Source organism: Malaclemys terrapin, chromosome 20 (assembly GCF_027887155.1).
Source record: "Malaclemys terrapin pileata isolate rMalTer1 chromosome 20, rMalTer1.hap1, whole genome shotgun sequence".
Taxonomy (NCBI): Eukaryota; Metazoa; Chordata; order Testudines; family Emydidae; genus Malaclemys; species Malaclemys terrapin.
In genome coordinates this window covers 18,779,545-18,923,723 of record NC_071524.1, presented here as the reverse complement: position 1 = coordinate 18,923,723, position 144,179 = coordinate 18,779,545, and the positions used below count along the sequence as shown (strand labels likewise).

The window sequence follows — 144,179 nt, the reverse complement described above, 5'->3', positions numbered from 1 at the left end:
TGTAGCTCTGCATTTCAGGAGGCTTAGAAAGGTTCCGACACAGAGGACCATATTCTCCATTGTGCTGCATCTCATGCAGTGTTACGCTGATGCCAAATGTGCTTGGAACGCTACCAGATCTCAAAGTGCTTTACAAAGAAGGGGCTGCATCATTGCCCCCAATTTAGAGCTGGAGAAACTGAGGCACGGGGCGGTGAAGTAACCTGACCAAAGCCACCCAGCAAGCCAGCAGCAGAGCTGGGAATAGAGCCTAGGTTTCTGAGTCCCAGTCAGCTGATATATCCATGGTGTGAATGGACGATAACGTAGCTGAGAATTGGGCTCTGATTCTCCACTGCCCTACGCCATACGCAGTCACTCACACCAGTGCAAATTGTGTGTGGAAGCTGGTGTTCTTGTTTAGCAGCTCTGCTGGCAACCCTTAGTGTTCAAAAACGGAGTGCCAGCCCTAGCCCAAAAATTGTAAGTTTGGCTTGAAAAATCAAGAGATTCAAAACAAATATTAGGTCTCTGCTTGCTACCTTGTGTTTTGAGCCATTAGGGGACACATTTTCAAGCATCTCCTCTGCAAACCATTTGAGAAACTTACTTTTCTTTTTTGAATGAAAGCTGAGAATAACATGACTCCAGGAGCTGGAGCTTTCTGAAAAACCCACCAAATATCACAAGTCTCAATAAAACCTGTGTCAAGTGGCAATGCTGCCTTTCCATTAGTGTAAATGAGAGGGTGATGGAGAATCGAGCCTTTAGTCTCTCTGGAGATGCTTTTTTTTTTTTTTTTCTTCTACCCTTTGCCTACTGAGACTGAAAGCTCTTTGGGGGCAGGACCTGTCTCTAGCTATGTGTTCGTGCAGTCCATAACGTAAGAACGACCGTTCTCAGTCAAAACATCTAGCCCAGTATCTAGTCTTCTGACGGTCCGGTGCCAGATGCTCGAGGGAATGAACAGAGCAGGGCAATTGAGTGATGCATTCTAGCAGTCAGATGTTTGGGACCATCCAGAGCATTGGGTTGTGTCCCTGACCATGTTGGTTAATAGCCATTGATGGATCTGTCCTCCATGAACTTATCTAATTCTGTTCTGAACCCAGTTATACTTGTGGCCTTCACGACATCCCCATGGTGATGAGTTCCACAAATTGATGGTGCGCTCTCCTTTCTCTCCCCCCCCCCCTTGCTTGTTAAACTTGCTGCCTATTAATTTCACAGCTGAGTCCTGATCTGGGTTGGAGCCTGTAGATGTTACTGTAATACACATTATTATGAAATGATTTTCATTGTTCTGATTTCCAAAAGCAAAGTTTTCCCCATGCGGGGAGGGGAGGGGATGCTCTGTCAGAAGTTGCTTCACAGCAAAGCTGCGTGCAAGCTAAGCAAGCACAGGGAAAGCCAGGGCTGCCTGCTGTGATGTGTGTGGATCTGAACTAGGGTTACCATACGTCCGGATTTTCCCGGACATGTCCGGCTTTTGGGGGCTCAAATCCCCGTCCGGGGGGAAATCCCCAAAAGCCGGGCATGTCCGGGAAAATCGGGAGGGAGGGCTCGGCCGGGGCCTCTTTGGCCGGGACCGGTGCGGGGCCCGGGTCGCGGGGCCGGGGGCATGGTGCCGGGCCGGGAGCCGGCCGGGCGCGCGGTGCCGGGCCGGGGTCGCAGTGCCGGGCCGGGCTGGGCGCGGGGCCGGGCGGGGAGCAGGGGGCGCGGTGCTGGGAGCCGGGCCGGGGTCGCGGGGGTGCGCCGGGCCGGGAGCTGGTCCGGGGTCGCGGGGGTGCGCCCGTCCGGGAGCCGCGGGGCCGGTCCGGGAGCCGGTCCGGGGTCGCGGGGCCTGGGGGTGCGCCGAGCCGGGGGGCCGGTCCGGGAGCCGGGGGGGTGCGCCTGGCCGCGGGGGTGCGCCGGGCCGCGGAGCCGCGGGGTGCGCTGAGCCGGGGGGCCGGTCCGGGAGCCAGTCTGGGGTCGCGGGGCCGGGGGTGCGCCGGGCCGCCGGGGACTGGCCGGCAGTGGTCGGCCGGGGCCGGCACCCCAGGGCCCGAGCCGACCCAGCCTGGGCCGCACCTCTTTCCCCCCCCCTTTACCTGCTTCAGGCTTCCCGCACCGGAAGCAGGGGAGGGGGCGGAGACTTTGGGGAGGGGGCGGAGTTGGGGCGGGGGTGTGGGCGGGGCTGGGGGCGGGGCCGGGGTCCCATGGAGTGTCCTCCATTTGGAGGCACAAAATATGGTAACCCTATCTGAACAGCTTCATTGCCTGACCAGTTAGCCAGCGCGGACGTTGGAAAGCACGAGCTGCAGAGCACCCAGATCAGTCCTTCTCTAACAGAACATCTCCAAGCTGCTCTTGGTAACAAGAACGATCTCCACTTTCACAGTCGCCACGTGTGTGGGACAGGAGTTCCATGCTGATGTCTAGTTACCCTCCATTGCTGCTGCCTTACGTGTCCCCTGTGTGTGGCACTCCGTCCTACCTACCTGTGTTTGGGCCACAGACAGCAGAGGAGGGAGCTGCTCTGGCCGTGGCTAACGGAGCTGGGGACACTAGCCCAGGCTTCAAATCCAGAATGCCCACATTCGGTCCTTGTGGCTGCTGCTGACCTACCCAGGAGTGTGGTGTCACAAGAGGTAATCAGGCCCTGGGAACACAACCTTGTTTTAAAAAGGGTGGGTTTTCAGCAGACAGCTCAGAAAAGGAACCACAGGTTTTTGCATGGGCCGCTTTCCTAAGCCCGCCCGTGTTTCATTACCACCGTCGCTCATGTCAGCCGACCTTGTTGACTTTCTGGTTGGAGTCGGGGAGGAAAAACCCCACGCAGAATTTAGCTGTGGATGGAGATCGTTCCATTAAGTCTATTGGTTACCAGTGTTGTTCTCTGGGGTTCACCTCACAGATGGAGACTGCACAGTTTCCAGCCAGCAGAAGAGTGTCTCAGATCGCACAGGGCAGCAAAACCTTCTCTGGCTCATGTAGTCGGTTTCTGCCTGCTGGAAGGATGAATTGTGAAAGGTTGCTTTAAAATCTGAACAAAAGCACAAAACAGTTTTCCTGGCTAATGTACCCGTTTAGGGCCCTTATTGCTCCATGATAAATGGTTGCAGACTGGCCATCTGGCGGGATCAATGAGGCATTGTTATTGATTTCTTTTTTTGGCATCCAGACTGCTGGGGGAGGGGGCAGATGCCAGTCTGCCAGAAGGATCTGTCCATTTGGTTTTCACCTGGTAATACGGAATCTGATGGGGTGTCACATTTGTTTTAATAGCAGTGCAGTGGGTGATCTATGGACTGTAGATACAATGGTCCCCTTTTGGGGTTATTGTTGGAATTTGAACCCAGGACCTGCAATGCTAAAAAACCAAGCCTCTAGCATTTGACCTAAGGAAGTACTGCTCTGAACCTTTCCAGACTACTGTACCCCTTTCAGGAGTCTGATTTGCCTTGCGTACCCCAAATTTCACCTCACTTAAAAACTACCTGCTTACAAAATCAGACCTAAAAATACAAATACTTTCTCCTTTTTACCACATTATGATGGTCTAAATTGATGAGGACCAGAGTGGGGGAAACAGAGGCAGCAGCAGGGTCCTGTAGCATTGTGGACTGTGCCTTTAAATATTGAGGTTCCCAGACAGAGTCTGGGCGAGGTGTTGTGGAACTCTGATTGTTCACAGCCAGCTGGAGCCAGACACGAAAGAAAGCCGAGCTCTTGGAAGGACCTTCGGTGCTGCTGCTTAAGCTATCACTGAACAGCACAGGTCCAATGGTGGATGAGGCAAGGCCCTGTTCCTGGGCCCTATTAAGGTGTTTCAGTTTGGACACCCAAACATCCCTATTTTGTCCAGGGAGAGCCGGGGATACCAAGGGCCCTGTGACTACGCTGCCCCAGGCCACGTGCCAGTGCAAGGTGGCTGTGAAATGCTTCCGTTCCGATGGGACAGTGTTTGCACTCTGCACTGCTGTCACTGAGAGCACCAGGAGCAGGCCAATGGGGAACCTGGCTCAGTCTATAATGGCCATGCCTCCCTTCCCACAAGCCAGAGCCGCTCCTCCTCCTCCATAGGCATTTTCCCAGGCGTGTTTCCAGGCTCATGGCAGGTGGTGATCCCTGGCAGCATGAAGTCAGCCAGCTGGTCCCCGTTGCCTGATACGGTGCCAGGCGATGACGTCCCAGAAAACTGGTTCCTCCCCAGTGAGCAGCCAACAGATGCTGGAGGAAGGAGAGGTGGTTCTCGGGTCTGTCTGCCTTCCTGCATGTAGGTGCCAAGGTAGTGATAGCAGGGCCTCCTGGGAACGAGGGAGTCTGTGGGAGCCAGAGAGCTGCACTTTTCATGTGTCCTGCAGTTGTCTCAGGCCCAGCCAGCTGATGAGCAGTGTCCCCCGGGCAGCGAGAGCCTGTCTGTGTTTGTTTCCATTTCCCTGGGCGATGGTTAAGACAATCAATGTCTATTTTAGCCAATACCTTTTCTGGCTACTGGCTTGTTACCTCTTTGTCCCGCTCTCTGATACCAGACGCAGTAAGATACTCGCGCCAGTGCTGACTTGGCCGAGGCAGTGACCCCAGTACAAGTTTCACCGCCTCCTGCAGCCACCAGAGCTCAATCTCTGGGCCTCATTGGCACTGGCAATGAGGCCTCTACAGGCCACATTGACAGCAGCGGGTGAGAATGGCCCCTTGTGCCAGCATGGAGCTGACACTGGTAAGAGTGTCTGGATCGTTTGAGTGAGAGATCCTCATTCAGCTCAGAGATACTGCGAAGGAGTCTTGCTTGCACGCTTTCTAACTCCCCCACTGCCTCTGCATTTCACGAATGTTCCAGGGAAAGCTTCTCACACGGCTCGTGCAGAAGGTCAGGCACCGTGCTCCAAGGTGACTCCTCACTGGCTCTTCCTAGCATAGCTGCTCCCTCCGTCCTGTTAACAACTACTACTTAGTCTATCCTGGAAATGCGGAGAGAACCCCATCTTGGATCTCTGTCAGTTGGCTGTAAAACCTCGCTGCAGGCTAAAACCTAAAAATATTTGCTTTGGCTGGCCTGGCTGTCTATTGGCTAGAATGTTTCACGTGCTGCTCTTCCCCCCCCCCCCCCCCCCGACCCCTCCTAGTTGTTTGGAACTGGCTTTGTTTTTATCACCCTGAGAATTTGCAGGCTGTCAGTCCAGCGCCTGGGTTAATGGCCAGGGAATAGTTCTGAAGAGAGAATTTTGTCAATGGCGTTTTGCATAGTAACTTATTTAACAGCAAACATTTCTCGAGGGGTTGGTTTGTTTGTTTACTATGTGTCGCAGTCGATGCATCAACCACTGGAACAACTTACCCAGGGTCGGGGTGGATTTTCCATCAGTGACCATTTTTAAATCCAGATGGGATGTTTTTCTGAGACCTGCTCTAGAAATTGTTTGGGGCAGCTCTCTGGCCTGTGATGTTAAGCAGGTCAGACTAGGCGATGACCACAACGATCCTTTAAGGCCTCAGAATCTATAAATCTCTGGATTTGTTTTCATCAGCAACCCAGGTGTCAGACATTTTAATTCTTCCTGAATGCAGTAGGCCATAATGAGCCAGAGAGCAAGTTCCCTTTATTGCTAGAGGCCCCAGTGTGCTAGGCGCTGTGCGTATCGGGAAGTTTTTAAGAGCAGGTTAGGAAAATGCCAGTTGGGCATGGTACTTGGTCTTGCCTCAGTGCGGAGGGGAGGGGCCTAGGTGACCTCCTGAGTGCAGGAATGGAGTCCACCGTTCCTTTCAGTTCCTAAAGTTATCTGAGGAGACTGCGTAGAGCATCATCCTTAACTTTCCCTGGGAACTTCCAAATCTGTTTTTGTTGTTGTGCTGGCGGGTTTGGAGGATTTTTAATTTTATTTTTTTAATATCATGATTATTCTCAGAGAGAGAGAGTATGCCTGCAATTACAGGCGTCTCCCAGAATCCACAGATTATCCGGCATCCCTTCTGCTCCACAGACAGCGCTTTGTCCGTTGCTCAGTGGACTAGAGAGAGGAATCTCTACCATTCTGTGCTAATGAAATACCCATGTTTATTAACTACTTTTGAGGCAGAATAATTTGAAGATTTTATCTTGCTTCCTTGCAACAAAGGTGGGGAAAAAAACTGGAGTTGGTCAAGTCCCTACCAGGCGATTGTTGAAGTGTTTGTGTTGTTTACAGGCAAGCTGCAGATATTTTTCAAAGTTAGAACTAATTAATTCCAGCCCTTGAATGTAAAAGTAAACACAAAGGGAGTACATCTTTAATGCATTATTCTGCAGCTGTAATTAAATTAGATGAAAGCAATTTTCCATTGACTCAGGTTACCCAAAAAAAAATCTTGGCTGATTTGGTGTAGCAATTATTATAAGAAATTAAAACCCCTTTAGTAAAATAATGAAATGTTACTCTGTATCAAAAAAGATTCCAGGATTTCATTTTGAAAGCTGGCAGGTTATTACAGATTCAAAGGCCAGTTTGAAAGAGAAGCGTGAATCATAATTGCAGTTTCATCTACATTTAAAGTGGCATCTGAACACCAAATTACATTTCCCCCTCCCCTTGTCCGTATTCCTAAGGAGCGGGCATCAACAGCCAATGCTCAGAGTGGTTTCCAGGATTGGCGAAGAATCTGGGGCTCGGAGGGATGAATCTGAGCAAAAGCTTTCTCGGAGTCAAGAAAAATATTATTTGTGTTCCCTTGAATTCCCAAGAGCGCTGACACCAGCGTGGGGAGTTTTCGGAGACCACCTCCTGCTGCCCATGGAGGTGACGGGGATCCAACGGCACAAACTTTTGTTACCATTTTAAAATAGCTGAGCCTGTGAAGAGGTTTCGTCTCTTCTTGAGCTCTTGAAAGGCCAGGACAGCATGGTCTAGTGGGTAGGGGCTCAGGGGACCTGAGGGTCTGTTCCTGGCTCTGCTGTGACCTTGTGCAGGTCCCTTCCCCTCTCTGTGCCTCGGTTCCCACTCTGTCTGCTTAGATTGTCAGCTCTTTGGGGCAGGCGGTGTGCATGTGCTGTGCCCTGCGTAATGGGGCTTGCATTAGGGAGACGGGGCCTTAACAATCCTGAAAGCTGCTGAGAACTACTTGTATCTCTGCATTGCTTTTATCGCATAGTCCCTGGAGTGAGCATTCTCAGCTCTGCTCCTCAGCTAGGGATCCCGTCAGGTCTCCTAAGTTAAGCAGGCTCAGCATTCAGAAGTCAGGAACTGAGAGCTTGTACCAAGTGTGATTAGTGATTCAGAAGGTGGCACTCTTCCAGGGCTTGTATCATTACTGCCCTGCCACGGGACTGTCTGTCCATCTCAGGAGCTTCTCTGGCCCCTGTCATGGTAGCATCGGAGCACCTCGCAGTTTTGAAGGTATTTATTCTCGCAACCCCCCTCGGAGCCAGAGCAGGGCTGTTATTCCCCATTGTACGTACACAACACTGAGGCTGAATGACTTGTCTAAGATGACAGAGGAAATCTATGGCAGAGCAGGCAATTAAACTTGGGTTTTCCAAGGCGCAGGCAGGCACCCCAGTCACTGGACCATCCTTTCGCCTGCTGGAGACGCCCTCCGTCGGATGAAATGTAAAACCAAGGTCCTGAAAACTTGTGGATTCTAAATATCCCCCTGCAGGTTTTTCTTGGGAACCAGACTTAGTCCTGGCCCCCTGGCCAGATTTGAACTCTACTCATTGCATTCTCCCTCTCTGCATTATCATTCCACTGGAGAGGTGGCTGCTGCAGTCTAGCCAGAGATGCGCAGACTGAAAAATAGGGTTATCGGTTGTAATGTAGGTGTAATACTGTGCCCTAGAGCAGGGCTGCAATGTAGTCTCCTGCATAGCTGTGTGTGTGTGTGTGTGTGTGTGTATGTGTACGTGTACACACACACACACACACACACACACACACACACACGCTTCAGTACAGCTGGCAGAACTGTGTGTGTGTGTATGTATATATACCCATACATTCTTTAAGTTATGCACAGCATAGCTCAAATATGGACCCTATGTTTATAATGACATGTCTGTCTGTTTGGCCAAGAACTGTGATGTCCCTGAAGGGTGATGAAAGGGGACTGGGATAAATGTCAGCTAAATAAATAAATAGTAGTAATATTGAGGAGGCTCCAGAGACAGATCTGCCGTTAGAAGCTGGTAAATCGGAAGGAACTCATAGAGGGCAGGGAAATGCATAGGTTATAATTACACTGCGAGAAGTGTTTAGGAATACAGCAGTCTGAGGTACTCCTGTCCTAATGGAGCTGGCAGCTGAGAAATCACCAGTCCTGGCTGCTTCTGAAGATGAAGAGAAGGAATGGTGGGGGGGGGGGGCGGGGAACTTTACTTTAAATTAGACGTAGCCAGCGGGCTTTTAGCCAGCAAAACCCAATGGAAGCCTCAGCTGCAAGGTAGAAGCTCCAGCCAGTAGCTCGCAGGATTTCACAGTGACGTACCTATGCAGTTGGCATGGGTTGGGAATGACGGCTAGGGGGTAGCAGGAGAGCAGAGAAAGGGAGGCTATTTAGAAGGGTTCCTATGACATCTAATGGAAATAAAAAAACCCAACAACCCAGCATGGCCTTTGTGGTGAATTCACCCCTATTCAGAGGCTGAGCACAAGGCCTGGGCATGTGCTTCAGCTTAAGTGATGCCTTTGGGGACTTCTGTAAGGCAGCTCTCTGCACTGGGGTTCTTCCTGGAGCACGCAATCTTGTACGACACCATTCAGCTGTAGCCCTGACAGATGCAATTCAGTACAGCTGGCAAAACTGGGCTGTAGCTCCTCATTGAGGCAGTGGAGTGACATGATGACCGGCAGGTGTGTGTGTGTGTGTGTGTGCGCGTGCACACGTGTGGACTCACTTCTTTGGGCAGAAGGGCAAACTGGCTTGTCTTGGCTCCTAGCTGGAGCAGTGATGTTGGCCTCTGTCTGTGAGCATCACTGAAATAGCTCCCTACGGGGTCTTTCCCTTTTTCTTGGGGACTGTAACCATTTCATGGGTCAGAGGCTCAATGCTGGGCCAGAAAAATCTAGAGAGCACAAAGGTCTGTGATCTTATCCGGGAGTTGGTAGAGGGTAGTTACTTGGTTTCAACGAATCTCCTTTTGCAACTGAAGAGCCTGATTCGGCACTGACAGCACCCACGGAAGAGAATCCACCTTTGGCCACGAGGGGACACAACTGCTGGCTACTCATTTAGCACCGCACAGCATTTGGCAGAAGTTTCCAGTGCGGGAGCTGGGGCTTCCACACATTCTCTCCTGGGCTGTGTTTGGGTGGGTGTAGCTCCATCCGGAAAGGGTCCGTCTATCCATGTTCTTTAGTGAACGTGAGCACGGTTAGGCTGCTGGTGGGCTGAGCCCACGGCCTGTCAACGGAGCAGCGTGGTCTCCTTGTTCCCTTTTATAGTCTCCCGTCTGTCTCCATCTGGGGTCTCCTGTTCTGTACGTAGAATGCGAACTCCATCTTTGTGCTCTGTGCAGAACATCCAGCGCTGTATTCCTGCACTTGTGGTGGTGGTGGGGTAGTATTATTATTTATTAATATATGTTTGTCAGGACTTTCAAAGGCAACAAGTGATTTGGGGGTGAATCAGTTCTTGAAGGCCCAAGTTGAGACACCTTGAAAAGAGCCTGGTTTGCCGGCAAGGCTGAGCACTACTCTTCTGAAAATCAGCCCCCCCTTCCGCCGAGGGGGCTGAAGTTGAGCACTCAAGATCACTAATCATTTCTGAAAATCTCAGCCAAATTGGGTGAGGTCTCTTGGCAGCCTCCCAAAGCCAAGACACTCTGCCTGCAGGCTGACAGCCCAGCTGGCACTCCTGGTAGTGCAAGTGATTTTTAAAAGGGCTGGGGAGCTGGGTGTGTCACACCTGAGGGGAGCAGAGCAGTAACCAGGGCAGGTCTTCCTGACTGTCGCCTGTGTGTGAGGAGCCAATTAAAGAGATCTTCATGGGAATCTTTGGCAGGCAGGGAAAAAAATCAGGTGGCAAAAAAGTTTGTTCCACTCCCTGCGGCATTCACTTGGCATCTGTATTGAGTTCCCTTCTCAGCCCTTGAGCTGCTTATCATGCTGGACAGCTCCCTCAGCCCAGTGCCGAGTGAGAAACATGCGGAGTTTGCTTTCCTGCATGCAGGGTGCTTACTGCTAGCAAATGTAGGCGCTACTGTGATAAATGTTTCTCTGCCTCTCCTCGCTCGGAATGGAGGGATGAGGCAGCAGCCTGCAGCATTCTGTGCAGTGCTCCTCCTTTGCTGCTTGGACAGTACAAGGTGCTGCCTGGTGCCTGCTATAGCTGTGAATCGGCCTGAACTCCTCCTGCCGTAGGCTGATTGCAAGGGTCAGCACCACTGGTTATCAAAATGGAAGTTTTAAACAGACAGATTCAGAATAAACCAGATTATTTTTAAACCGAACAATCCGGAGATCTTGCATAGGGGTCTGCATATAGGACTGGGAGTCAGGAGTTCCTGAGTTCTGACCCAGTTTCTCTCTGGCATTAGGAAAATCCACCGAGGGGTCTTGATGCATCCGAACTACTGAGATCTGCGGATCCCATTGGCTTCAGCTGAGGTTGTGGGTCCTCAGCATCTCTGGAAAGCAAAGCTTCAGCCCCTCTGCCTCATGGTCCCCAATTGTTAAAGGGATTGTTAATTATTTTATAGTAGCTGCTCCAGGCCCCAGCTGAGATCAGGGCTCCATTGTGCCAAGCGCTGGACAGGCACAGAGACACGTTCCCTGCCCCAAAGGGCTTGCAGTCTAAATAGACAAGATTATTATGCTGGTCTACAGATGGGTGCAAGGATCCGCAGGCCTAGAACACAACATTGCTGGACCCAGAGTGACCGACACTCCACTTTGCCACTGGCGGGCCAAGTAGCACCTGACAACTACTGGAGGGTCAGGCAACGCAGGAAGTACCCAGCGGGGCCACAGTAACAGAGTCCTGTGGCCTCGGGATTGGTCCACACCTACAGGAAATGGGTCCAGGGAGCCAGTGAACAACAGCACAGACTCCTGTTTGTTGTTGCTACAGACCTGCTCTTCTCCCGCCTCTTCCCATCTTTCTCCTGACTCTGTCCCTGGCTCTGCCTTTACCATGGTAATGCGTTCGATTCCCGCCATCAGCCTGCGCCCGGCAGATGCTCCTGGCCAGGCCACCTACGCCCAGGCCATTCTACTGGGGAACTGAGGCTCAGAAATCTAGACTGGAAATTTGTGTTCCTGTCCTGGGACTCAGCCCACGGCCCAGCCTCCCTACCTCAGGAAGGGTGAAGTATTGGAAGAGGCGTAGCAGTGTGATCCATCAGGATAGTGTGTCAGGACACCTGGGTTCTGGGCTTGGCTCTATCCCTGACCTGCTTGGGTGACTTCCCCTCCCAGTGCGCCTCTTTCTTTCTGTCTTGTCTATTTAGACTGTAAGCACATTGTGGCAGGGACTGTCTGTTACTGGGTTTTATGTCTCCATGCAGCACCCCAGTCAAGGGGGCCTGGAACGTGATTGGGGCCACTTACGGCTATTGTCCTACAGATAACCAGAGATGAGATGGCTTCCCCTGGCTGCAGGCAGGAGTGTATAAGGAAAAGGCCATTAACATGGAAGAATCTCTGGCAGGCAGGAACTGGGAAGACAAGCAAGGATAAACAAGCCAGCACGGAACAGGCAGCCGCATGGAGCTGGCTCTGACTTGACAGCAGAAGGCCTTCCGCTGGCTGCCAGAAATGAGGGAGGCGCAAGGCTTTAACTCCGAGAGTATCTGGGACATGGTGGGTGGGGGAAGCACCAGAAGGAAACATGAGGCATGAAGAGCCCTGGGAATTGGGTTTTGCATATTTCCACCAGCCCCTAGTTCTAGCTCCGCCTGTGCTGTGACAAGCCCCAAATGAGCGCAGTGTAGGCTCGCTGCGGGAATGGCCTACTGTTCCAGGACCTGTCGTGTAGCCACGTGTCGTGGGGAGTTCAGAAGCAGACAGTATTTGTTTAAGCAGCCTCTGCTTTCACGTGATAGTGACAGGCCCTCTGCAAATCAATGAAACCATTCAGTCAGTCAATAATGCCATTCAGTTATGGACCGTTTCTTAATGGACTGATAATTTTCAAGGAGCATGAGAGGCCCAGATACGGGAGATTAAGATAGACACAGAAAGCAAACAAGTTTGTGGGCGATCCCTCCACCAGTCAGGTGAGTTGTTTCTGATCCTTGAGTGAGTTTAAAAAAAAAAGTTACAAACTGGGATGTTCACCATCTGACTGAGCTGTTAACCAGAAACTATTCCTTTGAAGGAACTCACAAGTCATTACCGCTAATTATGGATAAATCTAAGAGTTCCGCAGTCTGCTCACAAAATTAAACTTATCAGAGAGAATTCTCAATAATACATTTCTGCCTCTTCTCCTGGAGCGAGACGCTCACTCTGCATTTGGAGCAGACAGCCGTGGCTGCTGTGAGATGATTCCTAGGGGACGTCTGCACTGCCGTTGGAGGTGTCATTGCAGCTCAGGTAGGCATACCTGCCCTAATTTCAATCTAGCTAGTGCATTAAAAACAACAGTGAAAACACGGCAGCACAGACCACAGTGCAGGTTAGCCTCATGAGTAGGTATTCATGATCCTCACTGGGATTGTACTAGGGTTACCATTCATCCGGATTTACCCGGATATGTCCTCCTTTTTGTGCTAAAAATAGCGTCCGGGGGGAATTTGTAAAGCACTCACAATGTCCGGGATTTCCCCCCCGCAGAGCAGAGCGAGCGGCTGGGAGGGCTGCAGGGAAGTCCCGGGCTGGACTCAGGAGCAGCTGTAGAGGAGCCGGATCCGCCCTGCATTCTGAGCCGGCAGCTCCCTTGCAGCCCAGTCCGGCAGCACTGTGCAGGGCCAGACTGGGTTTTGTTGTGCAGGGCCAGGGACCGGGTTTTGTTGTGCTGGGGAGCTCAGCCATGTGTCCGGCTCGGCTGCACAGAGCCCAACACTCTGTTCTGAGCAGCAGGGTAAGGGGGGCAGGAGAAGGGGCAGGAAGGTTCTGGAGGTGGCAGTCAAGAAACGGGGGGGGCTTTTTGGGGGGAGTGGAGAAAGTTTTGGGCAGTCAGGGTACAGGTAGGGGGTAGGGTCCTGGGGGGCAGTTGGGGGGGGGTCTTAGGAGGGGGCAGTTAGGGGACAAGGAACAGGGAGTCTTAGGTAGGGGGTGGGGTTCTGGAGGGCAGTTAGGAGCAGGGGTCCCAGGAGGGGGCAGTCAGGGGACAAGGAGCGGGGCTGGGAGTTCTGGGGGGGAGCTGTCAGGGGGCAGGAGTGGGGAGAGGGATCGGAGCAGTCAGGGGACAGGGAGCAGAGGGGTTTAGATGGGTTGGGAGTTCTGGGGGGGCTGTCAGGGGGCAGGAGTGGGGAGAGGGATCGGAGCAGTCAGGGGACAGGGAGCAGAGGGGTTTAGATGGGTTGGGAGTTCTGGGGGGGGCTGTCAGGGGGTGGGGAGTGGTTGGATGGGGCGTGGGAGTCCCAGGGGTCTGTCTGGGGGTGGGGGTGTGGATAAGGGTTGGGGCAGTCAGGGGACAAGAGGCAGGGAGGCTTAGATAGGGAGTGGAGTCCTGGGGGGCAGTTAGGGGCAGGGGTCCCAGGAGGGGGCAGTCAGGGGACAAGGAACGGGGGGAGGGTTGGGGGTTCTGGGGGGGCGGGAAGTGGGAGGGGCAGGGGCGGGGCTAGGGCGGGGCTCCTCCCGTCCTCTTTTTTTCTTGCTGAAATATGGTAACCCTAATTGTACAGGCCAACGCACTGTCTGTGCTGCTATTTTTAGCCATGCCAGCTAGATTAAAGCCTACGTGAGCTGCACTCCTCCAATTGCAGCGTAGACACCCTTAGTGGTAGTAATAAAGCCAAAACCTCTGAAGAGAGGCGTTTTTGAGCCAAATTATTGCATAGACCTAATTCTGCATTGCTCTGCTCCTTGCATCATCACATACATCTCTGCAAAGAGGCAGTAAATGCTACCAAATCATAACTGGTAGCATTGACACTCATTTTGCACTATGTCAAGTATCAGGGGGTAGCCGTGTTAGTCTGTATCTACAAAATCAACAAGGAGTCTGGTGGCACCTTAAAGACTAACAGATTTATTTGGGCATAAGCTTACCAGACTCTTTGTTGATTTTGCACTAGTGTAAAACGATGAGTCATGTGGAGAATCGAGCCGTGTGTGTAAGTAATCTAACTGCAGGAGCAAAGAATTACCCACTTTCTCACAGAACTTCATTCCCCACTGAATATGTGAAAGGGGCCAAGTGCAGGCAGGCTTGAGATTGACTCAGACGCTTTTTCTATCATCCCTTTTAATAAGATATTTAAAGGAAAATCACACTGCAGTTTGTTGCTGTAAGCAAATTCCCCACTGCTGCCAATTATTTGCTGCTCCTGTATGTGTGGAGGGAATTAAACTCTAAATTGAAAACTTAAATGAAGCCTTGCCCTGTGAATTCTCCATTCCCTGAGTGAGCTGTTGCTTCGGCTCTATTTGTGTTCCTTTCACAAGGGTGCATGCAAGTAATAACTTTATCATTCTTTGTTAGCCGCAGCTCCATCCGCCACTCTTTGTTAACCTACAGGATGCTTTGCCACAGACTAACAAACAGGGCTTGTATGGCATTGGCAGACATGTTTCATTTGAACGACTCAGGGGATTAGCAGTGGGCTATGGAGCCTTTTGATGCTGGAGTGGCTTCACACAGGGCAAGTCCGTGATGGCCAGAAGTCACTGCTCTGTGAGAGCTCTTCAGTGACCTGTGAGAAATGAATTGTTCAATCTCGCTTTTGGGACGGCAAGTGTGTTTAATGTTTCTGAGGCAGCCACCTTCCCCTGCCATAGAGACTGAAGACCCCTTTTCTCCCTGATAGATGACCACCCAAGCCAGGTTTAAATCACTGTGTTGGGGGCAGGGCTCCAGATCTTTCCCTGTTGGCAATGGCCTTGCTGCTGCTGGCTGGCATTGAGGGCTTGTCTACATGGGGAGCTATCCTGGAATAGCTACTCCTGAGTAACTCCATGTGTGGGTGCTCTTATTCCAGAATCAGAATGCCTTCGTCCAAATTTATCTTAATCCTCTTCGGAAGTGGATTAAGCTAATTCAGAGTAAGGCACTTTTATTTTGGAATAAGAGTATCCTCGTGAATAGCTAATTCACTTTAAATTCACACATCCTACCTTTATTCCAGAGTAATTTCATGTGTAGACAAACCCTTAGTCTGTAAACTTTTGAGGGCATGTGGGTATCCAGCACCTAGTGCCGTGATGCCCTGGTCTGTGAGTGGGGGCTCCCATCTGGTCCTGCAATTACCATAATAATTGCGGTAGCACCTGGCTCAAGAATAAGGCTCCATTGTTCTAGGCATTGTTACCCTTGCCCTAGAGAACTGTCTGTAATTCTGACAATACCCCATGGGGGACTAAGCAGACAGATGGGGTGGGGGGCAGGCCAAGGTTACGGTCAGAGACGTGTTTGCAGAAGTTCAGCGTGGTCTCAGGATTACTCACAGATGGTCATCGTAACCATTTCTTTGCACTTGGTGAATTGCCACGTCCAATGCGAAGGCAGTGAGTGAGACATGCTGGTAGCGTGGTCATTGCAAAGGATGGGAGCTGTACTTTACAGGCAGAACCAGCGGGAGTTGCAAAGCAACAGGGGCGGGGATGTTCTTGGGGGAGGAACCAAAACCACAGTAAAAGCCAGAGTGAATCTTTCCACCCAGGCAGGTTTTTTATCCCTTTATAATATTGTCTGACCTTTTACGTCCCATCCCAGCATCTGATTCCTATCGGTTTTGCGAGTGATTTTCTGGGAAGGAATAAACATTCGTTGCTGTTAAAGGGACAGAGAGAAATGCCTGTATCGGCTGCACCCAGCGGTGCAGGAAGAGCTGGCAGCCAGATTCAAGGCCTCCTGGCTCTGCTGGCCAGAGAGGGATTGTGTGTGTTTTTGCATTCAGGCCCAGGCTAGGGCAAGAGTCTGGCATAAGTATGGGTGAGACCATTTAATAAGACCCCCTCCCCGCCGCCACACGCACACAAACACACGCACAGATCCGCACAGGGTCCATCTCTTGGCAAGAGGCAGGGATTGGCCTGGTCTCTGCTCGGTCACTGATTGCTGTGTGCAACTGAATTCACGCCTGGGCTAACGGAGTACAGCTGCGCTCTTAGGAATGCAGTCACACCGTATTACATCACACGTGAGCTCGCCTTGCTTTCTATTTCGTTTATATTTGCCATTTGCAAACCTCTCGCCCAGCTGGGAAGGGGCTCCAGAATGCGGCAGGCCCAAGGTGCTGCCTTGGGACCTTGTGCAATGAGCTAGATCCTCAGCTGCTGTAAATCAGCATCCCGCCCGACACATGTAACAGCAACGTTCAGCGTTATGCTGCCCACGGGGGACTGGGACCAGTTCCTCGGGTTATTTTTTCCTTCCCATTGTCTGGAGTTGCATTCCCTTCATCTTCCGCTTCCCCCTCTGCACCGCACTATGCTGCTCTGATCTGTCTGCAAAATAATGTTTTTGTGTGGAAGTGTGGTTTGTATGGGGGGGGGAGGATGCTGAGAGCTGGGTCCTGAGAGCTCGAGTTGCCTTTGAGGAGCAGCTGAGCCCCATCAGTAAAGCTTATCCCTGCACCAGGCACTGTCCCTGCACTGCTCCCACAAGGGCTGCTATGAGCACTGCAGCAGGGCCTCGGCCTCATGCTGGCCCCTGTGCACGGGGATGAATGCCACTCTGGTTTGGTAGCACTGAAATGCACATGCTCCCCAAGGCTGGCTCTCCAGTTGCCCTGCTGGCTGCAGAAACGGAGCAGCCCCAGATGTGCCCTTGATTTGTTCTGGTGCATCTCTCTCTAGCACTAATGCAGGAGGGACTGTCTGCTGCTTGCTAATGTGGATTCCCTGCTCCTGGGATTGGACATAGGGCTGGAGGCACGCAGGTCCCTTTGGAATGGATCTCCCCTCTCGCTCTGTGGTGTGCTTGGAGGCACTTCACGCTCCGCGTCGGGGGGACTGATAGATGCTGTGTGTCGTTAAAATAAAAAACTGCCAGGAATGACTGAGCCCCGACAGCCTGTGGCTTGGGCTGTTGCATTGACTCCGACTGCACAGCGCTGCCATCAGCTGGATTTTTTTAACAACGCTGCTGTGTTGGGGTTGAGTGGGGAGGGTGATTTAAATGGGATTCTGCTGGCTCCACAAAAACGTGTATTGGAAATACCCAGTGAAGCCATCGCGAGTGTCGTCTGTGTGTATTCTGAGGTCCATGGAAGGGGTTTGCTCCTCTACCATCACCTGGGAGGGTCACATTTCCTGTTCTCCTGGCCCAGGAAGGTCTGGACTTCCCGTCCTACAAATCCTTCTGTTAGCTTCACCTGCCCCTTCCGTTCTCGCATGCAGTGACCTGAGCACAAGTCCCTGCTCGGCCACAGACTTCCTGCGTGATTTGAGCAAGGCACATGGGTCCAGATCCCTAAGATTTGGGCCCAGATTTAAGAAGTCCATGGGAGTTAAGTGCTTAAATACATGTAAGGCTTTGGGCCTTTCCCTATCTGCAAAGTATGGATAACCTCCCAGGGGTGTTGTGAGGATACGTGCGGTCCTTAGATGGAGTGACAAATACCTACCCCGGGTCCGCTCAGACCAGACATAATCTCTGCTCTGGTGAGTTGTTGCTGGTCCCATTTCACCATTGCGCTGGCCCGTGTGCAGGGGGGCCGAGGCCTGGCACTGGCTGCTGCGTGTGGAATCCCATCCTTGCAATCCGATGGCAGAATGCCCTGAGGTGATGCTGGGTCTGGATCTGTGCTGCCGCCCATGGCCTCGGTGTCTCGCTAGCGCGGGAAGTACCAGGTGCCATTTGCTGACGTAGATTTAAGGGTCCCCAAGTGGGCATTAAGCTCCATCTACATCTGCCAACAAGAGACGTGGAACTATTAGAACCATTCGCTCTGCCCGTGTACTCGACATTGCAAGCCATATTTCGCTGGCAGAAGAGAGGCAGGTATGTTCTGCTGCATGGTTCCCCCCAGTACCATTTGCTCCCCCTCCTGCTCTGTTGCTATTTACCCAGTGAATTGTATTTTTAATTAAATATGAAATGCTCTCGCTTTCTGTTTGGCCCTGGTTCGCTTGTTGGGCTTATTCATAATGGAGAGGAATTGAAGGTAGCTCCTGCTGACCCACACTGATAAATTTATCTGCCTGCGCTCTGGCACCGCATCGTTACCAGAAGCCGTTAAGACCCCGACTCTGGTGTTTCATCTTTTCTTGTCTGAATGGGGCGTGCTGAGCCTGGGAGCCTCTTGGGGCGGGGGGGGGGGAGGGAGGTAGAGAACGCTGACCAAGCAGAAAATGCCAAAGGTCAGCAGTGCTCCAGGTGCTTTTGAGTCATCCTTGATTCCTTGCAACCTTTTGGAAACAAATACATCAGCACTTCCAAAGAGCTTGCCTGTGCGCTGAGAGAACGCAGGGCTGCCTGTCTGTAAAGAGTGCCTTGCCTCTCCCCCAAGAGATGGGTGTGCTGATGTGCGCTGGGTAGGAGAGGCTGTGCAAGATGCTAAGAGTGTGTGTGGAAAATCTCGCCACTTCAACGGCTTATGTTGTGTGTGCTTTCTCAGCAAGTGTTGAACATTGAAGGGGGAACGCAGCTGTTTATCTGGCATTAAACAACACCTACAAATCACTCCCAAGTGACCCCAGAAACTTTGGGGTGTTGCATCAAATGATTATTTTGTATTTGTACTACAGCAGCCTCTTGCCCCACAAAAGCTTGCAGTCTGAATCGACAAGGCAGACAAAGGAAGTGTAGCTAACCCCATTGTACAGACTGGGAACAGAGGCTCAGAGGCTAAGGACAGGATCATCCAGCAACATGGTTTCGGGAACCCAGCGTGAAGCATCTTCTAGGACTCTGCACCTGCTCTCTGAAAATCAGACCCCCTGTACGGTGTCTCATGTTGGGCACCCAAAACCATTTAGTCCAGTGGTTCTCAAACTTTTGTCCTGGTGACCCCTTTCACATAGCAAGCCTCTGAGTGCGACCCCACCTTATAATTAAAAACACTTTTTAATGTATCTAACACCATTATAAATGCTGGAGTGAAGCAGGGTTTGGGGTGGAGGCTGACAGCTCTCGACCCCCCCCATGTAATAACCTCACGACCCCCTGAGGGGTCCTGACCCCCAATTTGAGAACCCCTGCATTAGTCACTTTGGACAATCGTGGCCTATGTCAGGGGTTCTCAACCTTCTTTTTTTTCTCTGAGCGTCTCCCTCTCCCCCTCCCCCCCCAACATGCTATAAAAATTCCACGGCCCATCTGTGCCACAACAACTGTGTTTCTGCATATCAAAGCCAGGGCCAAAGTTAAGGGGTAGCAAGCAGTGCAATTGCCCAGGGCCCCACGCTACAGGCGACCCTGTGAAGCTAAGTTGCTCAGGCTTCGGCTTCAGGCCCAGGCAGTGGGGCTTCGGCTTTCTGCCCTGGGCCCCAGCAAGTCTAATGCCCCCCGAAACTGCTTGTGGCCCCCAGACCCCTGGTTGAGAACCACTGGCCTATGTCACTTGCCCTTTCATGCCATGTATCTGTGGCAGGGCAGGGAGTGGAGCTAAGCATCTCTGAGTCCCAAGCCCAGGTCTTTAACCACATGCCCATGCTTCCTTCTTGTATCCCCCTACCGGAAAGCTCCCAGTGCAATGGCAGGTGAGAGGATGTGCTCGCGATCCATTCTCTCAGGACATGGAGTGGGAAATGTCATGCCCCCAGTAAAGAACCAAATCTCTTGGCCTCTCCATTAGTGTCATGTGTCCTCCCCTCTGTGCTACAGGGCATCCCTTCTTTATAGGCCACTCGTTCCCTGGTTCCGCCTGCCTGCCTGCCTACATCATCTCACCCACCCATGCAGGCACCGCGGGTCTGCTTCACCATTGCTTCGTGCTTGTCACTTGCCTCAGGAGAAGGGCACCGGTGCAGCGTGCTCCTGGGTCCGAAGAGCAGCATTTTGCACTGGGGCAGATGACTATAGAAGGTGCAGGCCAGTGGGAGAACCCGGCCATCGGACTTTTTTCATAAACCAGGAGGCCAGTTTGTGGCTTGTGGCTGTGCGATGTCTGGAGGGTTTGAGTGGAGTTTTGCTTTGAAAATTTGCATAGAAAGCTCCCGTGGGTGTCTTGTAAGGCCTAGACTCGGCACCTCCCCGTGACACGGAATCTCAGCAAGCAGCCGGCACTGTACTTTGGAAACTGACGCTATTCGGGGAACATGCCCTCGAAGCGCAGCCCAGGTCCTGCATTAAACAAGCTGCCAGCCCCTTGATTTATGGTAGCGGTAGCTGTTGCTTAATGAGCGGAGCTGGGCAGAGGCCAGTTTACAGCATACGTGGAAGCAGCTCGTCGGTGGGGGGTGGTTGGAAACTTCTAAGAGACGTTTCACTCATACCTGTGTTCCCAGCCCCTTCCCAGCAGAAACTGCTTCACCTGCAGCATGGAGCGCCGCAATTCTCGCCCTTCCCTGGGGCGCGATTGCCAGGCGCTGACCAGAACGCTGTGGCGGCACTGGTAGGAATAGACCCTTCTTTTAGCACCTCCAGGTGCAGAGGAGAGGCTGGACTCCAAGGCCGTGTCTACACATGTACACTGTCACAGTTAAGCTAGTGCAGATATTCATCTGGACACGTCTACGTAAGTTTCCATTAATTTTCAGGCCTGAAGGAAGCAATCTGACCTTCTGTGTAACACCAGCCGGAGACCCTCCCCTAGGAAGGCTGGGGGTATGAGTTAAGGATGACTTATTTTGGTTTAGCTTCAACCTGTTCCTAATTAACTTGGGAGGTACTGTTCAATGGATATAGAGCACTGGGTTGGGATTCAGGAGACCAGACTTCTATTCCCTGCTCACCCATTAGCCTGCTGGGTGTCCTTGAGGAAGTCACTTCCCCACTCAGGGAAACTGAGGCACAAACTGTAAAATGGGGATAATCATTCTTACCACCTTTGTAAAATGCTTCAATATCTACTGGTGAAAAGTGCTGTATAAAAGCTAGATGCTGTTTTGTTTTGTTTATTATTAAACTAAACCAGAACCGAAATCAGTGTCCACGTGGAGATTTGCACCAGATGAACTCATTTGGTTTAAATTCTCCCCTTTAGTTAAACCAGTGCAGGTCTCCATGTAGACAAGCCCTGAGGGAGTTTAAGAATTTTGCATAGGTCACTGCCAAAGGAGATGGGTCCAGGTGGCAGGTACCACAGAGGAAGACAAGGATGATGGTGCGTTTAAAGAATTGCATGGAACTCAGGAGATCTGGGTTAAATCCAGCCCACATCTTGAATACTGTGTGCAGATGTGATCACCCCATCTCAAAAAAGATATATTGGAATTGGAAAAGGTTCAGAAAAGGGCAACAAAAATTAAGGACATAGAATGGCTTCCATATGAGGAAAGATTAATAAGACTGGGACTCTTCAGCTTAGAAAAGAGATGGCTAAGGGGAGATATGATTGAGGTCTATATGGTGTAGAGAAAGTAGATCAAGAAGTGTTGTTTACTACTTCTCATAACACAAGAACTAGGGGTCACCAAATGAAATTAATAGGCAGCAAGTTTAAAAGAAATAAAAGGAAGTATTTCTTCACACAATCCAGAGTCAACCTGTGGAACTCCTTGCCAGAGGATGTTGTGAAGGCCAAGACCATAACAGAGTTAAAAAAAGAATTAGATAAATTCATGGAGGATAGGTCCATCAATGGCTATTAGCCAGGTTGGGCAGGGATGGTGTCCCTAGCCTCTGTTTGCCAGAAGCTGGGAATGAGCGACAGGGGATGGATCACTTTTCATAGATTCATAGATTCATAGATTCTAGGACTGGAAGGGACCTCGAGAGGTCATCGAGTCCAGTCCCCTGCCCGCATGGCAGGACCAAATACTGCCTAGACCATCCCTAGTAGACATTTATCTAACCTACCCTTAAATATCTCCAGAGACGGAGATTCCACAACCTCCCTAGGCAATTTGTTCCAGTGTTTAACCACCCTGACAGTTAGGAACTTTTTCCTAATGTCCAATCTAGACCTCCCTTGCTGCAGTTTAAACCCATTGTTTCTGGTTCTATCCTTAGAGGCTAAGGTGAACAAGTTCTCTCCCTCCTCCTTATGACACCCTTTTATATACCTGAAAACTGCTATCATGTCCCCTCTCAGTCTTCTCTTTTCCAAACTAAACAAACCCAATTCTTTCAGCCTTCCTTCATAGGTCATGTTCTCAAGACCTTTAATCATTCTTGTTGCTCTTCTTTGGACCCTTTCCAGTTTCTCCACATCTTTTTTAAAATGCGGCGCCCAGAACTGGACACAATACTCCAGCTGAGGCCTAACCAGAGCAGAGTAGAGCGGAAGAATGACTTCTCGTGTCTTGCTCACAACACACCTGTTAATGCATCCCAGAATCATGTTTGCTTTGTTTGCAACAGCATCACACTGTTGACTCATATTTAGCTTGTGGTCCACTATAACCCCTAGATCCCTTTCTGCCGTACTCCTTCCTAGACAGTCTTTTCCCATTCTGTATGTGTGAAATTGATTTTTCCTTCCTAAGTGGAGCACTTTGCATTTGTCTTTGTTAAACTTCATCCTGTTTAACTCAGACCATTTCTCCAATTTGTCCAGATCATTTTGAATTATGACCCTGTCCTCCAAAGTAGTTGCAATCCCTCCCAGTTTGGTATCATCCGCAAACTTAATAAGCGTACTTTCTATGCCAATATCTAAGTCGTTGATGAAGATATTGAACAGAGCCGGTCCCAAAACAGACCCCTGCGGTACTCCACTCGTTACGCCTTTCCAGCAGGATTGGGAACCATTAATAACAACTCTCTGAGTACGATTATCCAGCCAGTTATGCACCCACCTTATAGTAGCCCCATCTAATTTGTATTTGCCTAGTTTATCGATAAGAATATCATGCGAGACCGTATCAAATGCCTTACTAAAGTCTAGGTATACCACATCCACCGCTTCACCCTTATCCACAAGGCTCGTTATCCTATCAAAGAAAGCTATCAGATTGGTTTGACATGATTTGTTCTTCACAAATCCATGCTGGCTATTCCCTATCACCTTACCACCTTCCAAGTGTTGGCAGATGATTTCCTTAATTACTTGCTCCATTATCTTCCCTGGCACAGAAGTTAAACTAACTGGTCTGTAGTTACCTGGGTTGTTTTTAGTTCCCTTTTTATAGATGGGCACTATATTTGCCCTTTTCCAGTCTTCTGGAATCTCTCCCGTCTCCCATGACTTTCCAAAGATAATAGCTAGAGGCTCAGATACCTCCTCTATTAGCTCCTTGAGTATTCTAGGATGCATTTCATCAGGCCCGGGTGACTTGCAGGCATCTAACTTTTCTAAGTGATTTTTAACTTGTTCTTTTTTTATTTTATCCGCTAAACCTACCCCCTTCCCATTAGCATTCACTATGTTAGGCATTCCTTCAGACTTCTCGGTGAAGACCGAAACAAAGAAGTCATTAAGCATCTCTGCCATTTCCAAGTTTCCTGTTACTGTTTCTCCCTCTTCACTAAGCAGTGGGCCTACCCTGTCTTTGGTCTTCCTCTTGCTTCTAATGTATTGATAAAAAGTCTTCTTGTTTCCTTTTATTCCCGTAGCTAGTTTGATGATTCCCTGTTCTGTTCATTCTCTCTGGCGCACCTGGCACTGGCCACTGTTGGAAGACCGGATACTGAGCTAGATGGACCTTTGGTCTGACCCAGTAGGGCCATTCTTATGTAAATCCCCGGCTCCTCAGTGTGCGACCTTAGGCAAGTCATGTGATCTACCTGTGCTTCAGTTTCCCATCGGTAACATGGAGCGGAGATGTAATGATGTGTCCTTTGTCAGTATGGTCCGAGGGGCAAGAACTAACTCTGGCTACAGGTAGGAGCAGGGCCTAGCACGGTCTCAGCCAACCTCTTGGCGCTATACTGAATAAAGGAGAGATGGAGATTTTTTTTTTTTTTTTTTTTTTTTTGCTACACCTGGCAACCACTCGCTAATGGGAACTGGGTAAAAGCTTTATCCTATGGCTTCCCCATGTAAGGGTTCTTCCACTGGCTGTGAGCCCTGCTGGAGAAAGGAGTGTGGGCTAGATGAGTTGATCCCGTTTGGCGATTCCTGTGTACTCTCTCCATGCACAGTTTAATTCCGGTTTCCAGACCTGTCACATTTCAATTATTCCAATATCCCTGGAGCAAACCGCGCATTCTCCCCCTGTAAAAGATTTGGATGTTTTTTAAGCAATGATCCTCATTGTCATTTTGCCTCTTCTGTAAATACCGGAACTAATGATGCATAATGAAAAATAATCTGCTGGATGCAGATGGCTCTTACAAATCTGGGAATTAAAGGAAAATGAGTTAGATGCTTAGGATCTCAGATGATGGGTAATGAGATCCAAACACTGCAGACAATGGTCAGACAAAGCTTTGTCTTCTGTAGATTTTACCGAGGGGCATATTTACTCGGCCTGGGCTCAGGGTAACTAGCTGCTGCTGATGGAGGGGGAGAGAGAAAAGGGGACAGGCTCATTTCTTTGACGTGTCCATTTCTGGTTTGACTAGACTCCGTTGTTTGCATCACCCCAGCCTAGCAGGGGCTCTGACCACTTGTGGATACTGTGCCCAGTGCGTTCCCAGTATTGGTGGGGCCAGAGCCTCAAGCGGGTATAATCTGGCACAGATCCCTACACCAGCTGGGGATCTAGCCACCGGCATTTTGCTGAATTCAGGACCAGTTCCCCACAGCAGAGGTTCACATCTTCCATAGCGGGGGTCCCTTTGCCCAGGATCAGCCCCCCGTTTACCAATGTGGTTTGTGAACTTGCTGACTGGGATGGTTAACCGTGGGTTAACAGGTTAGGCCATTGGGTGATGCATGGAGGGGCACTAGGCATAACTGGGGATCCAACCCAGCCGGGCAGGTGCTGGGCCTTCAGAAAGGCAGGAGTACAGAGCTGTTGGGGGGGAAAGCCAGGGAGTAGGAGACCCATGTGAGAGGTAGCTGGGCGTTTTCTCTCTGGGGGTAAAGACAGGGTGCAGCCTGGGAGGTCTTGCGCCAGAGCCAGGGGTGGTGAAGCCTGGGGATGGAGGCTGGTTGTCCTGAGCCTGGAGGAAGCCCATGAGGAAGTGATGGTAAAGCCTGAGCGGGTTTCAGACTGAAGTTTAAGGGGCTGCAGGAAGAGAGAGAACAACTCCTGGTAGTAGGTAACCTGTGGGGAACAGGAAGGTTCCTGCAGGGAGAGGAGAAAGTCCGGGTTGGGAGGAAGATACTTGGAAGACACAGGATTGAAGCAAGCTCCTGTGACAGACCCAGACACAAGGGGAGGGACTGGACCTCTAGGTAGAAGCCCTGGGAGGTGCTGCTCATTACAAGAATCATGGGGCCAAGAGCTAGGGCCGCTGACCAGATGTACGGACACTGGACTTTGTTACACCAGGGAAAGGTCCCTGCAGCACAAGTATTTGAACAAAGACCTCAGGAGATGTGGGTTCATTACCCAGCTCTTCCCCAGAGTCCCTGTGTGACCTTGGACAAGTCACTTCAGCTCTCTGGGTCATTTATTGTGACCTGTGTGGATTATACGGGAGGCCAGGCTCGGTGAGCTAATGTCCCCGAAACGGGGATGGTAACACTTCCTTTGTCTGTCCTGACTAGTTAGACTGGGAGCTCTTTGCGGCAGGGACTGTCTCATTCTGGGTCCATGCAGCGTCTGGCATAAGAGGGCCCCAATCTACACTGGTGCTGCCCTAATTCAAATGACAATAAATCGCTTGTTTCTATGTTCTCCTGACTGTTGTTTGTGTAACTCTGTACTTGTACGTAGGCTGGTTCTTGCTAGAAAAATTAACAGCCTCGTGTCCTAGAGGCACAAGAGGGAAATGAATACAGCATGATGCAAATCAGGACACACGCAGTTACTCTTGGCAGAGGAAATGGCTATGGTAGCTGGAACGCTTCACCCAGTGAGTGGCTGAGACAACGAATGATTCTGGATGGGAACTGTATATAAGGATGGGGACTAGCAATGAATTTCCCAACAGGTGAGACTCAATGCGGTGATTAATTACAGGTTGATCGGGGTGGGGGAGGGGGAATTGCCTCTTGTGTGCAGAGCTGTTGCAGCTGTTTAAGTGGCCACACTGTGTTGTGCTACAGACCTTGTGACTTTCCCCTACAATGTTTGCAATGCACAATTTTCTCCCCTTGCCCAAACAATATCTGCCTTTCCTTAAAAATCTGGTTTTCAGGGTTCTTTTTAAAGGGAATTTGCACATGCTTAATGTGCATATACAGTAGGACTGTCCGGTGCAAGTTCAGGTAGACGCTGCCCTCTACTGGTTAGTCTGTGGGTGTCAGCTGGAAGCATATGCCAGAGATAAAAGGGGTCTTGGAGTCAGCGGGCCAGTACCTTCCTTGCCCTGTACCTTGTAATTTGCAGTCATTTTCACCTGTGCAAAGCAGGCATGCAAACTAAGAGTAGCAGCCTGCTTTTCACAGGTGCAGAGAGCTGCACTGGGGGCAGGGCAATGGAGACCCAGCCAGGCCCAAGTTTCTGATGGTTTTTTGACTTGAAACTAGGGCTGTCAAGCGATTTTAAATAAATTAATCGCATTCAATCGCACGATTAAAAAAAAGAATACTATTTATTTAAATATTTTGGATGTTTTCTACATTTTCAATATATATATTTCAATTACAACACAATACAAAGTGTACAGTGCTCACTTTGTATTTATTTTTATTACAAATATTTGTGCTGAAAAAAACAAAATAAATTGTATTTTTCAATTCACCTAATACAAGTAGTGTAGTGCAGTCTTTGTCATGAAGGTCGAACTTACAAATGTAGAATTATGTACAAAAATAACTGCATTCCAAAACAAAACAATGTAAAACTCCAGAGCCTACAAGTCCACTAAGTCCTCCTTCTTGTTCAGCCAATTGCTCAGACAAACGAGTTTGTTTATATTTACACAGGATAATGCTACCCACTTCTTGCTTACATTGTCACCTGAAAGTGAGAATAGGCGTTCACATGGCATTGTTGCAGCTGGTGTCGCAAAATATTTACATGCCAGATGCGCTAAATATTCATGTGTCCCTTCATGCTTCAACCACCATTCCAGAGGACATGCGTCCATGCTGATGCTTGGTTCTGCTCAACAACGATCCAAAGCAGTGCAGACCAGTGCTTGTTCATTTTTGTCATCTGAGTCGGATGCCACCAGCAGAAGGTTGACTTTTCCTTTGTGGTTTGGATTCGTAGTTTCCACATTGGAGTGTTGCACTTTTAAGACTTCTGAAAGCATGCTCCACACCTCGTCCCTCTCAGATTTTGGAAGGCACTTCAGATTCTTAAGCCTTGGGTTGAGTGCTGTAGCTGTCTTTAGAAATCTCACACTGGTACCTTCTTTGCATGTTGTCAAATCTGCAGTGAAAGTGTTCTTGATACGAACATGCGCTGCGTCGTCATCTGAGACTGCTATAACATGAAATATATGGCTGAATGTGGGTAACACAGAGCAGAAGACATACAACTCTCTCCCAGGGAGTTCATTCAGAGATTTAATTAATGCATTATTTTTTTAATGAGCGTCACCAGTGTGGAAGCATGTCCTCTGGAATGGTAGTTGAAGCATGAAGGGGCACTACAGTACTTATATGAGGTGAATTGAAAAACACTTTTTATTTTATCACTTTTACAGTGCAAATATTTGTAATAACAATATAAAGTGAGCACTGTACACTTTGTATCCTGTGTTGTAATTGAAATCATTATATTTGAAAATATAGAAAAACATCAAAAGTATTTAATAAATTTCAACTGGTATTCTATTGTTTAGCACTACGATTAAAAAAATTAAGTGTGATTTATTGCAGTTTTAATCACTATTAATTTTTTGAGTTAATCGTATGAATTAACTGTGATTAATCGACAGCCCTACTTGAAACTGACCTGCCATGTTTGTCAGTATGAAAGAGGAATCGTATCCGTCCCACAGCTGAAAAGACACTCTGGCCTGCTTTTGAATATGCCAGAGCCTCCTATGAGGAGGTGATGCAGTTTGGATGGGTCATGTTGGGGGCCTAAAGACTCAGGGTATGTCTACACTACGAAATTAGTTCGAATTTATAGAAGCAGGTTTTATTGAAATCGGTTGTATACAGCCGATTGTGTGTGTCCACACAATAAAATGCTCTAGGTGCTCTAGTCGGCAGACCGCGTCCACAGTACGAGGCTAGCGTCGACTTCCGGAGCATTGCACTATGGGTAGCTATCCCACAGCTATCCCACAGTTCCCGCAGTCTCCGCCGCCCCTTGGAATTCTGGGTTGAGATCCCAATGCCCGGATGATGCAAAACAGTGTCGCGGGCGGTTCTGGGTACATGTCGTCAGGCCCCTCCCTCCCCCGTCACAGCAACGGCAGACAATAGATTCGCGCCTTTTTATCTGGGTTACCTGGGTTACCTGTGCAGACAACATGGAGCCCGCTCAGCACAGCTGAGCTCACCGTCACCATATGTCCTCTGGGTGCCGGCAGACGTGGGACTGCATTGCTACACAGCAGCAGCTGCTAACTGCCTTTTGGCAGTAGACGGTGTAGCATGAGTGATAGCCGTGGGGCTGGCAGCCGTAGGGCTGCATTGCACCAGCCCCTTCCAGGCGATGGTATATTATGACTGGTACCCGTCGTCGTCGTACTGGAGTGGCTGTCAATCATGGCCACCTGGGCAGACATGCTACTGTCTCGATGATGACGGTTACCAGTCATAATGTACTATTTTCTGCCAATTGCCCAATATTGTCTGCTAAGCACCCAGAAGAGGCCGAGGGCGATGCTGGGTGCTGGCGGACGTGGGGCTGGCAGACGTGGGGCTGCATTGCTACACAGCAGCAGCCCCTTGCCTTTTGGCAGATGATGGTATATTATGATTGGTACCCATCATCATCATACTGGTATGGCTGTCACTCATGCTGCAGCGTCGGCTGCCACCTTAAGATGTAAAAAATAGATTTGTTCTGTGTTCATTTGCTTCCCCTTCCTCCGTGAAATCAACGGCCTGCTAAGCCCAGGGTTTCCAGTTTAATCTTTGGGGGGGCCATTCTGTGTGACAGTTGTTTGTGTTTCTCCCTGTTCCTGTACCTGTACGCCATGTCGTCACTCGGCCCTCCCTCCCTCCCTCCCGCCCTCCTTCTCCTGGTCCATCAGATACTACTTTCGCGCCTTTTTTCTGACCAGGCGCCATAGCTAGCACTGGGATCATGGAGCCCGCTCAGATCACCGCGGCAATTATGAGCACTATGAACACCACGCGCATTGTCCTGGAGTATATGCAGAGCCAGAACATGCCAAGGCGAAACCCGGACCAGGCGAGGAGGCGATTGCAGCACGGCGACGAGAGTGATGAGGAAATTGACATGGCCATAGACCTCTCACAAGGCACAGGCCCCAGCAATGTGGAAATCATGGTGTCACTGGGGCAGGTTGATACCGTGGAACGCCGATTCTGGGCCCGGGAAACAAGCACAGACTGGTGGGACCGCATCGTGCTGCAGGTATGGGACGATTCCCAGTGGCTGCGAAACTTTCGCATGCGTAAGGGCACTTTCATGGAACTTTGTGACTTGCTTTCCCCTGCCCTGAAACGCCAGGATACCAAGATGAGAGCAGCCCTCACAGTTGAGAAGCGAGTGGCGATAGCCCTGTGGAAGCTTGCAACGCCAGACAGCTACCGGTCAGTCGGGAATCAATTTGGAGTGGGCAAATCTACTGTGGGGGCTGCTGTGATCCAATTTGCCAGGGCAATGAAAGACCTGGTGATAGCAAGGGTAGTGACTCTGGGCAACGTGCAGTCAATAGTGGATGGTTTTGCTGAAATGGGATTCCCAAACTGTGGCGGGGCGATAGACGGAACCCATATCCCTATCTTGTCACCAGAGCACCAAGCCACCGACTACGTAAACCGCAAGGGGTACTTTTCAATGCTGCTGCAAGCCCTGGTGGATCACAAGGGACGTTTCACCAACATCAACGTGGGATGGCCGGGAAAGGTACATGATGCTCGCGTCTTCAGGAACTCTGCTCTGTTTCAAAAGCTGGAGGAAGGGACTTTCTTCCCGGACCAGAAAGTGACCATTGGGGATGTTGAAATGCCTATCGTGATCCTTGGGGACCCAGCCTACCCCTTAATGCCATGGCTCATGAAGCCGTACACAGGCAGCCTGGACAGGAGTCAGGACCTGTTCAACTACAGGCTGAGCAAGTGCCGAATGGTGGTGGAATGTGCATTTGGACGTTTAAAAGCGCGCTGGCGCAGCTTACTGACTCGCTCAGACCTCAGCGAAAAGAATATCCCCATTGTTATTGCTGCTTGCTGTGCGCTCCACAATATCTGTGAGAGTAAGGGGGAGACCTTTATGGCGGGGTGGGAGGTTGAGGCAACTCGCCTGGCCGCTGATTACGCGCAGCCAGACACCAGGGCGGTTAGAGGAGCACAGCAGGGCGCGGTGCGCATCAGAGAAGCTTTGAAAACGAGTTTTGTGACTGGCCAGGCTACTGTGTGAAACTTCTGTTTGTTTCTCCTTGATGAACCCTCCAACCCCCCCCCCCGACCCGGTTCACTCTACTTCCCTGTAAACCAACCAACCACCCCACCCTCCCCTCCCCCTTGCAGAGGCAATAAAGTCATTGTTTTTTCACATTCATGCATTCTTTATTAGTTCCTTACAGAGGTAGGGGGATAATTGCCAAGGTAGCTGGGATGGGTGGGGGAGGAGGGATGGAAAAGGACACACTGCATTTTAAAACTTTAACTCTTATTGAAGCCCAGCCTTCTGATGCTTGGGCGATCATCTGGGGTGGAGTGACTGGGTGGACGGAGGCCCCCCCACCGTGTTCTTGGGCGTCTGGGTGAGGAGGCTATGGAACTTGGGGAGGAGGGCTGTTGGTTACACAGGGGCTGTAGCGGCGGTCTCTGCTCCTGCTGCCTTTCCTGCAACTCAACCATACGCTCGAGCATATCAGTTTGATGCTCCAGCAGACGGAGCATTGCCTCTTGCCGTCTGTCTGCAAGCTGACGCCACCTATCGTCTTCAGCCCGCCACCTCTCCTCTCGTTCATGTTGGGCTTTTCTCATCTCCGACATTGACTGCCTCCACGCATTCTGCTGTGCTCTATCAGCCTGGGCGGACATCTGCAGCTCCGTGAACATCTCGTCCCTCGTCTTACGTTTTCTCTTTCTAATGTTCACAAGCCTCTGCGAAGGAGAAACATTTGCAGCTGGTGGAGGAGAAGGGAGAGGTGGTTAAAAAAGACACATTTTAGGGAACAATGGGTACAGTCTTTCATTACAAGGTCGCATATTTCGGCTTGCAGGCAGCCATCGTAGGCCACAGTGTTTTGGCTTTTTTAACCTTCTTAACATGCGGGAAAGATTGCAAACAGCAGCGCATTTCCCATATCAAGGATGAATTGGGTTGTCCATTTAAAATGGGGTTTCAATGTAAAAGGAGGGGGCTGCGGTTTCCCGGTTAACATGCGGCACAAACACAAGTAAACCACCCCCCCACACACGATTCTCTGGGATGATCACTTCACCCCTCCCCCCCACCGCGTGGTTAACAGCGGGGAACATTTCTGGTCAGAATAGCAGGAACGGGCGCCTCTGAATGTCCCCCTTAATAAAATCACCCCATTTCAACCAGGAGAGCTTTCTGGAGATGTCCCTGGAGGATTTCCGCTCCATCCCCATACACGTTAACAGACTTGCTTGCTTTTTTTTTTGTAATGTTTACAAATAGTTACAAAGTTACACTCACCAGAGGTCTCCTGTGTGCCCTGAGGGTCTTGGGTGAGTTCGGGGGTTACTGGTTCCAGGTCCAGGGTCACAAACATATCCTGGCTGTTGGGGAAACCGGTTTCTCCGCTTCCTTGCTGCTGTGAGCTACCTACAGTACCTCCATCGTCATCTTCCTCGTTCCCCGAACCGTCTTCCCTGTGTGTTTCTCCAGTGAGAGAGTCATAGCACACGGTTGGGGTAGTGGTGGCTGCACCCCCTAGGATCGCATGCAGCTCCGCGTAGTAGCGGCAAGTTTGCGGCTCTGCCCCGGACCTTCCGTTTGCTTCTCTGGCTTTGTGGTAGGCTTGCCGTAGCTCCTTAATTTTCACGCGGCACTGCTGTGTGTCCCTGTTATGGCCTCGGTCCTTCATGGCCTTGGAGATCTTTTCTAATACTTTTCCATTTCTTTTACTGCTACGGAGTTCAGCTATCACTGCTTCATCTCCCCATATGGCGAGCAGATCTCGTACCTCCCGTTCGGTCCATGCTGGAGCTCTTTTGCGATCCTGGGAGGACTCCATGACGGTTACCTGTGCTGATGAGCTCTGCGTGGTCACCTGTGCTCTCCACGCTGGGCAAACAGGAAATGAAATTCAAACCTTCGCGGGTCTTTTCCTGTCTACCTGGTCAGTGCATCTGAGTTGAGAGCGCTGTCCAGAGCGGTCACAATGAAGCACTGTGGGATAGCTCCCGGAGGCCAATAACATCGAATTCCGTCCACACTACCCCAATTCCGACCCGCAAAGGCCGGTTTTATCGCTAATCCCCTCGTCGGAGGTGGTGTAAAGAAACCGGTTTAAAGGGCCCTTTAAGTCGAAAGAAAGGGCCTCGTTGTGTGGACGTGTCCAGGCTTAATTCGGTTTAACGCTGCTAAAGTCGACCTAAACCCGTAGTGTAGACCAGGCCTCAGACTTTCCCCAGGGAGCTAGCAGCAGGCAGAAGAGTGTGGTCTGGCCTTTAGGAGCTGGGAGCTGGCCAGCCTGGATTCTATTCTAACTATGTGATCTTGGGCTGTGGTCCAGGGGGGAGATTGGTGTAGTGAGTCAGGACACCTGGGTTCTGTTCCCTGCTGCATGACTTTTGGCAGTCATTTCCCTTCTCTGTGCCTCTGTCTTCCCTATCCACCCCTTGTCTGTTTAGACTGCCAGCTCTCAGGGGCAGCGACTGGGTCCCTATATTTGCCCACGGCCTAGCGCAATAGGGCCCTGTTTTCGGATGCAGCTTCAGGCAGTGATGTTATTACTACTGTTGGTGGTGGTGGTTGTTAGGCGTATTTGAGTAAATGGGGTGGGGAGATCTATTCCCAGGGGGCAAAGAGAGAGGTCAAAAATCCCAGAAGCTCGGAGTATGGGTCCCATAATGAAAAGGAGTAAAATGAGGAGAGTTGCACAGAGGCTCTGTGCAAATGTTAAGGCAGTGGTTCTCAACCTTTCCAGACTATTGTGCCCCTTTCAGGAGTCTGATTTGTCTTGCACATCCCCAAGTTTCACCTCACTTAAACTACTTGCTTACAAAATCAGACCTAAAAATACAAGTGTCACTGCACACTTACTGAAAAATTGCTGACTTTCTCATTGTTACCACATGATTATAAAATAAATGAATTGGAATATAAATATTACAGTTACATTTCAGTGGATAGTATATAGAGCAGTATAAACAGGTCATTGTTTGTATGAAATTTTAGTTTGTACTGACTTTGCTAGGGTTTTTTATGTAGCCTGTTGTAAAACTAGGCAAATATGTAGATGAGTTTATGTACCCCCGGAAGACCTCTGTGTACCCCCCCTCCCCGGGGTACGCATATCCCTGGTTGAGAACCACTGTGTTAAGGGAGATGCATTTGTCCTCAGGATCTGCTGTAACCCTATGGAACCATATGGGGCTACACAGCCAATCCATACAGAACTCTCTTGTACTGTCACAACCTTTACAAAATAATCCTACAGTCACCGCATTTCATAGTTTTCTTTGCAAAAATGACTAAGAATGGTCAATAAATACCAGGTACATTTTGTTGGCGGCAGAAGCCTGGATTAATTGAGTGACCTCTGCTCTTCCCAGGTGGTATAAAAAGGGGTGATGAGGGAGCTGAAGACAGCTTAAGAGAAAGGGAACCGAGGGAGAAAAATATATTTTTCCTCCTAGCCATTGTTTGAAAGCAATCGAAGACCATGCAGCCTTCAGCCCAAGACAGCACAATGGGGACTCTTCATTGTGCGGAGAGAGCTCAGGAAGCACAAAAGAATCATTTTATCTTAAATCTCTCTCTCTTTTAACTAAAGAAATCTAAAATCCAGAGACCTGGGAGGCTGCAGGACAGATGGGACCAGCTTGGCTTTCATGTAATTACAGGGCTCTGGACTCTGAACCTTCCTTCTAGTCAGCCAGCAAAATGGGCTCATTAAAGACATTGCGGGAGCCCCTGGAGTCCCTTCAAAGACACAGGAGTCGTGGGAAGCAATCGTAGATCAAGGCTAATGCTCCTAACATGTAAAATCCTACCGGGCTTGTACAAGTATAAATGGGTGAGATGCTAATACCTGGCTGTCTCTAATTCACTTGAGGTAGGTCCCTGGGTGGGGAAATTGGACACAGCCCTTTCTACTTGGTGCCCTGTTCCAGCAGTAGGAGGGAAATAAGGCCATAGGGTCATTTTCCTGCTCCAGTTACAGGAGCTAAATATTTCACATGGCGCCTCAGCTCCTCCTAAACAGTCATTTAGGAGCGATAGGCCTTATTCTTCAGTGCCCTGCACCTCGTGCAGTCATCGTCACCAGTGCACAATGCTGCCCTTCGGATTCGGCACCGGTGTAAAGAACCATCCGAGGGGCAGGGCAAGTTGAGCGCAGAGTGAACCTGGCCATTGTAAGAGAGGCTTTTGAGCTGTCTCTGGATATTAATGCCTTCAGCTGAATGTGAGCTGTGTCAGCCTGGGTGCTTGGGTGGCCGGTTCTGGCGCTCTCTTCTCCCTGCCTCTGAAGCTCCCAGGTCTTCAGTGGGAATTTGGCATTTTAAATGGCCCCATTTGGAAGCAGTGCAAAATGCAGCCAGGTGCCACAGCGTCAAATTCCTCCCCGGGCAGGGGGCCGGCAAAAGACCTAGGAACCGCTCCAGCACCAAGTCCTGAATTCCCTCCAATGTCTCTCTTGGATCACTTTGACTCCCTTTTCCCTTTCCCGCCTGCCATTTAGAACAATCCTGTGTCTGCTGCTTCCTGGTAGCTCTTGTGCTCTGTCTGCCTGTCCCCCACTGGAGGAGTTTATCCAATTACCTCTCCTGACTGCCTCTTAAATGATCTTTGTCCCTCCCTATTATACATACAAATGGGCAGCATTTGTGGTGAGGGAACCCCATTCTCTCTCCAGGGTAGTGACAGCCTGACAGCCCTCCTGGAGGTGAAATTGAAACCTCAGTCTTTGCTATTCGTTTCCTTCCCGGGTGAATTGGTCAAATCATTCAAACTGTGGAATAACAAAGAACAGAAAGAGTGATAATAAGTCTGGTGATGGCGATTCCGCTGAAGTGGGCAGATCCATCATGGGAGTGCCGCCTGTCAGCCCCCTCTCTGGGGAAAATCAATGAGGATATTGCTATAAACATACACCACCTTCCACCCTGCAAAGATGCATTAGTACGTTATTCTAGAAAAGCCATCCGTAAAGAAACGGTGCTTAGCGTCTGTGTCCAGTGGGTGAGAGCCCCCAGAGTCCACGGCTCTGAATCTTGATGATTCAGGGCTTGAGCTGGTCTCTAATTGATGGAGGAGAAGGAAGAAACTAATTATTCTAATTATGCATCCGAAGAAGTGGGCTGTAGTCCACGAAAGCTTATGCTCTAATAAATTTGTTAGTCTCTAAGGTGCCACAAGTACTCCTGTTCTTCTTTTTGCGGATACAGACTAACACGGCTGCTACTCTGAAACCTAATTATTCTTGTGTGTGTTGCAGTAACACATAGAGGCCCTGACTGAGATGCGGGGGGGAATTGGGCCGAGCGCTGCACAGGCCCTGATTGGGGGAGGGAGAGGACCTAATTGTGCAGGGTGCTGCAGAGACCGAGTGACCCACAGAGCTTCCAGTTTTATTGAGTCGAACGGGGTGGAAGGGGACATGGGCACAGGCAGGGGAAGGGACTTGCCCAAGGGCACTGGCAGAACTAAGCGTTGAACCCCCATTTCCCTCGTCCCGGTTCAGTGCCCTACCCACTGGACCATTCTTCCTTTCTATGTTTCCCATAGGCGTGCGATTTTTCCGTGATCGGCCTCTTTTTTTGGGTTTCTTGCACGGCACTGAGGATTCGCTCTTTCTTAGCAGAGTTTTCTGTCTTAAAGGGTTTTCTCAGAGCATAGACTGGATTCCCAGCAGCAAAATTTCCATTGGCTCCAGTGGTGGCAGGGCTAGGTCTGGGCCCCAGTGGACTAATGCACTATACAAACACAGCACAAGAGCCAGCCTCTCACCACTGCAAAGAGCTTACAGTTGAAACAGACACAAGATAAATGGTGGGAGGGGAAATACATCCAGAGAGGGGAAGTGACTCTGTAATGGCACGCAGATGTTTAACCACCGCGGCTTCTCCCGCTGGTTGCTCGGGGCATTAGCTCAGTCCAGGTCTGGAGCGCCCTCTGCGGGTGGTGTCTTGCCTGTTGTCTGCCCTACTCCGCTGTTTCGGACCCGTATTGCTCCCCCGCTCGGCAGTGTCCTCCAGCAGTGCCCACCGAGGGTGGGGGGAAGCTGGCAGCGCCCCTTATACCGTGCCATGTGGGTGCCACTCTAGGGGCTGCCAGAGCCGGACCCCTACGGATACTGCTGAGGGACAAACTTCCAGCACTGGTGCACATGGTGAGTGCACGCACCTAATATGGAATGGACATGAGCAACACATCTCGAAGAACACCAGTTAGGGAAAAGGTAACTGTCTTTTCCTGCATCAAGCCCATATCTTGGTATTGAGCTAGAACATATTTTTTTAGAAGCTGATATCCAGTCTTGATTTTCACTCTCCACATGATGGAGAAACTATCACATCCTAGGTAATCTGTTCCAAGGGTTAGTCACCTCACTGTCAAAATCTTGCTCCTGACTTCTAGCTTAAGGAGAGTTATTCTGGAATAGCTATTCCTGATTGGCTCCCTATGTGGACACTCATTCCAGAATAAAAGTGCCTTAGCACTTGTCCACACTCGAAAAGTTTCAGTGGCACAGCTGCAGCTACAGCACTGTAGATGCTACCTACACCAATGGGAGGGCTTCTCCCATCAGCGTACGTAATCCTCCTCCCGGAGAGGCAGTAGCTAGGTCGATGGAAAAGTTCTTTTGTTAACCTAGTGATGTCTACACTGGGGCTTAGGCTGTCTTAACTACGTTGCTCAGGGGTGTGGATTTTTCACACCCCTTGGTCGACCCAGCTACGTCGCTTAACTTTTTTTTTAGTGTAGATTAGGCCTTAAACTAATTCAGAATAAAACACTCTTATTCCGGAATAAGAGCATCCCTCCACATGGTGTTAACCAGGAATCGCTATTCTACTTGAAATTCATAGCATACCGTAATCTGTATTAACTTCCCTATGTACACAAACACTAAATTTATCTAGCTTCAGTTTCCAGCCATTGGACTTCATTCTGCCTTTGTCTACTAGATTTAAAGAGCCATTTGCTATCAGAAATTTCCCGTGTGTGTGTGTGTGTGTGTGTGTGTGTGTGTATATATATTCCAAAGCACTTGCCTCCCCTGAAATGCAGTAGAAACTCTATAGAACCTTTGTCCCTTTCTTCTCTGTTACCAGCATTAATAAGTGGAGCCGCACAGTGAGTGTCTGATTCTGCACAGGTTTAAAATCCTAATTAAGTCATTCTTCAAGCTGCCCATCAAGCCCTGTCTGGATATGAGAGGGACAATTTTAACAGAATTATCTGTGTAATCTTATTTCAGAGTCTTCTCTTCTCACCTTCCCATACTCTGGGTTTAATTTTATTGCATCTGCTACAGACTTGAACGTCATGCATCCCCCCTCCTCCTAAAGTAGATTCTGGGGGGAGCAGGAAAATGCCCATTAATAATGGCCAAGATAACAGTAGCAATTATATCGTACTATGGCTGAGTTACTGCATGGGATTTTATTTTATTATTTTTTTAAATTAAAGTTGTTTTAATTTAAAAATTAAGTCTCCTCTAAGGTTGAAACTTGGTAGAATGAGTTTCTTCCCCCAGGGGATTCTGGCAGCTAAGTGTGCAGAAAAACTAAAGGCAGCATAATGGAGTGGTTGAGGCACTGAGCTGGGAGACCTGAATCCTTTCTGGCTGTGACCTGCTGTATGAGCTTGGGCATGTCCCGTCCCTTCTCCATGCCTCAGTTTCCCTTCAAACTTGGTTTATGCAGATTGTGAGCTCTTTGGAGCACAGATTCTCTCACTATTTGTATGTGCAATACACAGCACAAGGGAGGCTTCACCATGCTCCTATAATAAACACCTCTGGCCTTAGCTCATTCCTTGCACACACCTCCTTGCCAGGCGCTAGTGTGAAAATGCCTCTGGTCCCACTCTCAAACACCACGCCAAATCTCTCGTGCGGCAGAGACTCGGCCATGATACCCACATGAGAGTTTAAATGCACGGCCCCACTTTGATGCAACTGAGCAATGCTGTCATCCAAGATACAGCAGACGTTGCTCTGCTGACATGAAAGCAAGTCTGTGTTGCGGGCACCAGCTGGCTAGGGCTGGGAGGATGTTGCACTGACCCCTTTTGCTTCTAGGGGAGCTGGAGGGGCAATGTGACAGGTGTGATTCAGCCTGTCATTCTTTCCAAGAAGTGGAGGAGAGTCCTGCTTAATGTGGTCTAGGATCAGGACTGGGGGGAGCTGCCCCTTGATACAGCTCACCGGTTGGGCCAAGATTGGGAGAGTGAATTATTACAGAGCCAGTTATTTGAATCAAGCTGGATTCTTGCCCTCCAAGGGCCTGATTCTCTGTGGCTCCAAACCTGGCTGGGAAGAGGCGGTGCTCAGGCCCCCTTGGAAACAAGCCTGATTCTGGGCCCCGTGTGGCCCCCAGTGTCTGTCAGAGCTCCCTGTGGCTCATGGAACAGTGAGTAGTCACAGTGCAGAGCTCTCCAGCCATGCCCCTGATCTGCCCCCTGCACTGGGAGCAGGGCAGGTGCAGAGCCCTTTAAAATCTCCCCAAGAACTTGCTTTCAGCCCACCTCACAGCACGTGCTGAGAGCCTGGATCGCTCAGCTGGGATGGCAGAAGAGTTTTACCTCTGGAAGCCAACTCCTCTCCACCCCCTCCCCCGCTTTGCTCCACCGGGGTGGCCTCCTCTCCAAAGCACAGCTTAGGGTACATCTACACTACAGGGGGGAGTCGATTTAAGATACGCAAATTCAGCTACGTGAATAGCGTAGCTGAATTCGACGTATCACAGCCGACTTACCCCGTTGTGAGGACGGCGGCAAAATCGACTTCTGCGGCTTTTTGTCGGCGGCGCTTACTACCACCTCCGCTGGTGGAGTTAGAGCGCCGATTCGGGGATCGATTGTCGCGTCCCGATGGGACGCGATAAATCGATCCCCGAGAGGTCGATTTCTACCCGCCGATTCAGGCGGGTAGTATAGACCAGACCTTAGAGTCCATCTTTCCTCCACTGAAAGCCAAATGGATTCTCACCTTCAACTTACCCTCTTTGGGGCTGTGTTAGTCTGTCCCCAGAAGCTCTCGGGATGCAGTTTCTGTGAATAAACGTGTAGTACAGAACAAAATAGTTAATGGGGTACCTTGGAGCAGGGGAGTTTTCTCTGTTGTTTATTAGATTCCACTAATAGGAGAGTGTATCTTTGCTTGCTCAGCTGATCAAATCAGAAGTTGCCAGCCTCTACAGTAATTTGTGGTCAAGGCTAGGGACTGGGTAACATGGTTCTTGTTCTTATCTGTGTTGTTTACATGGCATTAATCCTCAGCCTCAGCAGTTTGTCACTGGTGGCCTCCCTGTTTGTTCCTGGAAATTAGCTCGATGTCTGAGTTTCTCTGTTGTGAAGGCAAGAACCACCTGCGCTGCTAATATTAAAGCTGAGGATTTGTCAAAGTGAAATGAAATCCATCCTTAGAGGTTTTTAGGGCCCGGCTCGACAAAGCCCTGGCTGGGATGATTTAGTTGGTGTTGGTCCTGCTTTGAGCAGGGGGTTGGACTAGATGACCTCCTGAGGGCTCTTCCAACCCTGATATTCTATGAATGGCTAGAGAGACACAACTCCCACTGATCTACATCTATTTCAGGTACTCAGACAGCCCCCAGTTATCACAGTACTTCAGTCTTTAATGTATTTCCTCACAACACCCTTATGAGGTAGGGATGTATCACCTCTGTCACAGCTCGGGGCAACTGCACCTGTATTTCCCTTCTGTGATCCAGCAACGGCACCCACCGTAGGTTCCTGGTTCCTCAGCATCATCTCTCTGGGGTGGAGACCCACGTGACTCTCTCTCGTGGCTAGAGTTTTTCCAGTCTGCACAGTATCCTGTCTAAAATGCGAGTTTCCCAGCAGGCCTGCTTGGGTCGTCTGACTTGCATCTGCTCTTGGCTTTCTCTTTGGAGTGCTGACTCTCAGCCAGCTTGCTCCAATCGCTGGGGACAGAAACCAGGAATCCTGGCTCCCAGTCTCTGCTCTAACCACTAAAACACACTCGCCTCTTAGAACTGGGAATATAATCTGAGTTCTCATGGTACATCTGTGTCTAATCACTAGACCATGCCCCTGTCATGGATTTATTAAACATTAGAGAGAGGCAAGCTCCGTCTTTGCTTGACTGATCCAGGGTCTCCACATCTCAAATTTGGGACCAGCAGGGCTCTCAGAGATACATGGCTTAAAAAACACAGGTTGACACCAGGTTTTGTACCTTCAGTGAGACTCCGCTCACAGCCCAGGCTGCAGAGAGAGAATTTTCGTATTTTCACATTTACATTGCCCCACATAGGGGTGGGGAGGGGAATTGGAATTATGAATTGTACAGAATCAGAATACAATGTGCTGGCTCCTTCATCCTGCTCTTGTAGCAGTTTTGTTAAATCCTGCGTATATGGGTGTTTTGTAGAGATGACAAGGCTGGGATTGTGGGACTTTAATAATTGGGTAGTTCAGAACCCTGTCGTTATAACTAAAATATGGTGTGTCTCATTGGGGGAACGAGGGAGATTAACATGCAGTTTAATGAACTGGATCCACCTCATCTAGGAGAGGCCAATTTATTAGCATAACCTTAGCAAAGGCAAAGATTAAGACAAAGTTTGAAGTCAACCACTGGGGAAAGTAGCAGAGTGAGGAAGGCAGCCAAGAATTAATGGCAGCACAGGTGGATTTCAAATAGTGCTATAACTTATTACTCAGAGGGGTAGCCGTGTTAGTCTGAATCTGTAAAAAGCAACAGAGGGTCCTGTGGCACCTTTGAGACTAACAGAAGTATTGGGAGCATAAGCTTTCGTGGGTAAGAACCTCACTTCTTCAGATGCAAGTGAAGAAGTGAGGTTCTTACCCACGAAAGCTTATGCTCCCAATACTTCTGTTAGTCTCAAAGGTGCCACAGGACCCTCTGTTGCTTTTAACTTATTACTGCAAACCTTGGTCTATGCACAGGTTTTGCTTCAATGCAACTATGTCAATTAGGGGTGTGATTTCTTGCAGATACAGCTAGACCAGTACAGCTCCTAGTGGGGAACACAGTAATATTGGTATATAGGTGCCACATTTCTCTTCCTGTATAGAAACAGCTGTACTGCTAAAAACCAGTGTAAATGCATCCTCACTTCAAGGGGTGTACAGCTCTAATGAGATGGGTAGAGGTAAGTGGCATAACTTTTCTCTTTGGGCAATGTCTATTTAAACTCACCTGTAGGACCTGGGAGAGTTTCTTAGAATGAGGTTTTCAGAAGCACTCAGCATTATTCTAGCTCTGCTACTGGTCGAGACATTGGGAATTTAAGTTAGACCAATGCTGAGTGCTTTAGAAGAGCCCACCTCAGTTCCTGATCTGTGCCACAGAGAGAACACCATTCCCTGTGTCTGCTTGGACTGTGTCTTCTCTTTGCACCCAGGTCTCAGCTGAGCCCTCTATCTACGACTGTAATGACGATAAGCATTAGGCCAGTACCTTGGCCTTCTAAGTGTGAAGGAAGAGAAGCTAGGCGAACGCTCATTAGTCTTTATGTCCATATGGGTTGATTTATAAATAGATTCCCCAATGAGAAAAGCAGAGAGGCATCTGCTAGGATGTGCACCAGTAAAACAAAGGTCAAAACTATCCCAAGGGGAAACTGGGACTGGACTATAAGGGCATTTTGAAGGAATTTGCTTTCCTGGGGCCATGTCTGGAGATGAAAATCCCCAGTGACAGCAGAGGACGTGGGCTAGGGGACAACTGCAATATCCTTTGATTCCAGACGATTTGAAAATCTTCCCAGCATGTTGTCCTGGGCATTGGTAGTCTGCTTCTTATTAAACAGAGGGGCCCCAGCCTGGCCCACTCCACACCCTGCATTGCAGGTTGGGGGCATGGGAGGGATGCATCAGCAGCATAAAACCACCCTGAGGGCTTGTCTGCACATAACTCCATGTGTGGACACACTGATTCTGGAGTAAATTGTGCTGGGTTCCAAACTGGAATAAAAGTAACCACATATGGAGTTATTCAGGAATAGTGATTGCACTTTAAATTCACATCCTAACTTAATCAGAATTCACTTTCAAGTGTAGATAAGCCCTTTATGGAGATTTGAGTTATGCTAATTTAAGGCCTTCTCTACAAGCAAATTTGCACCAGTTTAATTGCACCAAACCAATGTAATTAAACAGGTGCAAACCCCTTGTGTGGACACTCCTTATTTCAGTTTAGCTTAAATCAGTTCCAAGGCCTGGGCCACACACAGAGTCACACTGATATAACTAGTTGTGTTGCATTAAATCAGTGCAGCTTTGTATGTGGACACTCTTAGATCATTTTACGCCTGTGCTTATTGTAAATTTAGGCCTTGTTGAGGCACAGAATTTGCAGTGCTTAGCAAACGCCCTAGTGTGGACACAGTTCTATCAGTGTAAAGGTGCTGTATACCTGCTCTACACAAAGTTTCTATAACAATATAACTATTTTCATTATATTGGGCTGTGGGTTTATTTTATTTTTGCTGAAATAGTTCTACTGATACAACTATTAGTGTGGATGCAGTTATCCCAGTATGAAGCTTTACACTAATATAACTTATTCCCCATCCTGTATAGGAATAGCTATACTGATAGAACTACACTGGTGTAGTTTAAAGTGGAACAGCTTTGGTGTGTAGACAAGGCCATATATCCTGTAGGGAGGGGAATAAGGCCATGTCTACACTACCACGTATGTCGGCAAAACGTGTCGCTCAGGGATGTGAATATTCCGCCCCCCGGGGTGACAAGTCTCTCCCGTCGGCATAGAGCAGCTACACAAGAGATCGTGCATTGGTACAGCTGTGCCGCTGTAAGCTCGCTCGTGCAGACATAGCCTAAGGTCTAAGGCACCTTTATACCGATATAACTACATCTACACTAGGGGTTTTACTGGTTTTTACTACTTTCATAGAAAAATCTCACCACTATATAATCAAAATAATTAAACCAGTATAAAAACCAGGTGTGTGCAAACTAAACCTATATAACCAGTTTTAAACTGATATAAGAGCATGCGCACACACACGTTTCAGTTAAACTAAATGGATTTAAGCTGCACTGGTTTAAATCAGCCTTGAGGCCAGGTCTACACTACACACTTACTTCGGTATAACTGCATCGCTCGGGGGTGTGAAAAATATACACACCTGCGTGATGCAGTTATACCAACCTTAGCGCTGTCTACACTGGGAGTTATGTCAGCTGAGAGCTTCTTCCACCGACACAGCTACCGCCTCCTTGTGACGATGGAGTTAAGCCAACGGGAGAGCTCTCTCTGGTCAGCTTAGACTAGCATCTTTGCCAGAAGCGCTACAGCGGCACAGCTGCACCGATGCAGGTTTGTAGTGTAGACCTGCCCTGAGTCAGGAGCGACGCCACTCCAGTCAATGCAGTTGCATGGGCTTAAAAGCAATGAAAGTAAGACAGCACCAGGCCTTCAATCTTTCCTGGGCACACATGATACTTTCTAGCTATAGCTCGGGGCAGGCTCCTCAAAGTTTATCTTCTGCCACCTGATTTTCCTTAATAGTGGGAGCTCTCTATCTTCCTGAGCTGTCCATTGCTGGGATGACAGCTAAGCTCTTGCTGATGGGAAAAACTCAAGGATTTGGCCAGCTCATGCTAAGATGTCTCTTTACTATCTGAACTTTCTGACTAGAGCTGTGTGCTCAGAAGGTGCTTTCAGTAATAAACGTGATGCAGCAGCCGATAGCAGAATTGCTTTCCTGTCGGGAAATGGAGTCGTATTTATCAAAATACATCAGTGGAGATAACCTGGAAATCGTGCAACTTGTATTTCTCAGGGTGAAAAAAGTGAAACAAGCGCATTGCATGCTGTGGGGAGGGCACGGCTCGGTGATTGTATATCTTGAGTCCCTTGTTTAGATTAGTTCAGTATCTCTTATATTGAAAGGAGAAATTCCACAGCAGAGCAACAGGCTCCATGTTCAAGAATAGAAACACATTTGCTGTTTCTTGTGAGAACAAGGAGAACTCCTTTTCCCTCTTGCTTTCTTTGTGCACTTTTATTCCTTCAGCAAATGAGTCTTATTGTTTATTGACCAATACATACAGCTTTATCAGGCTGGAGAGGAAGGATGGCCCAGGGTTAAGCCATCAGCCTAGGCATTGGAAGACTTGGGTTCAAGTCCTGATTCTGCCACAGACTTCCTGCATGACCTTGCGCAAGTCGCTTCCCTTCTCCATGCCTCAGTTCCCCGTGGTAATAGCACCTCCCTACTTCACTGGGGTCTTGCGAGGACAAATGCCTCAAAAAGTGTGAAGTGCTCAGATAGGACAAGAAGGGCCCCTGTAGAAATACAAAGGTAGAACAATGAGTTTTAACCTAAGAGAATGCTAAGTGGTGACTGGATCATGGTCTATGAGAACGTGCATGGTGAAGAGATTTCTCATCTCAGCGAGCTCTTTAAACAAGCAGAAAAGGCGTAACAGGTTCTCCCGTGCACATAGCGTAGGTAACGTGTTCTCTAAGCGTTGCGGCGGCACAGCCGCAGCGTTGGAACTGTGGACCAGCCCAATGCACAGCTTTGTAACCGTGACGGTAAGTAAGCACTGGAGCAGCTTATCTAGGGATGCAGAGGAGTGTCCTTCGCCGAAGACTTTCAGCCACGATGGGACGTCTCTTTCCAGAAGAGCTGCCCTAACTCGAACAGAAGTTATGGGCTTGTTGCAGGAATTACTGGGTTAAATTCTCTCACCCGTGTGATTCGGGAGGTCAGACTAGGTGATTGTAATGGTCCCTTCTGACCTTAACACTTGTTAATCTATTACTGTGTATGTTTCGTTATTACAATGTACTGTTTAGTTTTATGTAGTGTTGTTTTATTTATCAGTAATGGCGATCATGCCTACCTTGTGGTGGGCACGGTACACGCACATATAACAGATCGTTCCTGCCTTGAATGGCTGAGTCCAAGCATAAGCCAGGAGACAGCAGGTGAATACAGAAACAGACTAGAGACTCAGGTTATGGGCATCTCCACACTGTGGTCAGAGGTGTGATTACTGGCAGGCAGACCTATGCTAGCTTTAATCTAGCTAGCACAACTAAAGTAGCAGTGACGGCCCACAGTCTGCGCTGTACAAGCCCACCTGAAACCCTGGGTACCTCCTTGTGTCCCTAGGCTGCGTTGGGGTCTGTATCACTGCTAGATTAAAGGTAGTTGGACGTGCCTGCCCAAGCTGCAATCACACTTCCAATTGCAGTGTAGACATACGCGTAGAGTCCACTTAATAATTGGCATCTGGAGCCCCTTACTGAGAGGGATTTGTGATTTCCTTTGGGATGTTTTCCTCTATTTTCAGAGCCTGGTGCTATGGCTCCAGGTCAGCCTTGCTCATGGATTGTTGTTTCCATTTGGTTTGACTACCTGTTCCCTGTTCTTGTCGGCTATAGGTCGTTCAGGCGCTTTGGCTTGACCATGCAAAGCTTTGACCTGTCTGTAACAAGCTAGGGACTTGGCAGGGTCACATGACTTGGAACATTTTGCAGTTTGAAACTGACACCAGTAAAAAAAAGTTCAGGGCTTTTGAAGCAAAAAGCAAAGTGGTATAAATTGCCCTGGGTGCTTCAGACAGAAGGGAAGGTGAAAACTATCAGTGTCGGGAAATTCTTAGCACACAAAAGCCAAATAACCTCTCCGACCCCAGAGGATGCAATCAGTAAAAGGTAGAGAATTGCAGCCAGGCACTGGTGCAACAAAAATATTTAAAGGGAAAGTCAGCATCTCCGTGTAACATCTAAGTCTGTGTTCCTGATGTGGCCATAAAAAGTCAGAGGCTGTTTTCTACAGCTGCTGCACTCCTTGCCATTGGAATGGGAAATATGCCTGTGCAAATGGAAACCCTATCGCTACGAGAGGACTAGAAAATGCATTGCAGGTGACCCTTGCCCTGGCCTCCTTCCCCTGGGGAATGGAGTGCATGGCGACCAATAGGACTCCGACAACACGGATTACTATGATGCTTGAATTCAATTATCTTTCAGGGTAGAGAGCTGAATCTTAAAGGGCCAGCACTCATATAATGCAGGGATGAGCTTGTAATAGATACCCGGTGGATGGTGCATCTAGAAGATAAGCGCTTACTTCTGCTGCCAGCTAATAGAGTTTCTCGTTACTCAAGTAGTAGAAGACTCTTACTTTGGTGCATAAAGGTTCTGGTTCATTCCGTGCTGCAGATTGCTAGACTGTCTGTCAAATCCCTACTGCAAAAACCCACCTGTCCTGCAAAGCCACGACCATGCTCAGCTATATGCCTCTCACTCTTCTGTGCTTTTAGATACTAAGGTGCTTAGGGCAGGGCAGTTGCTGGGTGTCTATATTCTATAACCCCATGAGCAATGTGTATGCTCCATTTCATAGATTTATTGATTTCCAAGGCCAGAAGGTGACCATTATGATCATCAAATCTGACCTGGGTAACCCAGGCCAGAGAACTTTGCTCAGTAATTCCTGCATCCAGCCCATAGCTTGTGGTTGAGCTAGCGTGTATCATTTAGACATACCCAATCTTGATTTAAAGACTCCAAGTGACAGAAAATCTACCATGTCCCTAGGTAAGATGTTCCAGTGCTTCATTACCCTTCATGTTAAAAACTTGCCTCTTATTTCTAGTCTGAATTTGTGTGGCTTTAGCTTCTGGTGAACTGCACCAGGCCAATAATTACAATAAATAGCGTGGCTGTGCAGGCAAGAAGAGGAGTGTTTGAAGAGAAGAGAGAACTTTTCCCACTGCCATTAAAACTGTTGTGTGAAGCAGCCATGAGAGGAGGCCAAGGCAAGAAGAAGGGAATGGTACAAACTGAAAATTCAAGGACAAGGAGCATGATAAAAAGGGGATTATGTAATTAAAATAAAGTGTGTGAGAGAGAGGTGAGATTCATAGCTTCCGAAGCCAGACGGGACCATTGTGATCATCTAGTCTGACCTCCTGGATAATTCAGGCCATAGAAATGTCCCAAAATAATTCCTAGAGCAGATCTTTTAGGAAAACATCCAGTCTTGATTTAAAAAATGGTCAGCAATGGAGAATCCATCACAAATCTTGGTAACTTGTTCTAATGGTTAATTACCCTCACCATTAAAAATTTACAGGCTGAATTTATCCAGCTTCAACTTCCAGCCATTGGATCGCGTTAGACCTCTCTCTGAGACGGCTGAGCCCATGGATTCTGATAGATTATAATCAACTCCTCCCTTAACCTTCTCTTTGTTATGCTAAATAGATTGAGCTACTTAAGTCTATCACTATACAGATGTTTTCTAATCATTCTTGGGCTCTTCTCTGAACTCTCTCCAATTTATCAACATCCTTCCTGAACTGTGGGCACTGGAACTGGACATAGTATTCCAGCACCGGTCGCACCAGTGCCAAACATAGAGGTAATATAACTTTTCTACACCTGCTCAAGATCCCCCTGTTTATGTATCCCAGGACTGCATTAGCTCTTTTAGCCACAGCACCGCACTGGGGGCTCATGTTCAGCTGGTTATCCACCATGACCGTTCTAGAACAGTATCTCCTAACAGGCCTGACAAAGCACCCTCTATAATATAATTTCTTAAATGAAAGCGAGGTTTGCAGTGATCGTTAATATAGGTGTGAAAGGTACGTACAGATAATATGTAAAATGTTTGTTTATATAGAATATATTCCTAAAATCTGAATCACGCCAGGGTTGGCAAACAAGTTTCTGCCAGACACAGGATGTATATTCACCTGTCTGACTCAGGTCACATGTAAAATAAGTATTGTAAGCCAACACAATGGAAGCCGTATTTGCATACAAAATCAGCAAGAGGCTGTGACTTCAACATGAAGTCCGCACATCAGGGAATAAACACTGGGGGGAAGGGGGCATCCTGACTCTGGGGATCATGAGTTTTGGGAGTAATAAGAAGAAAGCAAAAGGACATATCTTTATCCTGCACCTGAGGAAGTAATCCAGCAGTGCGATTACAGTCATGAAAATGGGATTCTAACCAGCCTGGATTGGACACATTGCAAGAAGTCTTTGGGTGAGATGAGACTGCTTTAGACAGGACTTTAGCCTTTAAAATTAAATGTAATCTCTAGACAGCATGTTTATGATTTTGTTTTATATTTAACCTTTCTGTTTTCATTATTATCCTTCCTTACTATCTCTGAAATTTTAGCCTTTGATAATAAACATTATTGTATTAGCTACAAATATAACTCAGTGCTGTGATATTCGCTAGGAACTGATCTTAAGGGTATGTCTACACAGCAAAAAACAAACTTCGTGGCAGTGTGTTTGATGTGGGGCTCCTGCTGGAGGGCTAAAAATAGCAGTGTTGATGTTTGGGCCCAGGCTGGAGCCTGGGTTCCGAGCCGCTGCCTCCCACACCCCGGGTTTCAGAGCCTTGGCTCTAGCCCGAACCCAAACATCTACATCCTGCCAGCCCAAGTCCAGGTGATGAGGGCTCTGATTTGCTGTCACGGGTTTCTTTTTGCTGTGTGGACATACCCCGTATTGCCAACCCCAGGTGCTCAAAAATCACGAGTTAGGCTCACCAAAAATCATGAGATTACGTACAAATAATAGATTTTATTTGCCTTCTGCTTTTTGAGCCTTTAGGATGGACTAAGGTCACATTTTGAAGCTTTCTCCACAGCCACGAGGGCTGGAAACTTACTTTTTCTTTAAGAATGAAGGTTGAAATCATCACATCTCCGCTTGACTCCAGGAGCTGGGGCTTTAAGGAAAACAATAATGATCACAAGACTCATGACAAAATCATGAGAGTTGGCAACGCTGCGATACCCTCCATTGAATCAAACACGCTAGTGTGTACCCTCCCCTGAGAGAGCGCAAGTGAGGTGTGGCTGAGAGCAGGCAGTACCAGGGCTCCATGTCACAAAGGTTCGGGGACTGGGCTGCCCTACTGTTAACCTGCAAAGCATACTGAGGGCTGGCATTGACTGGGGGGGGAGCTAACAGACTGGGAGTGTCGGGAACTGGGCCCAGGTAAGCACCAGCAAATCTTCCTCTGGCAGGAGGGGAGCAAGGAGGGGAGCAAGGTGGCTCACAGGCCTGGACAGCCAGAGAGAGTGTCACAGGTACCTCGCATTGTAGTTGCTCAGCATTGACACATTTGGATCTGATTTTTCCAGAGGTGCTGAAGTTGGAGGTGCTCAGCACCTCAGAAACATCAGGGCAGCCTAGCAAAGTGTGGGAAGCCAGGTGAATGTGCCAGTGAGTAAAGGATGCACGTCATGAGCCTGGCAGATGAAAGGCCCTGTAAGATTGACTCCCTCCTCCTATTAATGTCTCCAGCATTTTCTCTGTCGCTATTGAACACTGCACTGCACTTGTAGATTAATTTTGTGGCTGGTTCACGTTGTCTCTTTCCTGACTTTCTGGGCGCTCTTCCCAGCCTGCTATCAGATTACTCATCCCTTCTGTCTCTTCAGACTGTGCCTCTGCAGTGAGGCTATGAAAATATATTGCATTTATTGGGCGTGTGCATTGTTCTTGAGAGAGTCTCCTGTCCGGAAGGAGCAGGCCCTTGTCTGCAAGTGCAGTATCTGGATGGAGCATTGAGTGCTTCAGAGCGGGAGGCGAATAACATTCCAGGATGCATTTCCCCCCACTTCCCCCTTGTCTTGCCAAGAATTTGCAGACGTTCTACAGGCACATTTTCAGGGCCCAATTCTCCTCTCTGCTATGCTAATTTGTCAGTAGAGATACAGCCGCATCAAATGGGTGTGACTTAGTGCAGAACTGGGTCCAATATTTCCAACTAGTGAATCCACCTCCTATTCCTCCTGTCTCTAAAACAGTCCTTTTGACAAGCCCCTCCAGAACTGCTAGCAACCATGTCCCCTGCTCCATAGGGTTGATCTCCTCTGTCTATAGTAGATGAGCGCTGTGGGTCAGGGAACTTGGGAAAGATTTCAGAAGGCACTAATGATTTTTGGTGCCTAAATGTTTAGGCCCCCACAACTTCAGCCTCCTCGGGTGATTTTCAGAAAGGGATGAAACTTGGGTCTCCTTCAGTTATCACAGGCTGGGCACCCGAAATCTCGAGTCAGTGTGGAAAAGTCTGGGCCCTTTTGTCTTCAATACAATTTCCAAGCACCATGTATCCTTCTGCTTTCAAATAATAATCGGCTTGCTCTAAGCCACTGGCCTCACACACTAGCCAGTGCAGTGAGTAACACTGCCAGCAGCACAGGATTTCTGTCCCTTCTCTTCAGGGGTGAGTTTTATTTCTCCAGTTAAAAACCACACAGCATAAATCAAACCTATCACCCCTATCCCTTTGGTTCTCTTCCCCCAGTGCACTTAGACTCCCAGTGGGCCTGGTTTTGAATCGCATGCGCCCATCACATGGCCCCTGCATGCTTTCTGTTCAGCTGGGGAGGCGGGCTGCACCTGGAACAGGTGAGGCTGAGATCCCGCCGCCTTAAAGGGCCAGCTCACCCTGACACCTGGTCTGGGATAGGCCGATCTCCTGGTGGGAAAGGCACTTGCAGACCATGTTATGGGGGACTGCATAGAAAGCTATCTGTCGGGGGGGGCGGGGTGTGTATGTATGAGAAGGCGATTACACAGTGTAAAGAGGGTTTAGCGAGAAGCTTTAAAATTGCTAAATGAATTAACCTCAATCCAAAATTTTGCTGCCCTGTAGGTGTGTAGGAATTTTGGTCTGATCTCTGTTATAAATGTGCTTGCAATACAAAAGTGAAGAAGGCCAGGTGGCTCCATGAAACCAGGCGAAGGTGCATCCTATTAATTTAGCAAAGGGAAACCTGGGGAAGGTACGGCCCAGCCAGGTTGAAGTCAGTAGATTTAGTCAGGGGATATGTCTGCATCACCGAGAGTCTATTATGCAGTGTTTGCTTTTTGTTGTTGAATATTTCATGCGCTCGTGCTCCCTGTTGGGAAAAGCACTCAGTCAGTCATTTTCATTAAACTTTATATTTTTATTGTGACATCAGGTTGCCTTTAAACATGATTCTCTGTTGCCCCACACCTCATGCAGTCATGTACGCCATCATAAAGTGGGTGTGAAAACACTGCCAGATCTAGGGTGACCAGATAGCAACTGTGAAAAACGGGACAAGGGGTGAGGGATAATAGGCGCCTATATAAGAAAGTCCCCCCAAAATCGCACTGTCCCTTTAAAAACAGGACATCTGGTCACCCTAGCCGGATCAGAATGGATATAAACCTTGGTGTCAATGACAGTGCCCTGCAAGTTGCTCAGAGACGCTATCCAGAGGGCGTTGTCCAGCTCCCAATGGAAGGACACATCAGATACCTTGTGAGCACCTCAGAAATCAGGCGAGCAGGGGCCAGCACAAGCCGTAAGCATCGCTTGTGTCCCCTGTAGGTCTTCAGTGGAGCTTAAGTAGTGTCTAGTCCTTGTGCGGACAGAGTGGTGAGTTTCAGTCATGGCGAGCTTGGCCAGTTTGCAATTGGCACAACGTGAGAAGCCGTGCTACCCAGACAAAAGCAACCTTCCTCCTGGCTTAAACAGTAGATCTTTCTAAGACACATGCCCTGCATCGGTCAGATACTTAGGGGTCAATTTTTCTAAAGAGCCTCCTGGTTTTCAGGAGACCAGCGCACTCTTGAAAATCTGTCCCTCAGGGTGAAGTTTTCAAAAGTGCTGACATGGTGTAAGAACCCAAGTCCTAGTGACGTCCAATGAAACTCTAGTTCTTAAGGGCCTAGAGTCACTCTTGAAAATGATATTTAGGCTCTTAAATGCCTAGCTCACTCATGAGTCATAGACTTGAAGGCCAGAAATGACCATTATGATCATCTGCTCTGACCTCCTGCATAACCCAGGACAGAGAATTGCACCTAGTGATTTCTATATCAAACCCACAACTTCCATTGGAGCCAACACATATCCTTTAAACAGATTACTGGCTTATAGGATTCTCTTTCCTGGTAGTGATCTGTGGGCCAGATTCTCATCAGAGCTCAGCACTATGGGTGCATGTTAGGAGCTGAGCTCTTCTGAAAAATCTGATCCCCAGCTGTCTAGCCTGGGGAGAAATCCTGTCCAGAAAGGGGGGTTTGCCAATGGCATCCACGCAGCCAGGAGGTCATGCCAGGGGTTTATATACAGCAATCTCTTAGCTTGGCACTATGTGTAGTAACCACAGCGGGTAAAGTGTTACAATAAACAAAAGCCCATTGTCTTTGTGCGCATTGGTGCATCTCTGGAGTTGTATGTAAACCTGATGTGGTGTTGCAACCTGATTTTGAACTCCTCGGATGAGTGAGTGCAAAGTGTTCTGACAAATTCTCAGCCATCTGTGCAGCTGGTACTGTAACCGTCTTACACTGCACGGGGAAGGTAAAATTGCAGCACTTGTGGCTGGTGATGAATAACGGAAACCCCGTATCTACGCGGCGGTGACCTGCCGTTTTATGACTAGCAAACACCGCAGTCAGTCAGGCCTCATGGTATGAATAGATCTGATATTAAAGCCGAATATAATGAGTTTTCCACCTGACAACTGAGCTATGCATATATATTACATTGTGTGTGTGTGTGTGTGTGTGTGTGTGTGTGTGTGTGTCTGTGAGAGAGAGAGAGAGAGAGAGAGAATCTTCTTTACCTTCTCCTGGGCTTCTGAAATTTTGGAGAGTGCTGAACACCTCAATGGTATTTTCAGGCCTGATTCTGAGGTACCCCAAGGATCCTGTGTAGCCCGCTGACAGTGTACAGGGTCTGTCAAGGAGGTACAAATGTAGGTCTTCCTCAAGCTCCCTTTATACTGCCAGAGCCGTTTACAAGGGCCTTCTAGTTTAACCTCTTGTGAATAATAGGCCAGAGAATTTCACCTATTCCCAGTGCATGTGTGTGGCTAAAGCATGACCTCCCCAAAGGCATTCAGTCTTGACCTGAAGATTTCGGAGGTGGTGAACACATCCCTTCCCATAGTAGTTTTTGTTCCAGTGGTTAATCACCCTTGCTGTTTAAAAGAACCACCACCGTGCCTTATTTCTAATTGGAATTTGTCTGCCTTTAACTTCCAGCCACTAGTTCTTGTTCTGCCTTTCGCCACTAGATTACAGACCCCTTTCGTGCCTGGGGTTTTTCTCCCCGGTGGGAATTTATGCACCATAATCAAGTCAGTTCCCGCTCTTCTTTCTGATCAGCTAAACAGCCTCCTTCTGAGTCCCCTTTGGGCTAGCAACGCAGCATAGCCCAGGAAGAGCTGGAGTAAAGGTGCTTGGAGGATGTGCCCTCAAAGCTGGCCGTTTGTGGTACTCAGGGCTAGTCTACACTACAGCGCTACATCGGTGCAGTTGTACCACTGTGGGGCATCTGGTGAAGATGCTCTAAGCCCAGGAGTTAAAAGGTGAACAAGGTTCTCTCTCTCCCACACAATATATGTGCATAGCCAAACTTACTGACCTGCCGAGCCACATGGGATAATCTTCAGAAGTTCAAGAGCCAGGCATGCCTGCTGGGGCTCAGGGCTTGTGCCCTATGGGGTGGGGGGGCTCAGGGCTTCAGCCCCATGGGAGGTACCTGCCAGGGCTCGGGGCTTCAGCCCCACCCCTGCTAAAGCCTTGAGATTCCCCTCCCCCTGGGCAGAAGTCCCTTCCCCCACGACCACACCTCAGGGCAGAACCCCCAAGCTTCCCCCCGCCCCAGTTTGGTAGCCAGAGAATGGAGGGGGGGCATGGGAGGGTCCATGAGCCGCAGTTAAACTGCAAAAGAGCCGCATGCAGCTCGCGAGCCGTGGTTCAGCCACCCCTGCTCTGTGCCAATGGGAGAGCACTTTCCCCTCTGCATACTTACTCCACCACAGCGAGAGACGGAAGCCGGCGGGAGAGCGTCTCCCATGGACTTAGCGCTGGTGAGGACAGTGCTTAGGTCAATGTACTTGCGTGGCTTTTTTACACCCTTGAGCAACATAAGTTATGTCGACTTAAGCAGTCGTGTAGACAAGCCCTTTACTATCCCCTGTGCAAGTTTCTTGGCGTTAACTTGGAATCCAGGCCCTGTTTGTAGCTGTGCGAAATCCCGGCACTGTGGTTGCTAAAACCATTCCAGAATAACGAGCAATAACTCGTTACTTGTCACAGAAGCATTGGAGCAGTGTCCATGGGCCCCTGGATACCATGTCAGAGCAACAGACCTTTTGCTGTGTGCGTGACTCTGTTCTTGCAGCTGCCTTTCATGCGTGGAAGTGGAGAGGCGCTTTATTATTGCCATCGTACCAGAAAATAACTCTGTGAGGGGTCTGGGAGATGTTCCCCTCCCACCCCCCCCCGAAGCCCGCCTTGTCACTGCAGCTAAACATAGTTCTGAAGGCTGCACGGAGCAGGAAGCCCGTTCGGCAGGAAGCTCTTGAAGATACTGCTGGGGAGGCGGCTGCCGTACAACCGGGGACGGGGAGGGAAGAGTCTTTGCGGGATCGGTCCATGGACAATCCCCATCGGTGTTCATGAGACAGGGCTCCTGACCAGTTTCAGCAGCAGAGTGGCCATGCTGGGGCGATGGGCCGAAGGGCAGGGGACCGTCCTGCTGCGAGGGTATGTCGGCGCTGCAAGTGCGAGTTGATTGGGGGGGGGGGGGGCTATTGAAATCTAGGTAACAGAGAGAACAGCTAGCACAGGTAGGCCTGCCTCTGCTACCATCACACCCTCACTTGCAGTGTGGACATCCCAATAGTCCCTCAATGCCCCTGGGTTTGGGCAGAAAGGGGGAAGTTTGGGATGCAGCTAACAGAATGGCAGGCTGGGGCTGTCCTTGCTTTATCCCCAAAGACTGCCGTCCCCCAGGCTCTCAAGGAAGCTCCTGCCAAGTGTCTTTGAGCACAGGGGATGTCACGGCACCTTCCCCATCCTGAGTAGAACCTGCCAGCCTCCTGCCATTTTCCCGGTGCCCATCACAGCTCCAAATCGGGGCTCCCATGCAGACAGTCCCCCTGCTCCTCTGGGCATCACCCTGGCAGCTTGCAGCTGGCTGGCAGAGACTGAGGGAGGGGGAAGGTGCTGTTGTTTCCCTGAGGGACTCCTCAGGGCAGGAACAAATGGGGGTCACAGTTAAGGTGACTCATCCTGTTCGGCCTGAACATCACAGTAACTGGTTCTGCCACCTTTGGGTGTGGGGAATCTCTCTCTCTCTCTGGTTCTTGGTGGGCACGGGGAGATCACAGGGCAGTGCTGAGCCATGGCAACCAGAACTCCACGGCAACAGTGTTTTGCATGTTAATTTGCTGTCTGTTTATGATAAAGGCCATGACATGCAGGGTGCTGGGCAGCCATGCGAAAGGGGCAAGTCCTTGCCCCGAGCAGCTCACAGCATAAGGACAACAGAGGTTATGGAAGGGGAATGACCTAGATGGAGTCAGAGTTGGCACTAGACATAAGCAGACTAAGCAATTGCTTAGGGCCCTGAACAGCTCAAGGGTCCCCCCTATTAATTATTAGTACGTGTTGTGTGTGGGAACCACCCCCAAAATATTCCTGCTTGGGGCCCCCAATGGGCTAGCACTGGTACTGGATGGGTTGTCTCTAAAGGAGGGTCACTACATCTGTAGTTTTCTCCTTAGCTTGGCAAATGGTTGAAGCATTAGCCCGAGCTGGAAGGCGTGGGCTGTTTTTCTCCTAGTTGAAATTTTGGAGAAACTATTTCATACCACGTGTGATGCTGTATATTTAGTTGCTCATTACTGGAGGGTGCAAACGAGAGTAGGGCCTCGTGGGGCGGGCACTGCACCGCACAGAGTGAGGATAGATCTACCCCAAAAATCAAGGTATAATGGTAGCGCAGGTAGGCGACAACAGGAGTGAAGATACGGCAGGATGGACCTCAGAACAGGCCAGCTTCCCCAGTGTAGACCCACCGAGAGCCTGGGTATGTACTAGGATTGCGACCCTGTGCTGAAGTCTGTGCCACCGCATCATCACTCCTGTTATTACTTGTGCTACAATTACACCCTAGTTTGTGGTGTCGCCATACCCCGAGAAACTCACTCTGTACCTTTAAAGAGGGAGCAGCCTGAATAGACAAGACCAAGGAGGGGAGAGGAAGCGTTTGGGAAGTGTCACATGGCAGGTCAGGGATGGTGCCAGGAACCCTGTTCTTTCAAGTTCTAGCCCTGTGCTCGCCCCACCGTACTACCCTTTAGCACAGCCCTTTTCAAACGCACCCGGCTGTCTCCCTTTCCCCAGTACTAATCCTGCCATGAAAGGTTCTGATTGATATCTAAGTAAAACTGCTGTGATTTTATTGGAATGCTGTTCCTTAAAAGTTAATCAAAACCGTGTTACTGATCCAACTGGGTTTTCACAGGCAGACAAGGAGTATCAATCACTGCTCTTGGGTTGTTTTTGTTTTTTTTCCTTTTCGCTCCCCATATGCCCATATTTCGTAAAGAAGCTTTTCCATTATGGACTATGGTGCCAAATTAGGATAATTAAAATTTATGAATTCTTGGCTAAATACACACCTTGAGAGGGTTTTTTCCTTTATCATCTTGTAACACTGCTCATTAGAGCTGTTCTTCAGAACAGTCTCTTCCGCATTCTCGTTTCTGTTCCTTAAGTAGTGAAGCCAGGGAGATTTAGACGCAGCAACCTCTTAGTTTAAAAAAAAAAAAAAAAACACCTCGCAGGCCGCTCCACCATTTACCGTATTGTCATTATGTCCTACACCACGGAGGCACGTTATCACTGCTAGAATCACGGGCACTTTTGTGTTCCTAGAATGAGAAGAACATTCTCCTCCTCCTGTACAGTTCATGGGCATTCCTCAGTCTCATGTTGCCCCGGTTTCAAAACAGCCATCCAATACAAATAACCAGGGAATGACAAAACCCTTAATGAATGAAATGGGAATCGGCCAGACAGGGGACCTTCTGCCAGCTGGTTGGTGAGGTAGTAATTCTTCTAACTTCATTGCCTTTGTCTAGACTAGGTTTTGGACTAGGTGGTGTTGGACAGTGCTTCCTAACGCATTCTAAAACTCTTCCGTGGACCAGGCATGTGTATTTGCGAGCGAGTTAAGCTAGTAGCGTTGAAGCCTGTCCTGTGCTTGTCTTCACTACACACACTAGGTGTCTTTCCACTGAGACCGCTAACGAACGGGGTGTAAATTAGTGGAATGAAGGCTCTGGCAGCTTTTACTTTGATGTAGCTAGTTGAGGTCAACCCTATGTTCCCCAGCTGGGGTTTACCTTGTCTAGCTCCATGGACAAAGCCCTGGCTGGGATGGCTTAGTTGGGGATTGGCCCTGCTTTGAGCAGGGGGTTGGACTAGATACCTCCTGAGGTCCCTTCAAACCCCGATATTCTATGAGATTAAAAACCACAGTGCCTTGTATCCACTAGGATTTTAATAAGAGATGTCTTGATTGGAAAATAAATAACTAAAAAGCTATGACCGTAACTAGGGGAATATCTCCACGGCAATCAGAGGGGTGACTGCAGCACTTCTAGACAGACCTGAGCTAGCTTGAACAGTGATCACAGTGAAGCCGCAGCAGCATGGCCTACCCGTGCGAGATGTACCAGGTGGGGGCTGTATAGTCTGGGCAGCTGCACGTGAGGCCACGGTTAAATCAAAGCTAGCTCGGATATGTCCGCACGTGATGCAGTTACATCTCGGTCTGCTGGATAGACTTACCTGAGAGCCGCTTCGCCTGCATTTGGTGAAGTGCGAGGTGTGTTGTTTTGTCAGCTTGGAAGTGGCCTTCTGACCTGTCACCAGAGGTGGTGAGACAGAGCCCAGATTCCTTCCCACCTCTCTGTCCTTCTGGTAGCAATTCCATGTGAGACTCATCAGACGTTTCAATCCTCTGGAGCCACGGCGGCTGCAGTAGGCATGACCGTGCTCTGTGAAAAGCATAAACCGGGACAGTGGAGGTCATAAAAATTTCACTGAGCATTATTTATCATTACAGACCTTGGGAAAGAGAGTTGATAAACTCTGTGCAACTGTAAAAGTGGGACGGGGTACAAAAGTTATATTCTCCGAATGGCCCGGGCCATTATTATATCAATAAAGTGTTTTAATATATTGGTAGAACGCCTACTCCCTTTCATTACCTCACAGCGACAATTTACAACAATTTCAGCTATAAAGCACAAAATTTACAACAATTTCAGCTATAAAGCACAAAAAGATTCCTCTATAAAACACCAAGCACGCTGGAGTGGGGAATCTTTTTATGTAATTCCATGTCTGATAGGCCTAATTCTTCACTGCACCCCGCACGGCTGTTTTCACTTGTGCAAAGCACTACCATTCTGAATTGGCGGCATTTGCACTTGTGTCAGCGATGCCACAAAGGGTGGGGCCATGGAAAATTCAGCCCAGTGTAATTACATGCTGCAGGAATTGGGGGGGGGGGGGGGAGGCGAGAGGGGGACATGGATTCTTAGCTCAACTTGCCAGTTGTAACCTCACTAGTACTGATAAAAATCAAACCATCGTATGCCCAGCACCTGCTGCTACCAGTGCAACAGAAATGCCTTCTGAAGTCTTGTTTAAGTATCATCCATGTTTCAGATCCATAGAAGGGGATCAGAAATACACAGATAGTTCTGTACTTTTGTATATAATTTCACCTTCTTTTGGCTCCAGACCCTATGCAGCTCCTTCATGGCGGAAGCTACTAAACTGATTCTTCTTAGTATGTCTGTCTGGCCAGCACTCGGTGACATTTTGTTTTGGGTGTTACTCATGGCAGACGGGAAGCAAACACGTCATAAGAACAAGATGAAGGTCCGTGTGGCTGTACAGAAAACCCTAGCTGCCACATGCTCCAGCCGGGAGTATCTGATACCAGCTGTCAAATCTAACCTTGTCTAACAGAACGTTCGTGCCATATCCCATCTCTTGTCTGTCCTGAGAAGGCCCATCTCCCAGCACGGCAACCCCAGTGTTTAGCTAAAAACACGTCTGTGCCATGAACAATCATCCTGAAGTCTCTAAGTGTCCTTGGTGTGAGCCCCTCCATGGTGCATATGGATAATCTGTACATAAAATGACAGGGGCAGGAGTTTTAGCTTTTGGTAGCAGCTTTTTATCTTTTTTTATTATGCCAAAGGCTTTCTGTGATTGGCTTGCGTTCCCTGAGAGGCACGATTTGTCTTTAATTGCCTCAAATGTGAGGAGTCTCTAGGTTACGCTTCCAAGCGACCTCCTGTGATAGTGCGAGGAAAAATATTTCTTCTCTGATCAGCATACAGCTGCTGCAGCTTCGTCGTCCCATCACCTGTAATGCATGGGCCAACTCTTGAATTGGTGTAAATTGTCCTAGCCTAACTGACTTCAATGGAGTGGCATCGATTTTACGCCATCTGAGAATCCAGCCCTGTAATTATCACTTGCAAGCTGGGGGAAATTTTCCTTCTCCCCGCTATTGAGAGGGTTTATTAATTCCTGTTTCAGAAGTTGATGTGAGATCTCTGCCTGAGATGTGTGCTGGGATAAGGCGTAATAGTATTAGAGTCAGATTTATTTACAGCTAGTTCTGGTTTCACACACACCCACCCCCGACTGAGGGAAATCTGCTGAATTTAGAAAAAGGTCACGCTGGAAACTAGATGCATGTTTTTCATCAGAGAAGTCCCCTGGCTAGCAGATTGGGTCGGGACTCAGAGACCTGAGATCTATTCCTGTTTGCCACCTTGGAATGTCCTTGGTACTGACCCACCTTTGTGAAGTGCTTTGAGATGGACGGATGGAAAGTGCTGAATAAGAGACGGGGGTAGGTGTGTATGTTTGTGGGTGTGTGTGTTACATTATAGGCGGAGCTGGTAGTGACACCCCAACCAGAGCCCCGTCACAGGAGATTTAAGGTCATGTTCATTTCTTGCGCTGCTACAGGCTAGGTCTTTGTCTGGTATCAGAGAGGCACCTCCATCCAAGTCAATGGTGCTGTGCCAGTTTCCACCATCTGCCAACCAGCGCTATGATGAATCAAGCCCAACGTGTCCTTTCACCAGGCTCTGCATTGGTGACCATTGCTCAGACACGCTCTGCTTGTTTGTGCAAAGAAAAGAGTTGAATTCTCAGGCTGCCTAGCTTCACACTAGGATGAAAACCCAGCTGGCCCTCAAACAACTAGCAGAGCACGTCCCATTTAGCAAGATTTTCAGTAAATAATAAATGTACCCGCCCTGTTACCCCCTGTAGCCATTTCCAAAGCTAGACAGGGAGAGACTCTTCCCTTCCTTAGACCAAGACAGCTGCTGCAGCCTGTCATTGGCACAGGCTGCACCGGGGCGGCACGAGAAGGATGTTTCTCTGGACAGTTATAAGTTATCTGATTTACCATAGCTTTGAAATGAAAAATCCAATTAATGGCTGCAGTGAAGGAAAATTTTATGACATTTCAAGGCCTCGATCTCTAGAGTGAAAAGTCTTTTATCATCTGACAAAATATCTTATCAACTGTGCATAAACTAAATGGGCCATTACATGTGTCATAAAGAGTTTAAAAGACAATTTTAAAAAAAGAGGAAGGGGGAGGGGAAATCTTTTTCATATGATCGGTAAAAGGAAAGAATCGAGCGATGAGAGAGTTGGAGTCTCCACAGTTCCCCAAGTGCTGGAACCTGGTGTCAACCGCTCAAATCACATCATGCATCAACTCCTCCAGACGCTGAAAAAGTTGTTGTCTGCAAGATGCAAAGATTTTCTGCTTGTCCGAGAAACAGCACGTGTGCAGTTCCACCTTAAAGCCCAGCTGCCATTTCTCGCCCCTTTATACAGTACATTATTTCTCTTGGCAAAAATAAATTTTCCCCTCTGGAGCTTTCTCAATGGGTTCCATGAGATTGTTTCTTACAAGAGGAGGAGACTACGCCAGCTCTCTGACTCTTCTCCAACCGCAGCAAACGGCACAGCTTTTTTTTTAAGTAATATTTAACCTACTTGCAGCTGGTAGTGAGAGCATCTCAGGGAAATACCTGCATGTCACACATTTGCTCATGCACACACATGCTCTTGGGCTGAATGCTCCAGTGCCCTGCACCTTGTACATTTGCACCAGTGCAAAATGGCTGTAAAAGCTTAGTAAGTCAGAAGTGTGACAATGTACCCCCACTTGATGCTGGTGTGAATGGCCATACAAGGCGCCGAGCAATGGCAAAGCTGGCCATGTCTGCAGTGTGTGTGTGTGTGTGTGTGTGTGTAATGTATATGGAGAACAAATTCATCCTGGAGTGTTCAGTTGGCTGGCTGTTCTTAAAAATTGGGCAAAAAACAATTTTGGGTTAAACCGCAAATTTAATTTTTTCCAAAATTCTCACCGATTAGAAAAGTCAAAAAACCCACCATTTTTATTTTGAGTGTGTTTTGGAATGTGTTTGAATTTTTTAAAAATACACTTGAAGGAACTTTTGAAACAGTCATTTTGAACCAAAACATTTAAACAATCCGTTTCCATTTTTTTCTGAATATTTTTTTTCCTGACACTGAGATCAGCATGAATTAGCAAAACATTTCAGTGCAATCAAATCCTCAATTTTTTTCTCTCACACACAAAGAAAGTTTGGCTAAAAATTTCTTCTGTGTCACTTAGGGTTACCATATTTTGTGCCTCCAAATGGAGGACACTCCACGGGGCCCCGCCCCCGCCCATGCCCCGCCCCAACCCCGCCCCCTCCCCAAAGTCTCCGCCCCCTCCCCTGCTTCCCGCGAACATCTAATTCGCGGGAAGCCTGAAGCAGGTAAGGGGGAGTGTGGGGAGAGGAGGCGCGGCCCAGGTTGGCCCCCGGCGGCTCCAGCCTGGGTTGGCTCGGGCCCTGGGGTGCCAGCCCCGGCCGACCACCCCCGGCCCGCCCAGCACTGCCGGCCCCCGGTGGCCCAGTGCACCCCCCAGCTATCCCGGACCAGCTCCGCGGCCCGGCGCACCCCCCCCCCACTACCCCGGACCGGCCCGCGGCTCCGCGGCCCGGCGCACCCCCCTCCCCCGCTACCCCGGACCAGCTCCCAGCTCCGCGACCCCGCGGCCCGGCGCACCCCCCCCCCCGCTACCCCGGACCGGCCCGCAGCCCCGCGCACCCCCCCCCCCGCTACCCCGGACCAGCCCGCGGCCCCGCGCACCCCCCCCCCGGACGGGGATTTGAACCCCCAAAAGCCGGACATGTCCGGGAAAATCCGGACGTATGGTAACCCTAGTGTCACTTGAAAATGTTTCCCAGTATCTCTTCCCCTCCACGAGATGCATCTGGCTTATGGCGACCTTCCCTAATGAGGCACTGATTAATGGAAGTCACAGAGCTAAGGAACCTTCCGGTGCCCCAGAACCAGTGCATCTTTGTCAAATTTACATAGCTGCTAACAAAAGATGGAGCTGGGGGCTGGAGCAGCTGATTCTGCGTTCAGTAGCTGATCAGGCTTCATTACTCCTTCAGCACAGTTGATCATGCCAAGATGTAACTCTCCCGTACTGCGTCTGGCGAGTCAGAACAAAGGCAGCGGACGGGGATAAGGAGACAAGCGGAGGGGAGTTCCAGAACAATGGTCACATGCATGGCTCTCGTCTCATCCTACTGTGTGGCTGGTACCCAGGCAGCTGCCTCGTGTGCTGTCAGGGCTGAGCCAGTGAGGGGAGAAGCCCCACGCTGTGACCCACAATGCTAAAGCATTGCATGTAGCTCAAGTGTAGGCTATACACATACAATGAGGCTGGTGTGCCCATGCACCCTGCTGCACTTGTACCGATGCACATGTGCATGCGCGCACACAAGCTGGCATGTACACATTCATGCACTAGTGCACACACAATTTGCACACTAGCATATTCGCTATCATGGACAGGTGTGCACACATTGGTTGGCATGCACATACTCATACACACAGAGGCTGGCATATATGTAGAGAGCCTGGCTAGTGCATGTGCACCCACCGCCAAGTTTCATTTGATTTCATGTTGAAACCATAAATCAGTGAGCAAGGCCCTCATTTGCTTTTGGAAAGCTGCTGAACCTCGGTGGAACAGTGAAAGACTCTGGTCTAAGTTTGGAATTTGTAACACAGCATGAAAACAGGTAAGTTTCATGTGTATTGAGGTTCAGCAATGAACGTTTTACTCCCCAGACAGTAGTCCAAATCTTCAGCTGCTGTAAATTTGCCTAAATCCATTAACGTTCGTGGCGCTTGGCTGATTTACACGGGCTGAGGGTGTGGAACCTGGGGCCATCAGTGGAATTACACCCACAGTCTTTACACAAGGGCTAAATTTGGCTCCAAGTATTTGTTTCCAAGCTCCTCCTAGTAACAAATGTGGCTTCAAAATGTTGCTGTACCCACAGAGATCAGGAAGGGCTGAAAATGCGACTGGGAGCTTCTCTGTTTGCTGTGAGGAGAGAGATCTGAGCTACAATTCTCAGAAACCGTACACGTGTACTCATGAGCACAGATTGCAAACCACACCGTGCAGGATTCTTTGACACTGGCAGCGGCACAAGGACAGCCATGGGTGAGAGGCTGCTACAGTGTTTGTGTAAATGCCTCCGAATCACCTCTGCAGGTCTCCTCCTTGAACCTGTCAAACAGAGGAAAGAGTGGCCCACGATATTGAAAATTACATGGGCCGGTTTAGGGGAGCAATTGTGCAGAATCCCATTCTGTAGCAATGAACTTAGATTTCTGTACAATTCCTGCTGGGCTTTCAAATCAGACCTTTCATAACCTTTAGAAATAAGAATCTTTTTTTTAGAAAAGTTTCTAGGGGGCCTAAGAAATATTGACTCTTACTTCGCTCCCAAGACTACAGATCTTCTTGTTCCTTAATAGATACACAGTTTACAAAACAGGCGCTGAATATCTGTGCAAATGTATTCACTGAATGCAGAGAATTGTAGGTTAGAAAGTGCATCTAGCTGTATTAATGGAGCAAAGATTCATCACGCAGTGTACATAACATATGGCGCACAGAGTGAGATTAATCCCTGGGAAGAGTGCCTTGTCCTTGGACTTGCCCTTGGCACAAAAATAAAATGTCACCCACCCATAGTGTGCATTCACACATGCAACAAATACGCCAACCCAGAGCCTGATCTTCTGTTGACACCCGAGCAAAGTGAGTGCCGAATGGTGCCATTCTGGTTTGCACTCCTGTCAATGATTGCATGAAATGCAGGCCATGGGAGAGCTAAGCCCATTCGCTTTCATCTGCGCAGACGTTCAGGCCAGAATGGACTATGTGCTGCTCGCAGGCTGTAGGTCACCGAGTGTTTCCTGCAGGGAATTGTATAGTTTCTCTCTCTACTGACTTTTTATTAAAAGTTTGTTTCTGAACTTCATTCATAATGAATGTCTTGCCCTCACCAAGCAGTCACCCGTCTACCACTAAGGTGGGGATTTACTGCCAAAGAGTAGCATTTTCAGATATGCCCAAGTGACTTCAGCGCTTCCGTCCCGTTTTCAAAAGTGATCAGCCACTTAAGGAGCTGAAAGCTCTGATTTTTTTCAGAGGTGATGAGCAGCCACCACTCCAGTGAAAGTCAACAGGAGTGATGCGTGCTCAGTAATCAAACCCGAAGTCTCATTCACTTTTGGACAAGAGGCTTTTAGGGGCTTTTGAAAATGTTAACAGTTTGGCACTTTTGAAAATCCTGCCTTCTGCCTGTGTTTTTTCTAAGGTGCTGGCACTGACTCGAGTGGGATTTGTGGGGTCCCAGCCCTTTTGACTGTATCTAGGGCGATTTTCAAAGGGACAAATGGGAGTTCAGCACCCAATTCCGAGTGACTTTCACCTCACTCTCCTCTGTGCCTTTGAAATGCTTTATCCCTGTGTGATGCAGTGGCAAAGGACTAATGCGACCCTGGGCTATATAAAGTGGTGGGTGATTTTACCTCTGTAGGTGGCATTGGTGAGACCAACTGGAGTCCAGTTCTGGTGCCCACATTTTAAAAAGGATATTGAAAAATTGGGGAGGCTACAGAAAAGAGCCACAAAACTGACTCGAGGGCTGAAGAAAATGCCTTTCAGTGAGAAACTCAGAAAGCTCAATCTATTTAGCTTATCAAAAAGGTCAAGAGGTGATGGGGTAGAACTACCTTCATGGGGAGGGGAAATACCAGGGACTAAAGGTCTTTTTAACCTAGCGGGGAAAGGCAGAACAAGAACCAATGTTGAGAAGCTGAAATCAGACACATTCAAAGCGAAGACCGTTTTTGAAAAATGAGTGATTGAACCATTGGCACGAAACTCCCCAAAAAAGTGGCAGATTCTCCATCTCTTGGTGAAATGGAGACTGAAGGCCTTTCTGGGAGGTGATCTAGCCGAACACAAGCTATTGAGCTCAATAGCGGGGTAACTGGGTGAAATTCTCTGGCCTGTGTGATCTAGGAGGTCAGACAGTCCCTCCTGGCTCTAAACACTCTGTCTTCGGGTTTTCTCCTGCTCCCTATCACCAGAGTAGTGGAGCTCTCACATATAAAATGAATAGCAATTGACTACACTAGCATTACGGTGCCTGAGCCCTTTGGTGACCCTAACCCCTAGTGTTAGGCATGAATGGCTATTCCAGGAGAGTTTGCCTGCAGATTGAAGGAGATGTTTACTTCAACACTGCCCCGTTCAAATGATTCCCATTGTTGTTGGTGCATGTGATCGTTGCAGAACGTTCCATCCCCGTCTCGGAGCCGGAGCTGCTAGGCAGCTTGTACGGGGACGTGGAGGTTGCTGGGTGGGTAATGTGGATAAATCCTTTACGCCTGGCTGCTCTTGGTGTGCCGTAAATATGGTTCATGACTCGCAGCTGATTGAAAGTCCTTGGCTGTTGCCACCTTTTGTGCTGCCGCAAAGCTTTTGTGGTTACCTTTAACACCTAACATTTACTCTTCTGTGAACCTCATTTAGCTGCCGTGATTGCGTTCCATGGTCAATGCGAAGGGCAAGTGGCAACAGGCAAGAAGTCTCCAAGGCAAAGCATGCTCGTGAAGGGTCAGTGCTGACCCCGGGCTGCTCAGTGACATTTCCCGCTCCCCTGTTCACACAAGGAAGTGCCCACCCAAAAAGAAAATGTAGCACAGTAGTTAAAGGAGCCACATGGTTTGCATTTCACTTTCTGTGCATTGAAAACCAGGGGGCTGATTCTCCCCACCTATATCCCCTACCCTGGGCCAACGTGTGTGTAAAATGCCACCCTTTTGATTAGGGAGCGTTTTATACCCTGCTGTGCCTGCCCCAGCCTGCTCCCTACTTAGAGCAATGTGTGTAAAAGCAATGTATGCCCTGCCCCAGGAAGCCCAGTTAGCCACAGGGCCATGGTTCCTGGATGTGCTCACCCTGGGGATGGCCCATTTGCAATGTCACCCATTCTGAGGCCACTTCTTTGTTTAAGTCCAACATTTCAATGGCAAGTTCCCAGGTTGCACTTAACCCCTGGTCACTTCGACCAGACTAGCAAGAGGTCTATGAAAACCGATGTCCATTCATTACCCTGAGAAACAACCCGGTAGCTTCCCATGTGGGCCATGCTAGTACGCTTCTGCCTCTGCCATGGACGTTTTTAGTGCCTCCCCTTCCCTCCTTTTAGAAACAAAGTCTCTAGTGAGAAGGCAACAGGCTTATTAACAGGCTGCTGATTATTCATTTGTCTTTAGGTTTTAATTTAGTCAGAGATTAATCAGCCCCAGGTTTAGACAGAGTAGGAACTTGTTGCTGCAGCTACCTAAAACCTGTGTGTGCGGAAAGGGCACAACTTATAATTTCCTGGGGCTCAGACAGCATGGAGACGGGTGCCAGCATCAGAACCGTGATGGAATAGATAGGGCTGGATCCACAGAGAGCGGGATACGTATGTAGATGACAGACAGATCTACGTGGGGAGATGAATAAAGATGGCTGGATGAAGAGGTATATATGGAGATGATGGATGGAGGTGGTGGAGGTCACAGAGATGCACCAAAGGAGATGACAGACAGATGGTGACTGGCAGGGTGGAGTGGGGTTTTTGTTTAACACACTGCTAGACCTTCTGACCTCAATGATATTAGAGCTTATTCTGCAAGGTGCTTTGAACTTTATAGATAAGAGACAAGAACATGACATCACAATATAAAATCTAATATCACTGCTTTCAGTAGGACTGACGACTCCAAAATAACTCTTCAATTCAGAGAGCTGGAGGGCAAAATCATAGATATGGACAGTGCTGCTCCAGCCCCATACAGCTCTCTGGATTACTAGATGACCATGGAGTATGGATCTCCTAGGAACGAAAAGACAGGTGTAGCTGTCAGAGACAAAAGAGGCGGATTGCTTTGTCCTGCAATGCAGTGAGTGCAGTAGTTTATTTATATGTGCATCAATTCTGGAGCATGCACAGAAATATTAACCTGAATATAAATAAACATTGATTTAAGTCAGAGTGCCTGGTGGCTTGAGATTGCTGCTCAGTGCTGTGCAGTTCATCACCCAGTAATTTACCTCTGCGAGCTTTCTACAGCCAGCCAACTCAGTGCTCTCTCTGTCCAAGTGTTTCACTTGATGTGCAGGTTTCTCGTTTGCAAACCTTCAGCTTGGCATTTAGGTTTACGTTTTCAAGGAAGGCTGGATTGACAGCTGAGTAGGAAGCCGGGCTGGCCCTGTAGTTAGAACGGGTCGGCAACTGGCGGCACGCAGGCCGATTTTTACTGGCACACTGCTGCCAGCCAGGCTTCCCGCCACCAGCCCCACTCAGCCTGCTGCCTGCCTGGGTGAACAGAACCCTAGGCTGGCAGCGGGCTGAGTGGGGCTGGGGGCTGGGACCCCGGCTGGCAGAACCCCAGACTGGCAGGGGGTGAGCCACTGCCGGTCTGGGGTTCCGGCTGCCGGCCCCTTGCCAGCCGGAGTCCCAGCCATCGGCCCTGCTCAGCCTGCTGCCGGCCTGGGATACCAGCTGCTGGCCCCACTCACCTCGCTGCTGGTCTGGGGTTCCAGCCGCTCATCCCCCTGCCAGCCGGAATCCGAGCATCCAGCCCTGCTCAGCCCGCTGCCGGCCTGGGGTACCGGCAGCCAGCCCAGGGCCTGGGCCCAGCACTCTGCAGCTGCCCCCCCCAGCTTCTAAAAAAAATCTCGCATGTCTCGCACCCCCAGAAGGGGCATCTCACAACCCCAGGGGGTGCGTGCACCCCAGGTTAAGAACAACTGCACTAAACTGATAAGATCTGCATTTTAATGTAATGTTAAATGAAGCTTCTTCAACTTTTTTAAAACCTTGTTTACTTTACATACAACAATAGTTTAGTTATCCATTATAGACTTATAGAAAGAGACCTTCTAAAAATGTTAAAATGTATGACTCGCACGTGAAACCTTAAATTAGAGTGAATAAATGAAGACTCGGCACATCGCTTCTGAAAGGTTGCCGACCCCTGGGTTAGAACATGTGACAAGGGATCTGGGTTCAGTTCTTGCCTGAGCCACAGACCTCTTGGTCACATTAGTCCCTTCTCTGTGTCTCAGTTCCTCATCTGTAAAATGGAGCCAATAATCCTTCCTTTGGCTGCTCAAACTGTTAGCTCTTTGAGGCAGAAACTGTCTTTCAAGTGCACAGCACAGCTAGGGGTCTGATCTCATTTGAGGCCTCCGTTATAAATCCACCCAATGCAGAAGTTCATCAAAGATTTATGTGCCATTTTAGGTCCTCTTTGGTGCTAAGAGCAGTGGAGACCCTAGCCCATTATGACTTGTATGTTAGACGTTCCTGCGTTCTCCCGTCAGAAATGCTGCACAGCGTTGCTGCTGCCAGGTTCGTGCTGGACGGTGGCACAGGCGCCAACTTCTTTCTGCGCTGATGGGTGCTTGCAGACCCGGCCCCCCCCCCCGCCCCAACTCCACCCCTGCCCCAAAGTCCCCGCCCCTCCCTGTCCCTATTGGACCCCTCCCCAAATCTCCGCCCAAGCGCCCTGCGTTCCCCCCCCCCCCGCCCACCGCGCGGAACAGCTGGGAGGGAGGGGGAGAAGCAGAATGCGGCGGCGCGCTCAGGGGAGGGGGAGGAGGGGGAGCGGAGGCGAGCTGGGGTAGGGGGGTGGGGCGGGGAGCTGCCAGTGGGTGCGGAGCACCCACCAATTTTTCCCTGTGTGTGCTCCAGCCCCGGAGCACCCACGGAGTCAGCACCTATAGTCGGTGGTGCTACGAGCTTCAAGGAAGCTGGCAGCAGCATCTCTTCAAGCAAGACCAGAAAAGAGATTTAGTCATGGTGAAAACTTCTGCAAACACAAATTAGATTTCTTGGACTAGGGTGTCCCTTTTTTCAGATATCCAGGGGCCCTGTTAGCCACCCAGCAAGGAATTTGAATTATTATTATTATTATTATTATTATTATTTTTTAACGTTTAGGGACTTTTTAACAATCACCTCCAGACCTTTTTCCATTCGCCCACCCACTGGCTCTCTTTTGGCAAACACTTGGGACAATTTTTTTTTTCAGTATTAAAATGCGATTTGTCTTTTCTGCCGTTTTGTTTTTTTTCTGGCAATTAATGTTTCATGCATCAATTGCCCAAGGTTATTTCAATAAGCAATGCAACATTTGCTATTCTAATGTAACCACATTAACCTGGCTAGCAACATTAAATCGCAGTGAACGCTAAAATATATCCGTGACTGTTTAGTGCAAAGGGAAGCTGGAGTTTAAAGGCATATTCTAGAAAGTGGTGGCAGAGAGCCCCTAATACAGAGTACTGTTAATTACAGAACCACTTAGACGTCCCAACTGAGATCGGGGCCCTTTTATGCCAGGTGTTGCTCAGACATAGTCCCTGACACACACAGCTCCCAGTCTAACCAGCCAAGGGTCTGAGAACGGAATGGTTAGCTCCGTTTTACAGACAGGGAACTGAACTGACGAACCCACAGAGTCCGTGGCAGAGGCAGGAATAGACCTAGGTCTCTTGGTTCCCAGTGCAGGCAGCCTTCGATAGGGCTGAATGCTTCTATCTGCTCAGCGTCCAGCAGCTCCCTCACTTCATAGGGACCAGGGGTTCTCAGCCTTTTTCTTGGTGAGCCCCCGGCCCCCCAGCATGCTATAAGAACTCCACGGCCCACCTGTGCCACAACTGGTCTTTGCGTATAAAAGCCTGGACCGGCATTAGGGGGTAGCAAGCAGGGCAATTGCCTGGGGACCCTTCAAACCTGCGTTGCGTAAACTTCGGCTTCAACCCTAGGCGGCGGGGCTCAGGGCCCTGGGCTTCAGCCCCATGGGGTGGGGCTTCAGCTTTCTGCCCTGGGCCCCGGCGACTCTAACGCTGGCCCGGTATGGTGGACTGCTCACGGCCCCGCACGTCTGGTTGAGACTCACTGGTATCAGGGCCGGCTCCAGGGTTTTGGCCGCCCCAAGCAGCCAAAACAAACAAACAAACAAAAAAGCCCAGGCGGAGTGAGGGACCGTCCGCCGAATTGCTGCCGAATACCTGGACGTGCCGCCCGTCTCCGGAGTGGCCGCCCCAAGCACCTGCTTGAGAAGCTGGTGCCTGGAGCCGGCCCTGACTGGTATAGGCACCTACAGGGGCGCGGAGCGCGTCCGACAAGCTGTCCCTCAAGGTACCCATTCATGAATGACGCGCTCACAGCACCCCGTGTGTAGGGCGGGAGCAGAGCACCCGGAGCGGGCACTGAGTTTGAGGTGTCCCCAGGTAGACACACCTGGTTTTCAGAGGGACTGAGCACCCATTGCTTCCATTGACTTAAACGACAGTGGGAGGTGGGCAACACTTATGGAAAACCAGGCCCATGATGTCTCCGGTCAGGCACTTCACCCCTGGCGGACTGGCTTGAGACACAGAAGCTGTTGGTTTTATTCTGAGCTCTGGATGACCTTGCACAAGTCACTTTTCCTCACTGTGTGTCAGTGTCCCCAGCGTAACATGGGGATAAGGATACTAACCTCCTGTGTAATGGGCGTTTGCTGCTGATCTGCACGAGGTAGCACACGTTTGAAAATGCTGAGCCAAGTCCACATTGGGCACTGCTGTGAAAGCGGGGATTAGAACCGGGGTGGGGTGGGGGCTGATTCTCCAGGCCCCTTACCTAGTGCAGTGGGTGTGGGAAATGCTACCCTGCCTCCGCTGTAGCAGGGTTTTGCAATGGTGTAAATGGAAGAATCGAGCCCCAGGCATTCATTTTAAATACTCCCTGTTGAAAAACCCAAGTGTCAAAGATAATGTGATTTAAAGGTTTCTGTTTGCACAGTTGCAGTCTCAGCCCAGCTAAATAAAATCCTTCCCGGTACTGCCCCATAGCTACCACTAACGTGCAGCCTTAGTGCAGGAAGCTCTGCTCTGTCATGGGGGATTCACACAAGCTTCCCCCATGGTTGCAACCCGTGTAGATGTATCTGAGTCAGCGGTCACTAGCACGCTGCCAATCAGTGACACTGCGGCAGCGTGGGCTGTACCCATCTGCCCCAAGCGCAGCGAGCCCATGCTGATGTCCATGCTGCCACGGCATCGCTGCTGTTGGTACTTGTGGTAACTAGATTACAGCTAGCTAGGGCAGGGTACGTGTGCTGCAAGCACACCTCCAATTGCAGGGCAGTCACCCCCTTCGGCTAGCTCTACACGTACAGCGGTGTGTGGCGTACGCACACTGCGCAGCCCCCAGCCTAGGTATAAACAGCAGCGGAGATGGTGAGGCACTGCTTACGCCAGGAGAGTAAAGACACAGCCGAGCCTTGGAGTATCTACCCTGCACGGTGCTGTATGCGCCCAAGCCCTGCCTCCCCTAGTCACACTGCTATCGTTACAAGCTTGATGTCCTGCTGCCAGAGCCTTTGGCTGCGGTGTGTAGCTGCATGTACTGCCACCGATGTAGCCAGAGCCTGAACCCGAATGAATCCCAGGAGAAACGACGCCATGGCGAAGCAGTGCTGTTGTATCGTTGGCTTCCTGTTAGTCTCAGTTGAGAATTGCTGAAGGGCAGGGAGGCTTCCCCCACGTTAGGAATTTGCTCCAGGTGATGTAGCTGCTCGGGCGCAAATGCCAAGAGTAGGCCTGAACCCCTGGCTCTGCTGATATCCATTATAAAACTCCTGTTGAGTTCAGTAGGGCCAGGATTTCAGCCTAGCTTTGGGCTGGTGACAGAGCCGGGAAGAGAAGAGGAGTTGTTTGACGTGATACCCACGCCTCCTGCCCACCTGTGAGAGTGAGTGATGCTGTGCGCCTGTGGGTTCCTGGGATAGTCAGAGCGTGAGCAGGACGTAACTTATGTTCTCACCCAGCGTACACAGACACACACGCACGCAGACACACACAGTTGAAAATGCTCCCCACTGCCTGAGCACATGCCAGTCCTCCACCCACGCTGCTCCAAAACAGGATCCTAAGGGAGCGGCAATCAGCGCAGGAACACAGGGAAGGCTAAAAGAATTGCCTTTAGTGGTGCAATTTGCCTTAAAAGAAAACTTCCCATTTTCTCTTTTAAACTTTACTTTTACGTACAGAAAGATCCTGATGCCTCTTCCCAAAGTTCTCCTAGCACAGATAGGGAAGGGCCAGGGCCCAAGAATCCCAGCGTCTAACTGTATTGTTCCACTGATGGAGGAGAGGGTGATTGTTGTTATGGAAGGAATTTCGAGGCTTTTCATACAACGTGGGCTGATAAGTCCCAGGTGGTTTGTGACAGTTTCCAAGGCCCTTAAGCAGCCTCTTGAGCTGTCGAGAACAATGCCGTTCATCTGGCAGGACCCGGGGAATCGGTTTCTTTTTACTCTCTAATTTCAAAACCTCTATTATAGTCTGCGTTAAACACCAGATAAACAATAACATCACAAAAGGTAATGATGGCTCCTGGGCCAGCCATGCAATCACCCAACTGTGAGAGGTATAATACATGTGCACGTGCACACACACACACACACACTCTCTCCCTCCTCACTTGCCAGGGTTATATGGGTCTATTGCCCTTAATAATTTTCCTGTCTTTGCAGGGCCTTGAGCGCTGGTGCACCTTGGTTCCCTCCTATTCTCTGCCTGTCACAGAACTGTCTAGTCTCCTGAGGGCTGTAATACTTGGGTGTAATTTTGGTCGCACGTGCAGCTGTTAAGTGGTGTTGGTGGGCTGTGGTATGCAGGAACTGGTGGCCTCTGGCCTGAAACGCCATGCCTTTGACTCGACTGGCATGGTATTGGTAGACAGCAGGCAAGTAGCAGTACGTGGCAGCATAAAGACAGAGAAGACCTGGCAAACACCTTCTCATACGTCCCTCCAGCACCCATGCAGGATTGTTCGCTACAGTCTAGTCTCTGATGACATCATGGTCACGCAGAGGGGGTCTGAAAGTCAGGATTCCTGGGTTCTGATCCCAGCTCTGGTGTAGCCTCTGTCTTGGACCCTGGCTAAGGCACTTCCCTTCTCCGTTCCCCAGTTTTCCCCAGCTGTAAAATGGTGATAGTGCTGCTATCATCCCTTCGTGAAGTGTTTTGAGGTCTATAGATGGAAAGACTCCTGGACTTCAAGGGCCTTTGGGTCAGGCCCTATACCACTGAGCAGGACTTTGTACCTGTCTTGTGTGCAATGTCTCAGGAGATGGGGCTTCCAGCACTTCCTATTGCATAGGCTAAGGGATCTCACGCTTTGGAAATGTTTCTTGATCCCAATAACCCTCTGCTTCTAGCCGCCCTCAGCCCGGTGCACGGCTTTTGCTGCCAGACCCGCCGGCCAGCTGCTTTCATGCAGAGATCTCAGCATCCTGGCATGAAGTGAAACAGTGAGGTAGCTACTTCTCAATCAAGCTTCCTTTTCTTGAACAGACACACAATCCCACAAGCTGGTTTGCGTCACAGGGCTGAGCCCCACTCTCTATAAATGGATTCCAGACTTTACCAGTCGCTGAGTCATTGCCTTCAAAGGTGAATAAATTCCTGGCAGGGCCACGAATGTGGCTTCAAGCTGTGAAGGGGACTCCGTAGCAGAGGAAGGAGGACAGCTGTGTGAAGGAGGAATCAGTAGGCTGGAAGTGTTCACAAACTTATCATGCAGCCAGCAATGGAGCTGGCCACCCACAAACTCAAGTCATTCAGCGTGTCGCTGGGAGCTCCTGGCGCTTTTCATGGCGCCCGTGTGCCCAATGGCGGCAGTCAAAACTCTTTTGCCATTAGGACACAGGACAAGTGAGGGGCCCTTCAGTGCCGAGCTGATTTCACAGGATCCCCTTTTGGGCTTGAGCCTAAAACCAGAGGCCAAAATCCTCAACATTCTGTCCTGATTTACACCCTTAGCAGCTAGAATTTGGTCTTGGAAATTCTTGTAAGAGTCCAGCTCTGTTCTTTTCAAGTGATTGTGGTTGCGAGACGGCACTGGGCCCCAGGAGTTCTGGGGTCTGTTCCTTGCTGTGCCATAGACTGTGTGAGAGACCTTTGGCATGTTACAGCAAAAAAAAAAAAAAGAGTGACTTAGGAGCCCAAATCGCATTTTCAAAAATGACTTAGGCCCAGCTCCTTAAATGTATTTAGGCACCTACCTGTCTCTTTAGGCACCTCAATCCACCACTTAGGCACCACTAACATTTTCAAAACCTCCATTCAGCTGCCAGCCAACCCCGTGGGCCCCTACACCCGCTAAGTGCCTACATTTCCTTGGGTTGGCATTCGTAAACCTGCCCAAGCACTGACCCGCCCCCCAACTAACAAGCAGCTCAAGCCGAAGCCCTGGAGGTCCGGAAGCAGGATTCTCAAACTAGGCTAGGAAATGCCGGTGTGATCCTGGCTCAGAGCATGCCTAACACTGGTTATCTGCCAGCCCGCCGGCCAGGAGAGGGACAGCACATGGAAATGTAGAGTGAACATTGTCTGGGGAGCAGTTTGGATGCTAGGCCATGGCCTAGCTAAGTGGCTGACCGGAGACAGTTCATGGCTGACTCCCAAGTGGAGGGAGGCACCTGTCTCTTGGAAATTTCTTGTTTAAGTTTATTACGATTTACCCTGACTCAGCTTCCACACGAGGATTCCTTTACTCGTCCAAAGACCACTTGATGTTAATTGCCGCCAAATTACCAATACGGGCATATGTACAAATTTCTGTTTTATCTGTCAAGTATCAGAGGGGTAGCTGTGTTCTCGTTGTTTTTGTGGATACAGACGGAGTCCGGTGGCACCTTAAAGACTAAGGGATTTATTTGGGCATAAGCTTGCGTGGGTAAAAGTGGTTTTGAAGTGTTGTTTTACCCACGCAAGCTTATGCCCAAATAAATCCCTTAGTCTTTAAGGTGCCACCAGACTCCTTGTTGTTTTTGCTGTATCTGTGATACAGTTATAAGCATTGGCCAAAATACTCACAACAAAAGCAGGCCCGGGAGATTTTTTTCCCATCCCGGTGTCTCTCCAAAGTGGTAAGGAAAAAGTTCTGACAAAAAACATTCTCGACGCCTTGTTTTTTATACACTGACACAAACAAGTGATGATCTTGGCCTTTAGGCAAAACCAAAAATGGCAGTGTTTCTAGCTACGCGGTGCTCTGCTCAGCTGGCCAGCGGCTGAAAAGCCCTTCATGAAGCACCAGGCACTCCCTGTGGTTGTACGGGAACCTGGGCAATGCTGAGCAGAGCAGATCTGACTTATGGATTTCAGGCAAAGGAAAACCAAGACTAAAAACCTCTCTGGTGTCTGCAGGCAGCACCATTGGTAAAATGGATGGGATTTGCAAAGGCTGCAAAGGAAACGGGCAAAGCTCCCATTTGCTGTCATGTGGCAGAGCCTGGGAAAGATACTTGACAGAATGTGATCTGTCTCCCTGGGAACAAATGCTAATTACGGTTCAGAAGTTCATTGCTTTCTCCCCGGCAGAAAGTGGCTAATTGCTGTGGCTAAACTCAAAAGAGATGACAGAGCCCAAAAAGCCCTGCAGCCTCCAGAACGTGTGTTGCAATTAAGTTTAATTATAAAGTTGGCAATGAGGGATAAGCAGCCAATCAGATGGGTGGCCCAGCTGAATACTGCTCCCTAGTGCAGTTTGGGAATTTTCCAACTAAATGGGGGTGGGGTTTTGATGGAAAATGCACTTTCTGCAAAATCAGCATTCTCCCTGGGGGAAAAACAGATTTTTGCTGAAATGTTTTGATTTTTTTCGTCAGGAAAATGAACATAGTTCAGTTCAGGGTGGGACAGGCCAACATTAATGTGTTCCCTGAGCTACCCCAATGCATTGTGTGAGTTGTAGTTCAGGTACCTAATGCCCCCATCTGTTTGAATTGCATCTCCCATGATGCACTGCAGTTGAACTAACATGGCACCTCATGGAGAGGCGGTCATGCGACCATAGTGTATCATGGGAGATGCAGCCTGTCTGGGGATCATGATCCATGTGGGACAATGGAGGTGCGAGATACTCGAACTACAAGTCCCATGAGACTCTACAACAGCTCGGGAGAAGCAGATTAATGTTGAAATAAAACAAAATATTTTCACATTTCAGCACTGACTCTTTTTTTTGAAATTTCCATGCCATGAAAAATTTTGATTTTTCACCTTTTTGCCCTGCCCCTCCTCATAGAGAGGGAGAGAGGTGCTGCCTCAAAGAGCTCAGAGGCCAAACAGACAAAGGAAAGATTAATTTTATTCGCCTCCTTTTACAGATGCGAGCAGTAGGGCCCAGCAAGAGTCGGTGACTTTCCCAGACTGAGCAGGAATTGAACCCAGCTTCCCAGTCCAATCCTTTAACAAGACGAGGCTTCCTTTCTAAACCAGCTCAGAAGGCTGGATTCTGCAGCTTGACAAGGCACTGGGGGGTGGGTGGGTGTTACGTTTACAGTGATGGATTTTCTTTCCAGGTGTGCATCAGATGTTGGCATCTGGCCTTTACCAAGAAATATACATTTCAAATGACACAGAAGCCGAACAAAAGCCTTTGTAACCTTGTACAGCAAAAACTCTTGTTTCCATGACAATCCGAGGCATCTCTCATTCTTTGCTTCACCTACAGTTGAGTGTTTCGGATTTTTTTTCTTTTAATTGTTTCTTTTGGTCGATTTTTTTTTTTCATGTTTTCAAAGGAGAGGGTGGGGGAGGGAGGGAACACACACACACACACAACTGCTTTTCTCTTTTTCTCATAAAAAGAAAAAATGCCACCATAACCTGGAGATGAGCAAAACATCAGTGTTAGAGCAAACAGAGCGCCTGGGCTGGGACTATGAAGCTGAATAGACGCAGGGCACCTTTTGTGGATATTTAGATTCATGAAAAGAATAAACAGGAAAAATAAACCTTGAGAGATTCTCCCTGAAACCTGAATCACTGTGGGGCTTTTTTTAAATCTAGCAGCAGGAGGGTCAGATGTGGCACAGAGAGAACACAAGGACGCTGTGGAAGGAGTGCATTCTCTACAGAAGCCTCGTGTTTATTGATTTCCCCCCCCCCCATACACACACACACTCTTTTGTGTACACATGAATACAAAAAGGTGTGGTATAAAAGGTTTAATTGCCATGGCTGCATTGCAGCATGGTGAAGCTATGACTGACATCTGTAGGACACCCCAAACAAGTGCCAATAAAACCCTTGTGGCAGATTAACCCAAAGGCAGTAGTCGCCCAGGCTGGAGGCATGTCATGAGATCAGAATTTCAGTTCTTTGAGTGCTTGCTCCTGTTGATTGAATGTTAGGTGTGCACGTGCCACATGCATTGTTGCCGGAGATATTTCCCCTAGAGGTATCTGTAGGGGCTGGTCCTAGCGCCCCCTGGAGCCCAACACTTATGTGCCAGTATAAGAGGCCCCGCTGGCCCCACGCCCTCTCAGTTCCTTCTTACGGCCCATGATGGTTGGTGGAACGTCTCTTGCGATTGCAAGGGGATTCCCTGGTTGGACCAGTTCGCCTCCAGACAGAACAGGAAATGCCAGAAGTCTGGCTCGGCAAGGGCTCCCCATCCGACGCCATCCTGCTCTTGTGGGCGGCGGGGACTGCTGTACACTTCCCCACTAACACCCTGGGTCCACAGGGTCCTCTTAACTATCAAGAGAGACAAGGCGAGGGTTATCTTGATAACCAGCGTTCGTTCGGCATGCTTCTGGACCTTTCAAGCAGCCCTATTAGAGCTCCCACTACACCTGGACTTGCTCTTGCAGAACCACGGTTGGTTGCTTCATTCAAATCTCGCATCCCTACCTCTGACGGCTTGCTTGCCGCATGGCTGAACCCTGTGGAGCAGGCCTGCTCAGAGCAGGTCCAGCAAGTCTTAAGGGGAGCAGAAAACCCTCTACAGGGTGACCTGTTTGTTCAAGTGGAAGCGCTTCACATTTTAGACCTCTGATCGGGATCTTTCCCCATCTCAGTCCTCTTTGCAGTCCATCTTGGACTATTTATTCCACCTGAAGCACCGGGTCTGGCCTTATCGGCGGTCAAGGTCCACCTGGCGGCCATCTCGGCTTTCCACCCTCCAGTTCAAGGTAAATCAGTCTTCTCACGTGAGATAACAATCAGGTTCCTTAAAGCTTTGGAAAGACTCTACCCTCAGGTCCGTGACCGATTCTCCCATGGGACTTAATCTGGTGCTGTCGAGGCTCACAGGGCCTCCCTTCAAGCCGTTGGCATCTTGTTCACTGCTGCTCCTCTCATGGAAGGTGGCAATTGCGTCAGCCAGAAGGGTCTCCGAAATCAGAGCCCTCACTTCAGAAGCCCCTTATATGGTGCTCTTTGAGGACAAGGTCTGACTGCACCCCCGACCCGTCCTTGCCAAAGCTGGTGTAATTCCATAACAACCAGGACATTTTTCTGCCTGTTTTCTTTCTGAAGTCTCATGGATCGGATGAGGAATGTCAACTACATAATTTAGACTTTGGTGGACCCTGGCCGTCTACATCAAAAGGACTAAACAGTTTTTGCAAGTCAATGCAGCTCTTTATAGAGGTGGCGGACAGGACAAAGGGTGTGCCGATATCGTCCAGAGGATCTCAGCCTGGATAACTTCCTGCATCAGGATGTGCTGTGAACAGGTGACAGTTCTGCCTCCAGACATTTTCACAGCCCACTCCACAACGGCCCAGGCTTCATCAGCAGCGTTCCTTGCGCAGATTCCAATCCAGCACATCTGCAGGGCTGCCCTGTGGTCATCAATTCATACTTTCGCGTCCCACTGCGCCATCACCCAGTGGGCCCGTGACGACGCCAGTTTTGGGAGAGCAGTGTTGCAGTCGACATATCTGTGAACTCCGAGCCCACCACCAGGGATACTGCCTGTGAGTCACCTACCATAGAATCGATGTGAGCAAGCACTCGAAGAAGAAAAAAGGGTTACTAACCTTCCGTAACTGTTGTTCTTTGAGATGTATTGCTCATGTCCATTCCATGATCTGCCCTCCTACCCCTCTGTCAGAGAGCACAGGGCCAGCGGTATCCCTTAGACCGGCATATAAGCGTGGGACCTCAGGGGGCACTATGACCGGCCCCTACGGATACCACTAGGGGGAAGAACTCTGCCAAGAGTGAATGTGGTGTGTGCACACCTAGCATGGAATGGACATGAGCAACACATCTCGAAGAACAGTAGTTACAGGAGGCTAGTTACTGTTTTTTTCCATTTATCTCTGTAGCCCTCATGGGTGGCAAAAAAAACCTTGAAAACATGAACTGGGTGTAACTAATGGCTGCCTGAGTCTGCATGGAGCCTGAAATGGTCTCTCCAAAAGGTGTGAGCTGCCCCATTCATATTCAGTCTGAAACCTGCTGTCGCCTCAGGGAGGGGCAGGATCACAGCATAGAGATGGGACCATGTGGGATGTGACTAGTGCACAAATTTGACCCTAATACCACCCCAGTCTGTGCAGGCAACAGAATGTATAGGACTAGCTCTTATGGAGTATTTTGAAAAAGGTGGGTGGGACTCTATTTGCCCCCCTCTGCCTGCAAAGCTACGAAGATAGGTACCACCAGCCTGGCTCACCATCACCCTCCTCCTAGACCCTATCACTGACAGGGCCAGCACCAGTTCCTTTAGAGAAAGGGGCAGGAGACCCTACAGGGGGCAGATGTAGGATAACCTGGCCCAGCCTGAACCTGCTGCCCACTAGGTGCTGATGAGTTTAAAACGCAAAAAAGAAGCTTACAAGAAGTGGAAGATTGGACAAATGACCAGGGAGGAGTATAAAAATATTGCTCAGGCGTGCAGGAGTGAAATCAGGAAGGCCAAATCACACTTGGAGTTGCAGTTAGCAAGAGATGTTAAGAGTAACAAGAAGGGTTTCTTCAGGTATGTTAGCAACAAGAAGAAAGTCAAGGAAAGTGTGGGCCCCTTACTGAATGAGGGAGGCAACCTAGTGACCGAGGATGTGGAAAAAGCTAATGTACTCAATGATTTTTTTGCCTCTGTCTTCACGCACAAGGTCAGCTCCCAGATTGCTGCACTGGGCAGTACAGCATGGGGAGAAGGTGACCAACCCTCTGTGGAGAAAGAAGTGGTTCGGGACTATTTAGAAAAACTGGACGTGCACAAGTCCATGGGGCCGGATGCGCTGCATCCGAGGGTGCTAAAGGAGTTGGCGGGTGAGATTGCAGAGCCATTAGCCATTATTTTTGAAAACTCATGGCGATCGGGGGAGGTCCCAGATGACTGGAAAAAGGCTAATGTAGTGCCCATCTTTAAAAAAGGGAAGAAGGAGGATCCGGGGAACTATAGGCCAGTCAGCCTCACCTCAGTCCCTGGAAAAATCATGGAGCAGGTCCTCAAGGAATCAATTATGAAACATTTAGAGGAGAGGAAAGTGATCAGGAACAGTCAGCATGGATTCACGAAGGGGAAGTCGTGCCTGACTAACCTAATTTCCTTCTATGATGAGATAACTGGCTCTGTGGATGAGGGGAAAGCAGTGGATGTGTTATTCCTTGACTTTAGCAAAGCTTTTGATACAGTCTCCCACAGTATTCTTGCCGCCAAGTTAAAGAAGTATGGGCTGAATGAATGGACTGTAAGGTGGATAGAAAGCTGGCTAGATCGTCGGGCTCAACGGGTAGTGATCAATGGCTCCATGTCTAGTTGGCAGCCGGTTTCAAGCGGAGTGCCCCAAGGGTCGGTCCTGGGGCCGGTTTTGTTTAATATCTTTATTAATGATCTGGAGGATGGTGTGGACTGCACTCTCAGCAAGTTTGCAGATGACACTAAACTAGGAGGCGTGGTAGATACACTAGAGGGTAGGGATCGGATACAGAGGGACCTAGACAAACTAGAGGATTGGGCCGAAAAAAACCTGATGAGGTTCAACAAGGACAAGTGCAGAGTCCTGCACTTAGGACGGAAGAATCCCATGCACTGCTACAGACTAGGGACCGAATGGCTAGGTAGCAGTTCTGCAGAAAAGGACCTAGGGGTCACAGTGGACGAGAAGCTGGATATGAGTCAACAGTGTGCTCTTGTTGCCAAGAAGGCTAACGGCATTTTGGGCTGTATAAGTAGGGGCATTGCCAGCAGATCGAGGAACGTGATTGTTCCCCTTTATTCGACATTGGTGAGGCCTCATCTGGAATACTGTGTCCAGTTTTGGGCCCCACACTACAAGAAGGATGTGGAAAAATTGGAAAGAGTCCAGCGGAGGGCAACAAAAATGATTAGGGGTCTGGAGCACATGACTTATGAGGAGAGGCTGAGGGAACTGGGATTGTTTAGTCTCCAGAAGAGAAGAATGAGGGGGGATTTGATAGCGGCCTTCAACTACCTGAAGAGGGGTTCTAAAGAGGATGGAGCTCGGCTGTTCTCAGTGGTGGCAGATGACAGAACAAGGAGCAATGGTCTCAAGTTGCAGTGGGGGAGGTCCAGGTTGGATATCAGGAAAAACTATTTCACTAGGAGGGTGGTGAAACACTGGAATGCGTTACCTAGGGAGGTGGTGGAGTCTCCTTCCTTGGAGGTTTTTAAGGCCCGGCTTGACAAAGCCCTGGCTGGGATGATTTAGCTGGGAATTGGTCCTGCTTTGAGCAGGGGGTTGGACTAGATGACCTCTTGAGGTCCCTTCCAACTCTGATATTCTATGATTCTATGATTCTATGATACAGGAGGTTTAGCTCCCTTCCAAAAGATTTTTGTTAGCTTTCACTAGTATGAGGCTGGATATTCTTGTTGTCCATATAAACAGCTGATCACAGTGAGTTGTGCTAAGTTCGGGGTATCAACAACCCCCCATGGCTGTGAGTTCCAGTGGCTAACGAGATGTGTGAATCAAGTATTTCCTGCTGGCAGTGATGCATTTGCCATCTTTTGCGAGGTGCAATCCTGTGGCTGCAGCGGTCTGCGCAAGCCAAACTACTAGCCCTAATCGTGGTAACCCTGCAGCCCCCCCTGCATAAAATGGAACAGGCCTGCAGGGGGCAGAGGGTCTGCTTGCTGATGTGCATAGTTGAGCCCCATTTGCTACAGCTCTGGGCGGGGCTAGTGTCCCAGGAGGGGTGGAGCATGGCTCAGAGGAGTCAGGGGGCATAACAGGGGTGGACCAGTGCGGTGCCAATTGTATGCTTCTGCAGAGCCCCAAACAGGCCATTTAAGCTTGAGTGCAAGTTAGAGCAGCCCTTGGGTAGAGCCCCACGCAGCATCCTCTCTAGCCCCGCATGCCTGGCAGGGAAGCACAGCTCTCTGGCCCCCAGTACGGGAGGGGCACTACAACAGACACATTTTAAACCTGCTGCCCCGCACTGGCTACTTGATGACCTTTCTGGTGCTGTGGATAATCTGCTCCCGGGTCTATTGCTCTTGGAGCGTTATTCAGGAGAGTCTCAGAATCCATTTGCAGAAGCTCCCGCAGCATCAAGTAACAAAGACCTTTTGTCCTGTCCTTTCACATGGCTTTGTGGAGAGAGATAAGTGCAGCCAGGCTCAGTGTTGCTGAGCCTGACGTGAACTGGCTTGTCTCTTTATACTGTAGAAGACTTTCAGAAAAATCCCCAGGTGGGTTTGGGTTTTAAGCTGCAAAGATTCCCCTGCAGCCATGGCAGGGGGTGTGGAGCAAGCACCCCAGCCTATTTTCAGACCATGCTACATGAGGGCTCAGTCTCCGTGGAGCGTGTCTGAGGAAAAAGCAACAGAGGGTCCTGTGGCACCTTTAAGACTAACAGAAGTATTGTAGCATAAGCTTTCGGGGGTGAATGCCCACTTCATCAGACGCAAGTAATGGAAATTTCCAGAGGCAGGTATAAATCAGTATGGAGATAACGAGGTTAGTTCAATCAGGGAGGGTGAGGTGCTCTGCTAGCAGTTGAGGTGTGAATACCAAGGGAGGAGAAACTGCTTCTTTAGTAGGATAGCCATTCACAGTCTATGTTTAATCCTGATCTGATGGTGTCAAATTTGAAAGTGAACTGGAGCTCAGCAGTTGCTCTTTGGAGTCTGGTCCTGAAGTTTTTTTGCTGTAAGATGGCTACCTTTACATCTGCTATTGTGTGACCAGGGAGGTTGAAGTGTTCTCCTACAGGTTTTTGTATACTGCCGTTCCTGATATCTGACTTGTGCAGGTGAATGAGCCGGTGATGTTGTAGCTGATCTGGTTGGGTTCTGTGATGGTGTTGCTGGTGTAGATATGTGGGCAGAGTTGGCATCAAGGTTTGTTGCATGGGTTGGTTCCTGAGTTAGAGTTGTTATGGTGCGTTGGAGAGGTTTAAGCTTAAACCTCTCCAACGCATCATCAGTGATCTACAACCCATCCTGGACAATGATCCCTCACTTTCACAGACCTTGGGAGGCAGGCCATTCCTAACTCAGGAACCAACCCATGCAACAAACCTCGATGCCAACTCTGCCCACATATCTACACCAGCAACACCATCACAGGACCTAACCAGATCAGCTACAACATCACCGGCTCATTCACATGCACGTCCACCAATGTTATATATGCCATCATGTGCCAGCAATGCCCCTCTGCTATGTCCATTGGCCAAACTGGACAGTCACTACGTAAAAGGATAAATGGACACAAGTCAGATATCAGGAATGGCAATATACAAAAACCTGTAGGAGAACACTTCAACCTCCCTGGCCACACAATAGCAGATGTAAAGGTAGCCATCTTACAACAAAAAAACTTCAGGACCAGACTCCAAAGAGAAACTGCTGAGCTCCAGTTCATTTGCAAATTTGACACCATCAGATCAGGATTAAACAAAGACTGTGAATGGCTATCCTACTACAGAAGCAGTTTCTCCTCCCTTGGTGTTCACACCTCAACTGCTAGCAGAGCACCTCACCCTCCCTGATTGAACTAACCTCATTATCTCCATACTGATTTATACCTGCCTCTGGAAATTTCCATTTCTTGCATCTGATGAAGTGGGCATTCACCCCCGAAAGCTTATGCTACAATACTTCTGTTAGTCTTAAAGGTGCCACAGGACCCTCTGTTGCTTTTTACAGATTCAGTCTAACACAGCTACCCCTCTGATACGCTGAGGAAAAAGTGACTCAAACATTTGCCTTTTTGCAGCTGGGCCGTACCCCCTGTGTAGCAACATGGGAAATGCAAAATGCTTGTGACCCCCCTCCCCTCCCCCGATTCCTGTTTGTGAGCTTCCCGGAGTGGGTCACAGATCCTCGGGCCAGAGCCGTGGTGCATTAGGTCCTTGTCTCGGGATGTTGCTGTTACTTTGGAGGAAGGCAAATCCCCCAAACACTGCAAAGAACCATCCAATTGGGACACTCCACTGTGTAATGATACAGGTGGGAGGGGGACATTCATCCCTGATTGTGGTGGTGCAGCATCCTGAACTATGCAAGGCCGCAGCCTTTATCCCAGCACAAACCAGCAGCGTGGCTGTCCAGCTGGACAATGACTCAGCCCCTTGCTGCAGTTCAGTCACAGGATGCCAGCCGCTCTCATCCCAGCTAGCCCTGACGGTGCACTGCAAGACTGACCTCAAGGAGCCTTCTGGCTCAGGCCCCAAGAAAAGACGCTGCCCCCTCTTTCCTCCGGCGGCAGTGCCAAGTTGCCCAAAAGGCCTGGTCCACAAAAAAACGGCTCGTTTGTATTTTTTTTTACAAGAGAAAGCAAACTTTGGGCCATTTAGGGGAGGGTATCGGCAAATGGCTTCTCCCCTCTCCCCCAGCTCCAATGAAAAGAAAGTTCAATTGGCCATTGATCTTTAATTTCAAGCAGATTTCCAATTTATCTTCTGAAGACACGAAATGCACAGGATTGGCTAAACTGCGAAGGACATGAACAAGGGGCTATAAATTATCCGGTGGCGGAGATGATAATGTCATATTTCAAATAAGCATGAGCTGTAGTTAAAGGAATGATTTTCTTTAAGATACAAACAAGCTAACTGGGTGAATTATTGGGCTACAAGGCACGAGACAGATTAATTACATTTTTGAAGCAGTGTTCAAAAGGGGAAGTTTGTTTGTAAGGGACGGGCATTGGCGGAAGTTTGCTCTTTGGCATGGGTTAGAAAAATGCCATGCTAAGGAAAGCCCCTTGCCGCTAGCTGGTGGGGGCTTGGAACCAGGGTGGACCGGCAGCTCCCCGCTCCCCTAAGTTCCCTGTGCAGCAGCTGCCTGCAGTTCAGCTGTGTCCCTCCCCCCGCCCACTGCCATGGGCTGCTCCCCCAGACTCCTGCTTGCTGTGCCGGGGGGGGGGGGGGAGGAGGAAGGAAGAGGGGGGGAGCTAATGTCAGGGTGTCGCCCTTCCCCCTGCTCCTGCACCCCGCTTACCCCATCTTCCACAGAGCAGGGCTCAGGCCTGAGGCAAGCTGATCGAATTAACAAGGCACCGTACTTAAGGGAAATGCACATATCTCCCTCCATTCCTGCTGCCTTGCAGAGTGAGAGCGTTAACCCTGGAGGGCTCAGCCAAGTGCCAGTTCATCATTTAGCAGTAAGGGAAATATCCCACCCTCTGACTCCTCCACCTCAACCAAGCTTCACAATCATCATCACTGTGTACCAGTATTAAATTGTTTGTTTAAAACTTGAGAGAGAGAGAGAGTGTGTGTGTGTGTGTGTGTGTAAAAAAAAAAAATTTCCCTTGAACCTAACCCCCTCATTTACATTAATTCTTATGGAGAAATTGGATTCGCTTAACATTGTTTCGCTTAAAGTCGCATTTTTCAGGAACAGAACTACAACGTTAAGTGAGCAGTTACTGTTCCAGGAAATATCTAGCTATTCCCCTGTGCTGCCTCCCACTGCAATGGAAAGAAACCTTGATCTGTTGGTGTGATAGAGCTTGTGTGTGTGTGTATGTGGATGTATATACACACACACACACACACACGCGCAGCTTTGACCTTTTATCTGTTGGCACCCACACATACATGCACCATTACACATATTCACACAGACATCACATGTCTCATGCACACCACACAGTTACCACATGTAAACATACACATTAGACATATGCACAGAGTGATCACACCACAGCCACAGTTCACGCTCATTCTCTCTCTCTCTCTCACTCACACACACATTCTTGCACATTACAGACACAAAGGCAGGCGCGGGGAGAAAAAAATTGTGTTGTAGTTTTTAGTCTAAAACGTAACTGTCTCTGTTGGGCGTATTGAACTGTTGGTGTGAGCAGAGTCTGTGTCCATGCCCTAGTGCTGTCATTTTCTCTGTCATGCTGTCTAACCTATTACTGTTGTGAATGGAGCCCTCACACTGGAATTGGATTCATTGGTTTAGATTTCCCTGATATGTAATTTTCCTAGGGGTTGCTGACTCCCTTCGAACGGCTACCCCAGGGAGCCAGAGAGGCCACAACAATCTCTGTGCTCTTGTTAAGCTCACTTCCTGCTTCCCCTCATTGTCTCCCTACTGCTGAGGACCAGGGCAGAAGTTGGGCTGTGTGTAGCAATATTTCCTATTCCTTACATCTTCCTCCAACATGTCGCCCTTAAAGACACATTTCTAATGCTGCAGGCACACCTCTGATGGCAGTGTTGACGTTCCCTGTGGTGGCTCTTAGAGTGGCTATCCCGGGTGATAAAGGTCTCTCTAGTCTTGCAGAGAAAGGCAGAACAAGAACAACTGGCTGGAAGTTAAAGCCAGGCAAATTCAAATTAGAAACAAGGTACACAATTTTTTAACAAAGAGCGTGATTAACTCCTGGAACAAACTTGCAAAGACAGTGATGGATTTTCTATCACTTGTCATCTTCAATGAAAACCAGACACCTTTCTGGAAGAGATTTTTTAGTGAAACATTAGTTACTAGGCTTCATACGGGAGTAACTGGGTGACATACTCTGGCCTGTGATCTACTGGAGCTCAGCCTGAATCATCTGCTGCTCTTAAACTCTGTAAATCTAAGACTGAATGCTGGATTTGGACCTTTGTCTCCAAGGGTTTGCTTGGAGCACGTGTAGTGTGGTTTTTGCAAAGCATTTCACCAGCAGATTCTCACGAGCCCACACCATGTGGACTCATGCACGCCACAGAGTGGGTGCAAACACCATCGACAGCAAGTCACTGTCTTTTGCACAGGTGTGAATGACTGCCCAAGGTGTGAGGGCAGTGGGAATCAGGCACACAGAGTTGCTCCTGAGAAATTCTTTGGTTACTTTTATTTCACTTTGCTGTCTCCAGTGTCTCATGAGAAAGCACTGGAGCTCCAGTCCCTGGGACCAAGGCTCTCCCTTGACCTGTGTGCCCAGTACATGGTGTACGTCCTGCCAGTTAGTGTAACACCACCAGGTCCAGCTCTCTGTTGCCCTGCACCAGGAACACTTATTTATACCAGTGCACAACACTAGCGGTTCAGGACGCCAGCATTTGCACCCCATTTGCAGAAATTACTGAGAGGCGTTTTCTGGCCTGCATGCTGCAGAAGGTCAGACCAGCTGCTCACAACAGTTCCTTCTGGCCTTAAAAATATATAAATCTGTGAAGGCCAATAAATGACAGAATTCTGTAGCTGTGCCGCCAATCCTCCCCACTCCCTCCTTTTCATGCTCACAGATCAAAGACGACGACAACAGGGACTCCAGCAGCTGCCAGTGTCATTTCAGGGCACTGAAACGGACAGGCTTAGACTGCCTGCTGTGCCAGCTCTTCACAAAGGGGAGTGCTCCCTTCCATATCAATCCTTCAGTCTCTAATGGATGTGGGAGTGGGGGGAGTAATTGAGTCCCTGATGAAAGCCACTGGGGGATGGCATACGAGGGCTTCGCTTCTGCTACCCACTGCTGTCCCATTCCCCTCCCTGCCAGCCCACCATGGGACAATGTCTATGACAAGGAAGTCTCTGAAATCCCAAAGCAGCAGCTCGGGGAAGATCTCATCGGGTGAAATTCACCCCCCGGAGGAGAGGCCAGCACCACCTAGGCACCACTTTTGTCCTGGCTCCTGGAGAAAGTATGTGGCAGATCAGAGCTGTGGGGCAGGGGACTCGGAACGCCTGGGTTCCTTTTCAGCTCTGGCCGAGAGAGCCAGGCACTTTTGGTCTCAAGTCCTAGCTTTGGGCCTGCCTGTGTTATCTCTGTTAAGTCGCTTAAATCTTTGTCTCTCTGTGTACAACCACCACCCTGGCCTGGCTCCCAGAAGGGTTACAATGCTTGGTTAGTACTTGCCATACACTTGGAGACCCTTAGATGGAAGGGGCTAGAGCGGAGCAAGATACTGTAATCTATCCTGTTTATTTCATGATGATGTAATTGTGTTCCGATACGCCTGACTCAGCCCAGCTCAGGGCCCCGTTGTGGTGGCTGCAGTGCAGACACCGAGGGTATGTCTACATAGGAAAAGCTGGGCCCAAGCTAGCGTGGGTCCCAATGGCAGTGAAGATTAGAGCAGCAAGGGCCACTTCCGCGTGGGCTAGCAACCCTATTCCCAGGGTCCGTGCCAGGCTTGTGCTGCCGGCTGTTACCTGCACTAAATGGATTCGGGCTAGTCTGTGCACAACTTTTGCTGTGTAGACATACCCATGGTGTGAGGCTGTCCCTGACGACGCTTGACATGGCTGGGAAGGTAAATTCTTCCACGTTCCTTTAGAGTCCCATCTGCTCTGACACATTCGCACGTTGGGGTTTTTTTAAATAATGTTTGGGGCAAGGTCTTTGCTCAGTTGCAATGCGAGTTCTGGCCCCGAGTCCTGTCTCTGCTCAGGCCACTTTGCGCTGACCTATGTAATCCATTCCACTTCTCATCTGAAAGGGGCACCAAGGACAGAAAGGATTCGTCTTTCACTCCTGTGCATTTTAAACTCACAACTGAACAAATTCTCATGAACAACCAGGACTCTGCTAGTAGGTAATTAATCCAAAAGGGCCTACATCAAATTTTTCACAATCGCTTAGGCCATATTGATGAAACCCAATCTGCTCTGAACACACCCTGATGGTCGCATCTAGTTTTCATTTCTGGGATGTGATTTTCTTCGTTTTTCCCCCTCCAAAGCACCAACCAATGCGCAGGCTCCGTTATTTATTTAGAAAGGGAAGTGGATTATCCCAGCTCCACTTTGATATAGCACCTGGCTTTCACACACAGAAACTAAATTGGTTCCAGAGATCAGATGAGTATAATGTTAGATCTGTGCAAGCCTTTGAACATGGCTAAATCTGGAAGCGTTAGATGTTAGTCTGTGAAGTTGCTGCTGCGTTAAATCATTATGAGCATGCACACGCACACACACAGGTTTATCCCTTTCAAAGGGGGCGTGTGTTGCCTTTATCAAATCTTGTTTGTCATCTTACCAAAGGGGAAAAGGGGAATTGAATTTGTTTCACATGTTAATGGTAGCTTCATCCCATTGACTTTGCTGGGCATTTTCATTACGTGAATATTGCACTGTTTGTAATTAAAGAATAAATGAGAGCTGGGAGTGAGTCAGAGACAAGAGGCAAAGGTGGGGGAGGTCGGTGAGGTATAAATAATATGGTGCTGAATGTGGTGTAAGAACCTATATAGAATAGACTAAAGAGTCATTGGGGAAGTGGAGGGGGAAAAAAGCCTCTAATGACCAGGAGCTGGACCAGTATATTGATACACTTACTTACCGTCACTAGCCGTCTCTGTGTCCTCTCTGGAGTTCCAAGCAGGTAGTGCAGTCCCTGGCAAACAAGAGAGACAAAGTTAGCACTCAAGTTGTGTGGAAGCCTGTTTGTATATCTTTTTTGTAGTTGTTTTCTTTATTAAACATCTTCTGTTTGAGATGGATGGTCTTTCCAGAAATCATGGTGGAGCATTGACAGGGAAAGCAAAGGAGAACTGATGTCAGGATGAATGGGGGGGGGGGAGGGAGAAAGAGAAGGAGGTGGGTGGAATGCCTGACTTGGAGGAGCCATGATCTTGGAGGAGCCATGATACACTGGCCATTATGATAATCTTTTATTTTTAATATCAGTGATGCTCTTGGACCATCTTTGCCAGGATGAGGTCATCCCTAAATAGCAGTAGAATCAAAAGTGTTGAGCCGTGTCACTTTTCATACCAGGGCAAACCGATAGTCACTTTGGAAGGGTAAAGTATTTTCATCTGAAGGTCCCCTGCTCTAACCATAAACCTTACTCCTCTTCCAGAGCAGAGAACAGAACCCCAGAGTCTTTATTCCTAGCATCCCGACACTCACAACTAGCCCCTGCTCCAGGCTTGGAATAAACCCCAAGAGTCCTGGTTCCCAGACTCCGCCTCCTCTAACCACGAGACACCATTCCTCTCCCATACCTAGAACCCAGGCATTCTGACTCCCAGCCCCCCTGCTACCACCACGGCACCTCATTCCTCTCCCCAAGTTATGACTAGCACCCAAGAGTCCAGGCTCCCAGACCCCCTACTCCACTCTAAATAGCAGACACCCTCATTCAGGATGAACTAATTTCACTTGTTTTTTTTTACACAATTCAAATTCAGGAGTGTTCAAATGGGAATCTGCCACTTCCGTGTTCAGACAGGAATCGGCCCTTGCAAAGAGCCAGGTGGCGCTAAGCAACCCTAAGGCTCAGCTTGGAACAGCTTTTGGGAATTAAAATGTTTTCCTGACGTCAGCTTGTTCCTTAATGGCCTTCGATTGCCTACAACTTTCCTTGTCACTTTGAGAAATTCCCCAGCACAGAAAGGCAGACATGTCTGTTTTTCACGCAGCCTTGGTTTGGAGTCAGTGTCAGATGCTAAGAAAAAACTTCCAAGACCCCCTTGGCACTTTGGTGTTTGTCTCTCTCCACTCTGTGGCTTCTGGCAGCAATCAGGAACCCCTCTCCCCCAAACAACCAACATTGCAAAAAGAGTTTAATTAGCCAGATGTGCTGGGAAAGTGTGTGCTGTGCCTCAGAGAACTTGGGGTGCCAACTGGCAGAGGGCAAAGGGGTACATAGGAGTTCATAAGGCTCCCCTGGGTCTGGTGTCTACGTAACAGTGTGACAAAGGGTGGCATGCGAGGTCTCTACCAACAGTCCATAATTCACTGCGAGATGGACGCCTGGCTGATATTTAAGGAGTTATTTGCCGTGTGGTTGTAGCCATCTTGGTCCCAGGATATTAGAGAGACAAGGTGGGGAACTATCTTGTGTTGTTTCTGTTGGTGAGAGAGACAAGCTTTCGAGCTTACACAAAGCTATTCTTCAGGTCTGCTGGAAGAGCTGGCTTTCAGCCCCTCTCCGGCTCTAACCACTAGACCCCACTCCTCTCCCAGAGCTGGGAATTGAACCCAGGAGTCCTGGCTCCCAGGCTGCTATGCCACTCATTAGGCACTGCCTTCATCCTACTTCCCCTGGACACATGATCACACCTTCTCCCAGGTCTAGCCAGCTGCATCTGCTAACACCTGTTGTGCCCCGGAGCAGGAGGCTCAGGCTTGTAAAGATGCTCTGCCCACGCTGGGGCTGCGTGACCCTCGACTCTGCCTGCAATAGCTCCTGTCCAAAGAAGTTACCCGCCCTCAGGGTGGGTCTTTGCTGGCAGGGGAGAGTCTCCTTGGAGGTGAGCTGCTGAGCAGGAGTGGCATGGCAGTGCTGCACTGCTAGCTTGCCACGGCCACAGTCCTACTTCTAATGCAAGGGACTAGAACTCCTGGGTCCTATTCCCAGATCTAGGAGGGGCCCCAATCTCAGTCAGGTTCTCTAGGAGCTACTGTACTGTTATCACTGTCAGCAGGTTTAACATTGCTCACTCATATTGATACCTGTCTGGGGCAAATGATGTTAGAGGTTCAGGTCAGATGGGAACCCAGGTCTTTTGGAAACTGCTCTGAAATTTATCCAAGAACTCTGGACTGTGGAATCTGGTCTCGATCTTTCCCATACGGCCTCTGCCAGGAGCTTTCCAGCAATTCCTTTCTCCAAGCGAGACTGTGGCCCCAGCGTGCCAGGCATTGCCCAGACCCCAGCCGCGATCGAGGCCCTGGTGTGCTGGGTTCTGCACAGACTCCCAAAAGCTCATCGTCTAAATGTGTTTTAGTTCAGTTTGCTAAACACTGACAATTTTTAACCATAGCCTGTAGAGATTTCTTACTGTTTTGCAGATCAGCTTGTTCCTCTCTGAAAGGCTAGGAAAAGAATTGCTCCTACTTTACTCCCTCCTAGAATTGGTGCTTACCGAACAATGCACCAACACATTTCCTTTGCAAGCAGCTGAAGCACTTTTCCCTTTAGCCTAGAATGGGCAATCATGGCGCCGTTTAAAAAAGCAACACAAGCCACAATTGGAAGTTGCCATTTTTTTTTCCTTCTCATGTTTCACATCTTCCTCCCCACAACTGAGATTTATTGGCCGGAATGATCCTGTTCTCTGCACAGCACAGAAGCAACAAAGATTTCTGACACCAGATTGTTAAATTGCATCAGGGCAAATTAAAAACAGCCCCAGGATTGCAGAGCTGTGAGCAATCCACCAAAGAAGTCGTAAAATCACACAAACGTCAACTGAGATTTTTCAGAACAAACACAGAACAATTCATCTAAACCACGAAGCTACAAAATTTTGCTGCAGCTCCTGTGAAACTCCCTAGGGCGAAGCAGCGTGAATCTCTCTTCGCACATACAGGGCCCAATTCTCTGTTGACCTGCATCTTGTCCAAAGATTCATAGATTTTACAGGCAGAAGGGACTATTAGATGACATAGTCTGACCGCATGTATGACAGGCCATAGAATTTCACCCAGTTACCCATGTGCTGAGCCCACTAAGTTGCGTTTGACTAAAGCAGCTTCGGGAAAGACATCTGGTCTTGATTTGAAGACATCAAAAGATGGAGAATCCACCACTGCCCATTGGTAGTTTGTTCCTGTGGTTAATCATCCTCGCTGTTAAAAAGTTGTGCCTTATTTCTCATTTGAATTTGTCTGAGGCTACATGCAGCTGCTGTATGCACACATGTACATACACCAATGCAGCTGCTCTAAGCTGCAGGAGAGAGCTCTCCCACTGACTTAACTACTCCAGCCCCGTGAGTGGTGATAGCTGTGCTGGCGGAGAAGATCTCCCACCGACATAGCGCTGTCCACACCGGCACTTAGGTTGCTGTAACATATGTCACTCCCGGGGGTTGTGTATTCACACCCCTGACTGACACAACTTATACAACCTAAGTAGCCGTGTGTACAGAGCCTGGTTCTTGTTCTGCCTTGCTCCCTTAGATTTAAAGGGCCCTTTAGTACCCGGGATTTTCTCCCTATGAAATTGCTTACACACCACCGTCAAGTCTTCTTTTTGATGAACTAAACAGATTGAGATCTTTAAGTCACAGTGCAGTCATTGCCAGGACAGGGTAAAACAGGAACTCACTCTGGTTTAGTAGCGTTTTACACTGGTGTCAAGGACTGCTCCACCGAGAACTGAGACGGTAGCTGCACCCAGACGCCCGTGCCTATTAACAATCCAGCCCATGGTCAGTTTCCTGGCAAAACATGAGTAAATGATCACATACTGAAACAAACAACAGGTGGAGAGTGCCTGTCCCAGAGACTGAGTGGGCTTCTAATTGTGTTTCCAGCCATGGAAGAGGAGGCAGAAATCTAATGAGGGACTTTCTAGCCCAGGACTGGCGTTTGCAGACTTGTGCTCCCCCTCCCCCCACCCCCTGCATGTAACAATGTCCCCACTGTAGCTTAAATGGGCTCAAATACAAGAAATCGGTTAAAGACTAATTAATGAAGCCTGCACGGTTTGTTTTCCGGTAAATGAAAAGAGGGAACGGCTGCCTCTACCTGCAGGGAAAATAGTGTCCTGCTATACACGGGCCAATTAAAAGAACAGATTTGTAAGATGAAACTTGTCCCCTCTCCCAGTCGGTAAAGGTACTCAGTCATTCTAGTCACGAGCTCTGAGGTCAGTTTTGTCGCTGTCTCCATCTCTGCGTCTCACTTCCTCACAGAACCTGCTTTGGAAAGAGACTTTCACCAAGATGGAGAAAAATGTAACATGAAATCCCTGCCCTGCATTTCCCTGGCTAGCAGGGGAGATATTCGCAGTTTGGGGCTGATGGAAACCTCCTAATCCGGCTCCTCCGGACACTGCAGCAAGGTTTATAACCCTACACTTTATGAAAAACACAGCAGGTTGCCACAAAAACGCTCGGGATGGCGTCAGTTCAGGCCAAGGCTTCATGGTAAGAGGTAGGAGAGGAATAGGAGCAGGTGGAGAAATAATTACTGAGATACGGCAGGGTTACTGCAATGGGACAGTGCTTGCCACGCAATCACAGCTCCAAGCTGAATGCAGTGCTTTCAAACAGCTGAGAGCTGCGTGCAAGAAAACAATCAGTGCCGCCTAGGGTCTGCTAGCTGGTCACCAGGTTATGTAAGGAAGATAGAGGGGAAAAGTCACTTTAAAGAGGGGTGTATGTCTGCTGGCTACCGCCCCCTCCTCCCGCCGACACACAACTCATAGCGATGTGTACATGCACACACACACAGGGAGAAATCTGTGCACGCCCCCGTTCCACAGCCAAACCTACCAAGGTGACTGCATATACACACACGCGCACACTCCCAAAGACATACATGCCCTGGCTGCACACCAGTCCCCGCTGGCAGGTCGGCCTTTAACCAGCTGTGGCTTTAGTAACACTAGATTAAAAATCCCTGCAGCTCAATTTTTCTTGGCTTCTGCTTTTGGGGAAGCTGGGGAGACCATACTCTCTGTGAAGGACCAGAAATGAAGGGAGGTGAGAAACCGCCCACCCATGTTTAGACTGGAGCTCTCGGTTACACTCACAAGGGGTTTCTCTCTTTAAATCCTTTTCACCTAATTGCTAGTCAGGTAGCTCAAGAGTTGCCATGATCACGGTCTATAAACACTGGCCCGGGGAGAAGATCTCTGTGAGCAAAGTGCTCTTTATACGAGCAGACAAAAGAGCGTGAGATCTAATGGCTGGAAGCTGAAATCAGCATTGCTCAAACTGGAAACCAGGTACATATGGGGGGAATTAACCATTGGAACAGATTCCAGAGGCCGGTAGTGGATTTTCCATCCGTTGGCGTTGTTAAAGCCAGGTTGGGCATCTCTTTGCCAAGTCACTAGGCAGGATGCAGCAATCTCTGGGAGAAATCCTCTGGCCTGCGCTATGCAGGAGATCGGACAGGTTGACCACAATGGATCCTTCTGTCTTTAATGTTCATGGGCCTGGTTCTCTTTTATTCTGAGTCCCTTGGCGTGGCCAGAGCACTGCAAATGAGAATCAGACCCTATGGACAATGCTGCTCAGACCCGTGTTCCATTGTCCATAGCAACCACGCTCCACCTGCTCTCCCCATTCCCCTGCCTCCTTGCAGCACAGCTGTGAGACTGGTTCCATTTTAACCCAAAGACATTATCTGAGCTGGTGAGTTACAGCCCAGCTGCCCCCTGGCCTGGCCCCACCACCAGTGCTTCCAAGGGTAAACGACAAGGCAACAGGATAAATTCCTGCCACCTTGTCTCCATCCATCAGTATTAAAAGCAGCGAGCGTCTGATTGGCCGCATGTACAACCTGAATGTCAGGGTGTCATTCACACGCAGCTGATACGCTGCAACCTGCTGGAGTCCAACAGTAAGAGGATCCCCTCATTGCTGAAGACAGGAACACGCCTCTCAAATCAAGTGTTCAAGCAGCATCCAGCAAAACTTCGGTAATCAAACCCAATGGGCTGGATTCCCTCTTCTGCTCCTTGCACAGTCATTTGCACCAGCACAAGGTGGTGCAAAACACTATCAATCAGATCTGTTCGCACTTTGCAGGCATGTAAATGATGGAGGATGCAGCCCAGTGTGATTCTAGCACCTTTCATCATGCCATGGGGATTTCTCTGCTCACTGACTCCCAGCTGTGTCGCTCCACTTCCCACTGCCAGTGAGTGCAGGGGGGGCGGGATGGACTCTTCCCCCCCAAGCAAGACGGCTGGGGTGGGGGGGAGCAGAGCAGGCTGGGGCCGGGTTGTTCCAGTTCCTGCCACTGGTGAGTGCGGGGTGGGGGGAGCGGACCCCTTCTCTCCAAGCCCCGTCCCACGAGCAACAGCTGGGGCAGGGGGGAGCGGAGCAGGCTGGGGCCGGGTTGTTCCAGTTCCTGCCACTGGTGAGTGCGGGGTGGGGGGAGCGGACCCCTTCTCCCCAAGCCCCGTCCCACGAGCAACAGCTGGGGCAGGGGGGGAGCGGAGCAGGCTGGGGCCGGGTTGTTCTTTCTGCTGCCGGCGCCAGGCCCCCTGCTTATCCCCTAGGCTGCTCTGGGCCTGTGGGGCCCCCCAAAGCGCCCCCCGCCCCACAGCTCCTGCCACCGCAGTCCCGCAGGCCTTGAGTGCAGCCCAGACCCTCCACGCGGGGGGAGGTGCTTCGGCTGCATAGGGCACCATAATTGATAGGAACAGGGCTGACAATAACGCTACCATGATTTGCACCAGCTGTGGATGTAGATGAGTAGTGTCTAACAAAGTCTATTTGCACACTACTCGTGCTGCTCCCCTTTGCTCTGCCCTACCCCATCACACACTTCCCTGCACCCTCCCCCCTGCCTGCACCGCTGAGGAAGTCACACTTTCGACTGAATGTATTTGGAATAATAGCTAGCAAATCCCATAGCCCTTGACAAATGGTACCTCTCGGCTTAAAATGCTGAAGTCTCCTAATGCAGATGAGCTAAAAAGGTTTGTTGGGAGTGTAGAGAGTTTCCTGCATTCACGTCCTGGCAAGGAGAATATCCTCTCAAGGACACGGAGGGATCACAACTCTTCCTCTGTGTAGAATTGATCATTCACTCCTTGTTAGAGGCAGAGAAAGGGTCACTGGGGGGTTTGTGTAGAAGGTATTAATGGTGGGGACGGGGGGGGAGGAGAGACTCCTACGTGCGTTTAGAAAATAGGCAGCTGTTCCCGAGGTGGAAACATTGTCGAAAGCACAAAAAGCCTCTATGTATGAAAGGGCAACCTTGACCGCGTTGTCAGGCGACGGAGTCCGTTTCCGGGAGCGTGAATTTTCTCCTGACATCTCCATGCAGGAGCTGGGGCGCTGCAGCCTGTTTTAATTAGAAACAGCTGTAACTGCAGGTTGATTGTACATGCTGCTGACATACAGAAAGGTTCAGTGGCTATGAATTTGGACAGATGGGGGGAGGGACCTGTGGTGAGTTCGGTCACAGAGACCCCCCCTTAGGGCTATCACCTGACGTGCTGGAATTACCTCTGAGCCTGTTTTCCCTGCCAGCTTGGGATGCCAGAACCCTGCCTGGTTGAGCCAGACACGCCAGCCTGCTCCAACACAGACCTAGGTCTGGTCCACGCCCCCAAAGCTACAGACTTTAACCAAAAACTGCTCAACAGGTCACCTATCTCCAGCACCCAGACACCCAGCTCCCAATGGGATCCAAACCCCAAATAAATCCATTTTACTCTGTATAAAGCTTATACAGGGTAAACTCATAAATTGTCTGCCTTCTATAACACGGATAGCGAGATATGCACAGCTGTTTGCTCCCCCAGGTATTAATCACTTAGTCTGGGTTCAATAATAAACAAAAGTGATTTTATTAAGAATAATAAGTACGATTTAAGTGGTTTCACTAATAACAGACAGAGCAAAGTAAGTCACCAAGCAAAATAAAACAAAACACGCAAGTCTAAGCCTAATACATTAAGAAACTGAATACAGGTAAATCTCACCCTCAGAGATGTTCCAATAAGCTTCTTTCACAGCCTAGACTCCTTCCTAGTCTGGGCCTAATCCTTTCCCCTGGTACAGTCCTTGTTAGTTCCAGCAAACATTTTAGGTGGAAACTAGGGGTTTTCTCATGACTGGAAGTCCTCTTTCTTCTGTTCCACCCCCTTTTATAGCTTTGGCACAAGGGGGGAATCTTTTGTCTCTCTGGGTCCTCACCCCGCCTTCTAAATGAAAAAGTACCAGGTTTAAGATGGATTCCAGTATCATGTGACATGGTTACATGTCCTATGAGACCCCCAGCCTCCATTCTTCCAGGGCTGGCCCACAGGCACCCAGGAAGGTGTGCAAATAAACAGACCATTTACAACCAATTGTCCTAGTCAATGGGAGCCATCAAGCCTCCAAACCACCATTAATGGCCCACACTTTGCATAATTACAATAGGACCTTAGAGTTAACTTTATCATTCTTAAAAAGACCAGGAGTACTTGTGGCACCTTAGAGACTAACAAATTTATTAGAGCATAAGCTTTCGTGGACTACAGCCCACTTCTTATGCTCTAATAAATTTGTTAGTCTCTAAGGTGCCACAAGTACTCCTGGTCTTTTTGCGGATACAGACTAACAGGGCTGCTACTCTGAAATTTATCATTCTTGTATCTGAAACTAGGAATATGCATTCATACAAATAGGATGAACACATCAGTAGATTATAGGCTTTGTAATACCACCTTACAAGAGACCTTTTGCATAAAGCATATTCCAGTTACATTATATTCACACTATAAGCATATTTCCATAAAACATTATGGAGTGCAACGTCACAGGACCTGTCCTTAAGACAACAATAAAGTGAGAGGTTTTGAAACCATCATGCCACGTCCAATTATTTACTACCTCGCGTCGGTGTCCCTTTTGCACACTAACTATAAACACGTCAGCTCTCAGGCCTGGTCTACACTGAAAAGTTACAGCGGTACAGCTGCATCATGGCCCCTGCCCGGCCTCTGTGCAGACATTGCCCGCAGTGTAGGCACGGCGAGGCTGACAGAACAGGGCTTCTCTCAACCGCGCTAACTTTGTTGGTGGGGGGGAGGGAGTATTCCTACACCGACAGAAAAAACCCTTCCACCCACGTCTGCCACAGCTACTCTGGGGGCCTATGCCACCCCTCCTCTGCCTAGCTACATGGCAGCATAGTCTCCACAGGCCAGGTGTCCGCTCAGAGTGGTCGCCAAACATTTTACTTTGTGCCCCCCTTACCACTGTTCGCACCTCCCCACCCCCACCCTGGCTGGGAGCGGGGCCGCAGTTGGGGCTGGGACCCAGGGGCCAAGGCGGGGCCAGGAGCAGAACTGTGGCAGACCGCAGTCGAGGGCCGGTGGCAGGGCCGCAGCTGGGGGGGCGCTCCCTCCCTGCCCCAATTGGGGCTGGCCTGGGCCCCGCAATGCCCCCCTGGGGGGGGTGCCTCACAGTTTGGGGGCCACTGTCTAGCAGGTAAGTCACTGGCTGGAAAGCCACAAGCTGTGGGCTCAGTACCTGGGTCTGTCAGTGTCAGTCATTGGGGCTGACGTTTTCAAGGGCCCAGCGCCCACAATGGGGGCCTGCATTTTTAAGCTACGTGGAGCAGGGTCTCTGCCTTCCTCTGTGCTAGCACAGCGGCAGACACACAGGTAAGTAATAACTGTGTCTATCAAGGCTTCCTCGCGAGTCTGTTCCCATGCAGGCAGCTGAGTAAGGGCAGGTTTTCAGCAGCCCCTGTAAGAACTGAGGGCAGCACCCAAAGCGAACTCGGTGAGCTGCACTCCCAGCCGTAAGCTCCCGGCCGTGGCGCCGCATCTATTAAAATGCAGATTACAACATTTCCTTTCCTCTGGGCTGCGGGCCATGGACTGAAGCAGGACTCAAGGCGTGAATTTCAGCCCCCGCAGGTTTCTGCAGGGGTTGTGCTCGGACCTTTCCAGACAGATAAAACGAGTCCTTGTCCCAAAGAGCTTGCAATCTCAGCAGACAAACCACAGGCAGGAGGGCAGCAAGGCACAACACAGTTCAGAGCCCCTGCAGCAAGGCACAACACCCTTGCAACAAGTGGAGGTCAAAGCCAACATTTTTGTCTGGATTTTTCTTTTTCCGGGTCATGGAAAGAGTTGGCATGTGTCTCAAGATCGCTGAGCTGAGGACAGTGGTGCAAGAGGCTGGGGCACAGAATGGGGAACCCACAACGTTTGGCAAAACAGTCCCGGTGCCAGGCGCTGCATCAGGACAGGCTCTGGGTGGGAAATGAAGAAAATTTGCCGTTCTCAAGGGAACAGGGGGTCTAGACTGTTCCTACCAGCTCAAAAACTCTTGTGTCTGCAATAAGATACACACAGCGCAGCGTGGTTAATAAATTGCATTAGGTTAAAAACAAAAACAACAAACCAATGCAAGGCCCAGTACTAACAATCATGTCATTTCCAGAGTTATTCCTCCACAGCGGTATTTGGCGACATTAAAATCTAAGACACAAAAAGAGAGGGCCGCCTGTTTAGACGTCTTGTTCGGTCAGTCCAAAGTGAAAGTGGATTCAGTGTCCTGTCTAAGCAGCTGAAAGCCCCAGCCCAGCCCAGCCCAGCCCAGCGCTGTCTGGGATTTGGGGCTTTTCGAACTCCCCTTAGCCCTTCGAAGGCTGTAATTGTTAGTAACCCACCGCACACACACACTGGATTGCTGTTTCACGTAGGCTTGACAGAGTGCCCCTTTTTCACACAGTGGCACACATTATGAATGTTAATTATCACCATTTGCATTAATTATTTCTTAGGCCCATCTGACATAAACACAGACTGCAATGATGTCAGCATGGACTGCAACAGGAGAGCGCCCCCTACTGAGCCACCCGCTCTGCTCCCTGCACCACACCAATCCCTAGTGCTGCACTGGGGTTTCGGGGGTCAGCACGGACTGTGGGGGAAGAGCGCCCCCTACTGAGCCTCCCGTCCCCTGCTAGGCCATCCTGACTGCTCAGATCACAAGCGCAGGCAGGCGAGCACACTGATGCAGCTGGGGGCTCTTCTTTAAAGCACAATAAGAAGGGAGCGATGGGATTTGTTTATGAGACGGGTGCCCTACTCATCGCTGGATGGCGCTGCCGCTGGGCAGTTCCAGGGATTAACTCTGCCTGGCCCATGACCCTTCCCTGGTCACACTCCGTCACTTTCTCTCTCATTCCAGGAACTGCAGCCTTGTGACTCGACCCTGCAGCCAAGTCACTACGGGGGTTCCCCTTACGGGGGTGTAACAACGTTCCTGCTCACTAGCCGCATCCCCTTTGCCTGCCTTATGGTGCAACACCCTCAGGGGCTGGCAACTGGCAAGGGAACCCGAGTCTGCTCTCCACTCCGGGTCCCAGCTCTCCTGAACCCTACTACGTTTCCCTGAGTCCTTCCCTTACCTTCTGGCTCCAGGTTTGCCAGTCTCTCAGCTCCTTCCTCCCAGAGAGCAACTGAAGCCACAGCCCCAAACACTTCTCCCTTCTCCCAGGGAGGGGCTGCAGCCTACTTCCCTGCAGCCTCTCTGCTGTGGAGAAGCCCTGCCTGTTCCTCACAGGTGCACTTCCCCCTCATTAGCTTCCTCCAGCCTAAATCTCCGGATTGCAGCCTAACTGGCTGATGGGGCCCACCTGGCCGGATTCAGCTCTTGCAGGACCCCATCCCAGGCGCCCTCCCCTAAAGCAGAGCCAACCAATCCGTGAGGCTCGGTGCCTGTGATGGGTAACAGGGTAACAAGCACTAGGTACGACAGCTATTATGAAACTTGAGGTTTTATTTTTTCATTTGAAAGCCAACCAGAGAGCTGCATTCTCAGGTTCCCTGGCAGCCCTGAATTATAGAACCGCGTTCAGCCTGTAGCAGACGGGGAACCCCCCCCTCCCCGATAAAAGAACAGGACAAGTGGCGCCATGGCAAGCTCATTCATTTGTAACAAGAGGGTGAAATAAGCCACCCTCAGAATGCGGGGCGCATGCTGCAGAGGCGACACCCGCCTCCCTGCTCTGTCGTGGCAGTGGGGCGTGGGCCGCTGCAGCTGTGCAGCCATGTGCCGTGTTCCCCACCTGGCCATGCGAGCGGAGCAGGGGTCGTCTCGGTTGGTGACTGGTTGAGAAACCGCTCGGAGGTTCAGTAATTACTGCTCAGGGTGCTGAGCTTCTGGCTGCTTCTTGTCATTAAAGATCACCGGCATTTTCCCCACCCCAGCAGTACGATCCCCGTGTTTCTCGTCAAAATCCCAGCCGAGCCAGTGCGTTCCCTCGCAGGAATCCTCCACACTCGGGGCATGGTTTTCTAAGGTGCAGTTAAGAGGCCCAACTCCCCTTGACTCAGTACCTTGAAAAACTTCCCCCTTTCTGCCCTAACCTGTTGGTGGTGTTACTGCCCGGTTCTTAGACAGCTGCTTTATCCCAGAGGAGGCTGCATCTCCCTGGCAATTCCTGGAGAGCCGTTAGGCATGACTGATGCTAGGTAAGTGTAGTATATTATCCTGACAAAGGCTTACGTAAATTAAATGCCAAGTGGTTTGTCAACCGTGGTTCAGCACAATCAAGCAGGATGAAAATAGCATTGCTAAATAACTTTAATTAAAAAAGAAAAGAACCATTAAATGCATAAAAAGATGATGATAGGAGGGCAGGGACGGACTCAGGAAATCACAGCCAGCGAGTGAGTACAGCATTTTATCAGCTGAAATTATTGCTCCCCACAGGTGAAATTCAGCCCAGAGCAAAGACCCTCTTTTCAGGGTTTTAATGGGATGCTTTAGGCTGGCTCTTTGCACAAGGGTGAATTTCATTCAAAGTTCTGGCAGCCGGAGATATAAGAATTAAGGAGAGGATAGAAGCATTCATGGGAAAGTCATTTGACTGACCTGTAGGAGTCAGAGATGATAAGTTTCAGAGTAACAGCCGTGTTAGTCTGTATCCGCAAAAAGAAGAACAGGAGTACTTGTGGCACCTTAGAGACTAACAAATTTATTAGAGCATAAGCTTTCGTGGACTACAGCCCACCACTTCGGATGAAGAAGTGGGCTGTAGTCCACGAAAGCTTATGCTCTAATAAATTTGTTAGTCTCTAAGGTGCCACAAGTACTCCTGTTCTTCTTTTTTTAGAGATGATAAGGTAATTCTGAGGTTCAGTACCATATGTGTTTGCTTAAAATATCTGTATTTGATGTTGTCCTAGGGAAGCATACTACTCCCATAGTTCGCAATATTTTGAGATATGCAGAGAAATAAAAATATCTGGAGCAGTTCTCTTCCCTGTGGGTAGTGTTTCAATTTTGAAAACCAACCAACATTTGATTAAATAAATCTTGCATGTGGCAGAATTTTAATAAAAGTTACTTAGATCTGGATAGTGCAAGACAAGTTCCTTCATGGTAAACAGGCTTGGAGGGAAGGGAAGTTGTTAATATTATTCAGAAGATCTTCATGCAGCAGTGGTGGAAATTGGGTTAAGATGTTTGGGTGCCTGAGGGAGCTCAGTGGGGAAGGGAAAGATATCCCTTTCACACACATGAAAGCAGAAACTTGTGATCTGGAGTAATGGGTCCAGTTCTGACCTTTCCATGCTCCAGCCTTCCCTGTGAGAGGAGACGTTTGCATGAAAGAGTAAAAGAACATTTGTGATGCAAGAACTTTGTCATTATTATTCTCCAGTAACAGCAAGAATCCACAAGCAGATGGGGGCCCTGTTGTGCTGTCCACTGCACAGACAGATAACAAAAGAAAGTCAATGCCTCATAAATTGTACAGTCGTAGATTTAAGACAAGATGGTGGATGAAATCAACTTTTATCGACATTTACCGATAAAAATCTAATCCTTCCAAACCTAGTTAAACTGCATTAAATCTGTGTGTGTAATCACTCTTATTCTGAATTAAGTGGCCTTAATTTGGTTTAGTTTAAACTTTAAATTCACACCTTTAGTTATTTGGATTAACTTTCCTGAGTGTCCCCATACAGACAAATCCTTATTCTACATTGGTAACGTTGCCTAGTACAACGGGGCCCTGTTCTTGGCTGACTTTTGGTTTTACCATAATAACACAATAAGTTAGAAATTAAAACAAAAAATATTTTTGATTAAAAAAATGTAGGTCAAAGTAGTTTGACCAGCTCTATATAGATGTAAGAAAGCCAGTTTTTGTTTTCAAAATGTGGTGAGTATAGGGTGACCAGACGTCCCGATATTCGCCAGCAGCACTGTGGTGGTTTTTTAGCACAGCCGGCAGGACTCGGCTTTTTGTTTGGTTTTTTTTTTTTTTGCTCTGCTGGCGGGTATTCCCTCCCCCCCCCCCAATGTGTCCCGATATTTTCTTCCCCTCATCTGGTCACCCTAGGGGAGTAGGATCACAGGAACTGCCAGACTGGATCAGACCAAGGGCCCATCTAGCCTAGTATCCCGTCTGTAACACTGACCAGCACCAGCTGCATCAGAAGAATGTGCCTGAAACTTGCAAAGGTCAGCTATGGGCTGATCTGTCCATGGTGGAAATTTCTTCCCAACCCTTGTCAGTTGGAGGTTGGTTTGAACTAAGACACAGAAAGGCCCAATCCCATCCCAGACCATGGGTTTGTCTGTTCAGGAAAGATGAATTGAGACTGGAACAGGTGCAGAGAAGGGCTGCTATGATGACCAGGGGCACGCAGAGGCTATTTTATGTGAGGAGACTCAAAGAGCTTGGCTTGGTTAGCCTCGCAAAGTGAAGGCTGAGAGGGGGGTCTGATCACGCTCTATAAATACACCCAGGGGGTACGCTCAGAGAGGAAGGAGAGCTAGGGCAATGCTAGCACAAGTACAAATGGGGATTAACTGGCCAGGAACAAATCTAGACTGGAAATTAGAAGGTTTCTGACCCACAGAGGAGCAATGTTCTGGATCAGCCTTGCACTAGGAGCAACGGGGTCAAACAACCTACCTCATTTTAAGATGGAGCCTGATACATTTATGAACAGAGTTATACGATGGGGTGACCTGCAAGACCAGGGTCTCGATGACCCTGGTGGCCCCTTCCAATCCTTTGTTCCTAACTCTAGCTACTGTCATTCTGGATATTCTTATTGCGCAAATGAATGGCCAGTTGTTGTTTTTGAATACTGCGAAACATTTGGCTTCAATATCTTGTGGCAGTGGGATCCAGAGGCTAATTGGGCACTGCCTTATAGGAGAAGTTTCTCCCTTACCTGCTCTGTTAGTAGCTGGTTTATGCCTTGAAACAGGAAGGTTTATAGACCTTCCAAACTTCTGACATTCTTTGTTTGCCTGGGGACATTTTAATCATAACTGGTGTAAATCTGAGTTTGCAGATTTGCCAGCAGAGATCTCAAAACCCTAATCTGATAGAGCTCCATTGCTGGAGCAGGACAAACGCACCTCTCTTTAAGTGTAAACTGGTCATGAATCAGCCCCCAGCCTTTGCTTGTTCAGTCACCTAACAAAGGGAAATGCATTGGGTAAGGGTAACTGATGATCTTTGGCAGAGGCGCCGTATATCACGTCTCCGTTTCACAGACCTGTGCTGCCTAACTTACGGCCTGCCAAAGTCAAGACATATATTTCTTCCTTCACGCTGTGTGATGGGGAAGGTGGTTAATGATGCCCTGTCTCCTTCCACTGAACAAAGCAATTCACAAGCTCCAAGGCAGCGCAGCCAGCAGCAGCAATGCGGTGGAGCCGGTTTGCTTGCAGTGACCTTGGAGTTTTGGGGAACGTCTATACAGTGAGTGGCCGCTAGTCTCGGAGCCTGGGGTGGGCTTCGCAACCCAGGCTGCAACATCTACGCAGCTCGTTTTTGCATGGTAGCACAAACCGGAGTCAGCTCGCGGTTGTGTAGACGTGCTCTTGAAGGCTTGGGGCAGGGGGAGCTCTGGCTTTACTTACAAGTCTTTCCTTGTGTTCAGGACAGAGGATGTGGTTAATGCTTTGGACAGGGGACCTGGCACATTTCCCTGCCTGACCTGTCACTGCAGCTCACTGGGCTTTGGCTCCCCAGCAGAAAATGGGGCTCATAATCCTTTGTGTATTTAAATTGTTCGCACTTTAGGGCAGGTCTGTCCTATGCCATGTCCACACCACACCCAGCACAATGGGGCCCTGATCTCAGCTGAGGCCTCCAGTTGCCACTATAAAGCAAATTAATAACAGTGCAACGACGACTTGAATTTAGGAGGTAAAATATCAGAACATCACAGAGACTTGTGGCTGTGCTGCTACCTATAGAGTGCAAGGCGAAATCCTGGCACCCCCTTTCAAAACGTGCCCCCAAGTCATCCACGAGACATGCAAGAACCAACACTCCCCCCCTCGTTAATCTTGGCGGATAGTAAATTGCTGCCTCATATCCATCCCCATCACATTAGCATCCAGGCAGGAGGGGTGGCTGTCAGGAAGCAGGATTTAGAAAGACTATGGGAACTCAATCTTGTGCCTTTAATGGAAAAGGCTGGGAGATTTAATCAGCCACTCAATATTTGCCTCATTGCTTTACCAGGAAGAAGTTTGACTCTGTCATGCAAACTGTTAGATGCTGAGGCTGGATATTAGTTTTCCTGGGTCATCTCCCATAAATTGGATGAATTTCAGACGGCTTTAAGTGCTAAATGGGGAGCAGCGTAAGTGCCGACGGAGCATACCATTTGCAGGGCATTGCTAATGGGCTCCTTGTTCTTACTGTACACGCTCACCAGCTCATTGGGTGCTGAGGGTAATGGGGTGCAGATGGGGGGGACGGTAAGTGGTCTGTGCAGTGGGACGATGGTCTTACTTGTGGCCTTGTTACTATAAGCGCTGCCCAGACCCCGGCCAGGATCGGGGCCCCGTCGGGCCGGGCGCTGCCCAGACCCCGGCCAGGATCGGGGCCCCGTCGGGCCGGGCGCTGCCCAGACCCCGGCCAGGATCGGGGCCCCATTGCATGGTTTAGGATTCTGTGGAGTTTCTGAGCTATCAGAGGAGCATGGGACTCCATGGTCGGGCTAAAGACCCCCTGGTAAGGGACAGGGTGTGGCACAGCCTCTCTCATAACTGTTCTGGGGATAAGAAGAAAGCTCCAGGTGCTAGTCCCGCAGCAGTGCTGCTCCTATCTCTCCAGCACAGAGCATGCTTGCAGAGCCACATGAATGGGGATTCGACAGCAGCTTCTCTCACCTTCTATTTGGTGCCAACTCTTTTATTTTAAGTTAAAGGAGTAACGAGAGAAGCCCTGTCGGGATAAGATGCCAGCATCATTTCCAGAACAGGTGGTGCAGCATGCAGGGGAAGGGGCCAGAGCCATGCGAGGACTTGAGCACAATTGCAACAACAACCGTCCCTACCAGCGCTGCATAAAGACGGGAACGACTTTCGCTTTGCTTGTTTTTTGTCGTGTTATTTATATCCTCTCCCAGCTCAATTTCCAGCTCCCGACTGTCTTGTTTGATCATTTGTAGAGGGCAACTTCATCTTGTATACAACTGCACTATGAAATCTCCCTTCAGAAAAGACATCTGCACCAAATGCAATTAGTTAGCTGTTACATTTGTCCTTCAAGGTGAGATTCACCCCTGAACAAGGGCCTATATACCACTTACGCCCCACTAAGATCTATCCACCGGTTAAGATCATAAAGATAATTAATCTAATCACCGGCATAAACACCCACACACCCCTATTGCTGCAAACCTCGGATATTTTTATTCTTTGTTTTCTGTTATGCAAGCTCAGTAACGTTTCATCCCCTCCACTAAGAGCCCAGAGACACTGGGGTTTGTTTCTGCAGATTTGCAAAGTTAATTTTGCATGTTGAAGAGATGAAAAATGTATGTCTGTTCTTGGCAACTTTGAGCCCAGACGCAGAGATCTCTCTGACTCGCTCATTTTTTTCTATTGTGATTATTATGCCGGGCCACTGTCAGACTTTACAACACTGGAAGTGGGAGAATATAAGCCAGAGAGTTTGCATCCAAATGTGCTGGGCGCAGCTGAACTCCAAAACGAACCTACCTTGGGTTTTGTCTGATTAAACTGACCAGGCTGCGTTCACTCTTACATAATCCAACAGGGGCCCAGAGGAGAGAGCGATGTTTGACCAAGGCTGCAGCAGCTCCAAGTCACCCACTTGAACCTAACGACCATCCCCTCGGACTGTGGGTGAACGCCATCCTCGGCACCAGGCTGAATTTCACCTGGAGGGAGGAAACTTTCCTTTACAATAAAGACAGCGGGAGCTATGAAAAAACCGACACACTTGAATTGTGTGTCCAATTACCGAGCGTAATCCAATTTTTAAAAGTGTCTTGTATTGCAGTAGCACCGAGATCAGTGCTGGGCACTGTGAATACAGAGTCGGAACAGTCCTAGCCCCCAACAGCTTGCAGTGTAAATAGACAAGACAGGCACAAGGTTCATCAGGTGCACACAGCAGGACAGGGCATAACCCAAGTCACTGCAATCCCAGGCCAAGGCACTACCCACTAGCCAACAGTCAGCCAAAACGTGCCCTCACACAACAGAAAGCTGACGGGAAGAGGACACAGCCCATCTTTTTGTGCTGTGTGTCTACAGTGCTTAGCATGATAGAGTCCTGGTCCAGGACCAATGCTCCGGTAACACAAAGAATAAATAACTTCTAGGCCGGGAGAGACACTTTGTATACAACAAATAGTGCAGATAAGTAATACCACCTCACACCACAGCAATGCTTTGCAGCCTCAAGACAATTTGCAAACACTAATTAATTCTCACATCATCCCCCCCACCATACACAGTCAGATACTCTTTTCTTCCATGGCCCAATTTACAAATGGGGAAACTGAGGCACGGAAGGGTAGCGTATTGCCTCACAGCCATCGATGGAGTCAATGTCAGACATGGAATCAGAATGTCTGGATTCCAGTCTGTTCCCCCACCTCTGCCCTCTGGGAGTGTCAGTCCTCTGGTTTATTTGCACAAGGAGCAGCTAGGACAAGTATTGAACATGCTTAAAGAAATGGGATTTCCTGGCAGCAGCAGAACATGTTAGGGAAGATGTTTGCACTGAGACCACTGGAGCAAATAAGTGAATGAACATGGCATGTACTTCACGCTAGCTGGAGCGAGCAGACGCTAGTCACCTCCTAGGCCACTGGGGTCCAGCTCTTAGCGGGGAGGAGATTTTCTACGTAATCGGGGAGGTGATAATTTTTGCAATTAAGGAAAGTCCAGTAAATCTCTCCAGTCTCCCTGCAGCTCTCCCATCTCTGCTCCAAGGAAAAGCAAGGCAAACCCATCAGAGAACCTTCGGGGCTTGACAATAATTTTGCAGGTGAAATGTCATTGAATTTCCAAAACCCTGCAGTCATCTTTGGTTTTTAGGCTGGTTCTCTTGGGTGAGTTAGCTGCACACACAGGTACTTCTACAGCTCCAAATACAATATGCCAGGGGTCAGCAGCACAGCTGTGATGACACCAGCTGAGGATCTGGCCCCAGGAGACCCTCTCGTCTAGTTTGCTTGGGGATGGATGACCGGAGTTAAATGGCACCTGATTATTATTTAATTCCAGTAGCACCTAAGAGGCCCCAACAGAGATGAAGGCCCCATCGTGCTATATAAGCAGGGGAGAGTGAAAGACCATCGCTACACTCACAGTGCTTGCAATCTAATGCAGACAGTTCTTATGTCAGAGGAATGTTTGCCCTCTAGTTGCAATCTGCTGTTAGACAGAAGGCCACAGAGAAGGGAAGTCAATGGCTAGGAAGAGAACAGAGGAAATCTGCTAGTGCTAACTCTCCTCGAGCTAGTGTGCGAAGAACGGAGCAGTGGCAGGGGTTAGCGGCCCCAAGTACCTGCCCAATGGATACGCAAGGTACGTACACTGGCCAGCTGGCCGCTCACGCGGGCATGGCTCCGTCCCCTTTTCAGCGCACTAGCTCAATGAGAGACAGCAGGACCGTGTCTCCTCGAGGGGGAATCGCACCCCTGGTGTGAAATGGAGACATACACAACTGTCTGTCTCTGCCAAGATTTTCATTCCTGTCACTGTGAGGCACCTTTGCATTGCCAGAGTGATGTAAAGAGCCCTGGCTGTATGAGAACCCGGCCAATTGGGGGCAGCGGGTGGGCTGGGGTCTAGGTCTGACCCAAACCTCATTAGAAGATTGGAGCTGAGGCGCGAACGGGAAGTAAGTGAACAGCAAAGTGTCAAGAATGTGCATAGTGACACACTACGGAGGCGGGTGGGTCTGTGCATCTCTAGAAACGCATTTCACACCCAAGAGTGCTCTTGCTTCAACTTAATGCTCTGCGACTTACCCGACTACAAAATTCCCTTCTGCTGTTTGTGAAATGTTATTAGGGGGGGGGGGGGGGAGGGAAGAAAATCACCAGAAAAATAATTTCTGCTATTAACGCCTTCTCCAAATGTGTGAACCTAGCAATGCTGCCACATCCGGAGGACGTGGCATGAAATAGCTAAAAATGCAGCTGCCTGTCAAACTCTCAGTTGCTACAACCATGTCCCTTGGGGATCCCAGCACCCAAACGTGTTTTGATAAATTTATCAAGATGGAGCTGCACAGACAATTATGGGATGCATGCAACAACATTCAAGAGGGGGGAAGGAAAAGGCTTTGCTGTTGGCAAGGAGTGGTTTTTATTAGATAAACAATTCGCAATGACACAAGCACAAATAGAACCCCAGGGCATAGCACTGACATGAAGGCGAAACAGCAGCAGCCGAATGCGTGTGCTTGGTGTGGAGTTTGAAGGACAGATTCTCAGGAGCCGAGGCAGATGCAATGGGCAGGGCACGGGGCTGGGATATGGGTGACCTGGGCTCTGTTGCCTGCTCTACTCCTGAGCAGCTGTGTGACCTCAGTCAAGGTCACCTCCCTTCTCTGTGCCTCCATTTCCACCGTGTCCATTTGGATTGTGAGCTCCCCAGAGCAGGGAATGCCTCTCGCCGTGTTTCAATGCCGTGGTCGAGGGTAAGGCCGCTGGGCACCGCTGCTATGGGAGTATTGCACGGCCTCTAACCTTCTGGCTCTGGGATCACTCCTCAGTCCTCACAGCTCCCTGCTGGCTGGCGGCCCGAGGAGCTCTTCATTACAGCCCTTCAAGCAAAGGTCAGGCAGCCAGGGGGCTCCTTGCCCCGAGCAGATGGATTATAGGGAGGAAGGGAAACGAACAACTAATCCCAGCCAGCACATCCACCAGCTGAAGTGTCACTTTGGTGCCTCTTCATCACCTAAAGAAATACAGAGCCGGCAGCAAGTTAGTGCCCACAGCCTGACTTCAAGCAAACTGGCTTCGGAGGATGCCAGGTAATGTCCCCAGTCGAGAAAAGCTCCATAACAAAAGAAGGAGTGGCAGATGGAAAGCTATCCATCGCCTACGAAGAGCTGGTGCTGGTTGCATTTGCTTCTCGGGGGCAGGCAAAGATGACAGATTAGAAAGGTGGCCGAGTCTCATTTATGTTCACTGACTCAAACCAAGAGTGGGTTCCCAGGTGGCTGCACAGACACTCAGGGACCCCTGCTCCAAGGAGTTTGCAACTTAAACAGACAAGACAGGGATGGTGAGAGCAGAAGAGAAGCACAGAATGGGGAAGGGCTTGCCCAACATCACAGCTGGATTAGAACTCAGGTGAAATCCTGACCCCCCCTGAAGTCAATAGGAGCTTTACACACCAGCTTTTATGATCCCCTGTCTGTTCCCCACCCACTGAAGCCTCCCTGTTTGTCTGTCTGCTGCTGCCTGCTCCCGTGAGAGCACGAGCTGAATTCCCCAGTGGTCTGCACCTCATGCAGCCTCTTGCACCAGGGCAATGCCCCACCATTCTGCAGAGCTTTGTATTTGCACTCCCTTTTCCCCTGCTGTGACTGCACAGCATACAAGGCAGTGGGGAACTCGGGCTCCCTCTCCCCCACAATGTGTGCATGCATAGCCCTCACCCTGCCCCACTGCTTCCCCCCTTCTCCCCGGGTGGCAGTTTCCTCTTTCATGACTGGCTCCAGGCCATGACCCAACCTGCTGAGTGATTTAAACCCAACCTGTGCATTCCTACAAGAGCAACATAAAAAATGGATGTAACATTAGCCTTGCTTTGTTATTCATTTTCTGCATTAATTATTCAGCTGTATCTGCTGGACTTGTCTTTGATTTGAGACACTTGCAGAGGGGACTTTTCAAAGATTTTTTTCCCCCTGGGATAAAACCCTCACAAAAACTAAACTACTATGTACAAACATTGCTGTAGGTAGTGAGACTGGTGGGGATGTGACTGAAGGGTCAGTCAACACTGGCTGACGGAGTCTTTGAGCTGAGAGGTGCAAAGTCATGTAGAGGATTTGGGCAGTCAATCTGGGGTAGGGAGAATGGTCTAGTGGTTACAGCAGTGGACAGGGACTCATGGGATCCAAGTTCAACTCTTGACACAGCCACTGAGTCCTGGTGTGACCTTGGCAGAGTTATTAATGCAATGTCAGGTTGCATTAACAGAGGCAAAGCACGCAAGTCACGGGAGGTGTTAGTACTGCTCCACTTGGTGCTGGGTAGGCCTCAGCTGGAGGACTGCATCCAATTTTGGTCACCAGTGTGTAGAAAGGATGTAGAGAAACTGGAAAGGATCCAGAGGCGAGCGACAAAGATGATCAAAGGAATGGAACACAAGCCACGTGAGCAAAAGCTGAAGGAACTGGGCATGTTTAGTTTGGAAAAGAGGAGATTAAGCATGGACATGATAGTGGTCTTCAGATACTTGAAAGGGTGCCACAAAAAAGATGGAGAAATGTTTCTCTTTCTCTTGTCACGGAGGGCAGGAGAAGGGGCCTGGGTTCAAACCACAGCACAGCTGATTTAGATAAAAACTCAGGAAAAACTTCCTAACTGTGAGAACATTAGGACAGTGGAACAGACTGGGTAGGGAGGTAGTGGAAACTCCTTCACTGGAGGTTTTCAAGAGGCGGCTGACTCCCATTGGTTATTTTCCACACGCAGTTCCCAGCCTTGCCAATAAAAGGAACCAGTGTGGTCAGTACTATTCCACACTATACCTCTGACCCGATATAGCGCGACCTGATATAACACAAATTCAGATACAACGCAGTAAAGCAGTGCTCCGGGGGGGCGGGGCTGCACGCTCCGACGGATCAAAGCAAGTTCAATATAACGTGGTTTCACCTATAACACGGTAAGATTTTTTGGCTCCCGAGGACAGCGTTATATTGGGGTAGAGGTGTATTTATGTCCCTATATTGCCAGTGGGTTTCAGGTCAGTCACTGAGGCCAGCACCCAAGGCTGTTCTGCAGTTATGAAAAAGGAATGTTTCTGTGAGGGAAGGATTGGGCCGCCAGGTTCTCCACTGACCCGCATGGTGTGCGGTCACGCCAGTGCAAAATGACACAAAGTCAGAATGGCAGCGTCTCACAGCCACTTTGTGCTGGTGTCAGTGATAGCAGAAGGTGCAGGGGAAACCGGGCAGCTGGTCTGTCTCTCAAGAAGAATTAGCTGCATTTCGTTTCATTGGGAGATTTGTAGGCTTAGTTTGAGCTGTTTCTGAACGGTTGCAGAGCCTTTCCTTATCAAACGCCCACCTTCTAGACCAGGCAGCCTTTGGTGCAGAACAGCAACGCATTGAACAGCTCACGTTTGCAGCAACTCGTTCGTTTCCAAACTGGTCACACAAGGAATGTCCCAGGTGCTAAGAGGGCTCTAACCGTCTCCCTGCTATGACCTTGTCTTGCTGCAAACACCCCAAATCAGCCCAGCATGGCAGGATCGGTGCACGGCCTAGCAAACAGGGCACTGAGCTAGGACTGTCCAGTGAGTCGTGGCTGGGGAAAGTGACGGATTATCCCCATGTTACGTATGGGAAACAGGGACTGGCCTGAGGTGACACTGGGAGACCGCCCCCGGGCCGGGAATTGAAGCCTGGTCACCTGACGCCTAACGCCGTCTGTTCAGCACCAGGACACCCTTTCCTCTGGCTGGTGGCATCAGCTCTGCAGCCACCCCAAGGGGCCATTATGCCCCAGTGGAGATTTAGGGTGATGAGCCCGACTGCACTTTGGATATTTTCCTATTACCACCGTAGGCCCTAGAGAGACGCCTCATTGTGCCAGATGCTGCAGACAGGGAGGGACGTTCCCTGCCCCTGCAATCTAAATAGACAAGGGGTGGGGAGGGGAAAACAGGAGAGAAGTGACTTTCCCAAGGCCACTCAGCACATCAGGGACAGGACTGGGATCTCCTGGTTCCCAGTCCAGGGCCCCAGAGGAATACCTCCCCCTTGAGACCCAATGCCTCTTGCTGCTCACCGGCACAGGGGTGCCTAAGGGCTACAGGGACTCCCTGGGTCTGGTATTTACATCCTAGGTCACCAGAGTGTCACGTGATGTCTCTGCTGAAAGCCTGTGTCACACTGATCATTGCTGTGAAATATATGTATGGATAATATGTAAGCAGATATACACACACAAAATTATGTTCTTAAACCTTCAAGTTAATGGCAGGTCACCCAGCAGTACATGCCTGAAGACATACCGCACAGGAGATAGGAGACACGCATCTCCCTGGCTGACCATGGTGTGTCTTACAATGGAAGTCTATTTGCAGAGTCAAATGCTAATGAAGAGATCTCCAAGACAGCAAGAGAAGAAATTAACGGGAAGAGGTGAACAGCGAGGGGAGGGAGGCCCTGTTTACAGCTTAAGAACAAAGGACTGGTTTAATATCTCTAGGGGTGCAGAGACATGTCCTGGGATCCCTCCTCCAGGGATCCAAGCTACCAGCGGGCTGAGGGTCTCAGACATTCTGATTGGAAAACGCTGGGAGAAGAACGCTGGGGTGAGCGGCTCCTTGTTAGACAAGAACACACCTTGTTAGCAGAGTTTGGGCTCTAGAATCCGTGTTACGATTGGATTTTATATGTAACGCTTTGTTGATGGTATTTCTGCTTGCTGTCATATGAATCTCTGTCCTGTACTACATAAACTTATCCTCGCTTTCTCTATAAACAGCTCTAAGTGCTGCGTGGTAAGCAGGGTGGGGTCTAAGGTATAACTAGCCCACTGGTCCTTGGGGGCCTAGAAATTCTGTGAATGTCCAGTGGCTCAGGGGGACGCTTGGAGGACTAGGGGAGTGAACTGCGCCTCTCACTAACCTGCAGAAAGACAGCGAGGCCTAGAGTGAAGGGCATGGCTGGGACAGTCAGGGAACTGGCCTCTGGCAGGCTCAGACTAGACTTCCATAGGCTAAAGGCAGGTGGTAGCAAGGTGCCTCCCAACCCTGGGTACCCCTGAGAAGTCTAACACCCCTGTCAGGAATCTTCTGCAAAGCCAGTGCAGGCGAGCATCCTACGGTGAGATGCCCCAAGGTGCACGCCTGCAACTACCCAGAAGTTCCTGTTTAGAAGGAAAACATTTCCAGTGTTTCTCAATGATTCATACAAAACCCACTGCTTTAATTTATTCCTGGGTGCCTTGGCTGACTCGCTCTCATTAACACATACAACGGCCTCCCCGTTGGCTTTGCCCTATCTACACACCCCCGCCCGGGCCTCTCTGCTTCCCTTCTGCCACACTGCAATTTAAGTGGATGTGGGTTTTTTCCCCCCTCAGGCTACAACTCAGATAATTAGAGTCACACACAGCCATGGAGAGGAGCTGCTTCTGATGAAGTCACACTTGCAAAATGTTGGGAAGAAGGAAAAAGAAAGAAATCCCACTCAGGCAAGGTTTCCCTGAGCCCCTGGAAAAGCAGCCAAGGGCACAGGAAAGGGTTCGAGGGTTCTTAGGGTAGTGACACTGCTGTCAATCAGTCAGGGAAGGGAGTTCTAGCGGGGTGAAACTGGTGTAAGAATGAAATTCAGTCCAGACCAGACAGGTTAGCACAAGGACTAGGTCATTCGGCCCAAAAGGAAGTTTTCAGTGAAACAAGTTGAAGAGATTTTTGAAAAAATGTTGATTTGGGTCATCCCAAAACTAATTTTATTTTTCAGAACCGCCACTGAACCAAAGATCCATTATTCACACAGCTCTAATGTTTGCAATAGAAGCAATATTCCTCTCAGATGTGGGTTGGCTCACGACCTCTCCAATCACCAGAGATTTCCCCTAAAATTCTCCGTTCCTTATCCCCACGCACGCACCCTGCCTTGGGCGCTGCTGCAGCACCCATCCCATTATGTTCTCATCAGGTCAGCGGCTAGGGTCAGTCACAAGGCTGCAGGACACCCAGAGACCTGTGTCCAGAGAGAGGCGTTTGCTCCACTGGACACATCATGGAGTGCACCTGCTTCTACACTGGGGGGCGGGGGACAAGGGGGACGCAGGCTGCAGCTGGAACAACAGCTCAGATCTGTCCCAGTCCTGTCCAGAGGAATTAACTGCACATTAGTGTCTCTGAATCAGCAACTGCCCGAAGGGCGGTTCTGCTTTTCGTCACGCTGCCTGGCTGAGCTCTGTGCTAAGTAGAGCAGGGATCTACTCAGGAGACTCGCAGAGGGCGTCAGCGATGGGTGAGTGTGTGCCCTCACTGAGTCCCGTGCAAAGCAGGCCAGGAGCCCTTCACCAAGCCTCCGTCTTCCACTGCAGAAGCCACCAGAACCTAGCAGCACTGCATATGGCTAGTAAACACATTTACTTGGACCCCAGCTTCATTTGTGGGATTTCCTCCCATCCTTAATTCTGCGTAGAAAGCACAGACAACACCTCCACTGGCACAATGCTGTCGCAGCGGCAGGCACACCCTTGGCACCGGCACAAATGGCTGTCCCGGGAATCAGTCCTCAGTGGGTGCAAGACGCTCACCATTCCCACCTGCTGGCGTTTTACGTCCGCTTTGCACCACGCCCTTCCTGCCACTCCACAAGGATAGCCCACGTTTCAGAACCGCTCGACCAGATCCTGGGCTTCAGTGCAGCTGCTTTGTGCCATGGCCCTGGCGGATTTTGGGCCTGTCTCTGGCTGACAGGATCACCCCACGGTTAAGGTTGCCAGGTGTCCGGTTTTCGACCAGAACACCTAGTCGAAAAGGGACCCTGGCGGCTCTGGTCAGCACCACTGACCTGGCCGTTAAAAGTCCAGTCGGCGGCACAAGGGGGCTAAGGCAGGCTTCCTGCCAGCCTTGGCTCCGCGTGGCTCCCGGAAGCAGTGGCATGTCCTCACTCCAGCTGCTATGCGTAGGGGCAGCCAGGGGGCTCCACCTTATTTGCCACGGAACCGGTTCTTCGGTCGGCACTCAGTGGGCACAGATGCAGCCAGACTTTTCCCTGGGGGCTCCGAATGGGTGAATTTCCCCTCTGGGCAGAGACTGGGCCACAGCCTCATTTAAACCCTGTGACTTCCAGGCCCTGCTGGAAATGACCAGTTGGAGCAATTGCAGAGCTGCCTCCTATACTACCCGCGAGCAGCAGCCCCCGTTGTGTTGAAAGCGTCAGGGAGCAAGCACTGAGATCCAGCCTCTAGCCGATACCTGCTTCTGGGTCAGCTCATTGGCTGGAGCGGCCTCCCTCCCTCCCAGCGAATGGGGGGAAAGGTGTGAAACTTTGCGACCTGCGACTGTGGACAGAAAGAGCCTCTAGACTGCACCGTGCCAGTAGCTGCAACGGCGTTCAGCACAGAACTGGCACCCGTGTCTGGCTGCCAATCTCAGAGCACAGGATTGGGCTACCTGAACTCACCCCGTGTGGCATGTCAGAGACACACAACACAACAAGGAAAACCGAGTTAATTTACAGCTCCAACTCCGAGCGCTTTATGGTGCAATTTCAACTCATTACAGCGGCAGGTTGTACCAGCATAAATTACAAGAACCTTTCCGAGCCTGGAGCAATCTTTTGCTCTTTGGGAAAGAACAGTTTTCTGGAGCTGTCTTCTGCTATCTTGCAACTCTTAAAACCCAACAGCTAGGGGATGGTTTTGCTGGTAGACGTGAGAACCGGGGAGTGGTGGATGTTTTCCATACAAGGTGTTTTTAAGGACAGTTTTTACCTGGAAATGTCTGAATACCTGGCCCTAGGTTTTACATTAACAACAAGAGGAATCAGCCATTGGAATGGGGCATGGTGAATTCCCCGTCACCTGGAATCTTTAAATCCAGCCCTGGCAGCTTTCCAAAACAGCCGCGCTGGGGCCTCCAGAAGGGCTGGGCTGGAGGCAGGAACCAGTGGGTGAAGTTTGGGAGGAACCCTGCTGTGTCCATCGACCGACTGGGGTCTGGAGGGATGCTCCCTGGGGGCGGCTATCCCACCCTGTGGGGTATCGTGCACCTTCCTCTACAGAGCTATTGGTCCTGGCCCCTGCTGGAGATGGGAGCTCTGCGCTTGTCCAGTAATTCCTATGCTGCAGGGAGAAACCTGCTCTCTGTTCTCTCTGCCTGCCCAGAGAACCAGTCCCAAGGGTCAGCAGGACAGCTCCCAGCTCCCCATCTCAAGGGCCTGCTGACATTTCACCCCCTCCCGCCGTGTCTGCCCCCATCGCAGCATCAGATTAAACTTGTTAATCAGCAGCCTCCCCAGCCGATGGTGCGAGGCTGTCAGGAGAGTCCGCTCCTGCAGCAGCTGTGGCCACAGTTCCCTGACCCATCACCTCCCAGGAGGCAGCGTCTCCCCCGTGGAGCTGCACAGGGCAGCATCAGCCTCTGGGATCATCCCCTGACCCAGCCGCGCTTCCAGGTCACGTCCTGCGCTCTGGAAGCAGCTGGGGTCTGTAGCCATCTGGAGCATCCCCCGCCCCTGAGACAGCAGCTCGGGGGGCCATCTCTGGGTTCTGCTTCCCTTCTCCTGATTCGTATCCCACCTCCGCCCCGTGGTGCCCAGCGCAGTCTGACCAACCCCAGTGTATCCCGTCTCTCTGCCCCTCCCCGAGATCCCCACTCAGACTGACACATGGGGGCAGGGGGACCAGCCGAGAGAAGCAGCTGAGTTCTCAGCCTGTGCGTGGGAGTGGGAGTCCTGGCCACTGCACAGGTCCCGTCCTGCTCACTCTCAAGCCATGCCGGTCACGTTCCCAGGGAGCTGCCTCCTTAACAAATCTCCCACTGTCACAGCGATCGTCTCCGACTGAAGAGGCACTAGGAATTCATGGCGCGCGAGGATGAGTGACATTTCATTGCCAAGCAGGATGGGAAAATATCACTGCTCAGAACCCGCGTCCCTCCCTCCAGACTGCTGCAGCCACCTCCTTCTGACCCAGGGCCTCCTCCTCGGGGCTTTCTGCCAGAGAACATAAGGAGGGCCATGCTGGGAGAGACCAATGGGCCAGCTAGCCCTGTGGCCGGGCTCTGCAAATGGCCGACGGAACAGGGCCATTTTCAGTCATCTGTCCCGTCATCTGGTCCCAACTTCTGGCACTCCGAGGTTTAGGGACACCCCTTTATGATTGGTTTTAAGCCCACTGCCTATTCATTTTATCGGCTAGTTCTTGTGTTACATGAAGGGGTAAATAACACTTCCCTATTCACTTTCACCGCAACATCCATGATTTTATATCCCTCGGTCATATTGCTCCTTGGGCATCACATTTCTACGCTGAACAGTCCAAGTCTTTTTAATCTCTCCTCGTACGGAAGCTGTTCCAAACCCCTAATCGTTTTTGCTGCCCTTCTTGGCACCTTTTCCAACTCTAATGTATCTTTTTTGAGAGGACGTGACCAGAACTGCAGGCAGTATTCAAGGTGTGGGCGTACCATGAATGTATATAGAGGAAATATGATATTTTTCTCTTTTTTATCTATCCCTTTCCTAATGGTTCCTAACAGTCTGTTCGCTTTTTTGACTGATGCTGCACATTGAGCAAATATTTTCAGATAACTATCCATGATGACTCCAATATCTTTCTTAGTGGTAACAGCTAATCTAGACCCTATCCGTTTGGATGTACAGTTGGGATTATTTTTGTCAATGTGCACTACTCTGCACTTATCACTGCTGAATTTCATTTGCCATTTTGTCACCCAAGAGAGACAAGGCGGGTGAGCTAATACCTTTTACTGGACCAACTTCTGTTGGCGAAAGAAACTTTCGAGCTTGCACAGAGCACTTCTTCAGGTCACCCAGTTTAGTGAGATCCCTTCTTAACTATCTTGAGTAATTTAGTACCACCTGCAAATTTTTTCATCCCGCTGTTCGCCCACCAATCCAGATCATTTATGAATATTTCGAGCAGCCCAACTCCCAGCAGAGATCTGTGGAGGACCCCGCTAGCTACATCTCTGTTGTGAAAACAGACCATTTCCCCAGCCTGAACCCTGTTAGGGGTGATTAGAACGTGCTCCCCATGCCCTGGCGAGGGAAAGGGGATCTGAACTTGGCTGGAGATGTTAGTTCCTGACATCAACTGTGCAAGATCTTTAGAGACTGGCTTTACTGGGCAGGGTGAGAGGAGCTTTGCACAGAGATGCCTTGCCAGAGACAGAGAGAAGGACCGTGCACAGCTCTCTCTCCTGTAAAGGGGCTGATGATTTTTCCTTACAGGCTCTTTTAAACCAGGAGAGGGGGTGAGGGAGTGGAAGGTCATGCTCTACCTCCGGTCACGTGCTGCGTGGAAGTCTGGCAGTTGCTGAGACAGTTCCAAGTGCAGCAGCGTTTGTGTTTCTTAGGTTACACTGCAATAAAACACCCGTAGCTGGCCCAGCCCAGCTGCCCAGGGCTCGTGGGGCGCGGGTTGCGGGGCTATGAAATCGTGATGTAGAAGTTCAGGTTTTAGCTGGAGCCTGGGCTCTGGGATCTTCATGGGGTCCCGGAACTCAGGCTCCGGCTCAAGCCTCAACACCTGCACTTCAATTGTATAGTCCTGCAGGCCAAGCCTGGGTCAGCTGATTTATTGCTGGGTGTTTTATTGCACTGTAGACAGACCCTTACTGGTAGGTCAGGGCTCGGAGTCAGGACTGCTGGGCTCCAGTCCCAGCTCTGGCAGGCAGCTAGGTTTAGTGGTTAGAGCAGGGGCTGAGACATTGATATTCACCTGCCTCCGAATCCATGCCAGCAAAGCTTTATGAGATGCTGGACTTGCAATGAGCGGTAACCAGGGAGAGCACACAGCCCTGACTTCTGGGGAGGCAGGGCGGTTTCATCATCAGTTCTTAAAAGTAGTGACGAGGTTTTCTAGGCCAGGAGAACAGCCGGGTTTTATTCAATACTCACAACCCAGGCTGCAACTTAACCACCACTCCCCAGAGTGATTCCTGGTGGAAGTGGGTAGGGCAGCCTCAGAGGCAGTGGGGTAGAGGGAATCGCTTTTGATTTAGCCACCTACCCATCATCCCTAGGGGGAGGTAGATGGCGAGGTAGGAGGTGTGCGTGTATGTTTCTGGTTGCATACTACTTCAGTTCCTCTGCTAATGGCAGCACCTCCCTTCTGTCTCCAGCCAAATGGGGGCATTTAAATGGCACGGAGTTAACGCCTTTTAGTGAATGCAAACCCCCCAAATCAGCCACCTGGCTCAGAAAGGTTCTTTCCACACATCGCTCCGGCAGCAATCTCTACAAGCGCCTCTTGCCAATGCTCCCAGAGCCTGGGGTCCAGAGTCTTTCCCTCCTGAAAGACGGGATCGCGAGGTGGGGAAAAGCAGGAGACCCACTGATCTCTATTCAGGTTCTCATGTCGTGCCGGCACCATAGGGTCAGCGCCCCTACTGGTCCATACCTGAGCTGTGAGCCCTTCTGTGCCCGTAGGTCAGAGCACCACAGGCTGTGTGGCTCTTTACACATCTTTTAATTGTGGGACGTGAACTGGCAGCGCTGCGGCTCCAAGCTGTGCATTCGGCACCGTATGAGCCTTGCACAAGCGGCGACGGTCTCACCTGACGTGCATGCTCGGGCTGATGGGATAATAGCGGGAGCTCGGTCATGCATGCAGACCAGGGCTGCTGCGACAGCAGGGCTGTTTCCTTTAGAATAATCAGCACAGACAGATTGCAGAAATGGACACAGCTGGCGCTCTCCTTGAGTCAACAGGCCCCGCATCATGGGGTGGTGCAGTGCAGCCGTTAGCATTAACTCATAGCCTCCCAGCGAGCCGTCGGGCTGAGAAAGATTCTTTCCAGACGTCGCTCCAGCATCAATCTCAACGCGTGACCAGCAAGCGTTTTCAGATGGGGCGCGGTGCTCTCTGCAAGCGTCTCTTGCGAATGTCCCAAGGACAGGCTGTTTACACACTGATAGATGGGAGGCCCGGGCAGGAAGGCCCAAGACTGTGAATCTCCAAGTCACCCCTCAAGCTGTATCTCCCTTGGCATTAATATTTAATAGAACAAGGGATGGGCGTCAGATTTACTTCTGTGAGTAGAAAGACCAGCGTCTGCCTGTTTTTCAATAAACCCCTCAACTCTCCACCAGCACGCGTGGTGCAGAACACACACACGGGGGGTGAGAGTTACCATTCATCGAGCCAGAAGGGCCCATCACCACCTAGTCTGACCTCCTGCATAACCCAGGCCAGAATCTCCCCCTGGGGCACCTGCACTGAGCCAACCACCTGTCATTCTGCCTTTTAGAAAGACGCCCAGAGTAACATTTTTCCCTTCGATTCTGTAGATGTTCTTGCATGATGCTCCCTGTAGCATCTGCACCTCTTCTAAGAGTGGATGAACCATCGTGACTAACATCCGTCATGTGCTGTTTGTGCTTTCCTCCTCTCCCCAGGGGGAGAAGCACACGTAGCAGGTGTCTTGCTTTGGTAAGGTTTTGTTAAATATGCCTGTCACTATGTATGTCTGTTAGAGACGGCAAGGCCAAAGAACTGTGCCTTGCACTGGGAGTGGAAGGGGGTGAGGTTTGTGATGGTCCTTAGTTCCTGAGAGAGTTCATTTCACAGCCTCAGACTGGCTCCAAAAGTCTCTTAGCAACTCTGTTTTCAAAAGTGACTTGGGCACTGTGGTGCTTTGGATAATTTTACCCCCAATCTTGATGTAAAGACTCCAGGCAATGGAGAAGCCACCATCCCCTTTGGGGAACACAGTTCCAGCTCACGGAGATATTTGCTGCTTGTTCCAGTTTCACCTTCCTACTTCTGGCCCTTTGCTCTCAGAAATTCCTGTGTGGGTGCTTGTCAGCCAGGGTGACACAGCAAAGCAGTCTGCAAACATCACAGAGCTTTCCAGAGACAAACCAACCAAACTTCCACTTCCCCTGCAGAGTCAGATTCCACCAAAAAGGAAAACGCGACCATAATTTTTACTCAAATGTATTTCATCTTCTGGCAGGCCGGCGCTACAGACAACTGTTTAGAATGCCCCCACGTCTTAGAGACAACGTCAGTCTGCTTTATGATCTCATTATCTTCCCGCTGACTGCTCCATGCCAGAGCGAGAGTTGGCAGAGGCGGCCAGCACGGACTAGCACAGGAGCCTTGCCCAAGTAGACAAGTGGGTGAATTTAACAGATTTTCAGCCAAGCAGAGACATGCCACCCCCCTGCTCAGCCTGTAATAAAACCCAGCCCCTAAATCTAGTGCAGCAACTGCTTGTTCCCAAGCTTTTGTCTACACAGATTTCAGTGTCAGTTAAACTTGCTCCTAACTGCCTGAAGCTAAACTGAACTAGGCGTGTCAGGGCAGCCTTATTGTTACTGTACATTGCAGAGCACCCAGCAATGCAGGACAAAGAGATGGTCTTTTCCCCAAAGAGCTCAGACTGTAAAGGCTGGATCCAGGAAGGAATTTAGGTGCTTAACTGCCATTTTAGGTACTTACGTCCAAAACGCAGGTCCTCAAAACCCCTCCTCAGCTTCCACTTAATCCTGTAGGTGCCTAAGTTCCCAAAGGGCTGGGTCCACAGCTGGGACTTAGGAGTTAGGTGTTTCAATGCTGACTCCAAGCTCTAGCCTAAATGGCTTTGCCCACCCTTATCATAAGTCTCCTGCTGTCTGGAGTTTTCCTAAAGGCTTTGGCTGCTGAAATCTCGTTGTCGCCTGAGCCTCTCTCTCGGCTTTTGTTTAAAACATTGACGTTACATTTATTTATTTAGAAATAGGTGCACGTTTTGAAACCGTGTGTATAATTAGCCGCTGGAACAACTGACCTAGGGACAGATCAGAGTCTCCAGCACTCGAAGTCCTTAAATCAAGACTATATGTTTTTCTAATGAACACGCTCTAGCTCCAACAGAAGATATGGGCTTGATAGTACAGGTCCTCTGGCCTGTGCTTGGCAGAAGGCGAGACTAGAAAGACAATTATAATGTAAGCTGGGCTGGATGCCAGGGGATGGATCACTCAATAATTCCCCTGTTCTGTTCACTCCCTCTGGGACACCTGGCATTGGCCACTATCAGCAGACAGGATACTGGGCTGGGTGGACCTTTGGTCTGAGCCAGTCTGGCCGTTCTTATGTGCCTTGTAGCCTTAAAATCAATGATTTTTTAACACGCCGGTTGGCAGTGTTGCTTAAGCAGCTGTGTAACACCACATTTGACATTAAAACAACGCAGCTCTGCATGCTGACAGACACGCAGGCTGTCTCTCCACTGGAGAAGCGACTGGTGAGTTTTCTCGTTTACACGCTCTGCATTCAGACCCCAGTGCAAGGCAGCTGCCATGCTGTCAAATATAGGTCAGGACCCAAGTTGCCTTGTCTCGCTGTCTGCCAACTCAGCTATGTCTACACTACAGCCAACGTCAGCAAAACCTGCGTCGCTCAGGGCGGTGAATATTCACCCCCCGAGCGACTGAAGTTACACCGCCATAAGCACTCGTGCACACAGCGCTACGTCGGCAGGAAACGCTCTCCCCATAGCTTCTGCCACTCAGGGAGGTGGGTTGTTATGCCGACGGGGGAGCTCTCTCCCGTCGGCACAGAACATCCTCACCAGACGTGCTGCAGCGGCACAGCTACAGCACTGTACGGACAGACGTGGCCCCAGTCACAACTGATTGGTCAGTAGATGATGGCCACCAATCCTTTCCCACCCGCCTCAGGGGCACCCCGTTCTCCTGTGTCCGACCCTAGCTTCATAGCCATGCACTGTCCCCTGACTAGACAGCACCTAGCTTCCTCGGATGCTGGAATCAGACAGCTCCTTGCTGATCTCAGCTCTCTGCTCACCCATGAGCTGCTTTATAGAGGACCACAGCTCCATGAGCCTGACCCTTCTCACCTGGGCCAGGGGAGGGAAGCCACCTGGGACATGAGTCTGCTGAACAAGGTGGGCGTGAAATGCTATTAAATTGTCTGCAGAGGCTCAACAGGTGAGAAGTTAAACTGCTAAGAAAGGGCTGCGTGGATCACTTACTTCAGGGGGACAGGTTTAATGTAAATCAGAATCAGAGTGTCCACACAGGGGTGTGCACTGGTTCAACTAACGCTGGTTCCAAACTGATTTACATTAAACAGGTGCCACTTACTGCCTGTGAACAAGGCCCCGTCTGTCCTGCCGCTGGGAGCGGGTGTCCCAGCCAGGATCGACAGACTCACACTAGCAGGGCTTGGGGTAGGGCGCTAAAAATACCAGTGTGGACGTTGTGCTTGGGGTCGGGTGGGTTTGAGAGCCCATTAACATGCTAGCACCAGTCTGTCTATCCAGGCCGAGACGCTCACTGCCAGCTGCAGTGCAGTACCCAGGAAGGGCAAAGTGTAATCTGGCCTGGGATTGCCAATGATCACAAGGCCTGCACTTAATCTTCCCTCTGGAACCAGAGAGAAGAGAGCCAGCCTCTGAATGCCCGGCATCACATCCTCCAGTGCCTGGAGCTTCTCGAGCTGAGCGCTGAGCTGAAGCAAAAGGAACTGACTGAAGTGCACTGAATTGGAAATGATTGCTGCAGTAGGGGGCATCTCTCTCCCTACACACCCTCCCTCAGAGCCAGGACTCCTGGGTTCTGTTCCCAGCGAGGGGGGGGGGGGAGTGGTGCCTAAAGGTTAGACTGAGGGGGGAGGGGGGACACATAGGGTCTGGATTCCTGGGTTCTATTCCCAGCTCTGGGAGGGGAGTGGGGGTTAGACTGGGTGGGACGTGGTGTCTGGGTGGACTTCTGGGTTCTATTTCCAGTGAGGGGAGTGGGGTCTAGTGGTTAGAGCAGGGAGCTGGGACCCAGGACTCCCGGGTTCTATTCCCAGCTCCGGGCAGTGGCGGTGGGCGGGTGGGGGGGGGGGGAAGGAGTCTGGACTCCTGGGTTCTGTTCCCACTGAGGAGAGGGGAGGGGTTAGACTGGGGAGGGGCGCATGGTGCATGGACTCCTGGGCTCTGTTCCCAGCTCTGGCAGAGGACTGTAATGTACTGGGGAGGGCAGGACTCTGGCCAAGCCAGCACTATCGTCTGAAGACCGGAGGTGCTCAATTCATTCTGCGAAGCCAGGTCTCTGATTTATAAAGCACTAGGGGTGCACACAAGGTTTCTGCCTCCAAACATCACTGAACGCCTTGTCTTCATCTTCTGGTCCCCATGCAGCACATTCCCACCTTATTAGCCATTCTGTTAAATCACCACACGAGATATTTTTCATCTTCACTTCACTGGCACATCGATGATTTCTTTCTCCTTCCCCTCCGAGAACACCCTGGCCTCTGATGTATCTTTTTTCCTTTTCTCAGCTGCCATATATTTTCATAAAACTGATTAACACTAAGGATTTGTTTTGTCTTGTTAAAATGTATAGTGGTTCTAATTCCTTATTTATGCACATCTTTGTAGATACAGCTAGTGTGTGGGCTTTGATACCAACACAACCTTCCCCTTGTGTACACATCTCCTCCCCCGGTTACTCACTCTCTCAGGCCTACACGCACCCCTCTCATGGTGCCTGACCTCGTAGCTAGTCAAAGTTAGAGCCAGGAATAGAACCCAGCTGTCCTGTCTCCTTGTGTCCCATGCTCTAAACCCCAGACCCTACTCCCCACTCAGTCCCAGAGAGAGAACCCAGGAGTCCGGACTCTCTCTTTGCCTGTTCTAATGCCCTCACCAGCTGTCAAATAAGGCTTTAGCAAATCTGCTTCCCCACTATTCCCCCAGCGCTGCCCATCACTCAATGCTCCTCACCAGGCCAGTCACTCTCACCTTTTCAGCAACTGGTGAATAATTTTTCCTGTTGCCCCACAAGCGCTAGAGAGGCACGCTGCCTGGCAGGTGTGGCCCTGTGGGCGGGGACGGTGCATCTACACTGCCAAGGGACGTGGGCTGGCAGTTCGTGTAGACGTACCCAAGGTAGCTTTGATCGAGTTAGCTCAGGTACCCATAGCAAGGGCGCCACGGCCGCAGAGGCAGCTGCACAGACGAACTGTGCTCACCCAGGACCCAGGGTACACGTTCGAACAGCCCACGCTGCTGATATTGGTACCCAGGCTGGCTTGGCTATAGCTTGGGTATGTCTGCAGGTGCTGCATGTTGTGTCGACAGACCCCTGCGTGCATGTGTGGGCAGGCAACCAGGTCAAGGTCTGTGTCGAGATGAGGCCGGAAAATCAGCCCCTCCGTCTCCAGGGCTGGTGATCTGTCGCCTTTCACCAGTACTAAATTCACCCTGGAAAAGGAAAAGAGCCTTTGAAGAGTGCTGTGGAGACGTGCCCAGCCCCTGTCCTTGGTGGGGAGAGCAGCAGCCAGACACTAGCTTCTCTGCTAGCCGCAGGCTGCCGTTCCACCACTCTGGGCACCACAGAGCCACTCACTCTTGTGTCTTTTAATTGGAATAAGGGGATCCTGACAGTAAACGCGCCGGGACGGCTGTCTGCTGGACAAAGCCTATAAAATCTGCCAGGCAGCTCTAGCCAGGAGATGACTTATGGCGCTAACTTCCAAAGGACACTCAGAGAGCGCCACAACCTAGCCCCTCCACAAAGCCGCCTGCACCGCTGTGATTTCTGCCTGAAGCTGAATGGGCCCGAGGTGGTCAGCACTATGGGGCTGGGGTAGTTTCTAGCCTCCTGCTCTCCCCACAGGCCTGGGGCCCTTGTTCCGGTCTCTGGTTAATTGGCAGCTGCATGAGGTGGCTGAGAAGTGGGGGCACCATCCTGCACAGTTACAAACTTAAGGGTTTTTTTCCTAAAAGGAGCTGCTAGCCGGGATCCTGGCATCCGGTCTCATCGTGCGCCCCGAGTCCCTGCTGTGTATGGTCTGAGTCTGGGGGAACGTGAGGGGCGCTGTGCTGCGTGGGCATCAGTTTCCAGGGGGCTGCAGCAGCATTTTCTGATCGTCGGTAAGCCGTCCGCTTTGGTTCTTCTGCCGGCTCCTGCTCCAGATTCAGAGCTCTATTGACATTGCTGCAGCAAGGCTGATTTATACCAGCTGAGGCCCCAGCCCTGAACCTCCTTAGGAGACGTCAGGACTTCAGGGAAAGGCATTCTTTAAAGTTCTGCTGGCTTTAACAGTCAGAAAAGAGACACAAACCCAGCTGCTACAGTCAGGAATACAATTTTGTTTTACTTATGTATGGAGAAGTTTAATGCCTATGCAAAGGCTTCCCTCTCTAAAAGGATAACAGCCTACTACAGCTCCCAGATAGCTCCTTTGGAGAGACAGGATGGTTCAGTGGTTAGGGGATTAGCCTTGAATTCAATTTCCTCCTCTGACGCAGACTTTCAGAGTGACCTTGAGCCAGTCACTTAGGCCTGGTCTACACATTTAGATTGACATAGCTACGTCTCTCGGGTTGAAAAATTCATACCACTGAGCGCCATAATGAAGCCGATCTAACGTCCAGGGTAGCCCTGGCCAGGCTGACAGAAGAAAGCTCTTGTTGACCTAGCTACACCACTCAGAGAGGTGGGATTACTTACAGTGATGGAAAAAACCCTTCCGTTGATGTAAGAGAGGTCTACACTAAGATGCTACCGCTGCAGTTAGTGTAAGCATAGTCTTAGCGTCCCTGTGCCTCAGTTCCCCATGTGTGAAATGGGGATCCGAGCACTGCCCTACTGCACGGTGAGGATAAACGTACTAAAGATGGTGAGGTGCTCACCTACGGTAGTGGGTACCATATAAGTAACTAAGATAGACAGCTTAACTCAAGGGATAGCGGCCCATACTTTCAGCACAGGAGGTCCTGAGATGAAGCCTGGCTTATGATCCCAGCAGGGGGCAGTTACACATAGCTATGCTGACGTTTGTCCTAAAGCAGAGACTCCCTAGGAGGAGATGTGAGGACAGTGCTATGTGCATTCGTTCCTTTGCTGTCCAATTGATTCTAACAGAAACGTGTCACTGCTCCACCCTTCAAACAGCCTGCATTTTCCGAAGCAGAGTTAATGGAGCACAGGATGCAAAACAACGCTAACGGACCATGATGCATGTTCAATGCAGGTATAATGTGATATGTGCAAAGCCAAATGAATATTTCCTTCCAAACAACAAACCCACTTGCATGACTGAGTAGAGAGGAAAGGGGAGGATCCGAGATGTCTATATATATGGATCTAATGAAAATGCCGTTAAAATATATTCCCTGTTGACCAGCAAATCTGTATCATCTCTGCATCCGTTTAAGCTGATCTGTTACAATTTGCAAAAGGATGAATTATCTGTCACCTGGGAATCTTGGCCAATCTGTCGCACCGTAGGAAAGAAGAGATTTTCTTTCACTTTCTTTAAGGTTCTAGCTTTAAAAAGAGTTTTTGGGGAATAAGAAGTTAGAAACAAGCCATGCATTTTCAGTAGCGAGGGTAATTAACCACTGGAACAAACTACCAGGAGAAGAGATGGTTCTCCATTGCTTGGTGTCTTCACACCAAGACTCGAGGCCTTTCTGGAAGAGACGCTACAGCCAGACACCAGTCCCTGGGCTCAGTACAGGAGTAACTGGAGGAAATAACGGAGCCTGTGGGACGCAGGAGCTCAGACTAGATGATCGAATGGGCACGTCTATGAATCGAGGAAACGCGGAGGGCTGAAATGGAGTTTAAACAGTACCTGGACCTTGAATGAGGGCTAAAGTGACGTGTAAATGGAAGAGACCATGCATGAAGGAGCAGCAGGTGATCAGTAGCTAACGGCGCAACCCCACCAATATACATCCTCTACTAGACTATATGGCTAATGTATTGCCGGGTGTGGTACCGCCTGTTGCCTCTGGAGGTCTCCAGGTGGGGTTGGAGTTGCTCCCATCCCAGGGGGCTGCCGGTTTCAGACAGAGGAGGTGCAAAGCAGGGAATAGGATTTGTTTCAATTCAGTCCCGTAGAGTACAGGCCTGTTTGCACATGTCCCTTGCCGGGGGTGCTGCTGCCTGTCACCCCCAGCTGCCACAGCTAGAGGCATGGGGGGGGCATGCGGGGTCCCATGTGCCCTCCGATTTGCTGCTTGGCTTGTACTCAGCATGCTCAGTAACACTGCTGAAGCCGGCTGCCCACACTCTGCCCCCTGCAATCGGCAGGCACGTGTCGTCTGGCGTATTTCACCCTCGGAGAGGATCTTTGGTTTAATGGAGCTTTAACCTTCTGCACCAGAAACTCCAGCGAGTAGAGAACACTGCAGAGCCTCTCCCTAGCTGCACATCAATCCCATCCTCCTTTCTCATCGCTTGCTTCCCAGAGTAGCAGGTCAAGATCTCAGCCCTTATCTTCAAGGCACTCAGTGACCTGGGCCCTGGAGGCCTAAACCAGCCCAGAGCTCTGGGACAGGGTCTGTGGCTGAAAGCTTTGTTCGTCTCTCACAAGGGAACTTCCTGCCATCAGGGTAAAACCGTGCAGCAGACAGTGCTGTCTCAGGTGCCAGGCTGAGACTGTGGAATGAGCTCCTGCAGGAGCTATCCCAGCTCCCCCAGGACCATCACCAACCTCGCTGCCTTCTGTTCCAAGTGCACGGCCCACCCCTCCTACCTCCTTCTCCAACATAAACGCAGAGCCGTGCGGACATCGAGGCAATCCAAACAATGCTCCAGTCCTCACCATTCTCCCCTGGGGGAGAGGACGAGAGAGAATGAACCACACAGGCCATGTACTTGTCAGGGCGCTCAGATGGGGTAATGAAGGTGGGATACGAGCCCGAACAGAACAGAACAGAAATCCCCAGAGAAACTCAACTCTCGTCCCAGCACCTGGCAGAGCCCGTGCACCAGCCCCCTTTGTGCAGGAAATACAAGTCCCGGCATGCAAACTGCCTGATCCCATTATAGGGTGCGGAGAGAATCCTTATTTAAAGCCACGGCAAACTCTGCTGAAACAAACAGCAACACAGTGGTAGGGTTACCATTCGTCCGGATTTCCCCGGACATGTCCTCCTTTTCCCGCTAAAAATAGCGTCCGGGGGGAATTTGTAAAGCACTCACAATGTCCGGGATTAGCAGAGCGAGCGGCTGGGAGGGCTGCAGAAAAATCCCGGGCTGGACTCCGGAGCAGCTGTAGAGGAGCCGGATCCGCCCTGCATTCTGAGCCGGCAGCTCCCTTGCAGCCCGGTCCGGCAGCACTGTGCAGGGCCAGACCGGGTTTTGTTGTGCAGGGCCAGGGACCGGGTTTTGTTGTGCTGGGGAGCGCAGCCACGTGTCCAGCTCGCACAGAGCCCAACACCCTGTTCTGAGCAGCAGGGTAAGGGGGACCGGGGGCAGGAAGGTTCTGGAGGGGGCAGTCAAGAAACGGGGGGGGGGGCTTTTGGGGGGGGTGGAGAAAGTTTTGGGCAGTCAGGGTACAGGTAGGGGGTAGGGTCCTGGGGGGCAGTTGGGGGGGGTCTTAGGAGGGGGCAGTTAGGGGACAAGGAACAGGGAGGCTTAGGGGTGGGGTTCTGGAGGGCAGTTAGGAGCAGGGGTCCCAGGAAGGGGCAGTCAGGGGACAAGGAGCGGGGGGTAGGGGGCTGGGAGTTCTGGGGGGGGGCTGTCAGGGGGCAGGAGTGGGGAGAGGGATCGGAGCAGTCAGGGGACAGGGAGCAGAGGGGTTTAGATGGGTTGGGAGTTCGGGGGGGGCTGTCAGGGGGTGGGGAGTGGTTGGATGGGGCGTGGGAGTCCCAGGGGTCTGTCTGGGGGTGGGGGTGTGGATAAGGGTTGGGGCAGTCAGGAGACAAGAGGCAGGGAGGCTTAGATAGGGAGTGGAGTCCTGGGGGGCAGTTAGGGGCAGGGGTCCCAGGAGGGGGCAGTCAGGGGACAAGGAACGGGGGGAGGGTTGGGGGTTCTGGGGGGGCGGGAAGTGGGAGGGGCAGGGGCGGGGCTCCTCCCGTCCTCTTTTTTGCTTGCTGAAATATGGTAACCCTACACAGTTGAAGGATGGTTTCGATTCTTGGATGGGCAGGCAGGCAATTAGGAGGGCATGAAATTGTCTCACGCGTCTGGGGAAAGGTGCGTTCGGATCCAAACCCAGCAAGAAAGGCACGCTAATGAAGAGCGGGCGGCTGCTGTAGGAGATGTGGTTGCAAAGTCCCCAGCATTTAGCAGGAGGTTTTTCTTTCCTGGCAGGCTTCTGCCTCGTCCAAGTTAATTTCAGAGTCAAACATTATTCAATGCTTTGGAAAAGGCTGTTTAACCCCCTCCTTGCTAGTCCCTCTGCCATCCACCCAGGCTGTCTTCATCTTAATTCACTGTCTTGTTAGGACATTACTTGGCATATTCAGAGTGCGGCAGCTGCATTATTTTACCTGGAAGAATCTGCTCCATTTAGCGAGCACAGCTGGAGCCAGCCTAGTTGATGCTTCATCATATAACACAAATATACAAAAATATGTCCTCTGCACAGGATAATTATACAGAGACTGGAGATTGCTTCTTCGAGGGATAATTGTCTTGCAATCCTCCGCATGACACCACTTCGCATGTCCTTATTTGTGGGGAAGCATTACTGAGAGCAGAAGCGCCATGAAGAAAGAGGTGTTACACAGCCAGTCTTACAATATCTTGGCCAGAGAGTTTGCTGCTTCATCACGGGTATCATAGAGACCCGAGGACATAAATTGGGGGAGGGGGGGGAAAAGAGAGAGAGAGACACTTCTATATAAATTCTTAATTAGATACGCAGTACTTCTTCTATTGCCTTGTCCAGCATGTCATCAGAACTTATCTCAGGAAAACAGACAAATTCTGAACTCAGACCCAGTCCTGTTACATGTGGTTTAAAGGACGCAGTGTATTTCTAGGCTCCGAGAGGTTTTGGGATCCCATATTCCACAAGGTGCGGCAGCCTGCACGTTCTGACCAAGAACTCACTTGTCAAGAAACTGAAAGTGCTAACCCTTTCCTGCCCTTCGTTAGCCCGAATCCGAGACACTCATCACCTACCTCAGCTCATTTGCATTTCATCCGTCTATAAAGGACCCCTCCCTGTGTGACGTAGGGTCTATAAGGGCCTGGCCTATAGTAGAAAAGTTGCGTCAGTTTAACTAAACTGGGTCTAAACTAATTTAGTTAAACCCCTAATGTAGACACCCATTAACTGATTTAACTCTTACATCAGCTTCACTTAATTTGATAATTACCAATCCAACCTAAACTGACTTACAAAAGGGTTAAACCGGTTTAAACTGGGATTGGCACCACGGTTTAACTCATTTGATTTTAAATCGAATTAGTTAAACTGATGTGACTTATTATTTGTGTTACCATAGCACTTAGGAACCCTAGCCCAGGGCCAGAACCCCACTGTGCCAGGCCCTGTACATTTCTATTGCTATTAGGTGTATTATGGTAGCACCACCCTAGCCCAGGGCCAGGACCCCATTGTGCCAGGTGCTGTACAAACACAAAACAAGAAGATGATCACTCCGCAGAGAACTGACAATGTCAGTAATACAGACAAGGCCTTACATGTCTCTGTTGCTCCCTATAGTATCTGCAGGCGTGTCTACCTACAGAAGTCAGACTGCTTAACACACACGTGTAGTTAAAGCCGTACAACCCTGTCAGCGAAGGCGCAGTCATCCCAATGCAAAAGGTGCTTTGTACCAGCGTCGCTACTCCTGTACAGGAAGGGGAATAAGCTGAAAAAATCGCTCACCTCTGCCAGTTATACAAAATCCGCATGCCAACCAGCCCTGAGAGTAGCATCCATGTTACCTTCTGCTTCACCCCAAGGTCTGAATCCCGCAGCTGGTCGGTATTTTCAGTCCAACTGCAGGTATTCAGCGCTTCTGAAAATCAGCCCAGAATGGCCAGGCTCTGTGCTTCTGATGAGCAGCCACCTTGCAAAGGGGCTTGGAGTCTCAGAGGGGGTGTGATTTTGGCTTGGAATATGTTCCTCTGTGAGCTGGGGAATGCATGGACTTCTGGCTGTTGTGTGTCCACGTCCTGCATGTTGTAACTGGGGGCAAAGCAGCCTAGAGCCGAAGCAACTCCTGAGCGTGATGGGGGGACTGCGGGTTCAGTGGGGGGGAATACGCCAAGGTAACAACAAAGATACTGCACCCTACTCCTCGTCATTAATACGCCTGCAAGACTCGGTGGGTACCAGTGTGCGTCCTTCTCAACCCGATTCCACAAAGCCATGCTGAGCAGAGGGGCTGCACCAGAAGAGAGGCCATCGCATTGCATTAGCCAGCCCGACTGCTCCCCAACACGCTGACCTGATGGGGACGAACAAGGCAGTCGACAGCAGCAACTTAAACTGCTTGATGAGGCAGGTACGTCATGCTCTGCTACATGATAGCGCCTGCCGCGGAGAAGCAAGAGCTTGCAACGGGCAGCCCTGCGGATCCTGTATTTCTGACAGCCTCATGGATTGGCACGTGCAGCCCCCGGCCCAACGGGAGCCCTAATCTCCTCCGAGATCTCGAAGCACTGCCATATTATTAACAATAACCGGCCTGCGACGCTGCGTGAGCCAGTTCTGCTGCTTCTGCTCCCCCCGGTACGAGGCGTTTCAGCTGCTGTCTCCTGGCCAGAAGACATCCAGCCTGTAATAATCCTCTCTGCGACAGACGCACCCTCACGAGTCTCGTTCGCAGGCCCGTTTCGGCTAATTGCTCCTTGTGTTTCATCCCTGTCCCTCTGCCTGCCACCTGACTCTGGCTCCTGGCGGCGCGCGCTCTGCCTCTGCGTGGGATTGGGCTAGGTTCCTTGGCCGAAACTATCCCAATATTCCAGCTGGGATATTGTGGGCCAGGGCACGCTCCCTGTCCCGCAGGCCGGGCTCCCTCCAAAAAGGGCCACCACGGCGCAGCAGGGCAGGATCCTCGGCCCTGACAGGAAACCTCCCTGTTGCCTCCCAGATGACAACGTGGGTGTCATCCGTGTTTTGTCAGACAATATTTGCCCCCAGGCTGAGAAGCTGTCACTGGATAACAAGCCTAAGGCAAAGCGGCCTGGCTCAGCCTCCCAATTGCCTGTCAACATGAGAGGCAGAGACTGTGCTGAGGTGACTCATCCGGCCCGGATTCAAACACACTCTTAGCCCGGATCGCCCCTCATTCCCCCCCAGGCCACGGGCTTGGATGGTGTCACTCCCGATTTAGCCTGGTGGTAGTGAGAGGAGAATGAGTCTGCAAGGAGGCTCTGATCCTAGAGGATCTTGATCTTGGCTAGGGCCTCTCAGAGCTACCTATAACACCGATAATAATAACAAAATAACGGGAGAGGTTCATGGGAAATGCCTCCTCCAGGGGCTGTGCAGTTCCTACCTGCCTCTTATGCTGGACTGTAAATATGCAGCCTTGCCCAGTTATAGTAACTGGCCCTGTAACACAAAGACGCAGGAGATCCCTACTCTGCTGCCCGCTCATGTCTCCTAGCATGATGCCGTCAGGAAGCACACACCAGGGACATGAACCATAACTAACACCACCATGACACCAGGGAGGGGATGGCCTAGAATGGTCACGCCCCATCTTCACTCACCACCACCACCACCAGTTTCCGTTCGGTTTCCATTTGGTCTGTCAGAGAGCTGGTGGGAAAATGAGTTTTGCTAAAAATTTCAGCACGTTGAGGTTGTTTTGAAGTCTTCACAACAAAAACAGACCTGTTATTCGCCATGTCAGAGCTTTAAATGAATTCTTTTAATCTAATTGTTTTGTTTCGTAAAAACCCAGATTAGGGGAAAAGAACAATTTTGATAACAACGAAATATTTTGATAATGTTGGCAGTTTTTTACATTAAAAGATACATTTTTTTAAAAAGGCCAATTTCCATAAAGAACAAAAAACCAACCCAGCTCAGTTCTGCGGTTTCCCAATTGAGGAATTTCACAACTTGGCCAGCAGAGGGCATGGAGTGGAATTTATCCCAGGTATGTCACTGCGTGAGGCCAAGCGGTCTTCGTAACACATCACGTTGCCCAATGATAAACAGAAAAGAAACCCACGTTTTATGTAGTTTTAAAAATACCCAGCAGGGCATGATGCAAAATTAACACCATGTTCCTTTTTTTCAGGGAGTGTGGGAGCTCTGAAGGAAGGCGTGTCAGCAGGAAAAAAATCAGACTGCAGAGATGATAAAGAACAACAATAATATAACACTGTTATCATTGCAACACGCCTTCATTTTCACTCATGCATCTGCTCGCTCTGTGCAGGCCAACAGCTATTTGTGCATGCAAATCCAATAACCAACGAGCAATATGGAAATGCAAAGCAAGCATCTGCCCATTCATGCCAGCAACAGCAAATGTGAACGTGTAAAAAGGGAGGCAAAAATTGTTGGTGGAAAATACAGGGCTGGTGCTACCATTAAGGCAAACTAGGCGGTTGCTTAGGGTGTCAAGATTTGGGGGCCCCAAAAAGCGGTGCCCCAAATTTTTTTTTACAGTGTTCCTACGCCCCCGCCCCGAGCGCGCGGTCGCCACTCCACTTCTCCCGCCTCCCAGGTTTGCAGCGCCAATCAGCTGTTTGGCGCCACAAGCCTGGGAGGGGAGGAGAATTAGAGCGGGGGCGGTGTGCTCAGGGTGGAGGCGGAACAGAGGTGATCTGGGGTGGGGAGCTGCCACAGGACTTGGGGGGGGGGAGGGGCGCAAGGTGGAAGTTTTGCCTAGGGCGCGAAACTTCCTTGCACTGGCCCTGAGAAAATCCACGGTCTGGGTTTCCAAGGTTCTGGGCAACCACAGTTCGCACTGAAGTCAGTGGGATCTGTGGGTGCACAGGCCCCTGGCCCTGTAGTAAATTCTGGCCCACAGTGTCTCTAGGCAGTCATGGGAGAGCAAACATCCCACCTGGACTTTCACCCAAAAGCCAACAGGTTTTTTCCCCCAGGTGTGAAGAAGCGGGATGGTTTTTGTGGTATCTCCACTCTCTGCCCTGCCTGGAAATTTCCTCCCCTGGAGGCTCCCCACCCAGGCTTTCTGACTCCAGAAGGTTCCTATAAGCACTGACATTTCCGGTGCAAACAAAGCCCCCCGTCCAGTTTGGAGGTTAGTACAACACTAGTCCAACCTCCCATCTGCAGCTGCTCCAAGCCAAACTGGATTTCTCCAGGACGGACTTAGGGCTAGTCTACACTTGAAATGCTACAGCCCCAGAGCGACAGCTTCAGAATAGACACTCGCCAGTGACAGGAGGGGTTCCCCCGTCGGGTAGGTAAGCCACTTCCTTGAAAGGCAGTAGCGCGGTCTACACCAGGGGCTAGGTCAGCTTACCTACATCACTCAGGGGGTGGATTTCTCTCTCTCTCTCTCTCTCTCTCTCTCACACACACACACACATACACACACACACACCGAGCAACGCAGCTGGTTCGACTTAACCTTTGAGCATAGACCTGGCCTCAGAATAGTGGACTTCCAAATCTTCCTTCTCCAAGCTGTCACCTCTTCCCATCCGCCGTACACTCACTATCCCACCAGGGGCGGTTCTATGTTTTTTGCCGCCCCAAGCACGGCAGTCAGGCGGCCTTTGGCGGCGTGCCTGCTGGCGGTCCGCCAGTCCCGCGTCTTCGGCGTATCCGCCGCCGAATTGCTGCCGAGACCGCGGGACCGGCGGACCTCCTGCAGGCCGCCTGACTGCCGCCCTCACAACAACCGGCAGGCCACCCCCCACGGCTTGCCACCCCAGGCACGCACTTGCTGCTCTGGTGCCTGGAGCCGCCCCCGTATTCCACTTTGCATTACAGTAGCCCACCACCATTTCACAGATTTTTGTCCCCATTTCACAGATGGGGTGGCTGAGGAATGGGATGGGGAAGTGATCACACAGGGACGCTGTGCATAGAAGAGCTGGGAACTGACACCAGGCCTGCTGAAAGCCGAACTTTGAGGCCATGCCTCCCTCTGCTACCCACTAACCCCTCAGTCTGAATTTGGGGTGAGGGATTAACAGGAACTGAACCCAAACTGGAAGCTATTGAGGGCAGGGATGGCACAAGCGGGCCCCCTCAGCGCTACCACATAAATAATACGATGAACAAGGAATTCATTATCTATTACTGGCAAAGTAGAGGCACAATCTTTCCCAGCAGAGCAGTTTCACTCAGAGACTCTCGTATTCCCCCAGCCAGCTGATCCCTAGCAAGCCAACAGACAAAGTGTGATGCTCCCAAGTAAATTATTTTTACTTTCACCTGAGTCTCACCTCTCTGAAATCAGATGTATTACTCCTAATCACAGCCAGCTCACCCTCTTGGTCCCAGTGGTAGCTCAGAGCTTGGTGGATTTTAAAGCTGTATTTATTTTATTTATGGCAAATATTTTTTTCTTTAGCGCACTAAGATTCCCCTTTTCCTGAGGGCTTCGAGTTGAGTGCCTTGTTTACTTCTGCACAATCCAATGTCTAGTGCGTGGCGTGTCCGTTAGAAGCAGACAAATTCCTTTATTTCTGAGCATGCATGTACCAAGAGGTAATTGAGTACATTGTTTATTCAAGGTTATCTGCTCTCATAAAGCTTGGATAAAATCAGATAGACAATTATTACGCTTTTCTCCCTAAATTGCTTTCCAGCCATGTCTTGTAAGTCATTATGCACAATCCACAGAAGAATAACATCTTGCCAGGTCAAAGCAAAAAACATTGGTGAGGAAGGAAAGCGGATTAATCCAACTTAGAGATACTGAAGCTTGGAGCACTGCTTTCTCTCTCTGTAATGCGGGTGGATTGCTCTGCTTGGTGTCATGTGCAGCCTTCTCGCTATTAAAGTTCTTACTACGTAGGATTTATAATTGCAGCAGCGCTGACAGGCCCCAGGTGAGATGGGAGCCCATTATGTTGGGTGCTGCACCGGAACAGTGAGAGAGACAGCTCTTGTTTTATCTACATAGATTGAAGCTGCTTTGGGACAAGGGTTATTAACCCCATTTTACAGATGGGGGAACTGAGACCCAAAGAGATGAAGTTGTTTGCTCAGGGTCCCACAAAGGGTCTGTGGCAAGTGCAAAAACTGAGCTTGGATCTCCTGAGTCCCAGTCCAACCCTTCTCTCTCCCCCACACTTCAGTCTAGAGAGGTGAGTACGGGCCTGCACCTCAGCAGACGTGGGTTTGAGTCCTAGCTCTGCCGCAAACTCCCTGTGTGACCCATGGCGAGTCTGTTAGAAATCAATGGAAGTTAGGAGCCTAAATACCTTGGGGGGTGCGGACCCTAGTTTCTCTGTACCTCCGATGTAACACGAGTGTCAGCCAGTCTCAATGTTACAGGAGCCTAAGTCCATTAATGGTGACATGGACCAGAGAAGTACCATGAACAGTTTAATCGAATCCCAGCCAGGACAGTGTCTGGCCCCTCTACCAGCAGTGGCTCTGGTAACTGCAGGAAGCTGTCAGCCATTCCATTCCAGGGCTTTGGAGCTGTGCTCCGGCTCCGCTCCAGCCAAAAGCCTGCAGCTCCGCTGCTCCAGAGCTGCTCCGCGCTCCAGTTCCGGGCTCCGCTCCAAAGCCCTGTTCCATTCGGACAGGGGCTCTCTTGGGTGAAAAACTACACACGTTCACAGGAGCCAAAACAAGAGAGGTTCCTGGAAACTGATTGTCAGTGATTAATCACCGCAATGCCACCTAACCAGCCCCAGAGCATGCCTTGCTCTTATACCACCAGGCAACAGCTGTTTTAATTTCATACGATAAAGAGCGAAGCGGAGGCGAATAACGAAGGGCGCAAAAACGCAGCTGTGTGGAAACAGGCCATTCTCAGGAACATGATCTAGAAACATGCTCTGAAATGTCTCTAAGATGGTATTTCCCAGGGCACAGGCTAGTCCCCTGGCTTGGCAGGCATGAAGGACAGACCTCCGGATTGTTGGTCAGGGTCTCAGCTTTCATTGCAGGGGGGGGGGGGGGGGGGAGAGACACACACAAAAACGCAAGTCTCTGGCTGTTTTGGTTGCAGAGAAAACCTTCAGAATGTGATGTGAGTGAGGGCAACACAAAGACACCTGCTGAGGTGTCCCTCACCAGAGGCTCTTAAGTAAAGCAAGCAGCCATGGGATAAGAGGGAAGGTCCTCTCATGGACTGGTAACTGGTTAAAAGATAGGAAACAAAGGATAGGAATAAATAGTTTTCAGAATGGAGAGAGGTAAATAGCAGGGTCCCCCACAGATCTGAACTGGGACCAATGCTGTTCAAGATATTCATAAATGATCTGGAAAAAGGGGTAAATGGTGAGGCGGCATAATTTGCAGATGATACAAAACTACTCAAGATAGTGAAGTCCAAAGCAGACTGTGAAGAGTTACAAATGGATCTCATAAAACTGGGTGACAAAATGGCAGATGAAATTCAATAATTGATTAATGCAAAGTAATGGAAAACATAATCCCAACTATACATATAAAATGACGGGGTCTAAAATAGCTGTTACCACACAAGAAAGATCTTGGAGTCATTGTAGATAGTTCTCTGAAAACATCCACTCAATGGCAGTCAAAAAAGCAAACAAAACGTTGGGAGTCATTAGGAAAGGGATCGCTAAGAAGACAGAAAATATCATATTGCCTCTATATAAATCCATGGTACATCCACATCTTGAATACTGCATGCACATCTGGTTTCCCCATCTCAAAAAAGATATTGAAATTGGAAAAGGTACAGAAAAAAATGATTGGGTTATGGAACAACTTCCATGTGAGGAGAAATTAATAAGACTGGGACTTTTCAGCTTGGAAAAGAGACATCTAAAGTGGGATATGATAGAGGTCTATAAAATCATGACTGGTGTGGAAAAAGTAAATAAGGAAGTGTTATTTACTCCTCCTCATAAGACAAGAACTAGGGTCACCAAATGAAATTAATAGGCAGCAGGTTTAAAACAAACAAAAGGCAGTATTTTTTCCACACAATGCAGTCAGTCTGCGGACTCTTTGCCAGAAGATGTTGCGAAAGCCAAGACTATAACAGGGTTCAAAAAAGAACTAGATATGTTCATGGAGTTTAGGTCCCTCAGAGTATATCAGAAAGTAGAGGAAGGACCCTCCTATGAAGATCTACAGAAAAAAAAATGTTGCTACTTCACAATAACAAATATAAATCTCACAAATAATACCTGTAATACACCACCTGCAGTCCCCACTGCTGTCCCAGCCCTGGGCGTCCTCACCCCAGTTCTGCTGATATCCCTTATGTCCCACCCACGGCGCTCCCTGTTACTCCAGCCCTGAGCCTAGAGAGAACTACCTGCTGTGTGCTTACGCTGCAATGGGCACGAGTGGCGATGTCAGACTTATTTTCACGTGTTGTCATAACAAAAATTAGGCTTTGAATTAAGGCCTTTGTTAGCTTGTGATCCAGGCACTAGCCCTGATGCCCCCTCCTGGCTCTGCACCAATTCTAAGAACTTGTCCAGTCCAAATACGTTGTTTCTTGGAGTTCAGTGGCGACAAGCCAGATCCTACTCCTTTGCAGCGAATGGACAGACTGTAACGCGGCAGGCTCTGTCCCCATACTCTGCTTCCAAAGACTTGGCTAAACTCCGCTATGCTCGGTTCCTCACAAGGTGTCGGGGGACAGGGAAGAGTCCGTTTGGTTTGATTATACTTTGTGTAACGGAGAAAGGGCCATTCTAATCCCCCTCCCACCTCCGCCCTGCTCCGGCTCCCACTGCCGTTCTGGCCTCTTGTTTATTCAGCACTCTAAAATTGGCCTAAATGTCGGCAGTGAAGTGACAAGTGCATTGCCAGCCCAGAGTCCCTGCTGTTTTAATGTCCCCGGCTAACTGCAATAACCCGTATTACACACTCTTTTTATGCATCTCTTCGATTCCATTAAAACCGATCACGCTAAAGTCTCACAAAGTTCATATCCCGGAACGATAAAAGGAAATAGGATTTTCGGAGCCTGCTGTTTGCAGCTCAGCGAGGCCCAGAAATCCTGGAATTCAGAGGATTCATTTTTCACTACAGAAGTCTTCGGGACAACTGGATCTCACAGGCCCCCATCCTGTTCGAAGACAGGCCTTGTAAATAGATCATGCAGGATCATAGCCGTCTGCCCACAGAGCTCGCTAGTTACCCGCTGGAAAATATTTTGATTTAAAATTGTTTGTGAAGAAGGGCAGTAAGTCCTTCTCTCAGATTCTGCTTTTGGCAGGAACGGTCTGCATAGGTTACTGAGGGCTTTTCTCCCCCCTCCCCCACCACGCTATTGTTCCAGGCTCTCTGCAAATTCAGGCAGGCGTCTCTGTGTTGCTTTCACTCACATTACCTCTGTCTTCTGGTTTAGGGATAGGGAACGAGCAGCACAGAAAGTGCCACAGTCGATCCAAGCAACCAGGGTCCTAATGGCCCTTTTCACCTCACACTATCTAATGGCCCAGGTATTGTTATTATTTCCATTTCTTTAGTGCCTAGAGGCCGCAACTGAGATCAGGGCCCCGTGGTGCTGGATGGACACAGAGTGCGAGACAGTCCTTGCCCCAAAGCTCACAATCTAGACAATGCAGACAAAGGAGGGGCAGTTCTCCCCAAGTTCCAGGCACAGGAAGACTAAGGGGATGTCTGCATTACAACAGGGGGGTGTGATTGCACCACCTATAGGCCTGCCCAAGCTAGCTGTGATCTATCTAGAGACAAGCCCGCTGAAGTACCAGCAGAAGCAAAGTCATGGTAGCACAGACGGCTGCACAGGCTGGCCCTGCCTGCCCAGGACTCTGGGTATATACAGACTTCAGCAGCTGCTGCCACCGTCTGCCTCCTTCCTTCCATGATGCAGACAGGGACCTTGCTGCTTAGAGGACTCACCAGTCCACGGCAGCCTGCACCCTTTCCCAGGCCAGCAGAGAACAGGGCCTGGAGACATACCAGGCTACGGGATGCCAAGGATGAGTAATCGCCAATCACCTGTAACCACAGCAACCCGCCACCGCTGTCCAAAGCGCCCCAGCTGGCCGGGATAATGCTTGAACCGAGGGCCGAGCCTGGCATGGCAAGCAGATAATTGCATCCCAATAGCAAGCACAAGCAGGGATCATTAGTGCTGGCTGTTGGGCAGCTAGACAAGATGCCACGGCACGTACGAGAGATGGCAGCACATTAGTGACAGCTCCGGCTCCTGCCTCCCACAGGCCATCAGAGCAGCCTCTGGCCCGCTCAGCAGGGAGCAGGTCATTACCGCCTGACTGCTCCAAGGCAGAGGGCAACTGGAAGTCTAAGGAGAGAGAGCTAGGCCCTATGTAACATTTAATGACATGAATGGTGCCGAGGCCTCGTGCTGTGTCTGTGCCCAGGGGCGCTTCTCGCCCACAGAGAAATGATGGTGAATGTTTAAGTCTCTCGTCTCTCTCGACAGTTCATTCTGGGAGAGTCACGCAGCGTCACCACTGAGTGTGGCTAATTGGTATTGGTTCCAGATGGCCACCTCAGAAAGCTCTTGGGTCTCCCTGCAGGGCTGGGTTGCCTGGGCACTGAATGCTTATTCTGACATTAATGCTTCCCCAAGCCTGATTGGTGCCATCGTAAACTTCCACACAGCCCACTCCAAGCACCTCCAGTTCCTTAGCACT

General features: G+C 49.9%; 1 long non-coding RNA gene across 1 annotated transcript; it reads left to right on the top strand.

The window, feature by feature from the left end:
• The first annotated feature begins 25,924 nt into the window (after positions 1-25,924).
• Positions 25,925-137,103, top strand: LOC128826612 (uncharacterized). The gene is made up of 3 exons (XR_008442865.1): positions 25,925-26,070; positions 128,477-128,623; positions 136,703-137,103. It is a non-coding gene; the product is annotated as an uncharacterized LOC128826612 (long non-coding RNA).
• The last annotated feature ends 7,076 nt before the right edge of the window (positions 137,104-144,179 follow it).